Source organism: Podarcis bocagei, assembly GCF_964188305.1.
Source record: "Podarcis bocagei genome assembly, chromosome: 9".
Lineage (NCBI taxonomy): Eukaryota > Metazoa > Chordata > Lepidosauria > Squamata > Lacertidae > Podarcis > Podarcis bocagei.
Genome location: NC_138134.1, coordinates 34,914,864 through 35,059,042, shown reverse-complemented (window position 1 = coordinate 35,059,042; position 144,179 = coordinate 34,914,864). Strand labels below are relative to the sequence as shown.

General features: G+C 40.3%; 1 protein-coding gene across 2 annotated transcripts; it reads right to left on the bottom strand.

Moving 5' to 3' along the window:
• Positions 1–23,227: 23,227 nt before the first annotated feature.
• On the bottom strand, positions 23,228–136,485 carry SPOCK3 (SPARC (osteonectin), cwcv and kazal like domains proteoglycan 3). Of its 2 annotated transcripts, XM_081208973.1 has the most exons (11): positions 136,327–136,485; positions 135,911–136,111; positions 96,296–96,341; positions 83,184–83,298; positions 63,968–64,094; positions 55,833–55,947; positions 37,314–37,430; positions 29,189–29,410; positions 26,767–26,829; positions 25,347–25,484; positions 23,228–24,518 (listed from the first exon to the last, which is right to left on the bottom strand). In XM_081208973.1, exons 2-11 carry the CDS (start codon positions 136,109–136,111, stop codon positions 24,358–24,360), a joined length of 1,305 nt encoding a protein of 434 aa, XP_081065099.1. In that variant the 5' UTR covers positions 136,327–136,485; the 3' UTR covers positions 23,228–24,357. The 2 variants fall into 2 exon arrangements, with proteins under 2 accessions (XP_081065099.1, XP_081065100.1); XM_081208974.1 differs by lacking the exons at positions 83,184–83,298; positions 135,911–136,111; positions 136,327–136,485 and having other exon boundaries at positions 96,296–96,316.
• Between the last annotated feature and the right edge of the window lie 7,694 nt (positions 136,486–144,179).

Here is a 144,179-nt window from a genome sequence, read left to right as displayed (position 1 = left end):
GAGCAGGCTTGGAAGCCACGCTGACAATGTGCTCCATTGGTGCTAGTTATTACAAGGGCAATATTTTTTTCTGCGGTTGTGTCAGTGACTTCTTACCTCTTGAGGCAAAACTCAGCTGGGCACCAAAATGTATCCGAGACACTCAGGAATGTGCTCAAGCAAGAGACAGAGAGGCTATCATTCAGCAAGGTGAATTTGGTCTTCAAAAGGCATCATGTGCGCACACATCCCAGTTCAGTCTCCAATTACAGGCTTCGCAGAGGAGTTTTGCAAACCTGGGAAAGCTGTTCGTTCAAAGATAATCATGGGACAAAAAGTAAGGGGGTGTACCATGAGGGCAAACCGTCACAAAAGTGCTGTTGAGCTCAGCTTCTTTTTGCAGGCTCTCCATAGGCATCTGGTTGAACACTGTGAGAACAGAGTGCTGGACAAGATGGGGTTTTTGCCTTCTCTAGCAGGGTTCTTCTTATTTTCTTAACTAATGTCTGTCCCCAGATGAATTGCGAGAGGAGCTGAACTCCATTATGTGGACCAAACCAATTTCTCCCCACTGTCTAGAACAGTGTTTCCCAACCTTTTTTGGGCAAAGGCACACTTGTTTGATGAAAAAAATCTCGAGGCACACCACCATTACAGCCCCGTGACGTCAGCGCGCAGCGTCACGCCGGGAGGGACGCACGAAAGTGTAATTTTCAATTTTTTCCCCTCCCCCTTGCCGGGGAACCTCCAAGCTTTGGGGTGGGGGGGGGAGGAGGCAGCAAAGCGAGGCAGGAAGGAGAGCGCGGCTTGGCTGGGTGAGCTTTGGCAGGGAATGAGAGCCGCGAGGCGGGCGCTGCGGACGGAGGCGCTGCCCGCCGAGCTCGCAGGCAGCCAGGCAGGCAGACGGCGAGAGCCCCGCGCTGGGCGGCCTCTCCTCGCCGCCGCCGCCCCGCCTCTCGTCGCCCGACTCGCCCGCCTCCCTCCAGGCAACATCTTTCGGCACACTATATCTAGTGTGCCGCGGAACAGTGGTTGGGAAACACTGGTCTAGAAGTTCTTCAGAACTTCTCCTTCTGTATGGTAAACGCATTGAGAAGGGAGAAGAGCAGGACCACATCACTGGCCACCTCTAAAAGGCTGCATGTACTACTGCCCCCACCCTTCTATGTATTCAGCACATTTGCAAATATACACTTATGTTTATATATTTGATGCATACTCCAACAATTGAGACCTCCCAATTGTGCAGGTGTTCCAGTTCTGTGAAGCATCTACAAACTGACAGCCATTTCCAGACATTGTGCTAGTCTGTGTACAATTTAGAAAATGCATTCATTCTGTCCCAGTATTTACATCTTCCTACCACCCTGTTTGGGGGATCAGAAACCCTGCCCCAAGTACACAGATGGAAATAATTTTATTTAATATTCTAAAAACAGGTTTAAAGTACAAACAAAATGGTGCTCTGCCTAGAGGATGGTGCCACTTGGATATACAATGCATACCAACCTGCCTTGCTACTCTGTTAACATCAAAATGCATACATAAAACTGTTTATCCTACAATTCTTTTAGAAACACAGTTCCTAAAACATCTGAGCTCCCCCAGCCGAAGAACATACATCCCATAGAGGGAGTATAGCCTTCCTTTGATTCAACAGCAGTCAAAACCCCCCCCCCCACATTTATGCACCAAAATAAGCTTTTGAAATAAATGTGTTTATATGCTGGGATCCACTTAAAGTGTTCTCTTGTAAATATATTCCACTGAATGTTGCTGGGAATTCATTTCCTTCTTCCCTCCCTCCCCACCATACGTCTTGGCCACCTCCCAGACTCAGAGTGGCTTGTTATTTTCTAAGCAGTGGCAGAGGTCATGAATGGTTATGAAGATGGCTACTACAGTGTTTATACCCTGCCTTTTCATGAATCGTGCTCCAGATGGCTCATTTGTAGAGCAGACTCCACTACTTTGCTTGCATTACAATGAAGCGACTCATTGTCAAGGGTTTTAAAATAACACCCATTGCGAGGTCATTGATGTCACAAGGCAACACTATGAGAATGGTGGCCTTTGCACTGCAAACGGTGGGCCTTCAGAGGTGAACAAACATGGTAGTCCTAAACAATTTACCTATCACAATATGTTACAGTAGCATCTACATCTGATAGGAGATTCCTTCAGGGCAAGGTAAGTTTTCGCTAAGGGGCTTCACCCATTCAACCTTTTTATTGTCACAAACCTTGTCAGCTATTGCCATATTGCAACCTAGAGTCAAGCAGTCTGTTCTTTAAATTCATGTGACAAAGTGAGAGGGTGTGTGTGATCCTATCATGCCACACTACTTATGCCTACTCCTAAGTCCAGTTATGAACCAAAGAAGAGCACTGCAATGCAATGCCAACTTCAAATTATCATGCATGCTGTGTGACAGGAGAAGATCCTGACGACACATCCACGTCCTTGGGAGACAGGGCCAACAATCTGGTCTTTTACTCATACAAATTGAACCACTGCAATACTAATTTCTCACTTATACCACACTTGCTGCACAGGCATGACTCAAATAACTCAGTAGACTCTTCCATCAACACAATATTAAAGGGTCACTATGTTTTCTTTCATAGATATATAATGAGAATAAGAGACATGGACTTGCTCAAAACAATAGACACAATCCCACACAATATTGTGTACAGTGGAACCTCTACCTGCAACCATAATCCATTCCGGAGGTCCATCCAGAGATCGAAATGGGTCTCTGGGAGAGGCGCTGTTATGCGCAGGCACGGGCAGCGATTGCCCGCTTCTGCGCATGTGTGAACAGTGGCAAACCCGCTGGTTACTTCCAGGTTTGCCTCGGACGTTGGGCGAAATGGACGCAAGCGGATGCGGATGTAAGAAGAGGTTTGACTGTACACTGAAATCAGTGGATCTATTTCAGCTCAGTGAAAGCCTTGAATAAATTTATTAATTACAGTGGTGCTCAGTTGTGACCATGGGAGTCCATTATGAGTCCCAGCTCCAAGTACAGATCTCCTGCCACAAGCCCACACTGGCTAAATAAAAGAAGCTAAGTGAATGATGGTGCAATCCTATACATATCTATTCAGATGAAAGTCCCACTGATTTCAATGAGACTTGCTTCCTTTCCATTTCTATAGCAATCCAACCTCAGTGACTTTATATTATTTATCATTGATATAGAATCCAGAGGGTGTTTTAAATAAAACAAATCCGAGGATAAAATCTGCAAGCAATTGTTTGGCCCACATGACCTTTATATTAAAATGAAAGAGGACGGGAGCTGCCTTTATAGAAATTTCAACAGGGGGTTTTCTCCATGTAAGCAAATGTGTGCTTGTAGGCTGCAAGGGAGGAGGAAAATCCATTATCCAAACACTTCCCTCTCCCTCCCTCCACGAGTTAATGCCAATGTACTTACAAGCATCTTAGGAGGAAACAAACATTGTATAATATATTAGGAAAAGGCCATCTGGCAGAATATATTTGCTCTTTTCCAGTTTAGCTGCAATCCCATCATCTTGTGCTTTAACCACCTCTTTAGTTATTCCATTTTTCTGCAAGGCATTTCATGCATCTCATGAAATTGCAGGGATGTGTGTGTGTGTGTGTGCTAAAATTGCCTTTCTCAATAACTTTTTCCACATTTTCATCATTCTCTTGCAATTCTTCATTTCCTCTTTATTTTCCTAATTTTTGGATACCCTCCTCTTTATCAGTGCAATCAGTGCTCTTTGGAAAGCCTGAGATGAATGTGAATTGCATGGTTTACAGGGAACAGTAAATATTTTATAAAAGCTACGGATTTCAACAGATTGTCCTATCTATAATTTAAGGGAAATATTCCTATCATGGTTTGGTGCAAACAGATTCTCCCTTTTTCTTCTTTCTCTGAAATTCAAATGCCTTCATGTCATGACACAGGAAAATAACTGCTTCTATTATCTTTATCTACCACCCACCTTTCGCTGTCATTATGCAACTGTTCAAGAAGGAAGACGATTACTGATGGCTTTATTAAGTAGTGATGCAAGGAACTCATCCATGAATGAGGCATGAATATATGCATGTACTTCTTAAATTCTTCTCCCACATTTATTTTTCATGAGGACAAATTATTCTATGGTTTTGTGAATTCACATACCAATGACACACCACAGTTAGGGCCATTCTTCTTCTTCAAAGGTCCTGGGTTGTTGACACCCAACCAGCCATGGCTTATGGGCAAGCTTGAGTTTGGACATTAGAATAAAATGATGGCTGAAGGATGGGGCCAAAGGGCTACATTGCTTCTTGGCCAACTTTGGTGGTGGTGGGTATGACCAAAGTGAGTGTGGCCAACCCACACTCTTTCATGTGCATATATACAAAATGCACACACACACTTTCCCCTTCTCTCTCCTCATTTGTCTTTGTTTCCATTCTCTCTCTTTCCCCTTCTTTAAACATATCATAGGTTTGTGCTACATCTGAACTCACTCTGTTTGTGTCTAAAAACAAAAAAACACCCAACTGTTGGCAAGTTGTCCTTGTGTAGGGTTGCCGTGTCTCCTTTTTTCTCAGGATGCATCCTCTTTTTCCGGGGTAAAATTTCTGTCTGGGTGGATTTTTAAAATTTGCCAAAATGTCTCTGGCTATACTTTCTGGGTGAGACATAGACATAACTGGTGGCTGAAGACTTGCTTTCCTCTTCTTTTCTTCTGCCCCCTCAGCAATTCTATAGCCCACATATAAAATGAGAGTCGTCTTAGCATCCTCTTTTTTGCTCTTCAAAATATGGCAAACCTCTTGTGGTTACTGTTCTTGCTTTCTTCATATCCCAAAGGTAGAGGGAACACAAATGTATCAAAGAACCACACACATCAATAGGACACTGGAACATTCTTCACAGACATAAACAATCACCGTACACACCAGTCTAAGCACACATGGAAGGAAAACCACTGCTTCTCCCCAGCTCACTCCAGTTAGCATTGCCTGTAGTTTGAAGAAGAAGAAGAAGAAGAAGAAGAAGAAGAAGAAGAAGAAGAAGAAGAAGAAGAAGAAGAAGAAGAAGAAGAAGAGTAGTTTGGATTTGATATCCCGCCTTTCACTCCCTTTAAGGAGTCTCAAAGCGGCTAACATTCTCCTTTCCCTTCCTCCCCCACAACAAACATTCTGTGAGGTGAGTGGGACTGAGAGACTTCAAAGAAGTGTGACTAGCCCAAGGTCACCCAGCAGCTGCATGTGGAGGAGCAGAGGCGCGAACCTGGTTCCCCAGATTACGAGACTACCGCTCTTAACCACTACACCACACTGGCTCCCAGTGAAAAGGAGGCCTCACTTGGATTTGACATTCCTGCACCAAAAGATACAATATATGCTGCTCTTGAAAAACACCGTCACCACAGCATAGTATACATAGTGTGTACCTTCTGGACACAGATGCTGAGGCAGGAGGCACATGTCTTCCAAAGCATATGCAACAATAAATCAGCTCTTTTTTAAGATGCCAGGGGATTTTTTTTTTCAATTACAAAATTCCTCTTTCTGGAATGCATGTTTCAGACTCTTATGTTAGGGGATCTCTTTAATCCCAAAACAGGACCTGCAAAGTTGTGCACTTAGTTCTCTGTGGTAAAGATTCTGCTAGGTAGTAGGGAAAATGAGACATAGACATTTCTTTCCTCTTTGTGTGGGCTTTCCTATTAGGCTCCTGGATGAGGCATTATTCTGTAACCAATCTGTAATCTTTGTGGTGTAACCATCTTTTCAGTGATGATTGATGCAAATTTTAAAATAAGTTGTTGTTGTTGTTGTTGTTGTTGTTGCCTTCTCAATGTATTTACCACTTCAGGTATAACGCTGTTCAGGCATTCTGCCTGAATACATAATGCACACACAAGTAGGAGACATGGGATGTATAATGGCACTGTCCACACCACCCCCTCTTGACATGTGGCAGCCCCCATATGCGCTCTCTCCAGCCTTTCTGTGTAGAGGAGTGATATCTGATTAGGCAGGGTTCTTGATCGTACAGAGACTTCTAAACATGTTTTACACTGTTCTGCACTAAACTTTTACATTGATCTTTGAGAATTCTTGGAGAACAGGTGAAGTCCCTGCAGACTGAAGTTGGGCAAATGTTGTCCCCATCTTCAAAAAGGGGGGAGGGGGAGAAGACCCAGGTAACTACCGACCAGTGAGCTTGATACCAGGAAAGGTCCTAGAACAGATAATTCAAGTCAGTTTGTGAGCACTTAGAAAAAGATGCTGCAATTACTAAGACCCAGCATGGATTTCTCAAAAATACGTCATGCCTGAAGAACCTCATTTCTTTTTTTGATTGAGGAACAAGCCTGAGACAAACACAGTGCAAACCTATGCAGGTTTACTCAGAAATAAAAACCCATTAAACCCTATATGCCCTGACCTGAGAGTAAGCCCCATTGAACCAATATAGACATGCACAGGATTGCACTGTGGGCAAATGAAATGAAATATTCATGTCAGGGAACTGCCATCGGTGCAGGAGGGAGAAAGCAAAAGCCAGATGGATTATAGAGAGCCTCGAGGGATCGTGGGAAGTAGCTCCTCTTCTGCGGAAGAGAATAAACGCGGCTCCAGTGGAGAGGAGGCACCGACTGGGCGTCAAGGAGCTTCTTTGCTGAGGGAAGTTTAAGAACCGCCCACTCACGGATTCTGCCAGCGATTGAGCCAGCCACGGGAGAGTGGCGCTCTGGACAGATAAAGTTTACTTTGGCAGCCAAGCCAGGTTTTCACAGCCAGGCAGGGAGATATTTGTCTGCTTGCTCCCGAGCAACCCCTTGGAAACATAACAATTCAGCACATATTGCATTCATGTTCTTAGCAAATTGTGCTCTATACTTATTGATTGTAAAAGAATACGGCATTCTGAGATGGCCAGTGTGCATTCCAATCAGGTGCGCTTGAGAGCGCTGCCAGGTATTTGACTTCATCTCAGTGTTATCTTGAATACATCTCTGTTCAAAGCCTGTTGCATAGAAAAGAGCATCGGAAGACAAGAGGTCTGCAAAAATAAAATAAAAAAATTTAAGAAATTCATACAAATTGGGTTTAGTGCCAGGAATTCCTGGAATTGCTGATGGAAGTTGTTTTTGAGAGAACTAATTTTGCACTTGCTATGCTCACCTCTGAGTTAGATGCGGGTGGTTCTTTGATTTTTAAAAAAACTGAAATCATCTTTTCTCTTCATACCACCCAATTTGATAGCCCTTTAGCCCGAAACTGAGCTGAGCAGATCATTACTGCTCATTTAAAAGGCAAATTTATAAATAACTATGGCAGGAAACAGGAAGAGACTCAGAGGAACAGTACAGAATAAGAGAAAGTCAAGGAAGCTATTGCTGACACAGGAATGCAGCAGCCTAACAGTTTAGCTACAAACAACTAAGTTTTTATTATTATTTTTGCCTCAGTTGCAATAAGGTGCTAAATTTCTAGTAAAGGCTTTTGACCAGGGATGGGGAACTTCTGGCCTTCAAAATGTTGCTGAACTCCAACTTCCACCAGCCCCAGTCAGAATGGCTGATGGTCAAGGACATGGGTAGGTAATCTAAGGCCTGGGGGCCAGATCCGGCCCAATCGCCTTCTAAGTCCAGCCCACGGACAGTCCGGGAGTCAGCGTGTTTTCACATGAGTAGAATGTGTCCTTTTATTTAAAATGCACCTTTGGGTTTTTTGTGGGGCATAGGAATTTATTCATTTCCCCCCCTTCAAAACATAGTCTGGCACCCCACAAAGTCTGAAGGACAGTGGACCTGCCCCCTGCTGAAAATGTTTGCTGACCCCTGGTCAAGGATGATGGGAGCTGGAGTCTAGCAATATCTGGAGGATCACAGATGGCATTTGACCATCAGTGCCTTCTTCAAGCATGCTCAACTAGTTGACATATCCACCCAGCTCCAGATGTGCCGACAACTGGAATAACTGAGCATGGCGGAGATGCTCAGTTTTTCTTCAGATGTTCTGAGAAGCAGCACACTTTTAGACACTTCTCAATGCCTTTCTTGCTGCACTGGAGCCAAACAAGGTGATTCAAGAAATGTATGCTCATGCTACATGTCATGTCTTGTTTCCTTTGGGGAGAAAGAAATAGCAAATGTCAGGGGGCCCAGTCATAATCAGGATCACAGCAGCCAGAAAGAGGTGCAACTCGGTCCTTATGAAAATGGTTCTCAGCTCAAAGTGACTACTTGCACTAGAAGGAAAGATAACATCAGTACTGCTGAGCTCAGATGAGAATATTTTTCCCTTTTCTCTCTCATTGAGGGTTAACTCAATAGTACATCTTCCCCTAAGCAGTAAATATTTTGCTTGAATTCCCATGACTTTATACCTGAAATATCTAAAATACCTGACCTCTATGGTGGATAGAGCAGAATTCTGCACCGGAGGCACTTCATCCAACGGGGTGGATCGGCATAAAATAAAACTGCTGCTCTTGATCATGCCAGAAGAAAATAAGGAAGAAAATAGACTGGAGCACTGCAACCAGGAAAGCTCACTCTTCCCCTTCTCATGCTTCATTTCATTCTCGCTGAGTCTCTAGGGATGATCAGAGTGCCAGAATGAGATGAGATCTGTTCTCCAGGCTCAGCCACTCCAATCTGTTTCTCTCTCTTGTTTAGCTCTCTTGCAAGATTGCAGAGGTCAACAGAGAGAGAATGACCAGGGTCATTTTGTGTGTGAGAGAGCTTCTGGGATTTTTGGGAATATTGGTGTCAGTTGAATCCAGAGGGATAAGAATATAGAAGAAAAACTCACTCTGCTGTCTGAAGACAGAAATTCCTGGCTCACAATGAATGCCAAAAGACAGGAACTCTGGACCTCACTGCTGTGATTTGTTTGGGGTAGGGGTGGGTAAACTTATTCCATTCAAGGGCCAAGTGGGTGGAGCCAGATGCAAGGGGGTGGGGACAGAGGGGAAAGCATTTTTTTTAAAAAAAACACCACCCTGTTTTATTACTCTCTTCCCCTTTCTCCTACTGCACCTTATTCAATTTATTCTATTATTGCTTCCCATCCCTCCCCGCCTCCAACATCTGAAAGGCCATAGGTTCCTTGTGCCATAGGTTCCTGAGGGTCCTGGGGCTGGAGAAATAGGATTGGGGGGTGCGTGCCATGAAGTTGTAAAAAACCCCTTGGAGTTGTAAAACAGCCAGTGTGGTGTAGTGGTTAAGAGCAGTAGACTCGTAATCTGGGGAACCGGGTTCGCGTCTCCGCTCCTCCACATGCAGCTGCTGGGTGACCTTGGGCTAGTCACACTTCTCTGAAGTCTCTCAGCCCCACTCACCTCACAGAGTGTTTGTTGTGGGGGAGGAAGGGAAAGGAGAATGTTAGCCGCTTTGAGACTCCTTAAAGGGAGTGAAAGGCGGGATATCAAATCCAAACTCTTCTTCTTCTTCTCTAATGGGCAGGTTTCAGGATAGGATAGGTTGGTCACTTAGACATCACACAAGAAAGGAAATGCATCACCAAATCAGACAACACAATGTTGCATAAAATTCTACTGCTAGTTAATATTTTTAGGTGCAGATTTAGAAACAATTACTCTAATTTAAATAGAAATACAATACATCTCGGCATAGTAGGGAAGACAACGTCTAGGTTACCTATGTGCCTGCTCAGCTTGCTGCTCAGAGGCTCAGTGCTGTTGGGAAACTTAACTGTTCCCTCCCACTTCTCTCCATTCTTATGGTTCTTTCTCTTTAAGCTGGATTTGTAACAAAAAAACCTTTCAGAGAGACAACTTCGATGGACCTTCAGATAGAGGACTGCTTGCTGTAAAACAGGACACATTGCCACCCCGTTAAGGGGCAAGGAAAGAAAATCCCACTATCTATAAATAATAATAATAATAATAATAATAATAATAATAATAATAATAATAATAATAATTTATTGTTTATAACCCGCCCATCTGGGGTATATTATTTATACCCCACCCACACTCTGGACGGCTTCCAACAAAATACTAAAATACAGTAATGCATCAAACATTAAAAGCTTCCCTAAACAGGGCTGCCTTCAGATGTCTTCCAAAAGTCTGGTAGTTGCTTGTCTCTTTGACAGCTGGTGGGAGGGTGTTCCACAGGGTGGGTGCCACTACCGAGTAGGCCCTCTGCCTGGTTCCCTGTAACTTGGCTTCTCGCAGTGTGGGAACCACCAAAAGGCCCTCGGTGGTGGACCTCAGTGTCCAGGTAGAACAATGGGGGTGGAGACGCTTCTTCAGATATACTGGACCGAGGTCCGAGGCTCATCTGTTCATGAGCACGTGTCTGTCTGTCTGTCTGTCTGTCTGTCTGTCTGTCTGTCTGTCTATCTATCTATCTATCTCAGGTTGAAGGCTTATAGCCAGCCCCAAATCAAAAACAAGTGAAGGCCTAGGGTGATGATAGATGGGAGATGTCCATTTGCTTTCCCCACTCCTATTTTCCTTCAAGAGTATAGGAAACCTGGACAGCATTACATTGCTTCTGGTTCCAGCTGCCTGAAGCTGAACAGGAGCAGTCCTCCTAAGGCAGGAATGTGGAGCCTGCCACCCTCCAGATTTTGTTGGATGGCAACTCCCCTCATCCCTGGCCATCATACACAGTGGCTAAGGCTGATAGGAGTTGAGTCCAACAACATCTGGAAGGCCACAGGTTCCATGTACCTGGATGATGGCAATACACTGCAATGTTTTGTTGTTGGTCCCACATCTATTTGTCTTATGCTGAAATCAGTCATGAATGTGGAAGAAATATTCTGCTGGTACTCGGTGCCTGTCTGCCCCTGCACCTTTTCATCATGGACTTGCAAGCTTTTTATCTTATTAATTTTTTAAGGCCATGTGAAGGTCTTGGATATGAGGGAGGGTATATATTTTCACAAGATTATTTTCCTTGTGCTGTATATTTATGTCCTGTGACTGTGCAAAATGGCATGCAACAAATTGCTTGCTTCTTCTTTTTTTGCCTCTCCTTCCTTTGTATGTTAATGTAATAAGACACACTCTTAATCCCAGTTTCCTTTTTATATATAAAAAACCAAAATTATAAGTGTGAAACTGTGAATGGTAATTTCTCATGTGTCAAGAGGCTTAGTTAGACCTTCTTTTCTTTCGGTTGACAGGCAAATCAGCTTGCCGAGGCTGGGAAGAGTTTGCTGATAAGATTCTCCTGTGTGTGCTGTCATTAATTTGTCATTTTTGTGACTGTGAGGCATGCAAAAGTCCCCGAGATGCAGCAAGAGCTCCCCCCCCCCCTTTAATACTGTAAAAAGAATTAAGAAATTAGCTCCCCTACTGATGTGATTACAATTCATGCAGCTGCCATGAAGGAGAGATCAGGTTTTAAATGTTATCGGAGAAGCAGGAGTTTAACGTCAACAAAAATTGCAAGACTTACTTGGCCTCCAGAAGGAAAAGAAGAATGGATTGTTTCCTTTTTGTTCGCTGCCGTTTTGTGTGCTTGACGGAAAGATGGGCATTTATACTCAAGACTACCAGTATTTTGTGGGAGGGATTTATCTAGTTAAAGAGGAGTAAAACACTCTTTCTGAACACAGCTGGGTTAGATCATGGGTAGGCAAACTAAGGCCCCGGGGCTGGATCCAGCTCAATCGCCTTCTAAATCCGGCCCGCGGGCGATCCGGGAATCAGTGTGTTTTTATATGAGTAGATTGTGTCCTTTTATTTAAAATGCATCTCTGGATTATTTGTGGGGCATAGGAATTTGTTCATTCCCCCACCCACCCCAAAAAACTGGCACCCCTCAAGGTACGTGCAGAAACCACAGTCTTGATCATTGGACCCGCTATTGGTCTCATCCATTCAATCTGCCTGAGCCTGGCTTCACATGCAGGGGAAGTCCCTAATTTATTAAGGGTTGGAGATCCATCTGCTACCCTCACCTGGTTGAGCCAGACAGTTGAAACTGTTCCGGGGTATAACTTGCTATAACATGCATCATGACAGCTTCCAGGATCCACAGGTGAGATCTGAGTGCCAACACCTGTTTTCTGAAAACACATATGGTGAAACAGACATGCATGTATGGTGAACTACATATGAAATTCACAAAACTTCCCATCAGAAAGTGGGGAAGTTAACCTGTTTAATTAGAGAAAAATCATTATTGACATTTATTAAGGACTGGAAATTTCTTAAGGAATTAATGCATGAAAGAGAAAATGAACTTGTAATATCTGGATTTGAAGATTGAAAAACTATTGGTTTCTAGAAATTAGAATAGTTGGATGTTAATAAGTGAATGCTATATTTAGCTGACAGACAGAGAACCATTATCTTTTCCCATTATCTTTTCTTTTTCCTTTCTTTTTTCTTCTTTTTGCTCTTGTTCCTTTTTAAATTGTATTTTTAAAGTATTTCCTTTATTCTGGTGTATTATAAAAAAATACTTTGTATCGGGTATACACTTTTGTATATCTTTTAATAAGTATCAAAAATAGATTATTATTTTTAAAAAGGAAGTGGGGAAAGGCTGTAGCTCAGTGGGAGAGCATCTGATTTGCATGCAGAAGGCCTTGGATTCAGTGAATGGCATCTCCAGGTAGGAAACTGAAACTGCAGAGAGCCTCTGCCAATCACTGTAGACAATACTGAGCTAGATGGACCAATGGTAATGGTCAGTATAAGGCAAATTCCTGGGTTGCTATCATATGGCTTCCATGCAAGGTATCTCATATTGTGCGAAGTGGCTTCCAGACCTCTTGTATTTGAAGAAAGAACCACTTGTTTGTTTTGAATGGGGGACTCCATTAGGTGCCAAGGCTTCGTGCAGCAACTGCAGAGAAAACACAGCTCTGCATATTTTATGTTATTTCATTGCCGTGTTCTAAGTATACAGGTAGTCACAGTCTCCCTTTCATCTTTATTATTTTTATTTTTAAAACAAACTCAAAACATCAGATGTGTTTCAGGCTGTTCTCTGAGGAGGCGCTCATATCTCCTGCACAGCAAGCTTTCCTCTCAGCTGTCAATTAATTGCCACCTGGAAGGCACCAGTCAAATTAATATTGTATTAAATGGATCCAGAAGTCACAACAAACTGAAGCCTCTAAAAAAACAAGGAACAAGCTGGCGGGGGAGGGGGTGGGCGTTTGGAAGGTGCATGCTTAGTCCCATACTACACCACGATATTCCCGTCTTGCACAAACTGCCTCATCTCCTCCCAAAATAAAAAAAATTCCTTCCAGTAGCACCTTAAAGACCAACTAAGTTAGTTCTTGGTATGAGCTTTCGTGTGCATGCACACCTCTTCAGATACCAGATATTCTTCAGATATTCAGATACCAGATATTCTTCAGATATTCTTCTTCAGTGTGCATGCACATGAAAGCTCATACCAAGAACTAACTTAGTTGGTCTTTAAGGTGCTACTGGAAGGAATTTTTTTATTTTGACTATGGCAGACCAACACGGCTACCTATCTGTAACTCATCTCCTCCCAGTCATTCACTTACACCAAAAATTAGCCGTGGTTTCAAAGTTCACACGTACCTGGTTTGATGTAAGAATTTGCCCAGCTCATAATATTCCATTTTGCTACAGATGGAGCACCGTATCCTGCACTAGCAATCCCCCTCAGTAGACACGTTTCAGTTGCACACGTTCCAAGAGTCTAACATATTAGGATCCTTCAGCCTTGGCAGGCATATCTAGTACTGTAACTCACACTTCTACATGTCTTAAAGAAGGAATCAGGTTTGCTGAAGTCACCTAGAATCAATATATATTCACTTATTACTGAACTGGGGATAAGAGCTTATTGCCGAAACACAAATTCCAACTCCCGTATTTTCCGCTCTATAAGACGCACCCGACCATGAGACGCACCTAGTTTTAGAGGGGGAGAACAAGGGGGGGAAAATATTTTCTCCCTCTCTGAGCAGCGCCCAGAAACGGAGCAGCAGGAGAAATGGAGCCCCTTCCATTTCTCCTCCCGCTCCGCTGAAGGGGCTCTGCGCAGCTTTCGCTGAAGCCTCCGGAGCACAGCGGAAGTGCTCCCGCTGCGCTCCAGAGGCTTTGCGTTGCTGTCGCTGAAGCCATGGAGCCTGCATTCACTCCACAACACACACACACATTTCCCCTTACTTTTTAGGAGGGGAAAAGTGTGTCTTATAGAGCAAAAAATACGATAAATCTTGGAGATTAACTACTGAAGGGTTGGGGAGGGGGGCAGCTTACTTGCTATATGGTGTTCTACTTCTTTTTTCTTATTGCACAAGTAACTTGCATCTTATGCTTATTTATCATACGCACTCACAGCCTCATGTGTGTCACCGAAAAATGTTTAAATATTTTCAAAATGATGCAAAAATGGTGTGCACAGGGAAGAAATAAGAATATGGCACAAAAACGACACACGCAGGGCGACAGGCGAGCAGGAAAGAGCAGCCAGCAATCCCAGCAGCTTCCATGAGAGTGTTTGAGTGTGGAAAAGGCAGTTGAAGAGGGTGATTGGAGGAGGCCATAGAGGCTGGCAGAGGAGTTTGGAGAGGCAATGGAGGGCTTTGGAGTGCGGAGGGGGTGGTTGGCAGAGCTTCAGATTGTAGAATGGCCCCAAAATGCAAGGCATCAGCATTTGGGTTTGGAACTGTCTTCGTATTCATGAGCTTTCTTGATAGATGTTTGGGGAAACAACCTGTTTTTCTGAGTGTTCTCTTCTTCATTTTTGGGAAGCTTTTAACACTGACATGTAAATTAATTTGCAAAACATTGGCACGCCGCATGAACAAATAAACATAAGGGTATGTTTGAGTCCAGGTGTTGTAACACCCACACTAATTGCATCTTTAATTAGGCACGTGTTCCCAAACCAAATCTCTGTTCCCAGAGGGCAATGAGATTAACATACGTGTACAAATATTATGAGCTAAAAGAGAATGTTCAGAAAGCAGACACCCACACCCCCCAAAAAAACCTCCACACACATTTATTAAGATAATTATGAATACTGAGCCAATTACAAATGAAGCCAAGGGAGAACCTGATCATCACTAATATAAACCCTGTGTGTCACACCCTTTTACTTTCCCCTACACCAGACATGGAGAACCAGTGTAGTGTGGTGTAGTGGTTAAGAGCAGTAGACTCATAATCTGGTGAACCAGGTTTGCATCTCCGCTCCTCCACATGCAGCTGCTGGGTGACCTTGGGCTAGTCACACTTCTCTGAAGTCTCTCAGCCCCACTAACCTCACAGAGTGTTTGTTGTGGGGGAGGAAGGGAAAGGAGAATGTTAGCTGCTTTGAGACACCCTAGGGTAGTGATAAAGCGGGATATCAAATCCAAACTCCTCCTCCTCCTCCTCCTCCTCCTCCTCCTCCTCCTCCTCCTCTTCTTCTTCCATGTGTGGCCAAACTACAACTCCCATCAGCCCCAGCAAGCATGACCAATGACCAGGGATGATGGGAGCTGGAGTTCAGCAACATTTAGAGGGCCAAAGGTTCCCCACATTTGCCCTACACCATCTCACTACCTGTGAAATTTGTTTACATAAAAATGATATGGAACTTCAATAAAAGGAATCAAAGTTATTGCACTGGACACCAAATATAGATTAGTAGTGGTGGTCGTGCTTCATTACAATCATGAAGGAGTAATTCCATAACTGATAAAGGTTATTCTGCATGGTATAAAAAAGGGGAAAAAAGGCTCCAGCACATTTTGCAGATATCTATAGTAATTAAGAGATTGGCTTCCCTGCCTTTACTTTCATTATTTTCATGTCATTCTCTTTTCGCTCATCCTTAATATGCACAAAACTTCTTAATTAAACCTCTACAGACTCTCCATGGCTTGTGATGCATGATTCACCATGTCAGAACTGACACTGTAAAGTTCTTTCTCTACATTTTAGGCTTTTCAGCAGGATCAAGTGTGGGTGTTTTTCGTCAGTAAAGCTTTTGTACATTTTCTCTAGGGGACAGAATATTTTGTCAAGTCTCAGAACACAAGGAGCTGCATTGCCTCTCTTCGCCAAGCCTGTGAGAAAGGTGAAGCCCAACATCACTTTGGGAGAGGGGAGATTCCCAGGCCACACCATCCTGGGAATGGAGGGGAGACCAGGATTTCTATGTGACTCAAATCCTACCCCTCTCTTGGTCCTCTGCTGGGGACGTATTTTCACAAAACAAACATGCAACTATGCCAAATCATCCATCTGCATTTCAGCCTTGGGAGGCTAGCGCCCCCCCCCCCAATTCATTTTATTACCATCAAGTCAACTTTTTTTTTCCAAAAAAAACTTTATGTCCCACTACATCCTGAGGGCAGTGAACAGCATCATATTTAAATTAATATATTTTTTAAAAAAATTAAAAATCAGAATTTCTATACTCACTTTATATATCCATAAATACTTTACATACTGAACACTAAAATAGGCTCGCTAAACTCTTTTTTTGTAAATGATTTTTTATTAATTTTCCAGTTACATTTTCACAATTAAAAACCAAAATTAACTCACATTTCTACCGGATCTAGATTTATACAAATACATTTTCACGAACCTTCTGTCTGAGATTCTTTGAATCTCTAGACTTCCCTCCATACCCTCTTCTGGTTCCTTATATAAAACCAAGTTCTTCTGCATTTCCATACTTATACTTTTCCAATTATTATTTCCCATAATTTTTTTTTCTAATTTTCTACTAATTGCAAGCATTTACTTAAAATCCTGCCAATGTTTCAATCTGTTTGCATTATTTTTGCACATAAACAACAAACGATTCCCACACTTTTTTAAACTTCTCATCATAGTCTCTGAGCTTTGCTGTTTATTTTGCCTTTTCTGCATAGTCCATTAGCTTGATTTGCCATTCTTCTTTCGTCGCTATCTTTTCTTCCTTCCATCTTTGGGCTAACAATATTTGGGCGGCTATTGTAGCATACATAAATATTTTCTTCTGTTTTTTTTAAAAATAATATTTATTACTTTTCCAACAATTTAAACACAACTACAAAAAACACTACAAAAAAGAACAATACAATACAAAAACACTACATAACACTGACACATAAAACTAACTTAACCAAACAAAAACAGTTTAAAACACATCAAACAATTTCAGTATCTTATCTTCCATTCACTTATTTCCACGACTTCCTCACACCTCCCTTTTTGTATTCCACTTCTTTTAGTTGTTTCAGCAATTCCTTTCCATCTTCCTCTGTTTTCTATCCTATAATTATCTTAACACATTCTAACCTTATTTTTCCTTTAATATTCTATTAATCTTTTTATACTTAATTCCTTATAACATTTCTACTAAAGCCATATAACTTCATTCCATCATTCTTCTAACATTCATTAATTTTGCAGTGTTTCTGTAAATAGTCTTTAAACTTTCTCCAGTCTTCTTCCACCGACTCTTCTCCCTGGTCTCGGATTCTGCCAGTCATTTCCACCAGTTCCATATAGTCCATCAACTTCATCTGCCATTCTTCCCTGGTGGGTAAATCTTGTGTCTTCCAATACTTCGCAGTGAGTATTCTTGCTGCTGTTGTTGCATACATAAAAAAAGTTCTATCCTTCTTTAGCACCAATTGGCCGACCATGCCCAGGAGAAAGGCCTCTGGTTTCTTCAGGAAGGTATATTTGAATACCTTTTTCATATCGTTATAAATCATCTCCCAGAATGTCTTAATCCTTGGGCATGTCCACCAAAGGTGAAAGAATGTACCTTCAGTCTCATTACATTTCCAACATTTATTGTCGGGCAAATGGTAAATTTTTTCAAGCTTGACTGGTGTCATGTACCACCTATAAATCATTTTCATTAAATTTTCTCTTAGGGCATTACATGCCGTGAATTTCATACCTGTGGTCCATAACTGTTCCCATAAATATTTTCTTCTGTTCTTTGGGGAGTTCAGTTCCTATCAATGCTTCTGGTTGTTTTTTTTTAGCAAAAGTTATTTTAAACATTTTATTCAGTTCATTACAGATCATTTCCCGGAAGCTTTTAATAACTTTACATTCCCACCACATATGATAAAACGTACCCTCCTTTTCTCTGCCTTTCCAACACTTATTAGAATCTGTTCTGTACATTTTAGCAAGTTTTATAGGCTCGCTAAACTCACCCCACTAATAGGCAGTGCATAGTCATGCAAGAGTCATTAGAATATCTGAAAAATCTTGTCGAGAGGAAAGTTGCTGGTGGAAAGGTGCAATTCATGAATGTAGAATCATAGAGTCTCAGTGCATACAACACATACACTGCACCACTCGTAAATCTATAAGCACCTAGTGGATTATTATTTTTTACATCTTATGTACACCACTAAGAAATTCTGAATATTAAGTGGTCTATAAATTCCTGAAATAAAGGAATGAATAAAATGGTACAAAAATGTATTGGGGATTCATATTTTTCAGAAGATCTAGAGAAACTATTTTTCTGCCCTCAGATATTTAGGAGCTATTGCAGCTGAATAATCTCTTAGAAATGTGGAGCTGGCAAGCACACATAGTCCTGTCTTTGGAAGGGCTATCCTTGATAAGCATTCACCTGCTATGCAAATAAAAGCACAAATAGAAGGTCAAATAGCAAAGTGAGAAATGTGTGGTGGTTAAGAAGCCATCACTAACAGTTTTCAGGTTTGGCGCCAAGAACTAAGGGATACGATTATGGGGGGCACCATGTTCCACAATGTGAAAACGACTTGCATTTAGCTCAACTTCAGAAAGTCAAAAAGAAAATTAATTGCTTTCTCCCAAGTCTCTCAGGCACAGTGTACCTAAAAATAAACACCAAACAAAAAAACCGGCTACCTCAGCAGCTGGTGCCTCAGATGTAATTCACATGCCAGCTGCAAAAGCCACCACAAAATCAGCTCCTTTCACATGAAAAAAAGAGAGAGGGAGACCTTACCTATTTTGGTTCTTCAGCCTCCACCAGTGGCGTAGTGTGGGGGGTGCAGGGGGGGCCGGCCGCACCGGGAGCAACATCTGGGGGTTAGGGTTAGGGGGCGCAAATCCCTTGCCTTGCCCCGGGTGCTGACAACCCACGCTACGCCACTGGCCTCCACAAAATGCATTCCCCACTCCCACCCCAGAATATTGCACATATCTTTTCATGCAAGGAGCTAGAGTAATTTCGAAGAGTAGCTTCCGATCTGTTGCACACAAAGAGATATAGCACATTGAGTTGCACAGAAACATGCAGGCTTTTAACACACACAAATTATTGGGTACCTCTGGAATGTCACTGTTTTTGCAGGAGGGAATCAAGAACGTATCGAAAGCATATGACTGTGCAATTAAAATGTTCTGTTACCTCCTCCCCACTCTTAAAAAGAGAGAGACTATATTGCAATTTAGGAAAGTGAAGGTGAAATTCACTGAAAACTGTGGGATGAACAAATGGTTACGGGGAAGAGGTGTAAAACAGTTCACAAGAGAAGCAGGATGAACAACCCTGTAAAAAAATCAGAATACCATATTTTTTGCTCTATAAGACTCACTTTTTCCCTCCTAAAAAGTAAGGGGAAATGTGTGTGCGTCTTATGGAGTGAATGCAGGCTGCACAGCTATCCCAGAAGCCAGAACAGCAAGAGGCATTGCTGCTTTCACTGCGCAGCGATCCCTCTTGCTGTTCTGGCTTCTGAGATTCAGAATATTTTTTTTCTTGTTTTCCTCCTCCAAAAACTAGGTGAGTCTTGTGGTCTGGTGCGGTAAATGCTCAATAAAAACCAGACCCAGGCTGTGTACACACTATACCTTTAAAGCACATTGGAAGCACATTCTTTATCTCAAATAATCCTGGTCACTGTACTTTGCTCAGAATTGTAACTCTGTGATGGGTCAACTACAGTGCCCAGAATTCTTTGAGGGAAATTATGTGTTTCAAATGTGTTTTGTGCAAGTAGATCAGGGTAAATGCTGAATACGGAGGTTGTCTGAAAGAAGCCATGGTGTAAGGAAGTCGGCTGTAGAGCTTTCTGTACATTAAACCTGGATTAATCCAGGTTTATGCATGCATCGGTGTGTATTTAAACCTTCACTTGCATGCAGTCCCTCTGGCCAATGGGGTGTAGGGCTTAGTGCGCAAGACTAACACCTGGGAGACTAGGGTTCAAATCCCAACTTGGCCATGAAGCTCACTGAGCGACCTTGGACAAGTCACTGCCTCTCAGCCTACCCTACCTCACAGGGTTGTTGTGGAGATTAAGTGAGAAGGGGGAGAAATATGTATGCCACCTTGAGCTCTGAACTTAAGGGATGAGGCAGAGAATGTTATCTCCTCCCCACCAAATTTTTGAGGAAAGTGGAGCAACCAAGAGGCTCCTCTCTGCTGAACACCCAAGAGGGTTGCAAGGAAGGATGTGGTCTTTAAGATACTTGAGGATGAGGGTGCCTACACACCATGCATTTAAAGCTCATTGCTTCCTCATGTAGCACTCTAGCACAAGGCACAGCATCTCTCAGGGAATCTGTTTTCAATAGGGAAAGATTTGTGAGGGTTTTTGGGGGTGGGGGAAAACTATGTTGGTGTTGTTCCACAAGGGAACTTTTATCAACAGCATCCTATGTTTTCATGACAATTTCAGCCATATCTGCCCAACCCTTTGGAAAAGTGAGGGTTGCACAAGTATAGCTTAAAATGCTTTGTTATTATAGCTGCTTGGGGAGCTATTTCACACACGCAATCCTGGTTTTCTTCCATCCTTCTCAATACATTTTCTTTATGGAACACCAGAGGCAAAAGCTTCTGAGGTTAGTGAACGGATAGATCATTGTTTGGATGTTCTTGTAGCTGAAGCCTGCTGCAATTGGGACTTTCTGCAACAAGCTTTATGAATTTGGAAACAGGGCTGACTAAACCCATGAGCTCTTTCATGATGGAGTCTTAGAACAAAATGGAACACTCGTCATCTGTTTTACCAATTCATTTACCCCGAGGCCTACCCATTTACTGCCAGAGGTGCAACTAGGCAATTTTAGACCCTGGGCTTAACGGTCTTACACATGAGAGCAGGCAGCATTAGCTGGCCACGTGCAGATCTTTAGTTGTGAGGCACACAATTAACATTTATTTCTCCAGTTGCCACCTGTAGTCCAGGCTTTATAGCTGCTTCTATGCCCCTCATATGTTAAGAGAACAATTCTCTTGAGCACAAGCAGTTTCACATTAATAAAAAAATAAATCACAGTGCCAGCAGGACTACTGAAATAAAATGGACCTTGCTTCTGCTGTCCTGGCGCTAAGCACATTCACTTAGCAAAATACATAATATATTTGTAAATAAAAAGAACACCTGTGACTATGTACATGCCCAGTCAGCTACCCAGAATATAAAGGGTCTTTAAAAATGAGGATAGTGATGTGATCACTGGCAGGCTTGATAGGTCCTGCCATGCCTAGACCTACCCAGTGCTGAGGTGGACTTGTTTGCTGCTGCCCCCATCACATGCAGCACATGGGATGGTCATCCAGGTACTCCTGGGCTATGGGGTCCAGGACAATTGTCTCAAGGTCTGACCTTAGCCGCAGCACTGTTCATTGGTGAATTGTGTGAAAATAGCAGTGCATTAATTTAAGAATTACACCACGGAGGACTGCCATCATTTGAAGGGTTAAATGTTAACCATAAGCATCTTGTATCAATAATCACAGCAGATGACGTTAGTTATCTGACTGCACAAGTTGCTGAACTTATGGAATCATCCCCCTACCACATCATCACAGCTAATCAGAGTCTTTATCATCATGTACACCGAAGCCATTAAGGCTTGAGGGTCATGGAGGGGAAGCTGTAGCAGTCTCTGGGAATTCTGTCTCTCCTCAGGCTTCCTGTCTGCTTCATTGGGGATCTAGAGCAACTATACTTGGCACTGGGTAATCAGGACAGATGGGGGATTCTGCTGGTTTATCACCTGCCTTGCTTCCTAGAAGTCTCCCTGCCTGAGTTAACAGAGATGGTCTCTGAGGAAGCATTGAAGACTCCTAGCCTGCTGGTTCTTGAGGACTTCAACATTCATTTTAGGACTTCATGGTCACCATGACAACCACGGTGCTGTCCCAACACATTTTCTGCACAACACATTTGGCGGACCACACTCTTGATCTGCTTTTCTTGACAGGCAGGAATAATGTGATCTAAGAGAAGGGGAGGTATTAATGTCAGCTCCTTGTGATGGCCGGATCACCTTCTGCTGAGATTTTGGCTTTCCGCAACTCAGAGGCTGATGGATTCAACTGGTTTCCAGACAGTTCTGGTGGATTTTCTGATTGATTTTCTGATTGTTGAAGCCCTAGCTGATTTGTGGAATATGCTAATAGCGCCAGCTCTTGACATTATCACCCCTGAGCTCTTGCTCTTGTTTGATAGAGCCAAGTGAAGCTGCTCTGTTGCATACGGACACCAGTAAGTGATCAATATCCAACATACTTGTGGTGGAGCAAACTTGCAGACGAAGATGACAAAGAGAAGGAGAAGTGACTCATTGTACACAAACCTCATATACAGCTCTTAGAGCAAATGGATGAAGGATCCAGAAGAAGTCTGTATCCCTATAGACTACTCTAAGAGTACTGCTCCTATTCACCAAGCGAGTCTGAGACAGGGGAGTTGGTTATGGCTTGTATGCATTCCATAGAAATAATGCTTTTGCTGAAATTACCAAAAACTATATGGATTGTTGCCCAAAATTGCTGCTTGGTGGCCTGCATTTCTCACCTAATTTGGGTATAGTTTTTTATTTGTCTCAAAAGAAAAATGTTGCCAAGGGTTTTAAGGCAGCTGTACCCATAAGAATCATTACAGCATTCAGGGTAAAAGTTGGTTATGAGAGTCTTTATTTTGCAACCTATACATAAACATAAAAAAGAAAACTGCAGTATACTTTAATGTTACATAAGATAATCGTTAAATTTAGTTATTAAACCTATTGAAATTAAATGCAAAAGAAGAAACCATTTTTTTCTTGCAATTAACTGCAGATAAAAATCAGGGAAAACAGTTAACACACAGTTGAAATTAAACAACTGCTTGCATAATATTACACAGGTTCTTTCAATTTTATTATGGCACAAAGCCACAGGTCTGATATGAATGAAGGTAGTGGAGTTTTAGAACGTCTACACAATTAATTAACATGCTAACATAAATATAGTGATTAAAATAATTTTCTCTACAGTCAATTTTGAATGCAACCCTACTTAAGAATTATAATGTATTCTACATGGTAATTACATAACAATGGGGTGGGGGGTGGGAAATAACGTATTTCTCCATTCCAGCAGCAGTACCTATATTGATATTAAATTTGGAATTTGGAAATGCTTGGCTAATGCCTAATAATCTTATATTGGTATGCATGCTATAAATCTTTCTATTTCTATTTTGCAAGGCACCTTACAATAACTCCTCTAAAAATTTGAACTAATATCCAAACAGGGCATGAATTAGGAGAGAGATGCAAAATTAGTTTGAGTCTGGAAACTAAAAAGTCACAGTTAGGGTTCAAAAGCATTTCTTAGGGCACGTGTCATTCTCCAACACAGTATTATAAAAACACACTCTTTATGCAAAGTTTTCCCGTTAAAATATGTTAAACTAAAATTTATGGTTAGAATACTATAGAAATAAAAGTAAAATCATCAGGCCGCCTGCACGCGTAACAAGCTTACATGATTTTGACATGAACAAGGAAGAAATAAAAGAACAAAAGGACAACAAAACTTTAGATTTGCAGAATCTATACTTTTCCTGGTTTACTGCATTTAAAATGTCATTTCAAGATGGTAGTAATTTCAGAGTCAAAAACATAACAGTTGCAAACACAAAGGAGGACCTGACACCTTCTTCTATAGTCACAGTTTCTCCACTCCTCTGGTAAATTATAGGCTGGCGACAGGTTATTTCCTTAATCAAACTTTCCTTATTGTGCCCATGCAAAGAAGTCCACATGGCCTAAATCACTGCTAAAGTTTAAGTTGCTTTACTTATCACAGAGCACCTGCTGGAAGCGGCCATACACACACAATTCCAAACAGAAGATGTCTTTCTCATGGAAGGTTTTAAGTTTGGTTGTCCTTATGATTATCTGCACATATTATTATTTTTTTAGTAGCACACATATGTTTCTTTCTTCAGGCTAGACTCCAGTGTGTTTTCTTCTGCTCAACGGCATATAAAAACAACACATAATATAATGCTTTTCATTTAAACAAAGGAAGTCTATGACTCCAGCTTCAATATTTCAAATAATCATACAAAATATACATGTTGTTTAGAATCCTTTTGACCTTCGAAGGTATAGGAATTTTCTGGGGCGTCATCTTGTAGAAAGAGACAATTTAGTCACAGCTAAAAGCATCAAATATATCCTTCGTGGTCATCGTCGTCATCATCGTCCCCTTCATCCTCATCGTCATCTTCAATTTCATCTTCGTCATTCATCATATCGTCATCCTCATCGTCCGTCCATTCATGGAAATCACCGCTGGCAAAATCACCTGATGTTTCCAGATCAATAGCTAAAGGAGAATATAGCTGCATTACTTTGTGTCAAGTATTATTTAATGCTATTTTTTTTAATAGGTAAGATCATTTTTTTTTCTAACATTTTTTTTTTGGGGGGGTGGGGGGTTATATTTGTGGCCCAAGGGAGTTCAGAATCCAACTACTCAAAGAGCTCCTGTCCCTCCGGAGTCTTGCTAAGGCTGCATCCTAAAGTTGCTTTCATTCATTGTCTGACTCCAAGGCACAAATTTAACCATCTACTACAAAATGCATTTTGAAAAAGACTAGTAAAAACACTGGTAAGGAATACGGATAACTCAAGATGAGAGATATATATTTTGTCATTATGTATAAATACAAAATGGGCTTGTCAAAACTAATTTTAATTATTGCAAGAAACAAGCAGAAAATAACAGTTTCTAATTAAGACCCCCCCCCAAAAAAGTGTGAGATGATGTTTTGAGTTGTGCTGTGTTTTATTATGTAAAAGGCTTATAACTGTGAAGGTGTAGGTCACAATCTACAGGGGGTGGGGTGGGGGCTGATTCTGCACTCAACAGTCCTGTATCAGCAAATACTTTACTTGGAAATTTGCCTAACCAACAGAAAAATTGGGTTTGAGGCAGCCTTGAATGATCAGTTTTTAATACAGTTGCTTTAAAAGCAAGTATCATCTATGGATTAAGAGAGAGTCCAATTCTCTCTATCAAGGAAATCAGATAATAGGGCATACTCTAGGTGATAAATTCAGACCTCAAAGATCAGCTGTGGGGGGGGGGGAGGCACAGGACCTGACAAACTTTTCTCATCCAAACAACTGGAAATGGAATTATGTGATTTACCACAGTCTGCAGCTCCATGCGTTCTGGATCCTGTTACCTCATTGCCATATCTGTCCACGCACCAGCACTGTCCTGCACTTCCATGGCACTGAGTTGGCTTGTAGTAACCATCTTCATCACATAAAGGTATATACTGCCCTGTGCAATAGACAAAAACATTACCAGGGACGTGCAGTCACTCTTGCAGCATAAATATCCTGGCTTCAACCAAGCAATGCCTGAATAGCTCAGTCGGTAGAGCACAAGACTCTTAATCTCTCAAGGTTGTGGGTTCAAGCCCCACATTGGGCAAAAGATTCCTGCCTTGCAAGGACTATATTACCCTTGTGATCCCTTCTAACGCTACGATTCTATGAAACTTGTGAATATGCATATAATTTTTCTGTTATATCTCCTATTTCATTCTCAGGTTAAGTACTAATACAATGGTACCTCGGGTTAAAAACTTAATTCATTCTGGAGGTCTGTTCTTAACCTGAAACTGTTCTTAACCTGAGGTACCACTTTAGCTAATGGGACCTCCCGCTGCCACCACACGATTTCTGTTATCATCCTGAAGCAAAGTTCTTAACCCAAGGTACAATTTCTGGGTTAGCAGAGTCTGTAACCTGAAGCGTCTGTAACCCGAGGTACCACTGTGTGTTTAAAGGTTTCAATAAATATCAAAGCATGTTTCCCAATTGCTTGCCATAAAAGGTCTCTCTGTTCTACCAGAAAAGGAATGTCTACATTGCCTTTTCCTTGTTCTACTGATACCTAATTCATATTGTATTTTTTCATATGTTTGAATAGGGTTAAGATACTCTGCAAGGGATGTGTATTTCATGTTGGTTGCCATGGAAGAGTAACAGTGGCCATGCCCAACTGAATTCAAAAGTCACTGAGTTCAATGGGACTTACTCTCAGGTAAGTATGTACAGGATTGCTACCTAAATTCTACTTAAGTTTATTAAGTATATCAGAATAAGAATACAATTTATTTTAAACACTGTAACATATGCAACAAATTTGGAGGTAATTGCTTCAATTTAAAATACGAAGTCTTTAACTCTGATTATAATTATGCAAACTTTTAGATTCAATGAACAATTATTCACGTAAGAGATTTGAAGGAAATATTAAACAGAACATTTAAAACCATATGTTATTTTACGACTGAATCATCTAACCCTTCTTTTCGCAGTAGGTTTTATAAAGTGAAAAAAATTGACATTATAGTACTGTAATAAAACATATGTAATATCTTGGAACTGATAAGGTAATAAAACTAAGTTTAATGGTTTTCAAAGACTTTATAAATTCTGTTACTGGAATTTAGTTTGGTCCATCATTTTAGGATTCATATTGATTTTCTGTTGCAGTTTCACTAGAGTTATTTATGTAAGCAATAAAAGCTTCAAAAGAATGATCTATGACTTACCTAGGAGCTTCCTTCCCCCTTGCTGTTTCTGAATGTTGCTGAGCTCTGTCTGGCAAGGTGGGTCTAGAATGATGACATCAGATAAGTTAAACTTCAGTTATGTGTGAGAATTTAGGAATGGCTTGCTCTGCTTACGATTTAACTTCAAGTATAGGATTTAAAAATGGCTTACTCTCACTGACATTGTTATTATTAACAGATGTGAACTGGAAGCCGGTTCTTCTACAGTCAGAATGTAAGAACAGTTTTGCTGTTTTAGAAAAAACACATATTTAGCCTAGAATTCTGACTTCATCAGAGGTCTTCCTCCAGATACCTCTATGACACTTGTAAGCAAAGCATGATAGCATCAGCAATCTTTCACAACTAACATCTGTTAAAAAGAGGATACATGGGATGGTATTAAAGTTTTACTGAAAGTGGACGCACTGAAATTAATGGACCCAAGTTAGTTATGTTTACAAGTTTCAGTGGGTCTGCTCTGTTTTAAACTTCATTGACTACCACCCTTGGCTTTTGACCTAGACTGTTGATAATCACCATCTGATAGACCTACTAACCAGATCTTGTCTGATATTCTTTAAGGCTATCGTAGTATTTTCTTTAAAAAACAGTCTGAAAACTGCCAGATGATAATTAACTGCAATAAACAGTATGACCATAGGAAGTCTGCACTTTTAAATCTGCACTGGTTCCCAGTCTATTTCCAGGTCTTTTTCCAGGCTAACGTAAATAATGGAACTCACAAATTAAATATTGTGAAGTGTGAAATAATATTTTGTGAACCTACTCTCACCGTGAATCCTAGTATTATGAGGAGAAACAATTATCTTTATCCATCTAAGGTTTCCCCCCCTCATTATTAGCATCCTTGCACTTAGTAGATGGGAAAATATTTAAAATGTTTTTTAACTCTGTGCAATCTTGGCTGTATAACTCTTAGTAGTCACTGATCAGCAGAATTCTACTAAAATAATATTGGATGAGTGAATCCTGAAACGATTTTATTTATTTATGCATGTGCATACATGTGTTTGCTTTAATAACTATTATCTGGGTCACAAGCAGAAGAAAAGTCTCAAAAGACAAGTACTTTAGAATGCTGTGTCTTTAGAGTAACTCTACAATGTAAGCATATTTCACAAATCTGAATTTCCTTGAGCACAGTACAAGGTTGAATACTTTCAAGTCCCGTGTATTTCAATAGAAGAGTTAAGCACACACTTAAATCTTTTGCATTGAAATTGAAAAGTTCTTAATACTGGCTGGATTGAGCTGTGTGTGTGTGTGTGTGTGTGTGTGTTCAACAGCTGCATCACTTTCACTGATTTCCTCTATTGTCAATAGCTTTGCTATTGAGCTAAATTTAAGACTAAGTCCATGTTACTTTTGATTTTGTTTTATTATATACCAAGGTTACAATTGACTAAAATTGTGTTACTGCTTGTTTAGTCTAAACAATGCTGAAATGCTACTGATTGTTGCAAATTCTGCAGTTTTTAATGGAATACACAATCATAAAATCTGTTCAGTATACACACACACACACACACACACACACACACAATTTTTATGATTTTTTAATATATCTGTTGCAGAAGACTTCAAACATCAATAGACCTTTTGTGCATTAGTCATGCAAATGAGAGAATCAATACAGATTGAAATACAAACTGACTATTCATGCAGATCAGTCTGTATTTACCCTTCATTTTCGATTTTGAATTTTACCTTGGGGGAAAATAGAAAGATAAACAAAATGCTTGAATGGGTTATGGAGATTCTGTTTAGAAACAGCCTCCTTAGAAAGGGGTGGCTGTGTGACAAGAAATATGCCAATTCTATCAATACTAAATTGAGAAACAAAGTATCAAACACAAGCCAGAGAATCAGAAGACAAACCCAGCTATTAGAAACAAATTGCTACGCTTATCAGTAGCACTTTTGTAAATTTATTACAAAACAACCCTATTATATACCTTTTATCTAGTGTGTATTTTTTATACTGGGTTGCTGAAGAGTGATCCTTCTTTAAGCAGACGACTTTGTGCAAGGGATGGTGTCAGAGTTTTTCCTGACACACCTTATTTCACCCTGTATTAGAGGGAAACCTGCCCAACAGGAGTCATGTTTTAGTAATTTGCAGTAGAAAGCAAGAGACAAGGAAGCCCTGTTGCATTATCACAACGCCTTTTATTTTTCTCTGGATCCTGCCCACTGTAACTTTTCACAGCCCCTTAAAAAGTGGATTTCTCAGAGAAACTCTTACTTTTCCATAACCTTTTATAAGATTTAATCACACACACACACACACACACACACACACACAGAGAGAGAGAGAGAGAGAGAGAGAGAGAGAGAGAGAAACAACTAAGAGTTAAATGTCTAACATCAAGATTTTCAAGTTGTTCTAGCATTGTACCTTGCTGCCTCTGAAAGCAGTAGCACCACTCATTGTTAGATATCAAACTGTCTTTGTAAGTGTCACAAGAGTTGAAGAATGCCTTGGTGCACTGTTCATTCTTGTCAAGGTAAATGCTTCCAAGCTCTGACTGGTCCAGTAGGAGGTCGTAGTTCGTATCAAGCCTGTTAAACATCCAGCCAAGAGAGTCCTTGCAAATTGGCAAAATGCTGGTATCAAATCCTAAGAGGCAGAAATACAAAGAAATCGAATGAGAGAAAGATTCAGCTAGCTCACAACTTGGCAAAGCCAGGGAAGTCATGGAAACATCTTTACCAGTCAAAAATAAGTTCAGAGTGTGTGCTGATAACCAGCTTGTAAAAGTAACATGCTAACTGCATAAAAACAAGAGTATCTGCATCTATTATTTAACATAGCATTTAATCTCAAGACACTTGAAAACATATGCTTGCTTGAAAATTCAAGTCATGCAATAGTGGGAAATAATTATTGCACCCTGACTTCAGCAATGTTGACATCCATAAAATGAGAAGTAACTGAGTAAGACTGGGTATGTACCCGGGAAGACTGGTATGGTTATATAAAATTGGTAAAAAACGGAGACTGAAGTCCAGATAAAAACAGTGGAGCCTGGCACAAGGAACCATAAAGAAAGCATTGTGCTGCTACTTTGGCTTCCTATGTAGAAAGGTATGCCAGTCTTCCTTCTTGCTCTCTCTCAAGCAAATCAGACTGAGGAGAGCTAGTTTGGACTAAGTTGCCCTGGGTATTTTTGGGATGGGTGGGAAGGTAGGGAATAAAAAACATTGCATCTTTTTAAGAGCTCCCTCTGGCACAACAGAAGACAAATCTCTAAAACTGGATTCTTATGATCCCTTATGATTGATAAGCTAGGTCTGGTTTGGAAATTCTACAAAAAGCATACTGTTCTTGCATAGGTGAAAAAAATAGGAGGACCCTGTGCCTTTTCACATGCAGCCAGTAAAGCAGTCCCGAGGGGAGAGGAGTTTCCATTGTGGCGAGGAAACTGGGACAAGCACCCTGAACAGTGCTCTAATTAAGTTGCAGCCTGCCTTTCAGTCAAACAAACAAACAAACAAACAAACAAAGCAAGAGATAGTCTACTCATCTACACCCTCTCATCAAGCTCGGTCAAAGTATGATTACTTTGAACACGAAATGTTCTTGGTCTGAATTTTCTGTCACTAACGTAAGACCAGAGATCACTAACAAGATGCCATAAAAGATTTTGGGAAGTCCTGTGTTAACAGTACCGGCAGGCAAATATTCTAGGTAATGTTTTTATTATTATTATTATTTATCCATAATATAAAGAAACTGAAATCACAGAGAACAACACAATTTTCAAGCTGGGCTGTCACAAGCAAAGCAAGAATTATACATGCCGACACCTGACCATATCAAAAAGCCAATTCATGCGAAGTTCCATGGATGTTTTCAGCATGAACTTGCTCCCTGTATGCATCACCAGTGCAGCTTGAAGTGTGGGGTGCAGCTATTACATGGCAAAATCCTAAAAAGACTCATCCTTGAAAACAGAAAGATGTGAAGAACTAAAATCCTGTAATGGCTGGGAACTAAAGACAGAAACTTCAAAAATGCTGTAGAAAATCAAGCAAACGGCACAAATGGCCCAAAGCGTTCCCTTAAGGAGAGAAGGGAATTTGTCGCCTTCAGTTTTAATCTCACATCCAGTGCCCATATTGTCTACCAAGCACCCGTCACAATAGGAAGGAGAATGCTGAGAAGATATTCATACAAAACCACAGCAAAACGCAACTGCTTAATATACAGCAATAAGAGTATTTAAACACAGTATAAAGAGGTATAAAACTTAAAATATTGTTTGGATGCAAAGTGATTAACTCTCAAATACTCTTACTGAACGCTGTTCCTGTAGAAACAAAATCGAGACTACTGAAGTAAGAGGCTGAATAAATACCAAAGGCCTGTATGGGACTGCAAGCTAGAACACAATATGAATTGACCTAATGAACACTGAACTCAGACCCAATTACATGTGCTTAAGAGAACCAACTTGCAACATACTTTTAAAGTATGGTAACTTGGCTCAATATTTATTAAAAGTGTCTACATATAATTCTCTATCATCTCCTGTTAAAATATACCAAAGTCACATATTTTTGACCATGTGGAGTAGGATCTGTACACAGCCTGGACGAGGCACTGAGGGATGCAGTGACTGGAGATAACTAAAGGAAATTAAGAGTTCCTGACCATGCCTGAAGACATCAAACACACCAAAATATACATTATCTGCTGCAGGATCTCTAAGGGAAGAGTTATATTGACCTGTTTTCAAATGCTTTCCCATTTTCAGAATAAACAGATAGATTTGCTAGCAACAAGAAGAAATTCTTTGTGGTTTCAAATCCTGAAAAATCTTCACCAAAAAATTATGTTATTTATTGTTTAGGTTGGCAGAAATGTTTAGAAGTTACCTACAGTATCTTGTATGCCCTCTTCTGTTTGAGGAACTGCTTAGCGTCAAAATACAACTTACCTTACTCCCCCCCGCCCTCTGCCTCCTCTAAAATGTGGCTTAAATGAGCCAATTTTATTTCAAAGAAAAAATCTGAGGTGTGCCAGTTGCCTGCTAGAAATTTCTCCTCTTAGCTACTATTTGTGTGAAGGTGGTGTTTATTGTAAAAAAGCTACTTCTGGAGCAAATAGCAGCCAGTGAAATGTAAACCTGGTCTGAAATATGGCCTCTGGCCCAATTGCGGGTACTTTCAACCAAACAAAACCATTCCGTATTATTTTATTGTGCTCCTCCGATAAAATTACCCTTTCCAAAGTAACAATTCCATACTCTCACTCGGTTTTCTGATTGCCACACTCCCTACCATGCACATATGTTTTCATCCAATAGCACAAAAAGGCAGTAAATCCCTTGCCACATGTAAACCGTAGTGAAGGAAACTGTGGTCTTTCAACAACTCTCGGCATCCTTAACAAACTACAGTTCCCAGAATTATTTGAGGGAAGCCATGACTGTAAATTCATATGGTGCTGTTTTAAATGCACAGTCCAGATGGGGCCAGGTGTGTGCAACAGCTGTAGTTATGGGAGGAAAGGGTGGTTGTCTTCATATGTTGCAGAGCTGAGCTGTGGTATGTAAACCTAGTTGAGACAGGGGTGTCTGAAATTAAACCTAGTCAATGACAGTGTGCAGCTGGAAGTGGAAGGTGAGGATCACCTCACACATGTGGTGGATTCAGTTGTTGGTCTTTTTCACCCACACAACAGGGCACTAAATGGACCCTTTTATTTATTTATTATTGAATTAATATCTTGCTTTTCCTCCAAGCAGCTCAGCCTGGCACAAATAGCTCTTCCCTTCTCCTTACAACAGCCCTGTGAGACAGATTAGGCTGAGAGATGGTGATCGGCCCGAGGTAACTCAGTAAGGCTCATGGGGGGTAGGATTTGAACCCAGTTTTCTGGGTCCTAGTATGATGTTCTAATCACTGCACCACATAGAAATGCAGGCAGCTGCCTTTTATTGAGATCACTGGCCCACGGAGCTGAGTGTTGCCTTCACCTGGGATAGGTGGACTTCAAACGTATAAGATCTACTCCCCATTTCCCAATACTTCCCTGAAGTCCAGCAGCAAGATCTATGTGTAAAACAATGAGAAGACTTGTATCTCAGCCTAGAACTGATCTTGTAGTCCTTTTATACAAAAAAAATAAATCCATTTCTTGTTTTCCCTTCAGGTTTCTTTGTGTCTGAAGCCTAATTTGGAGTTCCTGTTAAACACCTGAGAATCAGAAATTCTTGGTGGTCTTCTGCAAATGTGAAAGTTTATTCATAGTCAGGGAGGAAGAGTTTAGACTTTTGGCCGCTATGGCAAAATTTGTCAATCTGGTACTTTAGTCACATCATCTGTTCCACTTGCCTAACTCCCCCCCCCTTTTTTGCACTAGGTTGCACCGGATAAGTCGTCCCCCCCTCACACTGAGCTACTTACCATTTGAGAAAGCAACTTCCCCCTTAGACAATTCGGAGAATATAAGCCTTTCACATTATGTCATTCAGACAAACTTAACAACCAGCACACACAGAAGCAAGGAGGAGTTGTGAATATGATTAGAAGTCTGCTTTACCCCTCTGGAAAGAACCTAGACCAACCAGATTTAAACCAGAAATGTTTTTGTCAACTATTAAACTGTTAATTTGGGTTCTCCCTACCCACTCCTGCACAGAAGAATATTCTTTCGTTTGGCTTAGGTTGCACCACTTGGCTATTTACTAACCTGGCACACATACAGGGTCATTAAAAGCTTTTCCTCCTTCCAGGAAACCTGCCATTGGGCTGAGTTCCAAAGGAAGTACTGAATTCCACACATTGCCATAAATGTCTTTTGCACTTCACAGCGCTCGACATTTCCTCCACTAGGAATTCACCAACAAAACCTTATAGGAAAAAGAATGTATATCGGCAAATATTTTTGTTTTCTCTCTGGGGATAAATGTTGAATCCTGAATGTTTCAAAATACAGGTTTGACAAATAAAGCTGTGCCAACTTTCCTCCCTTCCTTTGGCACGTGAATAAGGAGGAAGCTAAAATAAGTCGGGTAATTCCATGAAAATCTCAACCTGCAGACTCCTTTTTTCATTTTCATATATAGTAAACGTTCTCTATATCATTTTAAAGATAATTTCCCAAAGTTTTGCTATCTGGCGACAGTTCTTCAAAATGGCATTTTACACATGAGTGAAACAAGCAGAAGCATGACATGTAAAATGACTCAGAATTTCCCTTTTTCTTCTTCTTCTAAAGTTCAGTAAAAGACCTCTGACTTGTGTCGGTACGCTTTATGGGACTGATGTAGCAAGTATGCCAGAGGCACCATGATTTTATTTATGGTGAAGGGCTAGATATAAACCTCCAGAATAAATAGATAAAGTACACATGTTCAGATTTATGGAAAGCTTTAACAATACATAGGAGCTTCATTTGTTGCCAGGCTCCTAAGGGAGAGAGAAGCAGGGGGAAGAGGATTAAGTACTTATTACTTCTATGCTGTAGTTGATGAACTGAGACACAGAAATTAGGTGCAAGATAAACCTTGATGCCCTGATCCCATTGGGAGACACGACACATAGTTAGGCACACTTTTCTGATGGCCACTGGGATGCTAGCCTACACAACAGGGTTTCAGCAATATAATATGCACAAAGAAACAGGTTTGAGTTGCCTAAACCCTACAATATAAATGCTACTTATTTATTAAATCGCACCCTACCCTTCCTCATAATGGAGCCCAGGGTGGCAGATAAGTGATAATGCCATAAAAAACCTGAAAAACAGCACATCTGAAGGCTGGGAAAGATCTCAACTTAAAAAGCTTTTTGAAAGAGGAAGGTCTTCAGTAGGCACTAAAAATACAACAGAAACTGCGTGTGACTAATATTCAAGGGTAGGTCTAAAAGGTAGGTCTAAACAGATGTCCTGATATGATGGTATCTGCAGGAGTCCCTCACCTACAGAGCACAGTAATTAATTGAGGGTGTATGGGGTGAGGTGATCTTTCAGGTATCTGGTAATGTATACTAACAAGGGAGTAAAAGGAATCCAGTCACCTATGCAGCTTAAAAGGCCACTGTAAGAAAAATCGAAATATGGAAAACAACAAGCTGCTTGTCGGACACCGTATTTGGTCCCAGTGATATGTGCTATGTGATCGCAATTGGACAAAAGGGAGCTGCAAGGACTGGGTTGGAAGCTACTTCACACAAACATTTTGCCACATGGTGCAGTGCTACACTGAGTGATAACGCTACTACACTCAAAGTTGGGTGAAGGAGTGGCATGCTTTATGAAATTTGCATTTTCCTAATGTTCCTCTATATGCATTTGTTTCGTATGGAACCCATTTTAAATGCTGGTGTTTGGCACATTATTCCAGAAATGAACTGCAAGAATATTCCTTGTAAAATTACAAGGAACACAAAAGTACTTTAAAAATGCAAGCATTCCTAGTTTATATTACTTTCAATGCATCAAAAATACTTAGTATTTTAAGTATCTTTTACAGAGTGTGCCCTGGTTATTCCAGAACTATACCTCACCATTTACCCATAACAAACTGTGGTTCTAAAGAAGCTAGGCCAAGAGAGACCAAAAAGAGCATTATTTAAAAAAATTCTTTCTGGTCCCTACAGAAGAATCTTAAGCCTGGATTGTGTGTGCACAAGACTCTGTTTTCTTGATTGCAACTGATGTTTAAGCTTGTCTTGTTTACATTTTGCATTGACTGGACTGTGAAATAATGGTCACCAACTCTACTGTAAATCTTTAGAATGTAGAAGTAAGTAGCAGCCCAGCTTTCACATCCTGTACCACTCTATTTATTGTAGAGAAACGAATACACATAAATACAGATTCATCTTTATTTCATTTTGACTATTTGCTATTATTGCTTCAGCATGAGTAATCACACAGAGCAATAACATTTTCAATTAAGTAACATAATAGGATTTCTTAGTAATGCAAATTTGCAGAAAGTAGAAGACCTAATCAAACAAAAGCATACAAAAAATATCGAGCACATCTAAAAAATGTTAATAGTGAAGGTATCAAGGTAGGCAGTCAGCAGCAGGCAAGCTCTATTAAACAAGACATGAGAGAAATTCACAGAGTTGGCCTGTTGTGTTAATGAAGGGTCCAAGTTCAGCGCTTACAAAATCTAATTTGCCTTGGCTCCTCAGTAGGAAACCACTCTCAAAATGTATCACTGCATATAATAATTGCTGTTTTAAACAAATCCTACCAGTAATTACATAACCTGATATTCCACTTGTTTTTTGATGCAACAGCAACAAAATCTTTTAAAGTTTCAAAGGATTTGCCCTGTTAATTGTTGTTGCTTAGTTGTGTCTGACTCTTCGTGACCCCATGGACCAGAGCACGCTAGGCACTCCTGTCTTCCACTGACTCCCGCAGTTTGGTCAAACTCATGCTGGTAGCTTCGAGAACACTGTCCAACCATCTCGTCCTCTGTCGTCCCCATCTCCTTGTGCCCTCAATCTTTCCCAACATCAGGGTCTTTTCCTCTTCTCATGAGGTGGCCAAAGTATTGGAGCCTCAGCTTCACGATCTGTCCTTCCAGTGAGCACTCAGGGCTGATTTCCTTCAGAATGGAGAGGTTTGATCTTCTTGCAGTCCATGGGACTCTCAAGAGTCTCCTCCAGCACCATAATTCAAAAGCATCAATTCTTCGGCGATCAGCCTTCTTTAAGGTCCAGCTCTCACTTCCATACATCACTACTGGGAAAACCATAGCTTTAACTATACGGACCTTTGTTGGCAAGGTGATGTCTCTGCTTTTTAAGATGCTGTCTAGGTTTGTCATTGCTTTTCTCCCAAGAAGCAGGCGTGTTTTAATTTCGTGACTGTTGTCACCATCTGCAGTGATCATGGAGCCCAAGAAAGTAAAATCTTTCACTGCCTCCATTTCTTCCCCTTCTATTTGCCAGGAGGTGTTGGGCCCCTGTTAATAGTTCATCATTATTCACTTGTTGGCCCCCTCCCCTTTGGAGCTTGATCATTCATACACGATTCCATTCATACAATGGGCTTGTTAGTATCTTCCTTTGTGTAAATGTAGAAACATTCACTAATGGTTAAGGGCTACCATGCTGCAGTGACTGTATATCTGCCACTCAGCTCAAGTGAAGCACTTATTTTTTATCCTCTCCTTTCAAGGCAACTAATCATCAGCCTGTATCGAACCATTTCTTAGAACTGCATACCTGGCTGAACAATAGACTTGTGAATGACAACCCACACAAAACTCACTAGCTTGTTCTGAACTAAGTGATCATTTGAAGAAAGCCTGAAGAGATTGTTGCACATCAATACAAAGCCATGGCTCGATTTTCTGGAGGGCACCACAGTTGGAGAAAAAATTAACTTGTGGAAGGCATGTTTATGTTTCTGAAGCAAGTGGTTATAAGCTCAGTTTGAGACTCACTGGAAAAAAATAACACTAATGGATTTTTTTTAATTTAAAAAACCCCAGAAACTTAACATGCATTCTTTCAAAGAGATATCAAAAGATGCAAGTGCTTACTACTTCTTTCAGGTCTTTGTACAATTCTAGTCCTCTTCTGAATTCCGCTTTCATGAAGAGCCTTGAACCAATCTCGCAATCTGTTTGCAACCTCTCTGAACTCCAGGTCACTGCACACTGAAAAACAAAATGAAAAGCTTTGTAATTTTCCCAGGCTGCATATAAATTCAATCTTTCATGTTGTCGTAAACAAATGAAAACTAACAGATAACAATTTCCCTATGAGTTATTTTCTCTTTCAATATTATTTACAATCCTCGGTATTTTAAAGATGCAATTTACATAGTGCTTTTGAAAAATGTATAATGTATTGTTCTTCATAAGTAAACTATTCTCAGTTTCCCTACTGGTAGGAATACCTGTGACTCTCTCTCCCTATGTTGTGGTATATCTTGTGTTCTATTGTAGAATAAGAGTTCTTATTATTATTCTTCAGTAAGCATGTGGGGCATTTTTCTGGATGTGTATCTGCACTTTAGAAATAATGTGAAGAAATGGGACAAATTTCTACTCAAAATCTATTGGAACCTTCAGTCTACTGGAAGCAATTTGCAACTGGCTTGTAATTTAAAAATTCAAACTTTCTTGGGAAGGTTTCACACATCTCTGGCTCTGGTTAGTGCCTTGATAGGAATTCATCTGGGAAGTCTGTGCATACTACCTTGAGGATCATGATAAAAGGAAGTCAAGTCTAATTAACAAATAAATACATTCATTATCTGAAGTCTAGTATCTGAACACATTTGATAGTTGACAATATTCGAGAGGTGATCAACAACAGTGTGTATCACAATGGTTTTCAGCTTTTCCACATGACCCCTTTTCCACATGAACTGGCAAGTTAACTGATGCCTGCAACCTTGTGCACTTTCTGATAGCTGCACCCAAACCACTCACTCTCATCTATGCCTTCTAGCAGATCCCAGCTACCAAGGACAGCGGTTTAGTTAGGCTTGAGTTGTTGGGAGCATACACAGGCCTGCTGCATTTCTCCAAGAAACTCAAACCCATCAAGAGCTCATTGAGTGCACAGCCAATCCAGGCCCTAACAAGAGAAATGGGGATATGCTTGGGTTAGGAAGAGTAGCTGTGCTACTTTCCACCAATTCCATGGCACCCCATTGCTTGTTTGGGGTGCCAGTTTGGCTGGAAGAGCAGCTGAGTCTTGGGTCCAAACTGAACTGTGAGAAACTGTGTTGAAATGTCCAGAGCAGTAGGCTACAGATTGGTGGCTGGGCAGCAGCCTATGCAACTGGTACAGCTCAAGGATAGGAGGTATGAATGTCTGGAGTCCTGGCACTCAAAGGGAGCTACAGCATTGCACATAAGAGATTACAATCTGCTCCCCGTGGCGTAAGTAAACCAATGCAAATTGCTAACCCCCATGATAGCAGTTCAATTAAGCTCCTGGGTTGTACTGCTGCCAGAACGCCAGATCAAGGTTGCAGTGTTACCAAGGATTTAATCTAACCAGCTAACTAATTTTTTGGGCATAAATCATACCATTTATCTATCTCTCTAAAATGAAATCTTTTTTCCCCCATGAAAGCGTGCTGCTACTATTATACACGACATATTGGCCTGCATTGATTTAAAATAGGTCAAGATGAGGTAATTCAGACTATTATTTCACCCAATAGGTTGGCAGATGAATCTTTAATGACAAAAGACAGACAGTAAAGGTTGTGGAAGGTTAGACAGTAATCAAAAAAATGCATATTAAATCAGATGAATCCACTCAGGAACCTGCCAAGAAGTGCTTTTCCCTTTGTCTAATACTACTACAGGCGCTCTTGCTCTTACAATCAATTCTAGCAGCCATTAAAAGAATTAGTATGGATAAATGAAGTCTCTAGCTCAAAGGTTATTTTGTTCTATCATCTTAAAGTGCTAGAAGCTGACTGGGTTTACAAAAATCAGCATATTTAACTATGGATAAATGAATGAATTTAAAGTCCCCTTCATACATGCTTCATAAATAACTTTCATAATATATAAATGCAAAGAGGAACCAAGTGCTGAATTTGTTTTCACATAAAGTAAATGCTACAATTTGTGGAGTTGGCATTTGAATATAATTTACTGATTGGAAGTAGAGTTTCTGGAAATGCTAATCAGCATATTTTCCTTCACCGCTTTAATTTTCAGTGCAGAAGCTAATTGTATCCTTTGATACAATTGAATCAAAAGAGCAGGAATGAAAAATGTATTAAGATTTTATGCTAAAATATGCATCTAACAACACACAAAAAGGGGTTGTCTGAGCCAGAATCTGGGCAAACCTGCTCCTAATTAAGTGGTAATTGTATTTGCGCTCTACACTGCACCATTTCTGATAGACAATAGCAAATGGCAAGGGGATAACGTTACAAAATTTTCTCCAGTAAATTACATTTAAGTTGGAAGACTAACAAATCGTTTTTAAGCTGAAAATGGTCTTGGTAACTGTGATCCACAGAAAAGGCAAGAACGAATTAACAAAGAACCTGTAAATGATTTCAGAACTTGAACCATTGAACACATAACCTATTTATGTATTGTCTACTGTGTAGAATGTAAACTGAAATGTACACCATATAACATACAAATGCAGTCATCCTTCATTACTAATTAACTAATTTTAATGTCACAATTTCAAACTCTTTTGCGTTCATCTTTAATCAATCTAGTAGCCAATTGCTTTTAAATTATTCCTTTAGCATAATCTACTGTTTTCCAGATCTGAAGCCACAATAGGGATAATTCTTCCTCCAGCGGTGCCCAAACCTTTTTCAAAGAGGGCCAGACTTGATGAAGTGAACATGTGTGAGGGCCGACCAAGGTTGTTGAGCTTTTTTTTAGGATTTGACCCCAATAAATAAACTGCCACTGGGGCTGGGCAAAACTGGCGAAGGGGTTGGATTAGGCTCCCGAAACAGACTTTGGACATGCCTGCTTTAAATAATTTCTGTCAGTTGCTCCCAATGTTATTTTGTGCCCATGATAAGCCTCAAGCTAGTCCTGTATGTTTACAGTTTGTTTTTAATCCCCTGTTTCTGTTCCTATACTAGTCAGTAACATCTCTCTAGTGTTAAACAGTACACTCTGCTCGATTCATCTTTTCATTATGGCCAATGACCAGTATCTCTTCTCAACCTTCTTGCTACCCTCAAAGTCCTAAGTATCCACCCACTCCCCTGTTCTTTGAAATAATTCTAAACAGGGCCATAAGAAGGAGGAGAATAGGGGAATGAGATGGTTTTTAAGTAATGTCAGAAACTCAGCTACATAAGCTAGGCACCAAATGGCTCCTTAAACTAAAGTTACAGTCGCCAAAACAGAATGTCTAGTTGCCATTTTGGAGCAAGACAGTCCTAAAGTCTTATTTTTCAAATGATGGACTGGCTGTGATTGATTATCAGTTAAACATCTGGCTAGTTCAGATGACAACCTTGAGCTAGGTTAATGTCTAAAACATGGGTAGGCAAACTAAGGCCCGAAGGCCAGATCTGGCCCAATCGCCTTCTAAATTCGGCCCACGGACAGTCTGGGAATCAGCGTGTTTTTACATGAGTGGAATGTGTCCTTTTATTTAAAATGCATCTCTGGGTTATTTGTGGGGCATAGGAATCCATTCATCCCCCCCCCAATATAGTGTGCCCCCTCCCCCTGGGTTTAGTGTACAGTTAGAGAATACCTGAAGAGAGTTAGGGGATTTCATTGATTTGGTTGCTCCCTAAAGTTGGGGGGGGGGGGGAGAGCAGAGGAATCACTGACAGCAGAAACAGCAAGTGGCAGCTTTAGTAGGTCTGCCCCTCCCCCAGTAAGTATTGGGATAGAACTATAGAACAGAATTCCTTCCAGTAGCACCTTAAAGACCAACTAAGTTAGTTCTTGGTATGAGACCAACTAACTTAGTTGGTCTTTAAGGTGCTACTGGAAGGATTTTTTATTTATTTTATTTATTTTATTTTTATTTTGACTATGGCAGACCAACACGGCTACCTATCTGTATCTATAGAACAGACCTCACTACATCCTGACTCTGCCCCTGAAGGCCAGGTACATGCAATCAAACAGTTTCAGAGTGTCAGGAAAAATGAAGTGGGATAATTATGCCAGAAAACTATTATATCCAATTGAAAATAAGTGGGATGGTCATTGGTCTGTCTGAAACTAACTGGGATGGCATTCAACTCCCCTTAAACATTGTTTCCAAAAATATTCTCTTTCCCTTCTTTCAAGTGCCCCACTTTATCTGATTATTTTCAGATAAAGTTCTGTCCCTCTCTACTATGGAGCAGAATGTTTTCATACAATGAACTTGATTGGCACATGGCAGCTATATTTTATTAGAACAATTTTGGATGGGAGGTTAAGTCTAAAATAAGGCAATCAATTCCTTAATTTCATTTGTGGCCTGATCTTTTATTAAGAGATAAAACATTTGTCAATAGAAGTACATCGAATACTACATTTTTATAAACAGTATGCATTTTCTAGCCATCTGCTAACCTTTAAAAAAGTCTGATTTTAGGAATGCACCTTAAAATTTACAAATAAATGCAGTTTGATTTCTTTGTTGCTTAACTAAGCAAATGGGTTTTATACTCCAGTTATTCCATGTTATGAGATAATTAATATAAATACTGCTGATATATCAGGGAACTACAGCTGCTTATTCCTACTGCTTGAAATTAATGTTCCATAGAGGCATTCTGTCCATGATTAATGTATCATAAAATTTAAAATGATTTCAATTAAATTATATATTCATAAGAGAGATCTAGTCTTATTGTCTCCATACAATTGTCAAGGCAGCCCTCATTCAGCCATCAAGGCCAAAGAAGATTGTCAAGATTTACAACATGAGGAACTGATGAACTAGGAAAGAAATGAGCCACTCCTTCACCAAGTATAGTTCCCTTCTTTACTTGCTTCTTTCATACACTGGCTTGAGTTTGTGTGAAATCTATTTCTAGAACTTCAACCCACATTCGACAGCAAATTAGGTCTACTTTGTATGATTCCACTCTGTCACACAGTGCTGTAATGTGTGCCAAGTGGGTGAGCAATTATGCAAAAGTGCTTGCAGTTCATAAAAAGTGGCTGAATAATATAGAGAGGTCCTGAGGGAGAGAATCAGCCTGAGCTGCAGTGCAAAGTTCTGATAGGTGTGGACCCCAAATGTTTTGCACACACTGCCAACACTTTAAAAGGCATTCAGACATCAATTCCTTTCTTCATTTATCCCTGCCTCATCTTGCCATCTTAAGCACATCACTTCACCCAGCAAACCAAACTGATACTAAAGTGATATCCTCATCAAGGAGGCTAGAATCAGACTCTTAGTCTGCAAGATAAAGCTAGTCTGCAAAATAAAGCTACACATTTTGGTAATTCCTCTCATAGTGACAGATAGTTTCTTCAGCAAATGATGCATTTTATAAGCTAATTTCATTTCCCCCAATGCTCCACTACTTGCTGCTTTTAACATATCTCTCTGTGACAAAACACATACTTAAGACAAAAAAGGCAACCCCGTTTGTGCGCACACACACCTTCATGAAGCCAAATTCCTTAGCCTCGGGTATTGCCTTTTGCCTGGGTTTTACGCAAATGCCATATCTGCTGCTGAGGATCAATGACTTGCAGCTTTGTACACACCATACAGCCTGATTCTACACACGTTTTCTCAGGTCTCACTGGTATCAAGGGGATTTATGCTTAAGTGTAAATAAAACGGAAGCTTTAGTTATACTCTGATTTAAGACTATGTCTTCACACTGGAGTACTACTGCTTCAAGACCTACTCATTCATAAGCATCAGTTTCTCTGGAATGTCTGGATATCAGAATTCAGCAGGTCCATGTTTTCTTAAGCTGCACTGCATTATGGGATTTATAGTACTTATAGCAAACACATCACAAAGCATTATGGGATTTGTCAGGCTTTTCAAATCTGGCTCACAAGGGAACAAAGGGTGCCAAGCCACAACAACTCTCCAAAGTAGTAAAAGTCAACCACCTCGTGCTATTGTAATAGGTGTGTGTGTGTGTGTGTGTGTGTGTGTGTGTGTGTGTGTGTGTGTGTTAAACTGGACTAAATGTGCTCTTGGGAAATATATTCTATATTTGTGTGACTTTTCTGCAGAACAGGGAGACTGCTGAAGTGTCGCCCTGGCCAGGTCTGTTAAGTATCTACTTTGTTATGTAAGCTGGGGCCGATGTCCTGCCATAGAAACTAAACAAATGGTGATTCTTCTGGAAGGGGGCATGCCCTTCTTTCCCCCATTCCTTGGATAAAGATGTTGCCATCAATATGTCTATGTATGGAAGAGAACAAAAGACTGGCAGTCCTGAAACTGAGTCAGCAAGAAATAAGAGGCCTGGGTTACTTTCTGTGATAAATCCAGTGCTAGAGCATTGTGGGTCCCCTAGAAGCCTAAATGTGAAGCAGAAGCTCTTGGGGGTGTTGTGAACGTCCATCTCATGCTTAGATTGTATACAGAGAATTTATGTAATGTAAGGTTTTATATCTTCCACAGAAAGAAACCTAAGGTACATGTAGGATTCCTAAAACTTATCAGTACTCAGGGATTGGTAATGGATGGTAACACTATTTTCTAATGGCATTAATACCAGCAACCATTGCATAGACCATGCCATTAATGTTTCCTCAAGAACTGTTAATTATAGTTTCATCCAAAACTGTATTCTGAATGCAGCTATTAATAATCATAAGATTGACAGTAAAACCATTATACTGCTTACATATTTGAAAACAAATTATTGGCTTCCCTGTTAAAACGTTTTTATATCAAGCCGTTTTAGTGTCACATTGACGAATAATTTTTCCATGGAAAACACACACACATGGACAATGAGGTCCTAGGCAGTAATCTATTCAGCCATAAATTTGCTTGTTATTCATAAAGTATGAAAGATATTTGAACTAACTGGATGTGTTGATTATCAGCTCCATTGCCTTTAGCTGAAAGGAACTGTCAAATGTCATCAACCGTGAGCCTCTTTTCCCGTTGCATCTTAGACTAGCAACATCTATTTCCTCTAATAACTGCATCACTACTCTGTACTACTTACAAGATTCATGAAACTGAGACTGATTAAACTGTCAATGATGACATCAGCACTTTGTCAGGAAAAGTCTGAAAATAATCTGTCAGGAGCTGATGCCTGAAGAAATACATGTTTCAACTTTTTTCTGTAATATCCAAGTGTATTTTGATAATGCTGCTAAAGATATCCTCAATTTTTTTCATAATGTAGTGTTTTGCATTCTAATATGATAAAAATCATTTCTTGTGCCTGTTATGCTAGCTTGTAAGTAATGCAGCAGCTATCATGCAAATAACTCCATACATTTTTGATGTACTGTGGCACAATGCCAATTGCATACAACTTTCATCTCCTTTATGAAAATAGTATGTAGAAAATCGCTAAAAAGCAAACCCACTACTATAGCAATGTTGCATCAACACCACTGCACAATTTTGTCATGCCTTGACCCCTTGACAAGTTAAAGGGATTTAGTCTCAGAAATGGATAAACAGTACTTTAAATTTGACTCCAATGATAAGAATGCATAGACACAGAGGCAAGCACAGAGGGAAGCAAACATGTAGGTAGTGAATAAGGAACTATAAGAGTCTCATACACCTTGTCTATGAGTTCGACTGTACCACTAACTGCCATGGACATATTAGTAATCATACACTGCTTGTACAGTTATACAGGAGGCACAATGAAACACAAAACCCATGCACCATCCTATGGTTACTTAAAAAAAAAAGAAAAAGAAAAAGATGACTTATTAAGATTGAAAGTCCTGCTCCCTCACCCTGACCAACACTTCTGGTTTGGGAAACCAAGCTAGCAAGGTAAGCTGCAGTTGAAACAAAGAAACAAAAAAGAATACCACTTAAAAGGTAAAGGTAAATGTACCCCTGCCCGTACGGGCCAGTCGTGTCCGACTCTAGGGTTGTGCACTCATCTCACTTAAGAGGCCGGGAGCCAGCGCTGTCCGAAGACACTTCCGGGTCACATGGCCAGCGTGACGAAGCTGCTCTGGCGAGCCAGCACCAGCGCAGCACACGGAAACGCCGTTTACCTTCCCGCTATAAAGCGGTACCTATTTATCTACTTGCACTTAGAGGTGCTTTCGAACTGCTAGGTGGGCAGGAGCTGGGGCTGAAAGACGGGAGCTCACCCCGCCGCGGGGATTCGAACCGCCAACCATACGATCGGCAAGTCCTAGGCACTGAGGTTTTACTCACAGCGCCACCCGCGTCCCTTACTTAAAAGGTACTTCCAAATAAATTGGTACTTTGCTGGGATTATTTTGAGATGGGGACCATTATTGGGATATAAAAGTCCACCAAACGTTTGCATAGTCTTCAGCTTCTGCTTCTTCCCTCAGCACATATAGGTGATGAGTTTTTCCATAAGCACAATATGTACTGCTGTGAAGACAATTCTCCTTTATTTAATAGCAGTTTCTCATTATGAACAAGGGGGACTTATGTTTTAAGGCTCCCTCCAAACCAGGTAGTGAAAAGTCACGTGTGCAAGGGAAGAATGGAGCATGAGGGCATGTCACTTGTTCCTGGTTTGAGAAACCATGCCTTATTGGACAAAGGTCAATATCCAACTGTGTCATCGGAACAGACTTCTGTGAGTCAAGACTTCCCTTGCCTGATAAAAGTCTGCTCCATGTGAATGGGTGCTCTTCCAGGGGACATTCCATCTCACCAGTGCATTCCACTGCAAAACAGTGGCTATCACCCAGAGAACATATTTAAAGTGAAACATAACCTGATATAACCAGGAAGCTGTTTAACATCTGAATTCTCACTCAGTATTTTTAAGTATTTGTCTCTCTGGCCAGTTTATAGAACATTTGGTGTTATAAACACTGTCTTATGTTTGACAAAATGTTCAGTGAACCCTGACATGACTCTGGTAGTGAGCAAGTAGGTTCATCACCAGCTGGCTGTGTATTAATGTGTAATCTTTAGCTCTGAGGCTAATTCTCATCCACCAGACAGCCTCTCATGACAAACTTCCAATCCTCAAAAAATGTATTTCTGAGTTTACTTGGAAAATATATATCAGCCAGCAAAGAATATTGTATTCCTAGTAGCCCATTTGCCTTTGATCCTAGTGATTATCCTGATACACATTACTCTTTTTAACTTGTGGCAGCCATAGTACAGTGGACTCATGCTGTAAGAGATGATAGGGTGATGGCAAGAGGCATTTACACCATGCATTGCCTTTAGGTTAGCCAGGGAATAGCACAAATGTCACAGCAATGACAGTCTTCCAGAATACTATGTGGTGAGTAAGATCATCCAGTATATTTAAGTGTCAGTCTAACTAGTCTAAGTACTGGTTGCTTATTACATTCTCCCCATCCCCGGATGCTTAGCACCCTAAACTGTATCATTGAATTAATTGTATCAATGTACAGGATTACCTGCATTAAAATAAAAGTTGTGTTGTTGTCTCCTCTCCTTCAGAGCAAAGGCTACTTGGGTTGTGAGATAGTTTGTAAATGAGAAGGAGCCAAACAAATGTATGGATTCAGACAACTATATCTGCTGTTCAGTAGAAAACTTTTCAAAGGCAGAAATGTTATTGAAAAATCTGTCCTCTGCACTGCTCTTTTGAAGCTTTCTCATGTTGTATGTTTCCAGTGTTTTAACTGCTTCAAAAGAAAAGAATACAGAAAAATTATTCTGTTTCCTTTTTTGTTTCCAAGCTTTGTAAATTCAGCCTGGGCTTTGTTAAGAGGTGCATGCATTTCCCCCATTTTTATTTGAAGAAAGGCTGCTTTTAGGAATAAAGTGACTGAGCAAAACAGAATGAATTGTGACCTCTGGGATATCCTTTAAATACATTCCTCCTGAATTCTATAAGGATAACTACTAGGAATGATCAACACCTCCAACGGATAAGATAGGTGAAAATAATGAAATTTCCTTACAAACATAACAGGCACATAAACCTGCTTAAAAGCTTTCATCTGCCCCTAAATCCAGATAAGGGCTAATCCTGCTACAAAGGCAAAAGTATAAAAAGTCTCTAGCGTAATCTCAGAGAAGAACAAACTATTTTGGAAAAAGTTGTTATTTGGTTTTATGGCTGTAGCCTTGGCTTAGTATCAAAGTTAAACCTGACATTACTAGCAAAACAATTTTAAAAAATAAGGATTAACTGAACTATTAGGTTCTAGCTCTGAAGTGTCTTATAGGACAGAACTCCTGCTCAGTATTCCAGCCAGCCAGCCATGCCCTTAATCCAGGATACTCCAATCCATTTTCCTCCCTCCTCCAGTTTGGGATTTCAGATATTCAGCCAGGCAGCCATACCTGTAACCAGGATATGCAATTCCTTTCTCCCTCCCTCCCTCCCTCCCTCCCTCTACAGCAGTCAGTCAGTATTTCATGCCCTCTGAGCATGCTCAGCCCATATCCAGCTTGCCTGCCTCCATTCAAGAACAATTTTGTATACTTCTGCAAATCTTAGGGTTTCCTCAAGACTGTGTATGACTGCTGTCATTTTGGCTACATAATGATCTATGTTTGGAGAAAGAGCTTGCTACAAGTATATAGGATCTGAGACATTGACAGTGAAATATAGCAGTGGTTTGCCATAAAATTTAACACTGAAATCCAAAACCACAGAACCATATCTATTTAATCTCCACAGACCTACACTGACATCTATTTAAAGCAGCTGACCCCATCACTGCTCATTCTGACAAGGTGAGCAGGGGGTAGGCGGCTCCTGGGTTCAGGAAATAGAGTTTCTGCTGCTCTGGGTGGGATTTTATGGATATGTCTTTTGGGGGTTCCTCTTCATACTGCACTGGCACATGAGGTCCAGGAGATGTCAGTGGCTTCAAGTGCCCTTTACCAGCTTCAAATGGGTTGCCAGCTGTGGTGATACCTTGGTAGTGATGGCTTAGGTATGGTGATCCCTGTACTGGTAGCTTTTTAGTTTGACTACATCTTCCAGTTGAGTTACAACTGGTCTGGACTTCAAAAAATGACCTGTAACCTCAAATTAGTACAGAACTTAGCTGCTAGAATTTTGATGGGCACATCCAAAGTTGTTCAGATCACACATATTTCAAAAGATCTACAACGGGTTGTCTATTCACTTCCAAACCTAATTGAACTTTAAACTGGATTTAAAAATCCAAAAAGTCTTGGGATCTGAATATTTTATGAAGCATATTACACCAGGTTGTTCATGTCTTCAGTTCTTCTGCAGACACCCTGCAGACATGTGCTATGTTTTGTAAATATACATGTTTCTACAGGGAAGAAAGCCTTTTCTGCAGTGGCCTTGACTTTGAAATACTGATGAAGTATACAGACATTGCAAGCTTTTAGGGATCAGTGAAGTTTTTCATATTTGCCCAGGAATGTTATCATTTTAGATTATTTTGCTTTGTTTCAGTTTGCTCTTTAGTTGCTTGGGTTTTAATTTGTCTTTGTTTGATATCTTGTTATGTTTATTTGTTGGCTTTATGTTGTATTTATATGTTGCAAATTAGTTTTTATTCCAACTTTTCTACACTGTCTGGCATATTTTGAAGAAGTGTGGTTTAACAAATATTTTAACTCAAGTTACCATTTACAGAGCTTTCAAACCACTTCAAGATCTTTCATCAGTATGCATCAGTCAATATATGGAAACAACAATAATAAACACAATAAAACCAATTACACCATTTGCAGTTAAAGCAAACAGTTTTAATATTCTATAATTTATTTAAGATTCCAGTTATATGAAATACAGCACCTCAAAAAAATTTACAGAGCTAGCTAAGTATATCATGGGACCAGAAAGGTTGGAACAATTTCTCTGTGAGCAAAGGCTACATTGTTTGGGGCATTTGAGTTTACAGAGAAAAAAAGACATGCAAGAAGGTACCGTGACAAAGGTTTATATAATTATGTGTGGTTATTTATAGAAAAAATGAATAGACTTTTGTTGTTGTTCCTTTCTCATAATCTTAGAACTCGGGGTCATCTACGTAAGCAAAATGCTGAAAAACTCAGGACATACATACAAAAGAAAATACTTCTTCACATAGGACATAATAAAACAATGGGATCACGACCACAGCATGTGGTGGTGGACACAAACAAGATAGTTTTAAAAGAGAAGAAGAAGAAGAGTTTGGATTTGATATCCCGCTTTATCACTACCTTAGGGAGTCTCAAAGCGGCTAACATTCTCCTTTCCCTTCCTCCCCAACAACAAACACTCTGTGAGGTGAGTGGGGCTGAGAGACTTCAAAGAAGTGTGACTGGCCCAAGGTCACCCAGCAGCTGCATGTGGAGGAGCGGAGACACGAACCCGGTTCCCCAGATTACGAGTCTATTGCTCTTAACCACTATACCACACTGGTTCTCATAAGAGGATCATAGAAATTCATGGATCATACGGAATAAGAAAAAACAAAACATGACGCCATTACAGCTTTCAATGTATAGCAATCTTGGGCATGAATGGGAAACAACATTTGTCTACAGATGTACTGTAATAATAAAACTATTATTGCATAATCAATTTAATTTTATATATCATATTACATTTCTTCTATTTAAAACAATAATGATTTAAATTTTAAAAATAGGTATTGCTAAAATGATTGTCCCAGTATCTTAATAAAATTATATGTTTGATGTAAGAATCACAAAGCCAATAAAAGTGCTAATTAAAACAATAGCACTCTCCATTACAGAATTATCATGCAGAAAATGAGATACAAGGTAGTTAAGCTACGAAGAAATAAGAAATTGTTAATTACTACTATAGTCCAGAATCTGATTATCAAGATCATAAAACATAGAAGTGGGATGCTGTGAAAAGCTATAATTTAAAAATAGAGTAATGGAATGAATACATTAGAAGCCACCAGTCCTGAACAAAAGCTCATGTGCAGTTTGCATCAGTACAAAGTCACAGTGCCAAACGCCTTTTGTCCCCGATATTAAAAATTAAGTACAATATAAAAATAAAAACCTGCAGACTACTTGAAAACAGGAAAATGTAATGAATTGTATTACGGAATACAAATTATGTACCAAAAATTGACACAAACACAATATCTATTGTTAATATTATATGTATTTTATATTCTGCTAGTATTAATAATAATTACTAATAACAATAAAACATAATTAAATGTAAAACATTTATTCTCACCAATGCAAGAAGACTCCCAGACAATACAATGGGACACAACTGAACTTGATCAACATAAATTGAGATTGAACAAAAGTTTGTAGGCAAGGGGTGGGGGGAACCTGCAGCGCTCTGCTTAATTTCATGTGGTGACATGGAGCAAAAAGTGATGGGGTGGGGGGAGAGAGTGGGGTTAATGCTGTGGGAATGCAACTCCAGAAAGGGAAGAAGGGTTCCTCACCCTTGTTGGATGCTAAAGAAAAGGTATGCTTCACAGCTGCATTGTGTATTAAATAGATGATAATCATAATTTCAAATCTGCTACACATTGCAACATTCCTGAACTAATAGTTTACAATGAGCCTTGTAAGGGCCCAATTTGAATTAAATGTCAGAATTCATTTTGTCTATATAGTATTAACGCCACATAAATGATGCCGATAGGTGCACTGGAATTGCAAAGGTCTGGCTCTCTCTGTGGAAGTTTCACACTGACCTAGTTGTTGTTGTTGTTGTTTACTGGTTTGATAGAACCAGAAATTCACCTTTTAAACTTGGACTGACACATCAGTCTATAATCTTTTTTAAAAATAGAACTTTATTGAACAATCAGCATTGACCTACACAACCATACACAATAATACAATATATACAAACTATATACCGTATTTTTCGTCCCATAGGACGCTCCGTCCCATAGGACGCACCTAGTTTTTTGGGAGGGAAATAAAGGAAATTTTTTTTTCCTTTATTTACCCCCCCAAAACCAGGTCGGGGAAACCAAACCAGGTCGAGGAACAGCGGGATGGCGGCGCTGCACCTCCCTGCTGTCCCCCGAGATTGTGGGGATGGCCGATGTCTGCCCGGCGCGAGGGGCGCTCTGCTTCAGGGTGCTCTTTGCGCCGGGCGGCAGGCTGCTATCCGCAGCCTAGACAGCCCTGCGGGAACTCCCGCCGGACTGCCTAGGCTGTGGATGTGTTCCTGAAGCGCCTGGCGCTCTGCTTTCAGCGCGCCCGGCGCTCCAGGAAGCACGCTGCTATCCGCAGCCTAGACAGCCCTGTGGGAACTCCCGTAGGGCTGCCTAGGCTGCGGGTGTCTTCCTGAAGCCTGGAGAGCGAGAGGGGTCGGTGCGCACCGACCCCTCTCGCTCTCCAAGCTTCAGCGAAAGCCTGCATTTGCCCCATAGGACGCACCCAGATTTCCCCTTCATTTTTCGAGGGGAAAAAGTGCGTCCTATAGGGCGAAAAATGCGGTGCACATACACATACCTTACAGAAAAAGAAAAAAAGCACAGAGTAAAAGAGAAAAGATGGAATAAATAAAATAGACTTCCGGTTACTCTCATTGTACTATTTCTTATTTCATTTTTTTACCCACTGTGCCCTATTATTATTATTGCTTTCCCAATTCTTTTCAAGATGTTCTGTCACCAGTATTTTACAAAAATCATTCAAGATCTGCCAGGAGATTTTTGTTATCACAATGATTTTTCAAATACTTTTAAAATATTGTCCATTCTTTATTCACCTTCTGCATCAAATATCCTCTGACCTTCCCTGTCATTTTTGCCAGTTGTATGTATTCTATCATTTTTACCTGCCAATTGGTCCATAATCTGAAACTGATTCCTACACTGAACTTCTGCTGAAAGCTAAGCAACACGTTTAGATTTTAAACTGACTTTTCCTCTAGCTAGTTCTGTACTATGTGGAACTGTATTTTAGACTTTTAGGTGTATGTGTTTTTTAAGTCCTCCTGTCAACATGGGGTGCAATCTAGGTTTCTGGTTGGATGGTTTATTAGTTTCTTAAGATTGTCCTGCTAGGGTAGAGCTGGAAACATGTTTCTACATATTTATCATCCCTAGGATTCAGCTTCTGAGCTGCACCTTTTAAAGGGTTTAGCCCCAAAATATGGGAATCCCCTGTCCCACAGTACATGACAACAGGCTTAGAAGTCCCTATCCATGTAATTATATTCTAAATTTGTAACAGCCAACATCAAATGTTTTAAGTTCATATAACCATATACCGTATTTTTCGCTCTATAAGATGCACTTTTCCCCTCCTAAAAAGTAAGGGGAGATGTGTGTGCATCTTATGGAGCGAATGCAGGCTGCGCAGCTATCGCTGAAGCCGGGAGAGGCAAAAGGGATCCGTGCGCACTGATCCCTCTTGCTCTCCTGGCTTCAGGGATAGCCGCGTGAAGCCTTTTCAGGGCAAAGGGAGGAACGCTCCGCCTGCCCTGAAGAGGGTTGGCACGGCTATCCCAGAAGCCAGAACAGAAGAGGTATCACTGCTTTGCTGTGCAGCCATCCCTCTTGCTGTTCTGACTTCACTTCGCTGGAGAGGCGCTGTGCAGCTTTCCCTCTATGTGCAGCGCCCCTTCAGCGAAGCAGGAGGAGAAATAGAAGGGGCCCCGTTTCTCCTCCCGCTTCACTGAAGGGGTGCTGCACAGAGAGGGAGAGCTGCACAGAGCTCCTTCAGCGAAGCGGGAGGAGAAACGGAGCCCCTTCCATTTCTCCTCCCGCTTTGCTGGAGAGGCGCTGTGCAGAGAGGGAGAGAATTTTTTCTCTCTTGTTCTCCTCCTCTAAAACTATGGTCGGGTGCGTCTTATAGAGCGAAGAATATGGTAGCTGCCCTGACAAGACTGTTTATTTGTGAGAAAATAAACAGGGAGGAATGCAGCTCATTTCAGGATAAAGTTTTTTTTAATTCTCTTTCTTTTTAGCAAATTATCAGCTATTTATCTCTAACCATTTCTTTACAAATGACAAGAAGACTGCAGTTAATTGTAAAGGTTAATGTGGCATAAGGCTGTGGAACAGGTTGGACACATTTTCAGAAGTAATTCTACTATAATTAGAGCTGTCACATTTATTGAGCAAAGCTGAACAGCCAGCAGAGACAAGGTTTGCATCATCCTTCACGTTTCTTTTTCTCTCAGATATTCTGAAAAAGAAAGAAACTAGAAAAAGCAGCAGTTTAGAAAAAGGATATACCATCTTAGCAAAGCAAACGCATTGCTAAACATATATCTTACAGTTCCGATCCCTTTGCAAAACTGTGTAAAAACTACTGTGAAGTTAGCAACAAATACTGTAATCAATGAACAGAAATTCTGCCTTTGCTTGAACATTGGTTTTCTGTTTTAGGTATATAGCAGCAGAATGCTTCATTTAAAAGGTTTTTGTTTTAAAAAGGAACTGTCAATCTAGAAAACCACAACTTATATGGAATTGCACACATAGATATAATTGCTCCCTCGCTCCTTATAAAGCAACATTACAATTTCTGTACTTAGGAAATTAGGGAAATATTAGTATATTAGGAAAAAAAACAGTGACTACCAGCTATACAGCAAAACATCTTTTCAACCAATAAGGAGCATGCATTCTCCACCCCCACCCCACTTCAATAAACCAAAGAGCCTAGAAGATGGAGAGAATTTCAGTACACTAAACATGCACAAGCTGAAGGTGATGGTGCCTGCCAGGTTCTAAAAACTCTTAATGAAACATTGGCCCTATCCCAGATTTGATCCAGGATTGGATCCGGGTCGGGCAATGCTTGGGTAAGCTGGATCAGAGGGGTGTGTTTGTGTGTCACAGTCCTAACTATTACACAATAGCCCAGGTATGTTTCTTTTACATTGTATAAATAAAAGAAGGAATTTCCATGCAACTTAAGGAACAAATATATCTGCATAAATATGAGTGTTAACAACATAAATTAGACAAAATAGGAAGTAAAATCTTCAATGAATACAGTCAGTGTCGTACACATAAATGGTTAAGATGGTGATTAAGATACCACTTTGGATAATAAAATTAAACTACAAACTGGGGGACTGACGTTACAAGCTCCAGCATGTATATTGGTTTGTATTTTTCAGACTGCACTGCTGACCTACTCAACATAGGTTTCAGCCAGAGGTTGACAAATTTTGTCTGAGCTTGAAAGCCAACAATTATTTCTTCTAGTCATTTTGAGTATAATAAAAATGTTCCCTTTCCAGTGAGGAAGTACAGCCTACTCTGCCACATAGAAAGGCACTTACAGAACAGATGGCATCAGTCCCTATACTCATCACTGCATATCCCCAACTTTCTAGCCTTCAGTGCTACCCATACTTTCCTAGCAATAATTCTATGTTCCGGAATATTCACACTTGCAGGATGTACATGGAATGATCTACAAATTAGAGCAAAACCCAAAATGGTGGTACAGTTGTATCTTGGTTGCAGAGCACCTTGGAACTTGTACATTTCAGCTCCCAAATGATCGCAAACTGGAAGGGAGTGTTCTGGTTTTTGAATGATTTACAGAAGCCAAACATCCGGCGTGGCTTCTGATTGGCTGCAGGAGCTTCCTACAGCCAATCAGAAGCCACACTTTGGTTTCCAAAGGTTTTGGAAGTCAAACAAACTTCCAGAATGGATTTTGTTCAACTTCCAAGGTACAACTGTATATAGAGTGCAGCTAGTTATCTATTGCATGCCCTGAACCCCCGCTGGGATAGCCTGAATATACAAGCACAAATTGAGTTACTACAAAATATTGTTAAACTGTACCCTCCAAAATGGCTATGGTGCAGGCCGAAGAAGAAGAAGAATTCATATTGTATGGGTGATTAGCCTGGAGGCTGATAGATAAGTGAAATGTCCAAACCCAGTCACTAAGCGCACGATAGAAATCTTTTGTTTCAATTGCAAATTTTAAAGGAATAATAATAATCTCTGGGCAGCTCCCAACAGAATATTAAAAACATCAAACATTAAAACATCAAATATTAAAAACTTCCGTAAATAGGGCTGTCTTCAGATGTCTTCTAAAAGTCAGATAGTTGTTTATTTCCTTGACATCTGAAGGAATATCAAAGTGTGCTGAAATTCTTTAAAAAGCTCTATTTTAGAGCCAGTTGACAATGAAGCTCGGCTCTACAGTTCATGTAAGTAATTGTGCAGAGAATTGTCTACAAGTACTGTCTCCCAGAGCACTATTTCCCCAATCCTCAAAGTATGGCTAATTAGTAGAACAAACATCATCAGAAGCCTCAATCACAGATCTCCTATATCAAATCTGAATACAAAACCCCTGGAGTGTTCAGGGTTTGGTCTTTATAAACATGTCCAGTTTTATGTCAAACCCAGTGTTAGCAGAAAGGTATGCAAAATCATTAAAAAAACAGCAGTGTACTATCATGTATTTTTTGTAAACTACCTTAAAACAAAGAGTCGCAATGCTTTTCCACATGCATGGGTATAAGTGAAGAAATCAACATTGACAGACCTAATATAAGTGCCAGTACTTACCCCTTCTATTATTTCTGCCTTCACTTGTGGATTTATCTGAAGGGCAAGGGCAATGTCCTTCGCATTTCACTGAGATCTGTTTTCCTAAGACGCAGGCTTGATATTCTAGTTTGCACTGCAATAGAGAGAGAATGACAATCTTCAGTGTAAGCATCATTTACATTTTTTGTAAATTCTAGTCCATTGAGTATTTTGAAAGAGATTAGGGTTACCCGTTTTTGTCACTTTCTATTTGTGATTACAAAGGACTACAAAAGCCACCCATCCTAAAATGTTGTAGGATCACACTCTGAATGGATAGCGTTGATAAGTGCTGTAATTCATTAAAAGCCATGATGTAGAAAAATAGGACATCTTTACAAAAGCAGGTGTGCAGAACCTCTGACCCTCTATGTTGCTGAACCTCAACTCTCATCATCCCTATTGGGCAACGTTGACTGGGGCTGATGAGATTTGGGAGTCTAGCAATATCTGGAAGACCACAGATTCCCCATCTCGGTGCTAAAAAATATGTGCCTTTGACTAAAGAGGACTCCACAGCCTTAGTAACTAATTTTTTTACAAAACAAAGAATGGCTGATGCCACACTGGACCGTGCGTATGAACCCTGTTTGTATTTGCTTTGGCATATTTCTTGCCACTCTTCAGCTGACTTGATTGTTTTCTACTATGACCCCATAGTATGCATTTAAATAGTTCTTTCCAGCACCCACAAGTGCCACACATGCGTAATCTCAATTATTCCTACAATAACCCTGTAAGGCAAATCAGCAATAGCCTATACTGCAGATGGGGTTGGGGGCTCAGAAGGTGTAGTTTGCCTTAGGTCACTGAATAGGTTCATGGCAGAACTAAGAATTAAATCTGAAACTGTTAGTTCACAGCTTACTTTCTTAGCTACAAGAAAGGGGAAAGTTGAGGAAGCAAGGTGGTCAGAAAGCATTCTTATCCTGTCATTCGGCATTAGTGTGTTCTAAACTGTGATGCATTTGAGAACTCTTTCATTTCCAGGCTAATGTTAACAGTTAAAAGCATATTGTATATGTTAAGTATACTGGATAATATCTAATTGTGAATGTTTGTGAGCAGAACAGATTTGTGCAACAAGGCTTCTCCTCCTTTCCTTTGCAATCCCCTATATATTCCCCCAAATCTGCTTTAAATGGTTGGGAGATGTCAGGGAACTGGGGGCAGAGAAGGGGGAAACGATGGGGAAATACAGAGATAAGCCTCCGATTGTAAGTAGTTGCACCTCATCAGAGGGGGAGGATGATGAAGGGTTGTCAGGAAGCAATGAATCAGGGAGGAGGGAGCAATTTCCGGGGCTTAGCTCTTCACGTAACACAGGAAGGAAAAGGGGAGGGCTCCGGAAGTGGTTATGCTGGAGAAAACGAAAGGAACAGGCAGTCTCTGCAACTGATACCGAAAGAGCTGGGCGTGCGCTGAGAGCTCTGTGTGTAAATAGGAGAATGGACCTAATAAAACCTGTAAATCTGGCTGGAAGCCCGGACTCTTATCTCTTCTAGCACCCACCAATCATCCTTGACAGGAGATGATCCAGAAAATATTTTAGTGAGCATGCAGTACTAGAGGAATGAGAAATCTGCTTGGAAATGTTACATTTTTATTTTTTAATTGTTTTTTAAAGATTATTTTAGATTTAGGGGGAAATGTATAGCAATCTTTTTTCATCTGCTCTCTATATTGCAGTCGATTCAGGTTGTTGAATTTATCTTATGGAATATAGTGATAAAATTTATGTTACTTTCTTCCTCCTCACTCTACATGTTTTTTTAAATAAATAATTTGTTTAAAATGTCTTCTGGTACCATAAGAGATGCATTGTAATTTGACTTTTTGATGCATTCTCTTTTCTTAAACAACATCCACTGATTGCATTGCTAATTCATCAAGTTCAATTTACTCAATTATCCAAGGTTGAAATATTTATAAAGTTATAAGTGAACTAAAATATCACATAAAGGGCATGCTCATTAGTATTTAATTGTGAGGAAAATGCAAAACAACACACATAATCAGACACACTACTTTTTGCTGCTTTGAAAAAGAAAAGGTTAGCAAATTGTTTTACTTGGGTTAAAAACTAAAATAGAGTCATGCATGTACTCCTTTACTTTTCACACTGCAATATTTCACTCTAGAGTTATTTTATTAAACACTGACATGATTAATCCACTCACAAATGGTATAGACGCAATTACAGTGAAATACCTTTCATATCTTCTTGGAAGAAAGCTTAAAAGTTCAATTGGACTTTTCCCCAAGAAAATATGCATAGGACTGCAGCCATTGAAAACGTGCACAAAAATTTGGTTTAGCCCTTTGCCAATGGATTATACAGCCACTAAAACAAATATGCTATGGGTAGAGGTAGACTCAAAATCTACCACTACCCATAGACTCAAACTCTCTAAACTACAAAGTTTCAGTGGCCATTTGAAGAATTCCCATTAAAACCAGTGGAGACATATGTAGGCTTCAGAATGGGTAATTCATTCCCTTACACACACACACACACACACATTTAGGTTTCATAAGTCCTAACTTTGGGGTGTGACAAAAGCATGATAGATGACTGACTGGGTATGTATTACCTAACAAAACAGGTTGATGATGCAGAATTGCTGATTGGACCAATTTCACAATTATCTCTGATTTACGAATATTTGTTAAGCAAGGCTTCATGCTTAATATCGCCTGCAGAAGATGCAGCATTTCCCATACATTTTTAGCATTCATATGACACCTGTGTGTGATATGATTAGAAATGAATACTTCTATTGGGTTAGGTAAAGGGTAAAGGGATCCCTGACTGTTAGGTCTAGTCGCGAATGACTCTGGGGTTGTGGCTCTTATCTCACTTTATTGGCTGAGGGAGCCGGCATACAGCTTTTGGGTTATGTGGCCAACATGACTAAGTAGCTTCTGGCGAACCAGAGCAGCGCACAGAAACGCCATTTACCTTCCCGCTGGAGCAGTACCTATTTATCTACTTGCACTTTGACAAGCTTTCGAACTGCTCGGTTGGCAGGAGCTGGGACCGAGCAACGGGAGCTCACCCTGTCACGGGGATTCAAACAGCTGACCTTCTGATTGGCAAGCCCTTGGTTTTTTGTCATCACATTCACCATGGTGACAATAAATTTAATTCTGCACGTTTTGAAAACAGAAGGATGGGTTGCCCCCATTTTTTTTTTAAAAAAAAGCATGACTGGCATATGTTGTTGCAGGCACGAACTAATCTGTATTTATTTACTAAATAATCCTCAATATTCTCACACATTGTAAGCAGAAATCCTACATGTAATGGGATTCACATACTTCAAGCTTTAATACCTTCCGTGTTCCAACATGACAAAGAAGCATCAACCAGATGTAGATTTAGGAAAGTGTGAGCAGTGTGGTCACACTGGGCAAAGAGCCGAGGTGGGCGCCTTCTCAAAGCCTGGGAAGAGCTTGCCCAGTTTCAGGAAGGAGGTGTGAGGACTCTAACAGGGACCTAGAGTCCTTCTTCTACCTTCAGAAAGCTGGGCAAGTACTTACCAGGGTTTGGTTAAGAGGCAGAAGAGCTATAGGACTCCCCCAGAGCCCTGCACCTCCTTCCCAAAGCCACTGTGAGGGCGGGGGGGGGGAGGGCGTCCATAGCTTTGCACCGGGTGGCATATTGCCAAGGTCCCTGTGTGAACATTAGAAGTGGAAAGGATCAGATCAGAGGTCCCTCTAGCACAGCAAACTGCTTCCCACAGTGAGTAACCAGGTGCATCTGATAATCCCACAATGTGATGATGAAGGCCATGGTCCTCCCTTATCAGCATAGATTTGGGCATGAACATTGCATCCTGACATAATTGATTTCAGTCCCTTTTCTAATATTTCCTAGCGCATAATTTTATTGTTCACAGCACACTAAGAACACCGTTTTGTGGCACCTTACTAATCAAGAAATGTATTGTGGCATAAGCTTTTGTGCTCTAATTCTTCACTTCATCAGACGTGTAGAATATTATTCTTGATGTGAAACATCCTGATAATAGATTAGCAAATTAGTACCTGTACAGGCTACATATGTTAAAAGGCTTTTCAACAGTTTCGTGTGGGAATTTCCCTTTAAACGCTCTTCTTCATTGTACTGTAAAAGCGCCTTAGGATCAGTGACAGAGTGTACTGGGGGTGAGATTAAATGTTCTGCTAATTTCTGAATATTGCCCTCTCTGACATCAGATGTGTGACAATTTATTCCTTTGTGTCGTGACTGAGTTATGTTGAATAGAGAATACCATTGTTTGGAGAAGCCAACATGTGTCATAATAGACAATGAATGAACCCTTGAATGACATTATTAGATCCAGGAATGGTGTTGTTTGAGTAGATATTGAGACAGTTTTCTTCTTTGAAAAAATGTTTCTGACAGTTTAAATATAAATAAATTACAGAAACAAACAAAAACAAACAAACTAATATAACTAATCAAGTCTAATCTCTGAAATAGATTTCTGCATAGATATCCAGGAGTCTCCACAGACATCCAGCTCTGGTCTCCCCATTGACAAAGTTTATAAAGGCATAATGTATATTCTCAAAATATTTATCTCTAGCTTTCCACATCTGCAGTATTTTTTTTCTAGCACAACATCTTAAATTTACTGTTTCCATAGTTCTGTTGTTACTTGTTTCCCCAACATCCACCTTTGTGCCACTTACAGGCAAGCAGCTACCAATTAAAAAACAGCAGTTTCCTTTGCACTAAATTATATTTTCTCCATTTAACATTTATAACAGCAGTATAGATCCAGAGCTGGCATATGGGTTTCCTGTGGTCTTTGTGTCACTGTTATGTAGCCTGCTGTCACAGGTAAGTAGTTGTTTTTAGTTAGGCGGCTGTTTGTGAGTTAGGCTTCCGAGAGGGATGTAGATCACTTTAATTGATTATTTATGGGCACCAGTCTGGCCTTGTTGATCTGCTTTTTCATTTCAACGAGTGGGTATTGTAGTTTTTAAAATTCCTGAATTAAACCCTTGTGGTGTATGTCTTTGGAAATCCAAGAAAGATGGAACTGTATTGTAGGACGTGGCTGAAGAGAATGGATTTTTGGTGAGTTCTGGGTAGATGCTTGAAACATGTAGATTTTTGAAGCAGTTAGTAGGTAGTGCTTTTAGCCCATGATGTAGTTGCACAATAGAGTTAAGATATTTCGCCTGCTTTGTGGAGTGGTGATGGAGGGGTGAAGGTTGTTCAAGTCCTGGTGGAACTTCTCAAGTTCCTCTTGTCCTTGAGTCCTGATGATAAATGCATGATTCATGTATCTCAGGCAAAGGTGCTTTTCTGAATACATGCTGAAAAAACATAGTTCTATGTTCTGTATTTTTATCTTCTGAAGAAGCACCCTGATGATATTTGGGTAAAGGGTGGTATATAAATTTAATAAAGAATAATGATAAAAAATTGTTGACCTATTGTGGATTCAGTGCACTGAAGTAGCATGCTCTCCCCAAAGTTGAAGCAATTGCAGGTGAATACAAAGTGGCAGAGTTGGGTGCACCATAGCACCATCAGAGATCATTTCCCCGATGTCTTATAGTCCACCATTGTGGAGGATGTTTGCATAAAGAACCTAAACATTCATGATTGCTAGGACACAATTCTCTGAGAGATCATCACAGACTTATCAGTTTGTGTAGTTCCTTGGTAATTTAAGGGACTGCACTCAAATGTACTTTTCTTTTCTTTTAATCTAATCAAGTTTTTCCATTAAACTAATTTGGACTACTGAAGAAATGTTCAGATATTTGTTTATGAACTGTATAAAATTAAAACAGCATACATGCAGTAAACAAAACTAGAGAAAATCAAACAAATATGAAAGGGGGCTACTACCTCCCCTCCCAATGAACCATATTCCCCAGGTTCCCATCTTTCATTTTTTACAAAGAGTTATTTTCCAGCATTTGTTGGCTTTCAAATACAAGACAAAATGTATAGGTACAATTCTTCTCATTTCTGATGAGAAATGACCTTGTTCCGCACTTTCATTGTTCTACCTTTCCCACACCCTGAAACATTCTTGCAGGTGCCCATGTAAACATGAATTGGGGAAAGTTTACCCTAAAAATCTCCAGACAAAAAACATTATCGTTGGATGCTGAGAATACTGTGTAGTGTGAATGCAGAATGAAAGAGGGATTAGGAACAAATACTAGATAATTTAAAGATTTGAGCATGATCTGCAATGGAGGATGTGTGTGTTGACAAATATTTGTTTGTTAATAGACAATATCCCAAGAATCCTAACTTCAGCATTTGCTATTCAAAGCTTTTTTTCATCATAATGCCTCATAGGTAACAATCTCTATTATTTGCTCAGATTTTTGGAACTATCATTCTTACAATTCATTTGTTATAAATCCTATGATATTCTGACCAAATGCCATGGATTTAGTGAGTCTGAAAGCATGACATGGAAATCCCATAGCAGAAATAGTGCTGCAGAAATTATTTTTACAAGACCGATACAGTTTAGTGACATGTATTCAAAGTATTGCACAATTTGCAGAAGTTGCTGATAAACACATACTGTAGCAAGTGAAGGAGAGTAACTACAGTATATCATACAACAATGCCAAACTCTTACTGAAGCTTTACAATATAATAAAAATAAGCTTTGCCTGGGGTGAACAAAAATATTTGTCCTTAATGTCAGTTTCAAAATTGACAACCCTTCAAAATAACCTTGGGTTTATAAACCAAGATTATGAGGTTTAAATGGATATTTGAAGGCATACATCTTTACCAGGATAGGCAAACAAACCGGAAGCTTGGGTGTGAACTTTAACGTGCAAATTAATTACTGCAGGAAATGATGATGGGTTTAGGTTAAGAATTTGCTGTTATCTGCCTTGCTTCTGCTTTCAAGCTGTCTTTGTAAGGTGATTAACTAGAAGCTCCCAGATAAGATTTGTGGTCCTCCATGCAGTTCCCAGAATAACCATAATTTCCACATGTTCCCTTCAGTTATATTACTGAACATAATTAGAAGCGATATGACCATGTTGTCCTGTCCTGTCCTGCCCTGCTTGCATGTAGAGTGCTTGCATGTAGAGTGGATGCTTGGGTCACGAACGTGATCCGTGCGGGAGGCACGTTCACAACCTGCAACGTTCGCAACCCAGAGCACCATGTGTGCGCATGCGCGGGTCGCGATTTGGCGCTTCTGCGCATGCACAAAGCGTGATTTAGTGCTTCTGCACATGCGCAAGTGCCGAAAGCCGGAAGTAACCCGTTCCAGTACTTCCAGGTTCGGCACGGTGCGCAACCCGGAAACGCGCAACCTGAAGCGTCTGTAACCCGAGGTATGACTGTAGTGTTGATTCCTGTATCCATGCAAGCCATCTATATTCTTGGGTAAAGGCAGTTAAAGGTTGCATTAGTAAACCCTACAAAACTTGTTTGGGCCATTAATTGGAAATGTTTGCTAATCTAGCTAGAAACTGTTTAATCTTATTAGGCTTAATCTTGACATTTCTTCTTTCATCTAGGCATATTTTTTGATTATCTTAAAATCCAAAAGTTTTGCAATTTGCATTTTTTGTTATTTTCGTACAAGCAACCATTAACATAAATATTATTAGTTCCTTAGTTGTCACTATCTAATTTCTTCCTTCCAATTTATTGAAAGAACTAAAGCTGTCCTAGTATATATAGTCTGATATGTAATCATACCACAAAACTGTGGTACAAAATGACATGACCACCATATTACCATATATGCACCTTGTTTCTTGTACCATTTCCAACCATTTTGTACCATTTGTATTTTTTATCTTTCCCAGTGACACTGTTGTACTGCATCATCAGTATAATATTATAAAAAAATTCCCATACCAATTGTTAATACAGGTTTCTTTGCTTGAAAACCCATTATTTTGAATGACAATTTTGCTTGTTTAATTGAATTAAATGATACTGTGATTTCTTGGCATTTATTTTTTGAAATGGGGATGGGTTGTGTGTGTTTTATAGAATTTAGAAGAGCTTGTATATACAGAGCATAATATTTGACAGTAGAATGTTATATAACATATAATGATGGTGGACAAACCCCATCCATTATTCATACCTGAGAGGAATAAGTATGGCCGTCTGATCCACAAACAGGATTAGTATAAACCACTGGACACTGCTTGCATTTTGATGACAAGGGACCAACTCTCCATTGTTTATGGCCTAAGCCAGCCTCCTTCATACTGAAAGAAAACAAAGCATGTAGCATCGTGAGCAATAAAAAGTTTTTTAAAACCTGTGAAAAGACCTTTTTTAAAAGTTGACAATTGTGTGAGCATACAAACTGTCTGAATAACATTTCACTGGCCTCATTTAAACTCATTAGATGGTGCACATTTCTCCCACTGCCTCCCTGGACAATTGTAAGACATTTAATTGCACTCAGAGTATCAGTGATATGTCCCACATATGGAGAGAATAAATGTTGCAGTGTCCTAATGCACTACAGTGGTACCTCTGGTTACAAACTTAATTCTGTCTGTTCGTAACCGGAAACCGCTCGTAACATGAGGCGCCTCCTGCTGCTGCCACACCACCGGAGTACAACTTCCTTGTACTCCCGCTCACATACCAGGACAAAGTTTGTAACAAGGGGCATCTATTTCCAGGTTAGTGGAGCGCGTAACCCGAAGCATTCGTAAGGGGGACGGTACGTAACATGAGGTACCACTGTACTTTCCCACCACTGCATTCTGTCTATTTAAGATTGGACAGGTCAAAGAGAGCAGGGAGCTTCTGTACAATTTATACACAGATATCCTGGATGGAAAGTCTCAGTGCTTTTTGAAACTTAGGAGGATTCACCAAACAATGTTTAGAAATGGGTGGTCTAGTTTTATTTGGAGCTTCATAAATCTACGTATATTTTCATTATGCCATTTTTCTTCCGAATTTCAGGCATGTGGGAGTGAATGGGTAGGGAATCCTCTAATTCATATGATTTTTACACACACATAAATATAATTGCAAAACATTCCTGACATGCTAAATGCTCTGGGGGTTTTTTGGAGTGGTGGTTAAAAGAGGTGTCACAGACAGCTAGATAGGGTGCCATAGAGCTCATGAAGAAAGTTGAACATTCAACCTTGGGAGATAAAGAAGTTCAAAATTGCAAGTGGTGGGCAATTTATAACATCCTCACAAAACCAATAGTACTTGGTATTAATGGGACTAAACCATTAGGAAACTGCATTCCACTCTATAATACTTCAAGATAGTGGACTCTATGGAGCCATTGATAAAAAGAAAGTCTTTTTCCAGAGCCATAACATATAAAACTGTACGATATAAATCAAACATAAAATAGAAAGTTGTTCTTAGCAGATGGGGGATCATGAAAGAAGTCAAAGTCAAGAAGACACAAAGTCAAGAGTGCACGAGGGAGATATGACACGTGGTGTTGAAAATGTAATTGAAAAATATCATCGAGTGTGTTAAAACCTCTATAACACAAAAGACAATTTAAGGACTAGGAAACTGAAAAGGACATTTTAAAGGTTAATTATTGAAAGCTACAATTTTATTTTCCTTGGTAAAAGCCACAGAAGACTGAGATGAAGGAGAGACACTAGATTATTATTTATTCAGTGTGCATTTTGAGATGAATAGGTTTTCAAACAAATAAGAGTACAGTGGGGAGGGAACTGTTTGAACACATTTAACGGGGGGGGGGGAGGAATTGACCAAGTTGCAAGGCAATTACAGTTACCTTAATTCATGAAGAATACTTGAATGTAACTCTTAGATTGACAAGTAAGTCTTACAAGCCTTTGTTTTATCACACTAAACTCCTGAATTGCCAACTCCTGAATTAGCCTTTGTATCCCTCCCTTTAATAGCAGTTTGTTATACAACAAATAGTAGGTAATCATATTTATTTCCAAAGCTTCATCTGGTTGGTTGGTTATAATTTATTTATTTATTTATTTATGGATGGGTGGTGGGTGGGTGGGTGGGTTGGAGGGGGGCATATCAGGCATTCTGTTTTTCTGGCCAGCTGGCAATCTTACCTGAACCTCATTAACAACAGATAATTTTTAGAATTCCAAGCTATAGAGGGCACCAAAGAGCTTTCAAGGCCTTTTTCAACCATGTTGTCTATTTCCTTCTCTTGTTAGCCTACCCTCCAAAACAACTCCAAAAACCACTGAGATGGAGAATCTAAGCTTCACACAAATGCAGGAAATACTTATTATGAAAAAAAACCTGCATATAGTTAGAAGATCATGATCACTGGTAAATGAACAAGTAGCAGTCACAAAAGGACAGCTTTTCTTATTTCATGCCAATTCAGGCAGCATTCTATGCCAATTTCCTGATGTTCTGTTACTTGCTGATAATTTCCACATTTCATGTGATCTTTCACATGACGTAGAAGCCACTTCTGAAAAATCAATTGTAACTGAAGTTTAGCATTCGTTTCTGTGTTATTTGCATTCAGAAAAATCCATTTGCAATCCTGTTAACCTGGGAAATAAGTTTTGTATTGTAATATCACATGACAAAAATTGGGGCAGTATTCTGGCATACAGTTCTTTGCCATCAATATACAGCATGGCAACAGTTGTGTAATGCAACAGGTAATGCAGTAGAAAATGAACGTGCTAGCATTATAATCAGGAAAACTTAATATCCAAGTGCAGCCAAAGAAATTCGGGTGAAAGAGCAAGACAAGCAAATAGCTACTTCATTGTACCAGTTTTGATTACTCATTCACAAACAGTTCTATAAGGGTGTCACTTATTTTACTGAGATGTAGATTGTCTGTCTTAACATCAAGAATCATATATTATCCTAACATTTCCCATATATCTCAGCCATTGATTGATTACTAGCTTGGTCATAATCATATCATAGGACCATGGAATTGTAGAGTTGGGACCCAAAGGGCTGGGGCTGTCTAGTCCAACCTACAGCATTGCAGGAATTACTGCTAAATAATCCCTCAGAGATGGCTACGCAACCTCTGTTTAAAAATCTTCAATGAAGTCCACCACCTTCTAAGGTAGTTTGTTCCATTGTCAAACAACTCTTACAATCAGAAAGAGCTTTTAGTTGGAATCTCCTTTTTTGCAATTTGAATCCATTGGTTTGGGTCGTATCCTGTGGGGCAGCACAAAGCAAGCTTGCTCCATCTTCCATGTGACAGCCCTTTAGATATTTGACGATTGCTATCATATCACCTCTCCAGGATGCAGCCTTCTGATGAAGTAACATGGGGAGAGAATTCACCTCCCGACACAGCAATAGCCACTTATTTCCAACAGCAATGGAAGTGTTAAGTTGGGACTTGGCTGGGCCTGGGGGGCAGGGGCGGGGGACAAAAGCACCTTTGAGAAAATCCTGGGTAGATCAATGGTTCCAGCAAAGAATGGAGAATTTACTTTTAAACACGTTCTAAGACAATAAATGGCAGGAATGACTTAAGGACCACAAAGACAGCTGATCACGCACCAACCATGAGTGCAGACGAAGCAGACATAGCCACCACACACACATGCACATACAAACACAGGCCTCACATGCCAAACCTGTGATGACACCATTCACTGCATGCCTAGCAAACCAATGTAAAGGCCACAGAGTGTCAGGTTCTAGAGTAGTGAGCTGCCCCTTTAAGGATCTGCAGTCTTCAACAATGGGGTTTGGGGGAGACAAGCTCAGGAAATATAAATGAGCTCAGATAGGGGCAAAATCTTTAAACCATTTCTTGAACTTCAAGTGGACATACACTTCTTGACTGCTAGCCTTCTCCTTCTCTAATCTAGACCATTGAGTAACCTGCCTCTTCCAGCATCCACAAAGTATGATTCTCATCAGGACTAGATACTGGGAGATCTGTATAACCATCACAATGCAACAGAGGTTTTCAACTTGGGATGACTTGGAGCATTGGTTTTCAACCTTTTTGGATCTACAACTCCCTTGGTCAACTACATTCTTTCTGTGGCACTCCTGTGGGGCTTAGGAGCCCAGTTATGTCACCCCTTGCCTGCAGAGCTGGAAGCGCCTCACCCCTTTTCGAACCCTCCCTTGTGGAGTGTTTCCTCAGCCTCCTCCCCATTCCCCTCTCCTTGGGAGTCTTCTGGGCAGCCACAGCTGCCACCCCTAGTCTCTGATCTGCCCCCCTTGTGCCAAAGAGAGGTGCTTTCTCACACTGCCTCACAGGGGCCTGGGAAGCACCCCCTGGCCAGCCCCAGAGTCACCATTCACCTGAGTAGCTTGTAGCCAGGGCTGCTGCAATAAACAGCTGTTCAAGCTTTTGGGAGGTAGAGATGCAAGAGGGCACCAGAGGAGGGAGGGAAGAAAAGGAGGACAGAGGCCAGGGTTGTCCACAGTACCCCAACCATCATTCAATGCACCCTAGGGTGCCATGGCACACTGGTTGAAAACCACTGCAATACACCTTTCAGCAATGCATGCAGACTTGGGCTCTTCAAAGAGAATTGTAGAGAAGGCTGAACCAATGATATATTTGGTCAATTTTGCTGCTAATAATCTAGATTTCCTTGACCACTATTCTCTGCTCTGGCAACAATTTTTTTAATTACTGTTTTTCATTATGTTTACTATTATTTATGTGTTATTTTTGTTCAGTAAAGTGAACTCAAAGTGACTTACAAAAAAGAACAACACATTACTAACAAGTGTGAAAACAAGATTAAAGGCAAGCTAAAGTGCACAACTAATATGTACAGGATGAGTCGTTTAAAAGAGGCCCTGTGGAACATGTGTGCTCTGTATCCACGGGGCCTCTTTTAAAGGACTCACCCTGTATAAAATAGCAGATCCAACTCAACGTAACCTCATTAATATTCTTTTGCTTATTTCATGGTGTTCCCCACTCTATGTCTCATAGTAGAAAAACATGTGGGGTAGAAGCTTTGTCTCAATAAATAAATTAAAGTGTTGAAATACCATTGTTTACCACCACTGCATGAACACATATTTGAATCCCAACTTTTTAAAAGTACATACACTCACTGACACTTCACACTTGAGCCTATCTTGGCCCCTTGAAGTAGGTGCTCAAGGTGAGAAATGATAGACGTTAAGATAGCCACAGCAGCCAGCCAAAATTTGCTTCAGTCAATGGTGGTCCTCTGTTGAAAGCACTTCCATGTGCCACCACCAGTGTAGCCTTACAGAGCTTACAAACAGTTCCTGCCAGCTCCCATAACCTAAAAGTTGGCAATCTCAGTTCTCTCATGCAATCCTGCCCATTTTCCATTAGTATCAGTGAAAATCATTAATGAAAAAAGCACAAAATTATTCCCCCGTGGGGTCCTATTTTCCTTTTGATGCTTAACTTCCATCATCCACATGCAAGCCTATAAAATAATAGAGCTAGTTACCCTCTCTGTCCCCCTTTGTGGCTACACAACCAGTTATACTTATCCAAGAACTGTATTTTGTTCCCTAAAGAATAGCTAGAACTAGCAATCCCATACATTAATTGTGATATTGTTTTTTAAATAAATAAATAAAATAAGCTGCTGAACTATATAGAGTCTCCAGTACATTCACAGATCTTTTTGCCTTTTACTTCTTCCAACTGCTTTCTTGTCAAGCAAAATTAAAGCACAGTAGAGCAAATCCCGTGGGTTGGTTTTTTTGTTTTGCTTTTTGAAGGGGGGTACTTTGCAGGGTAGTGTAAGAATCATCACAATTGCACAGTTCCACAGTAATTGGACTAATCAAAGCTATATAATGTTACCATTGTGAATAAAGTAGTCCTGCTCATTAGCCCATTACAAAAGAATTACTGTAAATTCAAGCCTACGTGCAGCATCACTTCCTGTGCAAACAAACATAGATAATGCAACAAGCTTGAAACTTTTCCAAGCTGGCAGACTGGCAACGCAAATTATGCAGAGAAACAGAAAGCTTTCACTAGATTCAATAGAGCTTGGAGCGTAAGAATGATTAAATGTTTCTGTACACAAGTACACATCACAATAATGAATCAGACTAAAAAATTCCAAGAAGGGGCTCAACTGCACCAGCTGGGCTTCTTCAGAGAGCAGGGTTATAATGCAAAATGATGACATTCTAAATAGCCTCATTTCCAACTTCTGTGCAATCTGTCTAAGACATGCCTTTAAAAGAAAGGAAGGAAGAGAGGACTACAATTCAAAAAGCAATACTGTTATCATATAACTGTAAATGGTCAAGGACAGGGAAACCCATCCTTGTTTCTTTATTTAGTTTAAAGCAGGGGATCATAACATGGCCCATTTTTCAGCATATTCTAATTTGATTACCCTGAGAAAGAGATGGTCTGCATTTTAAGACTGAAGGTACGAATCAGATTTTTTTATTTATAAAAAAACACCTAGCTACAATCTGTACAGCGGTACCTTGGGTTAAGAACTTAATTCATTCTGGAGGTCCGTTCCTAACCTGAAACTGTTCCTAACCTAAGGTACTACTTTAGCTAATGGGGCCTCCCGCTGCCACCGCGCAACCACCACACAATTTCTATTCTCATCCTGAAGCAAAGTTCTTAACCCGAAGTATTATTTCTGGGTTAGCAGAGTCTGTAACCTGAAGCGTCTGTAACCCGAGGTACCACTGTACAACTACATCACACATTTTAGGGGAAATGTTCACACACAAAGTAATTGTGTGAGGATTTAACCCACATTCCATCCCACATGCTTAAGCCAACTAAGTTCAAAGACTGGCTGCAGAATGGCAGACAGAATCAGGATCCCTAAAAAAATAAAGGTCAGGGAGGGTCACATAACCCTGAGACTTAGTATTTCATTAGTAGTTGCATTATTTCTTCATTTCCTCATACACTGGCCTGATTTCAAACAGGAACAACAAAGTATTTAAAAACAGTCTGCCCACAAGAACAGTTCTGCTATTATGTTCTGATTTGCACATGGCAGCTTAAGAGGATCAAGAAACGACACAGTAGCATATCAGACATTCTTACTTTGGCTAACCTGCTGAAGTACTGAAAAAATAAGCAGGAAGGTAACTACGGGCATTCATTATCAATAATTCCTCCAAAACTCTTTGAAGTATTGTTTAAAATGAATGAATATTTTTTTATGAAATGGGTACAATTTCATGGCTTAAAGAATTTACTGTTGGCACTTCCCAAGCTTCTGAGGGGAAATGTGTTCTATAACTAGTGAGATACAACAGGAAAGGTTCTCTTCTACATCTCCATATAATATACAGCTCCCTGAGGGGGAACCTGAAGATGACCCTACCAGCAGCAGCAGCATTTCTTAATATACAAGGGAATTAAGAAAATCATGAAAATGGTATAAGACCAAATTGGACAGTATGGGCTCAGAGTGAGCCTAGTCTTTAATAATATCAGACTCGAGAATCTTGTCATTTGAGAAACTTGAGTGGGATCAGATGAAACAAGTTCCTTCTAGCAGAATGAACAGAATCTGAAAGGACTTAATGTATTTTCACATTCAATTTGTATTTCCTATAGAGAAAAACGTACAGCATGTTCCGAACACATTTGGAGAGATAGGCCATATATAAGCTAAGGACAGAAGTCTTCAAGCTAAGGAGGCAAACCGGAGTGCATGGTGTCAAAGAAGAGCAGATATATATTGGGAACAATGGAAACCTTTGGAACCTAGAAAGCCAAAAGGACTAGTTTCTGCTGGCTACTACAGGTTAGGGTTCCACCTGCCTGCCATTGGGGCAGGAGTGCTCCCCTAGCCAGTGACAGATCTATGCACAGCTGGATCTGTCTCATCCAAGCCCCTTGCAGCATGGCAGGTTGGGGGCTTCGATTGCCCTGTTGATCTATTATCAAATTAAACTATACTTTACGTGAATTTACACAATGAATCTGAGGTCTTCCCCTATTTTATATTTTTAATGGAAGGGATATCAGTGGAGATGACTAGACGGGAATGATCCCATCCATATCAGTCAACTAACTCTTTTCAGAGTCTTTTTTTCTCTGAGAAACACACCTACAAGATACAAAATCCAGAAGATGGTGAGACTTGTATCCTAATTTCACATATACACACACATGCTTAAAGCATTTGGTTAGAGTGTTTGCTACCTTTGCAATTAGTTATATTCTCTTCTAATTGCTTCCCTGGCATATCATATGAGACCTTGCTCTAGTTCTATTATAAATTCATTCAATGTTTTTGTATATAAATATATTTAAACAGCACAATTTATGGCAATTTAATTAAATTGCTGTTCGGACATAACAGATATAACACTTCAGTTGAGGAAAGGAGGAAGATAGTTTTGCATACTTTGCTCAAATATAATATTAAAACATCCAAACCTATTATCTTGGGAGAATAATTTTGATAGTTCCACCAGTAAATTTATTACATATTTTGCATTACATAACAGAATGAACCTTGTTTAAGTAGAAGAATAATTAGGCTACTAGCTGAAAAACCTGGTTTTGCCATGCAAGTCACTAAAACAAGATGCCTGGAAATCTATCAAGAAAGATCAGAACCTATTGCCTATGTTAAGTTAAGGGCAGAATAACCATGCCACCATCCCAGTTGATGGCCAAACAGGTAATGGTATGAAACATTCCAAAATTAAATACAGTGGATGCTCGGGTTGCGAACGTGATCCGTGTGGGAAGCATGTTCGCAACCCGCAGCGCCGCATCTGCGCATGCGCAGGTTACGATTTAGTGCTTCTGCGCATGCGCAAGCGCCAAAACCCAGAAGTATCCTGTTCCAGTACTTCTGGGTTCAGCCCTGTGCACAACCCGAAATCGCACAACCCGAAGCGTCTGTAACCCAAGGTATGACTGTATTATTCTATATATAGACATAGTTAATCCTGATTCAGTAGCTCTTCCTTCTTAGCTTCTAAGTTCCAGTACTTGAAGAACATGTTGAAATTCTGACAACACAAATTAATAAAAATTAATTTTCACAGACCATTAACACCCTGTATGTGTGGGGAGTTAAAGTTTACCATGAACTTCTGTTAATCTTAATATATACTTCAATGGAAACCACAGAAGTGGGATCTCTTACAGAGCCAATAGACTAGATTCAGAACAAGGTAATTATGTTTTAAAGGTAAAGGGACCCCAGACCATTAGGCCCAGTCGTGGATGACTCTGGGGTTGCGGCGCTTATCTCGCTTTACTGGCAGAGGGAGCTGGCATACAGCTTCTGGATCATGTGGCCAGCATGACTAAGCAGTTTCTGGCGAGTCAGAGCAGCACACGGAAACACCATTTGCCTTCCTGCCAGAGTGGTACCTATTTATCTACTTGCACTTTGATGTGCTTTCGAACTGCTAGGTGGACAAGAGCAGGGACCGAAAAATGGGAGCTCACCCCATCGTGGGGATTCGAACTGCTGACCTTCTGATTGGCTGTGTTTATGTTTTAGTTTCACTCAAATCAATGGTACAAATTAATTGTATTAGTTGATGCTTAAAACTAACTTAAATCCCATTGATTGTAATCAGAATAAAAGCATAACTAATCTACTCCGGATCCAAGGCAATGTCTATTTAGTTCTTTCATTTTAAAATTAGAAGGGAGCTTATAAACTTCTGGTTGCATAACAATTCCACTGATTAACAAACAGTAAAATCTTGTCCAGATTCTTGGAAATAATTTGAAAAATGTCCACATATAACAAGGTATCATAATCAAAGAAGTTTAATTTTGGTAGAGAACACTTGAATCAGATTCATTAATTAAACTGTAGTAACAACCAGAGAAAATAACATCAAATACAACCCACCTAGCAGCATCTCCAGTCTATTTCTTTTGCCCTCAAGGCCAGCTCCCAGATGGAGAGGTATCCTAGGTAAGTGAGAAAATCTATGAACTATGGCAACACACACACACACACACACCACTGACTCTCCGGTCTGCAGTTGTGCTGCATTAAGTGCCCATGTGGGCAAAGGTGGAAAAGACCCTGGCTACGCATGTGTCAGTGATATCTGGCTGCTCTGTAGAGTTTCACCATTCCTGTGTTCTCTTCCTCTACCTCTCCTCCCCCTTCACCATTCTACCATTCACTGAGGCAATTTCCTCAGGGAGAGTAAGCCTGCTTCTCCAAACCTTGACTTGCCTGAGGTTCTGCCTACTTGACAGGAGCGCAGGCCCTGTGGAAATATAAGGGAACACTTCTGTTCTTCTCAAGGTAGAAGCTGATCCCAAAGTGAAAAGAAAGAGAAAAGGGGCACCCAAAGTTTGCCAACATGTTCACCTTCATTTTACAATGTAAATTCCTACACACAGGCTATCAGAATAATTATTTTAAATTCTAGCCCTAGCACAAAATCAAGTTCAGTTCAATATCCAGAAAATGAAAGCCATTGCTTGCGAATCTATTTCTTCAAGCAGCTTAACTCAAGAAATTGCCTTCCTTGTAAAGCTGATCATATAGATTTAAAAATCTTCAATGACATATGGTTCTCAGATCTGCAGCTTTCAAAACTTTGTTCCCTTAGAAACATTCCAGACCAAGTTTTATCGTTCCCTAATAGGGATCCCCTCTTGCGTGTCTAATATAGCTGTCCGCTTAGAGCTTGGTCAAATCCCTTTTAGCACTCTGATATGGATCTTGAAGATCCATTATTGGTTAAAACTCATTTTTTCCCCCTGTTGGGTCGGCACCCTTAACCCTATTGGATTCCTATCAATCCAAATGGAAATCTACACTGTACAGAAAGTTAAAAGGTGTGAGGTTCTCGCTACTGGCACTAATAGCTGTCGGCTATGAGAAAGCCTGAGTAACAATTCGCCAACGAATCTGGGATGGATGTAGAGCTTCAGCATCATGTGAGCGAGACGAATAAGCATCCAGCAATCAAATATAATGGGGGAGGGTTAACACCAGCGACATATTTGTCAAAATTACATATACCTAAGGTAAATATAGACCGTCATTTACCTTCGCTAGATTCAATGTACTGCTGTCTGCCTTGTTGCAGGGCAGATATGCGGGTAAACCGTATGTGGAATGAGTTTGCCCCGGCAGCGCGATAGAGGTGGAAACTGTTTCTCACGTCCTGATACGATGCCATTTTTACAGGGATATACACTCGGTTTTTATCACCCGTTATACAGAAAATTCCAAGTGGGCCCAAACCTTTAAAATTTCTGATAGAGGACGATCCAGAGATCACCTTAAAGGTGGCCAAATTTTGTGTGGTTGTCATAAAACTTGGGGAACAAGCTGTGCTATTATAAATACTAAGGCCTTAGAAGCAAATTATAGATAATATTGTAGAGATTAAGACTTAAACCATATTTTAACTGCTGCCATAATTGTAATGTTTATCATTATATTGATTGTTAATTTAAATTTAATTTTATTGTGTTTTTGATTTGTTTAGTATGGTATGTGAGTCTGGTCTGGGACCGTAATAAATTCAATTCAATTCAAAACTCTTCAATGTTCTTTAAACTTAATACTTTCTGTGCATAATCATATTTTCTCAGAGTTCACATCGCAGCAATTTTAAGCAAGCTACCTATGTGTTCTGATTCACACCATATAGTCCTTTGGTACAGCACAAACACATTATTCCATTACAGAATCTTTTTGGTATGAATGCATATAACGCAAATCCTTCTGGACTGCACTCTGTGTTCAGTATTCAATGAATATCTGAAAACCTTTAGATATCCTATAAATAGCTTACAGTGAAATCCTATGCAACATTTACTCAGCACTTAAGGACTCAGTAACATAAGTAAAAAAAAACAGTGTTTTTAATGCATTATAAACATGCAACACCAGATGGTCCTGTAGAGCTCAAATTTTTCTATGCGATTTTACATAGCATTTTTTCTTTTAATTTATGACTTGTTTATAGTGGTTTTTTCCCTATGTGTAGATCCATCCAAAGACTCAGCAAGTGCACTCTTCGTTTCTCCCAACCCAACTTTCCTTCCCATTAGTAACAAAACAGTCTCATCCTCAAACAATTAGGGGAGCATCTTCTCCCTATGAATTCACTTTCAGTACATTAAGCATTTGGTGACAAAGGGTCAGACTGTCATAGGCAAACCAATAAATCAATGCTTACTTTATGTTTCTTTTTCTGTGCTAATTTATTTTTTTGCTGATGCTACTAAAAGGCAAAAGAAGGGGGGTAAGAGAGAGAGAATATTAATTTGTTACCCATTGTCCACCCATTATCCAAACTAAAAAATGTATCCTTCCTTGTTCTCTAACCCATAAATTGTTCCACAGAAAATCAAGCTATATGAACCTATCAAACATCTCATTAGGTGAATTTTTCATATCACTCCAACTCCAAGACTACTTATCTCAACATAGGTACTTATCTCAACACATTTACTGCCTTCCTGATATGATTTCTTAACACGAATTACTCAAGAGATAAGGTTTGTTTGTTTTTATCAAGCATCTTCCAAAGCACTATGCTTTAAGTGAAGTCTCGAAAAAGAAAATACTAACGTGAAACAATGTCACTCACAGAGGGACTTCAGTCTTGAAGATGCAGTGCCAAAGAACAGCTTGAATAAGTGATATTGTTCTGTGTGTTGTGTATAATGGAGCCACTACCGCAGCTCTATAGCACTTCAGAATTTTTCCAGCCTTCTGTCACATCATCCATCACAGACAAGGGTAACCAAATACCATGCTTCAGGGCACAGAGCTGATCACCCCTGAAAGCTGAAAGGGAAATGTTTTCCCCCATGTTACTACAGCACACAAATCAGGAATAGCTTAGGGAGGAAATTGGGGAAAGCACCATAAAACAAAATTAATGGATATTCACTTCATTCTGTCTACATCCCCCCCCCCTACCAGGCCTTATAGCTAGCGCTTTTTTCTGGGGGAATGCAGGGGTATGCATACCCCTAAACATTTTGTGAATCTAACTTTGGCCTGATTGAGGGGCAGTATTTTAATATGTGTAGGAAAATGAGAATACCCCTAAACAATTTTTTAGGGGTGGAAAGAACTCCTTAGCTATAGCTATATATCCAAAGCTAAGGTCAATAGGATAAGCAAATGAAGCAATAGCCGATTTTAAAGCAATTCTCGCTGCTTTCTGGAATATTAGGAATTCTTTCAGTTCCAAAATTAAGAAGTGCAATAAATGAAGATAAGATTTAAAAGTTCTCAACTTTCACTTCCGGGTTGGTGCCATCGCCGAATGGCGGACTCCCTCCGAGCTACGGAGGGAGTCTGCTCGGCAGGGGCTGGGTCCTACCGCGCCGGCGACGCGGGGACCCTCAAAAACCACGGGCACGGAGCCCGTGGACATGGGGACTCGGCTGGTACCGTCAGCGCCCTCCCGACTCGTGAAGGAGCCTTTTTAAAGGCTACGGATCGGGTGCCGGGGAGTGGCGTGGTACTGTGAGTCTACCGCTTCCCCTGCCGAGCGCAGCCGCATGCCATTCGTCGGAGAGCGCTGGCTTCTTCCATTGGAAATTTGGACATTTAACAACAACCCGTGAGTAATTGGGTAACCGGGTACAAAAGGAGAAAAAAAGGAATTTTTTTCGGATTCGGCACGAGCGGGGGGGATCTAAAAAGGAAGTCAGTCCCCTCCCTGATTGTAAACATGCTAAAACAAGGACTGAGAAACCAAGATCGATTCAGAAGTTTATTGCTGACAAAAAATATCAATTCCACGATGGGATACTACAAGAATTGTGCTGGAGGAGAAAAGTCGAGGGTGAGAGGGAAAAGGCAACCCCCCCCCCCCCGGGAACCGGGGCGATTCGGAGAACCTGGCGGAGAGAGATGGAGAGTTTGACAGCTGTCAAAGAAGCTGTCAAATCTTGAGAATACAAAGAGGACTTTGTTACAAGCATTTTGCTGGTTAATTTTGATACAATTGGATATAAATATGGATACAAAATGTCGGGGGGGAAAAGAAACAACAACTTGACTTTTGGATTAGAGGACATAAAGTTACTGTAACCCCCCTAGAGGGGCTTTGAGACATTACAAGTGGCGTATGTGGAAAACTACTCTGGGATGTGTACTGGTCTTAGCTCCTGGGAAAGTAGCAAAACTGAAACATTGTTTTGTCTACAGAGGTGACAACACAATAGAATCTTTCTATTGAAGTAAGGTAGGAACTGGACGTAAGTTTTTGTTCCTGAATAACAAACCTCTGTAGAGATACTAGATTTCAGAATAAGAATGGTTTTGCAGCTGAACAAGACAGAAACCTGAGAAAGTAAGAAACAAAAGAGCAAAGGACCAACTACGCCACGGAAAGAACAATGGGAGGAACAACAATGACCAAGGGAAATTAAAGGCCTCTATTAGACTGGATTTTTGAAATTAAACATTATCAAAACAAGCAAATTCAAAGAATACCGGCAAGATGGATTGAGGAAAATTTGGCTGTGGACTTGAGACCTCCAGGCTGACAACATACAGACTGATGGACATGGGGAATCCAAACCGGGGAAGGGAAGGGGAATTCTAGAATCCAAAGGCTATGTAACCAACTTTTGGAATCTTCTTCTATCTTCTATCTTTTATCTTTCTATATAACTTTGGTATTTTGATTTAACATGTTTTGGGGGAAAAAAGGGGGAATTCGTGGAAGGAAACGGGGCTGATCTTGGGGGGAAAATCTTTGTTCTATTTTGTTAAAGATAAGGAGTGTTGTTAAGATTGTAATTTAAATTGGCTAATAAGTACAACATATTAGGTTTAAATTGGGAATGAGAACTTGTGGAATCAACTTAGGGAAAGGGGAATACAGTCGGGAGGGGAAGGAGGGAGTCCTAGAAAGAGGGTTATGAAAATAGGAGTTTGGAATTGGTCTTTCTTTTTCTTTCTTTTCTTTATCTTCTCTATTTTTTCTATTCTGTTTTTATTGGAAATTTTAATAAATATGATTATAAAAAAAAAAGTTCTCAACTTTCTGGGATTTACATAGTGCGGCAATCATTTCTAAAAGATAAAAGATATACAGTCGGGGCTCCCTCGCGCTCCCCCTTCATGATTCTGATTCATTACAATGCCACATGTACATTGAATCAGAAGGCTGCTATTAATGTCAAAAGGGTAGCAAGGTCAGTTTGGTAAGATATATGTGGCATGCCCTATTTTTAGAATTTGCTACATCTGTTGGTGGGTTTGATCTCAAAGGCATTTGTAAATAACAGGTAAGCTGAGAAAAATTACTGATATTTGAAGCAAAAAAAATATCTTTACAACAAGAAGCAATTCAGTTTGTGTTGATATGAGATTATAGGTGGCTACAGATAATGGTGCTATTCACATGATGACTGCAAATAAAACATAATGGCCTGTTCTTTGAAATAGTACTTGTCAATGGGAAGCAACCTAACCTGTGATAGGATTCTCTAAAATCTACCCGTTAAATATCATGAAAGGATTAACCAAAGCTGAACTTCATTGCTCAGCCTTGCATTGCTAAATACATTGCATTGCTACATTGGCTCCCAGTACGTTTCCAAGCATAATTCAAAGTGTTGGTGCTGACTTTTAAAGCCCTTAATGGCCTTGGTCCAGTATACCTGAAAGAGCGTCTCCACTCCCATCGTTCTGCCCGGACACTGAGGTCCAGTGCCAAGGGCCTTCTGGTGGCTCCCTCGCTGAGAGAAGCCAAGTTACAGGGCAGAGGGCCTTCTCATTAGTGGCACCTGCCCTGTAGAACACCCTCCCACCAGATGTCAAAGAGAAAAACAACTACCAGACTTTTAGAAGACATCTGAAGGCAGCTCTGTTTAGGGAAGCTTTTAATGTTTAATAGACTATTGTATTTTAATATTTTGTTGGAAGCCGCCCAGAGTGGCTGGGGAAACCCAGCCAGATGGGTGGGGTATAAATAATAATATATTTTTTTAAAATTATTATTATTATTATTATTTCATAATATTTCACGGGTATGTGCAAAAGCACACAGATTGTCAAAATCTCTAATCAAACTAAAAAATAAATGAAAGCCTGATGAGTATAAGCCAGTGGTTTTCAACTAGTGTGCCGTGGCACCCTGGGGTGACTTGAATGATGGTCAAGGGTGCCGCGGCCAACACTGACCTCCATCCCTCTTTCCTTCCCTCCCTCTTCTGATGCCCTCTTGCACCTCTGGCTCCTAAAGGCTTGCTCAGCTACAACCTCTCCAGCTGAATGGTGCCTCTGGGGCTGGTCAGGGGGTGCTGCTTGCCAGGAGCTGAGGTGGCAAGCAGATGGGTGAGGGAGCCCATCCAGTCAATCAGCCATCCCTTGCTGTTGGGAATGGATCAACAATTGGGAGGCCAGGCAGGCAGGCAGGCAGGCAGGCAGGCAGGCACTACACTGGCCTTACTTGTGCTTGCTAAGTGCAATGCCTGCCTGGGAGCTGAGTGTCTGGCGCCAAAGGGGAATCTTTCCACCATGTAGACCCAGTGGCGCCTGCTGCTGCCACCTGCTGCCTCCGAAGGCGAGTAAGATGGTGGCCGCACATTCACCTTCAGCCAGTCTCTATTGGGCCACTAAGGCTGGGGGAATCCTCTTCCCAGGCCCCTGTGAGATGGCTCGAGAAGGCACCTCTCTTTGGGGTGAGGGGAGAAGGCTCAGAGACCGGGGCAGCTATGCGGAGGACTCACAAGGAGAGGGGAGAGGAGGCTGAAGGATCACTCCACATGGGAGGGTGTTCTAAAAGGGGTGAATGACTCCTGGCTGCAATCAAGAGCTAACATAAATTGGCTTCTGAGGCTTTGGAATGTGTTTCCTCACAGGGGAGCCACAGAAATAATGTAGTTGGTCAAGGAAGCCATGGACTCAAAAAGGTTGAAAACCTCTGGTATAATCATATTCAAAAACATGTATTTCACCTTAAAATTACATCACAAATAGCACAGTACAACTGTAACTCCATCCTAAGAAAGTATTTCAACACTCAAGCCATACATTTTTGAAAAATATATCAGCCAATGCAATCAAATGCTTAAAGTGCTCTACCTCAGAAGTATTCAGATGCAGGGTCACAAGGCACAAGTGTGTTGACACCCAAATTCATCTGCCCTAAATCCCTTCTGGAAAAGAGGCAGGCACTAATCGATATGCAGTATTTAATATTAATGGCACATGATAGCTGAGCTCTCCCGCTCTGCCCCGCCCATCTACCATTGTTGCAATCTAACAGTGATGTCAACAACCTAACAGGGATGTCTTCTACCTTACATGTTACAGGTGCGCTGGCCTACAATAGATTCCCATGACTTTGCATTCCATATAAGGAAAACTATGTTCTGCCTCCTACTCATTTCAATCTATTTAGTGCTGAATGGTCCAGGTGTCTGTTTATTAGGAATAAAGAATCCTGATGACCAATTGTGCTTAATTCTATTAAATCTTTGATTTATCAACACAAGCTATATTTATGTGAAGTAAGGAAAAATTATAAAAAGGTATGCTTTCCTAAGCAGTGCAGGTGCACTCAATTAAAACTATCTATTTTGAGAACTGTACCATACCAGCCACCAATGATAGCATAAACTTCAGAATTTGGCAAGAAAATGTGCTCCCTTAAATTGAAAAGAGTTTTTGTTGTTGTTTTATTTTTGATAGAACAGCTGCATTACTGGAGGGAAATCTATCAAATGAAAAGCAACAGAATACAAGAATACATTTAAATGCATAATTGTTACTATGAACAACAATGGAACCATTAACATAACTTGATAGACATCTCTGTGGCCTCAAGTATAACCCTGTTTTTCAAGAGAATCTGGTAGGAAAATGGCATCTGGTCCTCTCTCTAATATGCAATGCACAGCTTTAGAAACTCCAGTAGCTATGCAACTACACTTGACATCTCACAACTTTTGCTGTTATACGTATTATCCATCTGCTCAGTAAGTATACTATGCTGAACAGCAAGGAAACACCATTACATGAACATAGTTTCCAGAATTATAAGGAAAAAACAACAATGATTAAAATGCATATTTGAATTATGCATGATTAATTGACAAAATGTTATGCTTTAGTGCTTTGCTGTGGCACAATGAATACAGCAGCGTTCAACTTTTTTTTACTCAATTGTTGTATTTCCTCCTCTCCCCAACCATCCACAATTAATCTTCTTAAACTGAAATACTCCCTATATACCCACTGCATGGCATCCCGAAACTGGGGCGGCTCTCACCTGTTACATAATAAGGGAGCCCTCAGAGTAACACACACTTTGGAACACATACTAAGATCAGGAGGAATTCCCACAGGAAGAACATGGACAACTGTGTTTGATAACTCACTACCACCTGTCTGAGCTATCTTTCTCACTCTAGGCAGCATGGAGGGAGGCAACAACAGGTCAGATTTTTCATTGTTTTGCTCCTAGGCAACATTCATCAGAATAAGACAGTAAGTACCAAGTGGTGGTAGAATAGCTGTCCCAACAATCTTGGGAGAGATATGACAGTTCAGATTACCCTGCCTGCCCACTGCTGTTTGCACAAAATCCTTGGAAATGAGATGTGAATAAGGAATTCCCTGTGTTTGTTTACGCCCACATGGTGTGGTACTCCTTTTTCTTTTTCTTTTTTGCTACTCCCCAGAGGACAGAATAACAGCTGTACTATTGATGATACAATTAACACTTTCTATTGTATGAAATGATAGTATAAATTTAACCATTAACAGTCTGACCAGTTCAGAAATATGCCTGTACACTTTTCAGAACAGACCACTGTTGGGTTGGAATAAGAGAGAACTTCCCTTTAGACCACCACATGAAACTTTGGACTTTCTACACAGGAATGCGTGCATTCATGCACGCAGATGCATGTTTGCATGCAAATAAAAAAGGGGGGAGCATCGCTTTCAGAAGTGCATTTTTGGGACAGGGACAGTTACTTTGGAACTGCTTGGTATATAATTGGCATAAATATGGCCATTTTGACAGCAATTCACTGGCCATGTTCAGAAGCAATGCTGCCCACCAACCACAGTTAAGCAGATTTGTTTGTTCCTAGCTTCTGATCATGGTTTGCTTGGGAGTATCAAACCAAAGTACTGGTTCAAACAGCATTCTACGGTTTGTTTTCCTGCTCCAGAAAGGGAGTAGTGAAATGATGCTGCACACACCATTGCTTAACTACGGTTTACCCCCAGCATTATAACAAAGTAAGTTTTTTAAGATCTGTAGCTCATGAAGGATTCTTTATACTGTACATAGAAAGTTCACGAATATATACACTGTCACATATTTTTACTTCAGCTATGAGATGCGATGAAAACACAGCAGTTAGCAAAATTCCATAGTTACAGACCTTGTTACTGTTAACTAATCAATAATATGGAGATATTTACCTGTGCGTAAGTCTCCGGTGGCTAATGCAAACAGCTGTGTGTTGGTCTTGAGCAACGCATACCTTATGACGGCTACATTTCATCTTTAAGCATGGATCTTTAGCTGGGTCTAAAGCTAAAAACAATTAGGAGAATATTTTTTTAAATAATCCTTTTCTACAGATGTACAGTAATTATAAGCCAACTCAATTGTTGCAAACCTGCATTATAATAAAAGGTGTAGTCTAGCACACAAGCACACATAATAACACCTATGTATGGCTGATTGTGTGCTCAATCAACTGCATCCTAATTTCTTGCTGTTAAGGTTTCTAGTTTGGTCTTTGTTGTCATTGCTTTGATGCCCAGGTAGTACTTAAACTTCCATGGGAACAGATTCATAGGAACTTGTTTTTCACGTGATAAACATAGCTATCACATCTGACACTTGCATCACCTGTTGACTGCCAAGGATAGAAACTTGATTGGATGGGAGCACTACTTGTATATGGGCACATTTTTCACCATGTGAAGATCAACATTTGAATTGGTTGCATAAATTATCAGTAGACAGAAACTCAAAAAGACAGGGACTAACTTGTACCACCTTGTTCTAACTTGTGTTAAAATCAACATAATATAGTGAGATTTACCACATTATGGGATGCATAACCTTAGAATGCAGTAATTTCTAAATTCAAACACCTGATTGAATCAAGTGGCACTTTGTGGGTTGAGAAGTATTTTCTGCATAGGGTTTAAAAGGGTTGAAATGTGACTATGGCCCAGTTCAAAGCACACATGGTATACCATGACCACGCCAGTTGCCTGTTTTGCTCTTCCCTGCTAGCATAGGGAATGATTCCTGAGTTTATTCCAAAATGGGGATCATAGCTTTGTTTTGCTCAAACATACCACAACGTTAAGAACAAATGTTGGCTACAGAACTGCACTTTGGAAGTAACTATAAGCCAAGGATGGTGGCGCTAGCATGGAGGAGCAAAGCTGACTAGATAAAATCACTTGCATCTAGCAGGACTTTGACCCCGCTGTTACAGCAGATGAATCTCAGGTGGTGTCTAGAGAATTTGCATCTAGCAGAACTTTGACTCCGCTGTTACAGCAGATGAATCTCAAGTGGTGTCTAGAGCACTGTCTAATCCTATTGTGTTGGGTGAGTTTCAGTTAGTAAGGCTCAAAGGTGAGGATAAAATGCTTGGACCACTAGCGTTCTGGACCCTTGCCCCTCTTGGCTGATAAAAACTAGCAGAGAGGGGACAGGTGGGTGGGCCAGTAATTACCAGCCAGTTGCCACCCTCCCCTTCTTAGGCAAGCTTCTTGAGGAGGTAGTCACGGAACAGATCTAGGTGCTCTTGGAGGAAACTGGTTTTCTAGATCTATATAAATTACGGTTTTGGCACAAAAACTGCTTTGATTGCCCTGTATGATGATCTCTACCAGGAGAGAGAGACTGGATTAGAGCCAATAAACTGAAGCTCAGTTCAGAGAGGTCTGAGGCACTGTTAGTGGGTGGTTCGCTGGATCAGATGGAATATTGCCTGCTCTTGAAGGAGCAGGTACGCAGCCTTGGGTTCCTTCTGGATCCCACAGCTGTTGTTTGAGGCTCAGGTGGCCTCGTTGGCATAGTGTGTCTTCCATTAGCTTTGGCTGGTGGCCCAGCTGTGCTCCTATCTGGGCATGGATAGCCTAACTTGTCTATGCTCTGATAACCTCTAGGTTAGATTACTGCAATATGTTATACATGGGGCTTCTGTTATACAGGTTGCTCACCAGGGCAATACAGTTTCAGCACTTAACACCAATCCTGGCCAAACTGCACTGGCTGCCAATTAATTTTGGGGCCCAATTCAAAATGCTGGTTTTCACTTAAAATCCTTAAGTGGCTCAGGACTACAATACTTCCTGGATCACCTCTCCCCATATGAAGCCACTCAGACCTCACACTCATCATCTGAGGCAACATGAGAATGTGTATTTTCTGCTGTGGCTCTCCAGGGAGGGAATGCTCTCCCCAGGGAGACTTGCCTGGTGCCATTGTTACATATCTTTAGGCTCCAGGAAAATACATTTTTCTTTTCCCATGCTTTGGCTAATTAAATAATCTGTGACCTTTTAAACAGGGGGTGGAATACTGTTTTGTCACTACAGCATATATTTTTGTCTTTTTATATTGTACATCATCCTGTGATCATTGGATGAACTGGCAGTTTAAATAATAATAATAATAATAATAATAATAATAATAATAATAATAATTTTAAAAATCTGCATTCACGGTAAACCAGTTATGGTAGTTTACCTTGGCATGCAAACAAGGTCAATGGGAAATCTGAAAATATTGAGTAAAAAAGTCAGAAGTTCTTTGTTTTACACAGAAACAAAACACTGAATAAGCTTTGGCTTTCATTCCTTTGAACTCAACTGAGAAATCACTGCATCAGGGCTGTATTAAATTCAAGTAAAAACAACAACATTACAAACATTTTCTCAGATAGCTGTCAGATTTAGAAGCCCTGGGTTATTTCACTCTGTATTGTGTTTCTCACACCTCCAGAAATGTGTGACAACAAAGACTTTATTCACTAGATAAAACACTGTCACAATATGATTTTCAAAATAAAATAAAAAACGGGGACATTCCCAGTGTTTTATAGATTCTAGCAATACTCTGCCTTTCAATAAATATAGAATGGACATTTACAAAAGTGTAACAGTACCTGAGAACCTATGTGAAAGATTGAAAATCAGTACGATTTCATGCCTATATAACCTGAGAATACTCAGTGATCCATTTGCTGTGTATACAATGCTTTGATAATATCATATGGGCAGATATCAGTTTCAATAGGAGGCAATGTTTTGAACATGAATGCCATTTGTTCAACTAAAAACAGGAAGTGACTGTGGTGACAAGTGACTGGTTGGGTTGCAGTATGATCACATATTTTTTACTTACAGTGCAAGTGCAATCTCTTTTCTATAGTAGAACTAAAGCAGTTTTTATTCAAAGATAGAATAGATGTATTCTAGTCAAAGTGGACCAAATTTGATGACAAGTACGTAAGCCATCAATGAGGGAGTTGCAACGCTTCGATCGCCATCACCACATGAGACATAGCCTTTTTATCTTTCTTCACCGCCCCTGCAGCCCTCTCCACCTATTGAATACATCAAAGGACTACAGCTGGGGCAAAGACTTGACAGTTTTAAGCAAAAGTATACTAGTATTTAATTTGTGTGGGGCTACCCCTGAGAACTGACTTAAAGCTTCAGCTCATACAGACACCCATGACTGAATGAAGAAGAACGCAGAGAAGAAAATTATGTATACTGGTTCATCTACACTGGCTTCTAAACCCAATTTATGTTAAAGGCCATAAATTTCCTAGTCCCTGTCACAAAAACAAAGTAAGGGGTGGGGGAATATGGGAGAAGCATATAAAAGCATGCATTGTGTGTTGAATGTGGATAGACAGTAGTTCATCTCCATCTTTTATTATACTGGGGTCATCTAGTCAAGCTTTCATAGATTTAAGACAGATAAAAGGAACTAGTTCTTCGCACAGTTAAACTACAGAACTTTGATCAGAATGTGTGACCATCAACATGGCCATCTTTGAAGTGGGGATTGGACAAATTCATGAAAGATCAGGCTATCAATGTTATCAGAGGGGCGCCAGCTGATGGGGATTATGAGCAAGAAAAGTTCTACTGTGCCATGATTTTGACATGGATTATGGTGGGTGTGGATTCTTTCTCACAAATGTGTATAGCTGTAAGCCACCAGGGTCTGAGGATCTTCTCCTAGATGGGCTACTCTCCCAGGTTAATGAGCCCATCTGCCTCTTATCTCTCTCTGTCTACAGAACATGCAGAAACCACCTTCTTGACCATTGGACCCAACATTGGTCTCATCTACTCAATGTACAGGAGCCTGTCTTTGCATGCAGAGGAAGTCCCTAACTTACTGAAGGTTTAAGACCCATCGGCTACCCTTAGCTGGTTTAGCCAGCCAGTTGAAGCTATTTCCCGGGGCATGGCTGCTGGCTGTCAAATGCTGATAGCTTCTAGGAGCCATGGGTGAGAGCTGAGAGCAGGGTGGGGACCAACAGTGGACAAACTACCCCAGAAAGAGCACAACTTGAGGAAAGAATTTGGGATCACCAGATTTTCACATTTGGCCTTGTGTATATACTAGTCATTAATGCATAAGGTTTGTGGTACTACGGTGTGCTTCAGATCTAGCAGTGTTACACTCTGTATGCAACTACCGTATTTTTCGCCCTATAGGACGCACTTTTTCCCCTCCAAAAATGAAGGGGAAATGTGTGTGCGTCCTATGGGGCAAATGCAGGCTTTTGATGAAGCCTGGAGAGCGAGAGGCATCGGTGCGCACCAACCCCTCTCGCTCTCCAAGCTTCAGGAAGCTATCCGCAAGCCTTGCATGCCCGGGGGAGTTCCCGCGGGCTCGCAAGGCTTGCGGGCGGCAGCCTGCAGCCCGGAGCACAGGGCGCCCTCCGGAGGACGCCCCGTGCTTCGGGAAGGTGTCCGCAAGCCTCCCACGCCTGGCGGAAGGTCCTGCCGGGGGCGTGAGGCTTGGGGTGGCAGCCTGCATCCCGAAGCACAGGGTGCCCTCCGGAGGACGCCCCGTGCTTCGGGAAGGTGTCTGCAGGCCTCCCACGCCCGGTGGGACCTCCCACCGGGCGCGCGAGGCTTGGTGCGGCAGCCTGCATCCCGAAGCACGAGGAGACCTCCGGAGGGCACCCCGTGCTTCGGGCGAGTGTCCGCAAGCCTCCCGCGCCTGGCGGAAGGTCCTGCCGGGCGCGTGAGGCTTGGGGTGGCAGCCTGCATCCTGAAGCACAGAGTGCCCTCCGGAGGACGCCCCGTGCTTCGGGAAGGTGTCCGCAGGCCTCCCGCACCCGGTGGGACCTCCCACCGGGCGCGCGAGGCTTGGGGCAGCAGCCTGCATCCCGAAGCACGGGGAGACCTCCGGAGGGCACCCCGTGCTTCGGGCGAGTGTCCGCAAGCCTCCCGCGCCTGGCGGAAGGTCCTGCCGGGCGCGTGAGGCTTGGGGTGGCAGCCTGCATCCCGAAGCACAGGGTGCCCTCCGGAGGACGCCCCGTGCTTCGCGAAGGTGTCCGCAAGCCTCCCGCGCCCGGTGGGAGGTCCTGCCAGGCGCACGAGGCTTGCAGGCAGCAGCCTGTTCTGGGGGCTGGGGTTGGGGGAAGCTCGGGCTTCCCCCGTGCCAGCCCCATGCCTGGGGGGGGAATATTTTTTTTCTTTATTTCCCCCCCCCCCCAAAAAAAAACCCAGGTGCGTCTTATGGGGCGGTGCGTCCTGTGGGGCGAAAAATACAGTAGTTAATGTCCACAGGGCCAGTGGAAATGAAATCCTGCTTGTTGAACAGGACACAACCCAACCTTCTTATGATGTTTAGCTTCTACACATGGGTTGCAGCATAGTGTGAACCAGTCTACTGCTTGTTCCACTAGAAATCTTATTTCCATAAGCACTTCATTTGTTCAAAGTATAGATGGTGTGTTTGTATTTGTACATGCATCTCCCTATATTTAATTTTAACTAGAAGTGAGAAACTTTACCAAAGTGTTCAGGAATACTTTGCCGCTTGACTCATATTCTATTCTTTAACAAGCATATTTACAGACAAATGAATCTGTTTTGATGTTTTTTCTTCCAGGAAATTGTGCAGCAACTACAGCTTCCATGAATGCACACTCTCTCTCTCTCTCTCAGCAAACTCTAGAAACTCTAGGAAGACCCAACTGGTCTCTGGAGACATGCCAGTATCTACAGATCTGCAGCAGCTTAATATTTATCTGAATACATCTTTCAATAAGCTTCTTCGGAGTATTTACATATTCATGCAGATAAATTTAGGTTGGATCTAGACACATCAAAGAAGTGTTTCAGGAAAAAGCATTGTTAAACTTTGTACAGTGGTACCTCGGGTTACATACGTTTCAGGTTACAGACTCCGCTAACCCAGAAATAGTGCTTCAGGTTAAGAACTTTGCTTCAGGATGAGAACAGAAATTGTGCTCTCGCGGCACGTCGGCAGTGGGAGGCCCCATTAGCTAAAGTGGTGCTTCAGGTTAAGAACAGTTTCAGGTTAAGTTCGGACCTCCGGAACAAATTAAGTACTTAACCCGAGGTACCACTGTATGAGAAATCACGTTGGCAAAAATGGAACTCCATAGCGCCATCTAGTGTTATGATGAATATACAATGCATATAAAGCACTTTTTCTTTACCAATCTAGCTGAATCTTTAGTAGTGTGAAGCAGCACTAGAAGAATTTTAATTATGGTGCAGCTTCTGAAACTGTGCATGTTATGATTTGATGGTGCTTTAGACACTGATCATAATTCACTATGAGAAACTTTAGTAGGAATCTTTGAGAGTGTCCGGCAGCACTTAATGAAATGAACATAGTCAATGCAGCAGAGTTGAGTGTTGATTATCAAGATCATTCAAACATGTAAAGACTATATTTTACAAGATAGAAGGGTGAAGATAATATGGTTCTTGTGGTGCGGGATACATTGCAGAATTACCTAATTTCAGTGTCATAATAATAAGAAATGGTCTACCTGCTAGCTAGTAAGTGCACTTTCCTAATAGCAGCTAAGTTAGCAACTGGTTTGTCTTCTAGAACAACAAGAAAAAGGAAGCTTAAACCACAACACAACACATGTTATTAAGATTTGTTATATATTAGAAATGGAAATCAATCAAGAACAGCTAAGAGTCGGTCAGTCAAACCAGTCCATGACTTGTAACTTTCCTAGTTGTATGGAGATTTATTCATTTCCACATTAAGATTATGCTATTTATCTATATATTTTATTAATAATAATAATAATAAATAAGCAAGCTAGTATATGGAATAGGACAACTGAAAATAATTTCTCTGATTTTCCAATAAATAATAATAAATCTTTATCTTGCAAATCACTTAATTGCTTTAGTAATAATAAAAAGTCACCAGAACTTGAAAATGTGGCTGGGGGGAGAGGGAGAGGGAAATCTGTGTCCTACATTAACTCTACTACAGCTTTACTGAAACAAGCTACAACTTCCCAAACACAGCTTAACTTACATACAAGTAGGAATTTCACAGAGCTTCTAGTAAAAACAACTAAATAGGTTTGCTTAGAAAGGTAACAAAGTTGACTTGAAAGACACATCAAATTATTGAATGTCTTAAGCATATAAATTAATTTTAAACAACCACACTTGAGGAAGCTGGATGTGCTACACAGGAATATGCTGAAAAAAGCACCAGCACATTTAACAATTACACAGAAATGTTTTGATCTACCATCACCACCACTAAAATGAACTGTATCTTTAGAAATTCTTCATTTTAGAGATAGCTCAGTTGGTTAAAGTGTGGTGCTGACAATGCCATGGTTGCAGGTTCGATCTCTATAAGGGACAGCTGCATATTCATGCATTGTAGGGGGTTGGACTAGATGATCCCCAGGTATCCTTCCAACTATGATTCTATGAGCTCTATGAGATATCCATACCAGATCATAAAGAATGCCTTTCCCTTGGGAAACATAGGAAACTGCCTTATACTAACTCAGACCTTTGATCCATCTAATTCAATATTATATACACTGAGTATCAGCAGCTTTCCAGAGTTCCACTCAACTTTCCCCATCCTACCTAGGCATAGTGGGGAATGAATCTGGAAACTTTGGTATGCAAAACATGAGCTCTACCGCTGAGCGATGCTCATTTCACTCTAGAAACATACATCTTAATCATCAAACACAAGTGTACTTTTAGCACAGCGTATGTTAATTTTATTATATATAGGAAGAACACAAAATTAAATAGGTACAAACAGAATACTGAACTTAACGTGTATGCAACCTTTAATGCAAATCTGTAGGCACTAGAATTATATCATAAGTGAACTGATAAAAGCAGGAATAGCTCACGAAAGCATAACATACAAGAGACTGAAATTGCCTCATTCCTATTTTTGGTTGAATGCCTAGATCAGTGTTTCCCAACCACTGTTCCGCGGCACACTAGTGTGCCGCGAGATGTTGCCTGGTGTGCCGCGAGATGTTGCCTGGAGGGAGGCGGGCGAGTCGGGCGGCGAGAGGCGGGGCGGCGGCGGCGAGGAGAGGCCGCCCAGCGCGGGGCTCTCGCCGTCTGCCTGCCTGGCTGCCTGCGAGCTCGGCGGGCAGCGCCTCCGTCCGCAGCGCCCGCCTCGCGGCTCTCATTCCCTGTCAAAGCTCACCCAGCCAAGCCGCGCTCTCCTTCCTGCCTCGCTTTGCTGCCTCCTCCCCCCCACCCCCAAAGCTTGGAGGTTCCCCGGCAAGGGGGAGGGGAAAAAATTGAAACTTACACTTTCGTGCGTCCCTCCCAGCGTGACGCTGCGTGCTGACGTCACGGGGCTGTAATGGTGGTGTGCCTCGAGATTTTTTTCATCAAACAAGTGTGCCTTTGCCCAAAAAAGGTTGGGAAACACTGGCCTAGATAACAGTATATATACTGTAAAAGCCAAGTGCTATGGATTAGAGTGGCCGATGAAAAGCATTATAAATGGTATCTACTAACACAACAATACCTGCTGGGTACCCATCCTCCATGGAAATGTCATTTCATATCTTATCTGTTACATGAAAATAGTTCACTGATCCTCCGGGGTATTTCTCTTGAGCAAAGGAAAGGAGAGTCCATACCTCAGAAATTACTTCAGTGACTTTGTATTGTAATTTTATTCACTATAGCACTCCCGCTAAGCTTTGAAAGCCTCTACCTTCTAAGAGTAAACCGGGGTAATATATTTTGCACATATGGTCACATGAACAAGAAAAATCGATCTAAATATGTTTCACCCATCTTCTATGACTATATATTGAAAAATAGTGCATAACCAACAATGCCTTCCAGCTCACAAACATCACTCACATAAAACTGGTTAACAAACAAACTCCACTGCCTAAACGAATGCTATACTTTTTTGTTACGGTGCAGAATTAGGAAAATAGTAGCCATACAGAATGTGAAACAACTTTTATTCTAATGGTTAAATATTAGAAATATTAGAAATAATGGTGGTTAAATATTAATATAAACCTCTACATAAAGAAGAATTCACATCATTCATTGGCTTTTGCATTTTTACCCATCTAACAGTCTGAGTTTATACTGCATTTGCCACTTATTGCATTAGCTTTATATAGCCAGTAACAAAAAAATAATAATCTAAATGTATGGAGGTGGAAAGATGCCCAGAATATTCCAGGTTAATTTATGAATGGCTTCTTCAAGTTAATTTCATAAGAAATGTGCATGTCACAGCTGATGGTGGGCTTCTTCTCTCAACAAATAAAAGTGACCTTTTTGCAATTTCATGTGGGTGGACTAGCAGGTACTAATGCACAAGTTCTGTAACAAATGCTGGTTTCAGTTTACAATAGTATTGAATTGCTGCAAAGCTTTGATCAGCCCCCATTCATACATGCATGTCAGGAATTTGCCAAGCATTTCCTTAAGCAGCAATTACAGTCCCATTATGGTTCCTATAATGAAGTTCTGGTTGATAGATAGGGCCTTCCAGCATTGCCGAAATGTCACCCGGACCAAATGTCTGGCTATATGGCAACTGCATGCAGCACAGAGATCAGAAATGTCTCACAAAAATGTTGCTGTCAAACATGCAGACAAAAGCAGAGTTTAACAGTATACTTGGCACACAACGTCTTTGACAAGTTTGACAAAAGATGACTTTTGGTTGGAACACAGTGAACAACAGTGGCAGCTACTCATTGTCAACTGATCCACCAAGAGAGAACATAAGAAGCAGCTGATAGCAAAAGCTGATGCTAAAACTGATGGTTCGCACAATTGATGCAACTTTACAAGGTGCTTCCTTAGTCAACATTCACTTTCCTGAATCAGATGTTTTGGTACTATTACTTCAATGAGACCCATACTATGACCATCAACATCCTGCATTGGTGGCCCCAGTAAGAGGAAAAGGGAAGGTCCTCTTCATCCTATTATGATGAGTAAAGAGTTACAGGGTACACACACAACCTGGTTTTCATATCTTTTGCCAACTGTGATACCACTAGTTGTTTTGCTAATAAACGTAAGCTATCTTGTTGGAAGGTTTTCCAGCAATCAAATGAAAGTCTGTTTAAGGCCTCTGTTGACTTTGGACTTGATGCAACATCCATCAGATGCCACTTACATGATGTTACATGCAGAGCAGAAATAACAATATATATGTGTGTGTGTGTGTGTGTGTGTGTGTGTATCCCTTTTATGCCGGTCTTCCACAACTCTACATTCCAGGTAGTCCTCAAACACGTGTTGTGAATTGTCAAATGGTTTTTGGTGGGTGCCTTTTAATTTAGTGGTGTGCTTACTTATACAGCTTTTCCAATCAATTCTACCCCATTGGAAAGACTAGGTGGCTAGGGTTAAACCGCTTCCCCCACCCAGGAAAAGTTTACATTGCTAGTTACTAACGTCTGTAGATGCTTAGCCCAGAACTTATTCTGCCAATTTCATGTGGAAAGGACATATATGACAAAAAATACATGCTGATTTTCATGATAGACACAATATACTTTTGGCTTCAGAGTTGATTATCAGCTTCAACACAGTACAGCAGTGCAAGAGACAAGCTTCCCTGTGTGCACAGCCTATGGAATGAGTATACCAACACTCTCAAACAATTTCCTGCACTGTGAGACTGCTACAATCAGAGGTGGATTTAGGGCAGCGAGACTTGTTCCCCCACACAGGGTGCTGAGCTGAGAACATGTCTGTCTGCCTCCTTCTCTAAAGCCTAGTCAGTACTTGCCTGGCTTTGGAAAGGAGATGAGAAGGGCTCTAGGACTCTGCCAGAGCCCTTGCACTTCCTTCCCAAAGCCCTGCACCTAGCTTACCCAGTGCCTTGGGAAGGCAGGGTGAGGGTTGGAAGGGGGCAACACATTTTTAGTATAAAAGAAATATAGGTGGCCATCTAAAACGTTCTCAAAGAATCATCATAGTTAAAACAAGACACAATACAAAGTTCACCTGCAGTGGTGGTGGGGAGAATAGCTTCATACCATCACTTTAACTTTTTTTTTCATTATTATGTTAAATAGGACAACATGAAATGGTTTATTTTCTAGGATTGTTGTTGTTATTATTATTAACTATGGACAAACAGTGGTTAGGAGAGTTGGAAAAAATTGTTGTATGACTGTTAGGAGAGGATCTATGTCCCCCTTAAATTGTCAGTTGAATGGCATTTGGCAGCAGCAAGCCAAAAAAAGGGTGCAAATATGGCATTTTAAATATTTATCTTCTGTACATCTACAGAATCTCCCAAATGATCTGCCAAGAAACTACTAGCTCAAGAAACAGAATTCCAGCTTCCTCATCTCACCCTAAACCATCTTATGGCAGTACAGATGTACACCATGTGGTATTAAAAATAGAAACTCAGTCTGACACTGCAGCTGAGAAATAAATGCATTCAATCAAATGCAAAATTTGGAAAAAAATATACTTGCTACAAGCATGTTAGCAAGCAAACAAGACCATAATATATTCCTCTAGCACATACAATCTTGAACAATTATCCAACCAAAATCTCTCAGCAGCTATTCAAGATTCAAATATATAGTCTCCCATTCAAGCTTGACTATACCAATCACATTTTGCCCCTCATCACCAAGATCATAGATCATGCATTTTTAACACCTGGAAACCCCAAAAAATCCAATATTATTTAGAAAAATGGGAGTGGAGTCCATACATATGAAGTTTCTTTACAGATCTTTTCTACGATTGCCATCATTTATGAAAACAGAGAATTGCTAGTCTTAGTAAACTTGGGGAATAACATCATGGGATTATTAAACCACAAAGCGAAGTCACAAAGCCTTTTAAGGGCTTTATAAAGAAACTTTAACCGACGACTTAACTTCTCTTTTACATCATCCCACACCATTATATTGGAAGAAAGTTTAAGCAAATATGAGATGAGCTTTATTACAGCAACAACATACAACGGGTTACATAATGTTACAAGCCCTCCCATGCACATTTCTATGTAGCAGCATCTGAAATCTGCCAACTGTGGGGATGGCCATGATTGTATGGACCAGCCTTCCCCAATGTAGTGCCCTCTAGATTTCTGAACTACAATTCTCCAGTGTATTCCATAGACAGGGACGATGTGAGTGGTCATTCAAATCATCCAGAATATACCAGATTATGTGCAAATATATTGTTTTATTGAAACCAGTAACCCCTGCTAATTGGCCATACCCAACTGTTACTGTTGAAAGTTATAATCCAAAACATACGAAGGAAACCAGGCAGGTAAGAGTTGCTATAGACTAAGGTCTGTGCTCTGTGGCCTCCTGCAGCCAAAAGCTTGGAAGGAACCCCAAGAGGAGCTGCTAGGAAGACACTCTGATAAAGCCTCAACTGAACATGAAAATGATTGGGACTTGGAAGAAGGTGGCATAGCCCCAATTCAAAATCTTTTTTCACCTACCTAAAGTCCCTTCCTTCTTTCTTTTCCCATGCCTTAAATGTTGCAAATCTTTTGACCCGTATTAAATACATTCCAATTTGGTACGCTTGCCCTGTCCATTTCACCCATGTTTTCCTTATAAGGGATGAAGTAAAAATTGTTGATAGATCATAAAATGAAGTTGGCAGAAATGCATGTATGTGGTAAAACAGATTCATATGTGGTCCTTATATGTAACCATGTACCTTGAGCTTTTCTACAATACCCGGGTTGGAAAAATACTGTGTATGAAGCAGACTTCAGTGACTATTCCTTAGATACCCTAAGTAGAGTACTCTAAAGAAATGAAGTTATGAGCTCAAGCTAGTTTTTAACCCTAACTGTGATGTCACCTGGCAGTTATATTTTTATACTTGAATTGATTTTAATTCACTTTTCAAAAGGGAGAGGGAATAATTGGCACATACCCCAAAGAGAAAATTTTTTAAAAAACACATTCTTTATTTACACACACACACACACACACACACACACACACACACACACTTTACATAGTATTGATATAAGGATTATTTCTTACCTTGATCAAAAGGTCTGGCTGGACTCCATGTGCGAAAATAATCATCCTGCAGCAGAAAAAAAGAAAGTGTATGTTTATTATGCAGAAAGAAGTATAAATACATGCAGAAAGAAAAAGAACAGAAATACAGAAGGAATATACAAACCTCGACTTCCTGCAAAGGGCACGCAGCAAAAAGGAACACAAACAAGAAAAAGATATAATTATCATACTGGCATACCAATTGCAGGGAATAGAAAGAACTTTGCTAATGAAGAACTAAAAGTAACTAACAGCCAATCCACAAATCTGATGAAAAACTGCTTGGGTTGACAGACCTCCATTCAGCCATAATGCTTAGAAGGGGTCAGCAAACTTTTCCAGCAGGGGGCCGGTCCACTGTCCCTCAGACCTTGTACGGGGGCGGACTAGATTTTGAAGGGGAAACGAACCTTGCGGACCTTGCTGCCCGCTCAGTCAGTCCCGATGCCGCCCAGGCCAGCAGCATGGGCTCTGCACCCCGCTGAGACAGAGGACGTTGCCGACGCTGCCAAAGACAAGGAGGTGGTGGTGTGAGTGGCTGTGGGGTACTTTTGGGAGGGGGGTGCTTTTGAGAGAGGGTGGGTCCGGACCCTCACAAGGTCCGAGGGACAGTGAACTGGCCCCCTCCTGAAAAATTTTGCTGACCTCTCCTCTGCCTTAGATGATCATTCTAAAACACCACTTTATCTAGATGACCTAAAGAGTTGACCAAATCCTGGTTCAATCTAGAAACAAAGCAACTTGTTTGGGACATCAGCAGGCACTCCCAGAACTGCCACTGCAGAGACCAAGGAAAGGCAAATGTGTCATCTCTGCAATGAATGTCATTACAAAAAATCTTGCTCATGCAGCAGTGAACCGTGATTTTTTAAAAAAATTTTTAAAATGATACGGTCAGTTACAGCATACTTTTTATTTTATCAACCCTGATTAGACTCTATTGTTTTACTAAAAAAGGAAGTATCTCAATAAAGGCATGATTTTTATACTTGCAAGAAGTGCCAAAGTGTCTCATGTTACACACAAGGAAGGCTACCAGTTTAGAGAGGACTGCTTCGTACCTCACTTATAAGCTCCACTGAAAAATATGTCCACAGATGTTTGATATTTTGAGTTGTTTTAGCAGTGATTATGGATTTACACTTTTCTTGTTGTGACAAAACATGTCTGAAGCCAAAGCTACGTTGCGCCAACTTTAATTTTTATAAGCATGTGTGCTGACTGTTTAGAATTAACAGCTATAATTTGTGTGAAGTGACAGTTGATAACATAGAATATGAAATAGATGGAAGTGATGCTCACATTTTTCTTCCTGTTTTCAATGATTTACTCCAAAAAGCTATTAATAAAATAAACATAGAATTATGCAATATGCAAGCAGCTGGCTATGAAGAAAGGTTTGCAGTAGTGTGTTCCCACCCCCCAACAATTTTATCTAAGAAAAACTCTGCTTGGAACTACCAATGTCAATATTGGCCTGATCTGCTTATTTCCAATATGCTCAAATACATGTTTTCCTTTGAGTGAGAAATATGCAGTATATTCTGTTCCATCAAGAAACTACTCACAGACTGTCAAAAACTTGGGGGCAGCGGCTTTTTAAGTCATTATCGGCTAAAATGAGGCAAAAATAGTCTTAATACAATTCACAGATGGCACCAGATACCTGTGAAATGCCACAGAATAAGCTCTCATTCAAGTCCTTTACGTAGTAGATGTCAAGTCATATTTCCATATATGGTGAGAATGCAAACCTGCACAATTATTTAAACCTGTTTTTAGGTAAACAGTAAGAATTTACTGTTTAAGCAGCTACTAATCTTTTCCATGTCTGCAACTAGAAATTTATTAACAGAATATTGGAAAACAGCCAAAAACTTAACTCTAAAAGCATGACGAGATAGACTATGGGTGCTAGGTCTTACACGGAAACTAACAGAGCATCTTAGAGCACTAAAGAACACAAAGACCAAAGATGATTTTGAAACTATGTGATACATGTTTATTTAATAAACTCTACACTATTGTACGAACCTGCTTAATGTTTGACTATACCATTTACATTGTATATGCATAGATTGTTTCTTGAGGAGTGGGGTTATATGGCAACTATTTGTTATATAAGTATTTTCAAATACTGTAAAACAAAAGTTTTGGGTTTAAAATAAATAAACTACTTGTAAAGTAACCTCTATACTGCATTCTATACTTGGGGGACTGTGTCCATCAGACTGTGGCTAACAGGAGTCAGTCAACTGGACTTTCTCATATGTCACACGGATAACTGTTTCTTGCAGGTGAATTCTAAGTCAGTTGCCTATTCATTTTAAATCCTACTTTCATAATATAATGGTCATTTACTAGAGTATTGATCTGGGTTGCCGTTCTATTATGACAATGTGAAACAGCCACTATGTGGCTCTTTACATGAATTACAACATAAAAGACCTAGATCAGAACTTCTTAACTAAAGCTATCAGTTTTAACCAAGACAGGGCTCATTGTCTAAGGCAACATCAGAAAATGAAGGCTTTGTTCTGTGGATTCAAAGCACCACATATTAAAGAAGACTTTGCAGAATCACCTTCCAGTAGCAGCCCTTGAAGACTTCCCCTGCAAGTGAGGGAACCATTGACCAGCATCCCATGACAAATGAAGTAGCAGCTGCCAGAAGAAGAAGAAAATCTCTTTTGTGTATGTAAAAATATTTTACATAAACACATTGACTTTTCTGGATCTCAACCTATACATTTAATAGAAGAGAAAATTTAACATGCATTTCCCTGTGCTGACAGTAGCTAGATACAAACAACGGATAGAAAGATTTGTTTAGTTTTTTAACCTCACCTAGTCTCCATGTTTCACATTAAAATAAAGAGTTAGAGCAGATCTATTGAAGAAGAGGAAGTTTGTGTTTCATTTATGCTTTCTTACTTGATGAAATAGGTAGAAGAATTTATCCATGTGCTTTGGTATAAAGTCTAGGACCATCTGATGTATTAATTATGAATCACAGCTATGTCTAAATTAAGAAATGTGCAATTGTCATTTCTCTAATAGCAGCATTTCTTTTGGTTTCTGTAGCATTTTATTTTACTTTTAGCCTATAGTGTTTATGCATTTCAGAAGTCTTATTTCTTTGAAGGCTGATATACGTATGCAATATAGATAGGTCACTAGCTAAAGAAAATTATCAGAATGAGCAGTGCAATCCTAAGAGGAAGCAAGGGAGGAATGCCATGATAAGATATGACACTGTATCCTAAGCCCTGCCAGATCATGCCACCCAGGGAGGATGCTTTCTTGTTTTGTTTTGTTTGTTATCCCACCTCCAGGCTGGCACAGTTGATGGGCCAAAGGATCCATAAAGACACCACTGCCCCACCCAAAATGCTCTATTTTGGGACTTGGCACACATGAGAAAACGGTTAGTAGCTTTCCACCTCTTAGGACAGAAACCCACCTCTCTACCAGTGGAGACCAGAAAGAAAGAAATTTTCCACAGGGAAAAATAGGGTTCAGGCAGAGTAACAAGACCCACCAATCCTGCAAAAAGGCTTATTTCCTAGAAACAGGAAACACTTAACTAATCAACACAGTGATTGGCTAAAGTTTGCAAAACTGAAGCTCACAACCAATCCATTGAAAACACTTCCAAAATATTTCCAATATAATGATGATGCTCGCAACCAATCAATTTGATGCTGGTTCAGTTTTTTTCTGAATCAATTTTAGCCAACACACATTTGAGCAGGGTCTAGCTGAAGGATCAACTGGATTGTGATACATTAGTTTAAAGCAGGTGACCATGACAAGTTTGCTTTGGTTTAGTGTTATACCAGGGGAGGGTAGAGGTGGGGTTTCATTTGTTGCAACACAGAACAACTCTTTCCTACTCTTTAGGCTTTTTTTGGCTTCACCTTTGTTCTCTTGATTTTTGCCCCCTTCCAACCCCTAGCCTTGCTTTCTCCCATGGACCCCCCACTCCAACCTCAGCATTACTCCCCATGCCAGTCCCTGGCTTTGCTCTTTCTTTCCACCACCATACATTTGACTTGCTAAAATACAATAGCAAATTGGACAGTGCTGCCTCAGTGGTTCTGCATCTCTACAAGAAGAAAGATCACAAGAAAAATCATTTTAACACGCTTCACTTTATTTCTTATGCATTGTTACAAATATTAATGCATCGCAACATGTTTCACAGGGATTAACTCTGCTGTTATGAAATGTAAAATTCCATATGCTTCCACTGCAAACCAATGGCACATACTTAAGTTGACTGGGCAAAGGTCACATTCTTACTTGGCACATGCCAAAATCAGTAAATTCCATTTCACTTCCCAAAAAGTTGAATTACTGGTGCTAAAGGTCACTAAGCAGTGTGACTGCTTCAAAGTTCAGAATAGTAAATTATGTGGTAGGGGGAAGGTGGTCTCCCCACAAAAAATTGGGAAATTACCAGTGATTGCAAAACATTCCACTATGTGGAAATCTTTTTTATTCATTAAATGATTGTGATTTTTCTTATCTCATGACTACTGTGCTCATCATATTGTAAATATGCTTATTGCTTTTTAAGAGTACATTTATTTGTTTACAAAACCTTTAGGCCACTCTTCATTATAGTGATCAGAGGATTGTTTCCAACATGATATATAAAAACAGCAATCATACACAATCTTATTTCCATAATTATTTTTTTCTAAATGTAAATTTTAAAGTAAGCACACACTATAAAAAGTGTATGGATAACCACAACAATTTGCACATTGGATTAACAAAAAATGAGAGAATGCTGTATTAGTTCAGTTGAATTTTAACCATCATTGATCAGAAATAACATCTCTAGAGTCTCTATGGAAAAAAGAAATGACACAACTGAAAGTAGAGCTTAGGAGAACTAAAATTATATATGAAAGAATATATTTGTGTGGCATGTCATAAAACTTCTTCCTATGTCCCATCTGACATTCTTTCTTTCCTAGTACTGAAAGCCTAGCAGCATATCTACAAATTCCATAAGACCTAGTATTGGGGACTTGATGCCCTAGTTTGCTAGCCTTTGATTTGCCACCAGGAGCATTTGAAATCTTTTGCCAACACAACACACAGGAACTGAGCACTTGGGATCTTTTTAACAATGCATTCATATATAAAGAGCACACTGCATCCAGACAACCATCCCATCAATGATTAATAGACAATTAAAATATTTTAAATATAAAACTGTCATAATTTTGACCCATATTCCTTTCCAAAGAGGACTTGTTAAGCTGCAACTGTAGAACAAACACTTGAGCTACATTTTCAGACTCCTTTTAAAAATGCATATGCTCCATTTCTGAGAAAATAAATATTTCATATCCACTGCTTCAAGGTCAGCCCATTAGTAAAGAATGTTATGTTTCATGGAGCAGGTCACTAGGGGATGAGTAATCACCTAGATAATAAACTATGTAAGACACAACTACACTGTGTCATTCTACTTTTTCCTGGCAGCTACAATAAACTCATCATCAGAATTTGTTGATAGTATCCATCCCCTAGGAACACTAACCAACCATCAATACAGGACACACACACAAAGAGAGAGGGGAGGTGGGGGGAGAGAGAGAGAGAAATAAGGAATACCCTGAGTGGGATATGAAGTCTGGTAAATTTTGGATAGGAATAAAATTACATGGAAGCAAACAGCTCAGAATTTCATTCCTCGGATGTCATTTGATAAATATCAATAAGTATCCTTGTTTCCTTTACTGGCATACTGGTAACAACATTTTGCTACGTTCCCCCAGGGAATACTTCAGTTTCCCTGGGCCCACCTGAAACATGTTTGATCAGTTAAATCAGCCTTATAATTCAGCCCACAAAAGTTACTAGCCCACGGTTCACTCATCTGCGTTTTACTCATCAGAGCGGCTGGTTTGGGAACATACAAAATAAAATGCAGTCTTGTAATACATGTTGCATGCCAGCAACATGGCAGGCTCGCAGAGGAAGCCTCTTTCACCACCTCATTGGGTTTCTAGTACAGTGGTACCTCGGGTTACAGACGCTTCAGGTTACAGACTCCGCATATCCCAGAAATAGTACCTCGGGTTAAGAACATTACTTCAGGATGGGAACAGAAATCATGCAGCGGCATCGGGAGGCCCCATTAGCTAAAGTGGTACCTCAGGTTAAGAACAGTTTCAGGTTAAGAACGGACCTCCGGAAGGAATTAAGTTCTTAACCCGAGGTACCACTGTATAGTTTTAATTGCCTTTCTGAATGATTACAATAAGAGTACCTAGCAGACTTTAGAGATGGAGACCCACAAGAACAGGTTTGCACCTTAACAGTCAGGTATGTCTTAAACAGGCCTATAAGAGGGAAGTATTCAGCTTCTTGGCTTCCAGTTGCACCAACTTTAAACTTCGAGTGTGTGTGCACGCACATGCATTTTAAAACCAGGCCTAATTAGAAACTCCCACTCCTCTTGAAAAATGGAAACTATTACATTCATCTCTGTAATTCCACAGCAATCATTTGAGCAGCCTCAAATTCATTATAATGCATTAAGTGAGGAACAATCAGTCCTAATTATTAGAAACCAAAAAAAACCCACAACCTTTCTTGATAGATTCCTTTTTCTCTCCTTTGCATTGCATTAAGAGCAGAGTGTCATTCATATGTGATTGATAGAAATAACACCAACGGCATAGGCAGCAAGCGCCAAGAAACAAAAACATCCCTGTGTGTTTTGAAAATGTAAATCTTGTAATCACTACAATAAGAGATCATGCATCAAATTACATTTGTTAAAGAAAAACAAATACCATAGCAACACATTGGAATGGGGTGGGGGGGAGGGAGAGAGATTATGTAAGTGCAATTAATAGTACTATTTTAAGAGTAAAAGAAGCAAAGAAGAAGAAGCAGGCAGGTCTGAGAAATTTGACATGAACAGTAGTGGGCGTTATATTTAATTCTGGGGAAAAGGTGTTATAGAAAGTTGAAGTAGTAGTGGAGTATTTGGTAGACCTAGAAAGTAGTAAAGAGGGCAGCAAGCACACGTTCTATGATTTATTACTGTAGATCATGGTGGCACAAATTAATGTGACATGAGACACTCCAACTTTTTTGACCCAGGTACCAGTCTGGTCTCAAAACCTGTACTGGAAGGCACTCGGGAGACTTCCTGAGCTCCTCACAGCTTGTATAAAGATTAGCATATGTAAATCTAGCTACCATTAAAATCTACTTAACACCTGAATGGATGCCATGGAGATAATGGGTGGGATAACTTTTGAGACAGGATTCACGTAGGTAGCCGCAGTCGAAATAAATAAAAAATTGTCCAGTAGCACCTTAGATACCAACTAAGTTTGTTCTGGGTGTAAGCTTCCGTGTGCATGCATACTTCTTCAGATATAGACAGGAGGCAGACAAGAATAGCCAGTTGACTAGGATGTTCTTCCAACTGTTCATGGAGCAAGATGGACAAAGTGGGAAATAGGCAGGAAACTCTGGGATAAATTCAATAGAATTACAGAACTATTCAAATTATAGGAATTGCTCATCTCAAAGCCCTGCTCTCTTCTTCACTGTAATGAATTGGCTAAAATGAGTACCAAAACTCTAGATTTCCAATGGTTAGTCAACTCTCCTTGGTCCAACAAGAAATTTAGTCAACACTCTCAAGGAACAAACACATGTCCATAAGGACAGATATACCCTTCCCCCGCCCTTAATGTGGGTTCTGCTGCAGAATTGTCATGCTAACTTTCTGCAAGCTTTGGAGAGTAGTTTGGGGTTCTTTCACTCTTTAGATCAAGTGGTGTATGTATTGCAGGATTTGCTGCTGCTTAAATTGTAATTTTGCTGGCTGAAGTAGCATTTATATATTCTATCACTTTCATTTCATGCTTTATTTATTCCTTTTGTGTAAGAACTTCTTGTGGGCATAAGGTTAAGGGTAAACATGTATTCATAACGGACACACATCATAACTCTAGCAAAAGATCCTAAACCTCTTGGTACTGTAACAAACGGAGGGTCAGGCAGTTGTCACGACTTGACCCGATCAGCTGACAGTTCCTACAATTGTCTAGCTGTAATGCACAACTACTTCCTGCACCTACCAATAACCTTGAAATGCTCCATTACTGTAACACTACTGTACTTTGAAGGGAAATCCAGACCTGCTCATAAGCACAACAGCCTCTACACATTTTTGGATTACTTACTCTGTCATGACTTTAATTTCCTTAAGCAGTTTTGCATTCATCCCCTGAGAAAATTGCTCCCTATTTAGGGAGTTTGCCTGTACCCTGCTTTTGAATACTGAAGCACAGAATCTAATTTAATTCCCCCCCCCCAGTGTCTTCCTTTCTAGTTAATAAATTACTCATGTGTCATCTCATCAGTGATAAGTGAAAAAAGAAACTAATGAGGCTACTTACCTTCATGAATATAATGAGATGCCACAAGAAATGCTAACCAGGCGACAGCTGCTTATCTCTTGCCAGTTTAAAAAGATACCTCACTGAAAACATCCTGACTGTGGCAAGTGATTTTACTGAACACACCAGCAGGCCATAGAAAGAACACTTCAGCCAGAAATGACTTATATTTTTCAATAAAATCCATATATAGTTTAAATCAAAAACAAGAGATTCCTGACACCACTTGCAGAAACTAACTTCTCCCAGCTAGTACACTTTTTCCTTCTAGCTAGGTAAATGAAGGGGAGGGAACTGCTGTAGTAGGCATGTGGTGAGTGGAATGTGTAGAGCAGAGGTAGTCAACCTTTTTATACCACCCACTAATGCATCTTTCTTGGTGGTAAAATTTCTTTACCACCCACCAGTGCTCAATGGAAGGAGGATTCAGCTTATGTTGTAGAACCCCCTACCACCCACCTAGAATCTTGTGGGCGGTAGGGACCAGGTTGGCAAGCCCTGGTGCAGAGGCTTGCCCTAACTCTTTGTTGCCCTAATTCACTGCATAGAGCTACTTCTCCCAAGGTTCTGTGCCCTAGCCCACTGCAACCCAACACATCAGGATATTGGAGGGGGCAGGACAAAAAGAGCAATCCTCCTCTCCTTTCCTCACATGCCTGCCCCTTGTTGGTCCTATCTCATCTGGTCACCTGTGAGGTAAATGGGAGGAGGGGAGGAGTAAATGGGGTGAAGGACTGGCTGTCAAGATTTGGGGGGGTGAACACTGGCAAATACACTTTCTGAGCCCTCTGGCTCACCCAAGCTTTTCTGATATGATTTCTAAGTTCGTCCAAAGAGAGCTTCAAAAACCCACTCATATTTAACAAAAGCAGCTATGGATGTTACAGTTAAGTGGTTCATCATACAACAAGTTTATCACACCATTTGTTTAAGGGTAGCATAGAAATTCAATATACAAACAAATAACTGCCATTGGCCAAGTATTAACAGTAGCAAAACCTTTCACAATTTTTCATTCTGTGAAACTTAAACCCAACTTTAGCCTTGCTCTATTGTCTATTTTAAGCAATATACATTATCTCAGTCAAATGCAGCCAGACATGAAATTATAACAGTATGAAGGAAAAGAATATTATCACAAGCAACAGTTTTATAATTTTTTCTCTTCCTCTATTTTTACTTCTTTTCTAATTTGTTTGTCTTTCTTGAAACAAAGATGCAATGCAGACTGTAGCTGACTAATTAAAAGTATTGTGGAAAACTATTTGTTTGATAATAATGAATAAACAAATAATTATTCATGTTGATTCAGAAATGCAGATTGCCACAACTTAACAATGTACAGTGTTACACTTGGCCATATAAAGAAAAATATGGTCCGTAGTTATTATTGCAATACAGCTGTGAAAAAAGACTAAACATTTTAATAATGACTGGGTGCATTATAGATACATTAAAATTACTGAGCATGAAATCTGACTTTACAAAATGAATTCTTTAATAAGTATTCAGATTTTTGTCATTTCATTCAGCTCCACAATCAGATTGAATTATTGGATTTCTTATTATATGGCTGGCTAAAATATTGACTTTCCAAGGATCTATATCCCTTGAGAAAACACTTAAAAGAGTTCAACGTATAAATAGAGTTTTATGACACAAGAGCCAGTGGACTGCATTGTGTAAGAATATATTCATTTGCATGAGTAAGATACTTTCATGCTCCTTGAAATCTGGAAAGGAGCAGACTCCTCCACAAAATCACTGTGTGTGGTAACACCAGGCCCCAACTGTAATTTAGTACTGAAGATGTACTACCATCCTCCTTTTCAAACTGATCAAAGAAATCTTGAAAGGAATACTAAAACCAGGAAGAAATTGCTTAATAAAATCAACGATTTCAATTACCTTCACATAGACTAGATACACACATATTCTAGTCACAACAAAGAGTAAAATTTCAAGATACCTAAATGACTGCCCTAGAACAGTTAGTGAAAAACTGACCAGAGGGGCTGTGAAGCTGGACTTAATGTCACCCAGGACCTTTTTGTGAGATGTAAATGTTGTTGAACTGATCAGGAACAGTGACCATGGTGCTTTCAAATTCAATTGGAGAATTGCCAACTGATGTCCAACACAGTCACATTTGACTTCAAAAGAGAAAAGTTCCCCCAAATGAGGAGATAGTTGAAAAAGAAAGGCAAAAGGATCAAATCTGTCAAGAATGTTGTGGGTTGGGGCACAATAATAGAAGCTTAGTTAAAATATATAATGCAGCTCAGGGAAAAGAAAGTGACACCAGGACATCAATACAGTTAACAAGAAGCCAATGAAACTATTGTAGACAAAAAGGCTTCCTTCAGAACATGTTAGTGTCATCCAAATGAGGATGCCACAAACTTTGGCAAAAGAAATGCAAATATTTTTATAAAGTTTTTATAAGGTTTTTATAAAGTTTTCCCAAAAAAACCCAAATTTAACAAATCTCAGATTAGCAATTTTAACAAATCTCAGATTAGCAATTTAAAAGGGGTGCTAAAAAGCATTTGAGGAGAATATTGCTAAAAATAGGAAGAACCGCAACATAAAAATAATAATAATGCATTAGTAGCAGTTGACCAGCTAGGGAATACCTCTGGGTATTAATGGATTCAAAGGTGTACTAAGGGAGCAGAAGGAGGTTGCAGAAAAACTGAATGAATTCTTTGCATCTTTCTTCACAGTAGAAGATATAGGGCAGAACCTTGTGCCTGAGTTGCGAGAACAGACTAAGTTCTAGGCCAGGGGTAGGCAACCTAAGGCCCGTGGGCTGGATGCAGCCCAATTGCCTTCTCAATCCGGCCCACGGACAGTCTGGGAATCAGCGTGTTTTTACATGAGTAGAATGTGTCCTTTTATTCAAAATGCATCTCTGGGTTATTTGTGGGGCATAGGAATTTGTTCATCCCCCCAAATATATATATATATATATATATATATAGTCCAGCCCATCACATGGTCTGAGGGACGGTAGACTGGCCCATGGCTGCAAAAGATTGCTGACCCCTGTTCTAGGCCTTACTGATGAATTTAAAACTGGCAAATCACCAGGTACAGATAGGAACTAATAATCACATGTATACTAATGTGTTTTAGCGGTAACCGACCAAGAATGAGATCCTGAGGTTGTACTGGATGTTGAGCCAGTTTGCGACAGCTGTGAGAAAAGGCCAATTCTGTGTTAGGGATTACCAGGAAAGGGAGAGAAAGTAAAACTGCCCATGTCATAAAATCTATGGTGAGTCAGAACTTGGAATATTGTTTACTATTCCATCAGTCACCTCAAAAAAGATATTGGATAGCTTGGAATGTTAAGAGAAGGACAACCAAAATGATTCCATGGCTGGAGTAACTTCCCTATAAGGAAAGCTTGCAACATTTGAGGCCTTCTACTCTAGAAAAAGCGTGAATAAGGGGCGATGTAAAAGATATGTAAGTTCTGCGTAGTGTGGAGAAAGTATATAGGGTGAAATTTTCTCTCTCTATTTCTTTTACTTGAACCTGGGACCATCTGATAAAACTGAATGTTGGAAGATTCAAGACAGACAAAAGGTAAGTACTCCACACAGCTCCAACTTAAACTATGGAATCTGTTCCCACAAAATTCAATAATGGTGACTACCTTGGACAGCTTTAGAAAGCATATTGACAAATGAATATAGGATAAGGCTATCAATGACTACTAGCCATGACAGCTATGTTCTACCTCCACTGTTGGAGGCAGTATACTTCTGAATACCAGTTGCTAGGAATCACAGTTGGGGAGAGCACAGTTGCACTCTGGTCCTGCATACAGGCTTCCCATATGCATCCAGATAAGCCATTGTGAGTGTTGGACTATGACGGGCCTTTGGTCTGAACTAGCAGGGCTCTCATGTTTCTTTTAAAGAACTGTTTGTATGTGCACGCACACACCCACACCCCTAGCATTGGCACAGAATCCAACCTATAATTTATACAATGTTACTTTTTCAAGAAAATGGATTATATCATCCATTCATTCTGAAACAGAGAATAGTACCAAAAGTTTCTGAATGCTGCTCTCAGAAAGAGGTCAAACTGACATTTGTACAACGATTAATTCAACTCCTGTACTCATATCCTTTATATATGAAACCTTGCTGCTGTGGAACACTCTCTCTCTCTCTCTCTCTCTATATATATATATATATAATCTACAATACGCATGAAGATGAAGAAAGAGTTATTCCATTTGACATTTGAAGTCTACTTTTTTAAGATCTGTAAATGGAATATGTCACTCAGCATGAACTAGATTTTTTACCTCTTCTCCAATCCTTGCTTTAACTCCTCTTGCTAAATATGAACAGAATATCTACCATCCTTAAATGACCATGCAGCTGTTTCTTTTGTTGTTGTTTTTTAAATCAATGTTCATTTTTATTTCGAAAGCACTATAGATCAGCACATTACTATTTCCCCCCTAAGTGATCAGTGTTATGGTCTGGTCAGACTATGAAACACCACCATTCTGTTTCTCCGACTTGGTGTCAAGTAACTGCAGACTCATCTCCATCACTAACATAAGTTCAATTACGCATCTTCTACAGCCATCACAAATCTCCCTAATTCATAGGAATTCTTCTGCTGCAGTGGAGATAGACTGCTATGCCAGGAAGTATTATGGTAGTTTGAGCAACCTCCAGATATGAAGCATTTTATTCAAGCAAGCCGTTTGCAACTAGGAGGTAGCAGGGAGGGTGGTTGTTGCTTATAAACTGCTGGATATAGCTACAAGCATCGTCATAAATACCAGCCTTGCAAGGCCATAAAAATTGTCAACCCATGAAATTTGTTACTAGCCCATTTGCTATGCACACAGGTGTATTTTTCAAAGACCCTTTAAAACATTTACATGTGTAATCCTACACACACTTATTCAGGTATTTCTGCAATGTTCAATTGGGTCTCAGTACATGCAAGATTGCAGCTTTGAACTTATACAATTGGACCCACACCAGTTGCAAAACGCAGTCTAAATTTGAGATTACCACATACAGCAGTAGTAATTTGCAATCCTAGTGCAAGAACCTGGGGGTATTTCTACATTTTTTTATTCCCAAGCCTTCGAGAAAAGGCAGGCTAAAAACCTAAAGGACATAAATAGCATCCCCCCCCCCCAATACTCAAAAGGAGATTTGTAGCTATTAGTGCCAAGAAAGTTAGCCAGACAAAAACTGTCCAAGATACCAGCAATTAAGGGAGTGCCACAGAATAACTAGCCAGGGGCACATGGTACCCTAAGTAGCCATATGCTACTTCAATGCAAAAGATGACTAGTAGTCTACCTAAGGCTGTTAGCTCCCCCTCTCCCAACACTACACTTAAGATCCATAAAAGTTGCCCATTCCGTACAAAGAATTTGCATGCCCCCCACAAAATGGCAAAGATGGCAAGGAAGAGAAGTTTAGAATACAGTAGAGAAGTATAAATTATTGGCTGGCTGGCACAGGGGGGTATGCAGCTGTGTGGGAAATGCACTCTCACTCATTCCAAAACTTTCCTAACCCTAACAATTTTGTTTGTGGAAATTGCTTAGTGTTTTGTAATAGGTGGTCTAGACCAGTGTTTCCCAACCACTGTTCCGCGGCACACTAGTGTGCCGCGAGATGTTGCCTGGTGTGCCGCGAGATGTTGCCTGGAGGGAGGCGGGCGAGTCGGGCGGCGAGAGGCGGGGCGGCGGCGGCGAGGAGAGGCCGCCCAGCGCGGGGCTCTCGCCGTCTGCCTGCCTGGCTGCCTGCGAGCTCGGCGGGCAGCGCCTCCGTCCGCAGCGCCCGCCTTGCGGCTCTCATTCCCTGCCCCTGCCAAAGCTCACCCAGCCAAGCCGCGCTCTCCTTCCTGCTTCGCTTTGCTGCCTCCTCCCCCCCACCCCCAAAGCTTGGAGGTTCCCCGGCAAGGGGGAGGGGAAAAAATTGAAACTTACACTTTCGTGTGTCCCTCCCGGCGTGACGCTGCGCGCTGACGCCACGGGGCTGTAATGGTGGTGTGCCTCGAGATTTTTTTCATCAAACAAGTGTGCCTTTGCCCAAAAAAGGTTGGGAAACACTGGTCTAGACAAAAGCATATGCCTCTAGCATCAAATATTCTCTTTCAAAGACTCCTCTGTCCACTGGCAATTAGCAGCTAAAAGCAGCAATTAGCGCAGTATAGTCCCTCTAGCTGTAGAATCACACAGCTAGCTTAAGGAAATGTGGCACAGCATCTAGTAATTCAAAAATTCTTTGACATTTCTTAACAGGCTACCATATGTAACATAATTATAACATGAACATATGACAGCTAATCAGAGTCAGTGAGGTTTCAACAGTTAAATGGGACTAAATATCTAACATTCCTTAGGGCAGGCATTTTATTTTCAAACTACTGTGCATTTAAATATAGCTGTGCCATCATCTCCTTTTCAAAGAATGCTATATATAGAATTGGATTGCTTAGCAGCCATTGGCAGTACACAGGTAGATAGATATAAGTAATAATAAGCTTATAAAAGGCATAGGTTAAAAACAACTTTGCAACTTTCACACTCTGATAACAATCTCTTAAGTACTTTAAATATCTTACTATCAGGATGGTACAGCTGTTATAATTGATAGCCTGGCTTCATCTCTCAATTGCCCATTGTCTTGCATATTTGTAACCTTCAGCACAGGAATGCAGATAATGAAGAGCTAAGAGTGGGGTTTTGCAGGATAAAAGACAGTGGTCTCTTCCAGACTGTCAGTATTTTATGGAAGGGACAGGCATCAGTATATGTAGGAAGGGTTAAATCATAATGAAAAAATGATTGAAGTGCTCTGGGGTAACAAATCCACTACAGCAGACTTTTTGCAGTTAAGGAAATGTATGGAAAAGTATGGGATAATGATCAATGGATGGGATTATGTGTGACATCACTGCAAAGAAAATAAGAAAGAATGCTCAATAAAGAGTAGTGATTGTATAACTTCTGCTTAAGCTTTGTGCAAGCAAAAAAGAATGAGTGTTCAACTAACAAGTCATTTGGAGGAGACCATAATACAGAACTCCTCTTGCAGAAAAACAGCAGACATTGGTAATGATTCCCCTCCTCATCAAAAAAAAAGGGGGGTGAGTATTTCTGCAGCAGATTCCAGCCTATCAAGAGATGCAGACACTACTTTTGGGACCAGAATATATATATGGTATATATTGGCTAAAAGGAAGATTCCCAAATAGGCTCAGAATGCAGTGACAGCCTGGCTCCTCCTGTCCTCTCACTCCAGTAACCCAGTAGACCAGGGAGGAAGACGCTGTGGCTCTCCAGATGTTGTTGTTCTCCAACTCCAATCAGCCCAGCTAGCGTGACCAGTAATCTAGCAATGTTTGAAGGGCTACTACTTCCTCATCCCTGCATTAGACAGAAGGACTCTGAGCTCCCAAAAACAGATCCTTTAAAAAGAAAAGAAGCAGTGCACAGAGTCAATAATAAACAGCTGAACAAAGAACGCTAAACCAAATCATCCATTACAAACCTAGAAGACTGGAATAAACAGTAAAGGTTGAACTCCACTTGACACCAAAATGACAACATTGTTGGTGGCTGGTGTACCTGTAGAAGAAGTTCTATCCCACAGAATCACCAGACAGGAGATTGCTTTTCATTTGCCACCTATCTTATCTCTAAAAGCAGAATACCCCAGACCCAAGCAGCAGAAGACTGCCAAGGGCAGAACTATCACTTCATATCCATTTCTGGGAACTACCTGAAGCCATAAAGTTGTTTCAGAACTGGTGAGATATGCTCCATGTGGCTCATGCCAGTCAATGAATAGCTGTGCCTTTTGTAAAATGAAGTTTCTGAATGGTTTTCAGATGTAGCTTCATGTACAAACACCCCTCCCATACACAGGTACTGATGTGTTTAAATCTATTTTTAACTAATTTCAGCAAACTGCTATCTTTGAATTAATTTATTCATTCATACCTGACATACATTTCCTCACACAGTGATTTGATCACCTAATTTTCAAGAGCAGATATATTGTAAGCTTGAAAAAGTCCACTTATTCAAGAAACTGAAGCAAGATGTGAATACTTTTCTATACAATATGGCCTTCCTTAACATCTGAAAACTGAGTGGACATCTGAAAAATGAGTGGACTCATTCTTCTAATGAAGTCCTATTTAATTAGCAGATTAACATCAAATTCTGAAAGTGCATTTTGCCTATATCAGAGTGATTTCTCCTTCACCTGAGTGCTCTCCCTGCCCCTAGGATTGTCCTAATTTTGGTCATTAACAGCATCCTCAAATATTCATTGTTATAACCATTTCATGTAAATTATACAAAGATAAATAACTTGAAAATGAAAATGAATCTAAGGAAGAAGATTTAAAGAAAAATTATACAGTGGTCAAATAATAATGATCCTAAACACTTATCTACCATGGGATCACTGGCTTAGTTCAGACATAATGCCAGCTCATAGTTCGCTTTTACATAACCTTCCCATGTCTGCATTTCCCACTTATATTACTACTTTTGCAGTTTCCCACTAGAGCTGAACAAACTAGTTTGTGCAAACCAGAACTAAAGTTCTGAAAATTTGGTTTCTAGTTCAGGTTGGCTCAAACTGCAGTTTGCAGGGAATGAAGAAGCCCAGAGCTCTTTCATGTTCTTTGGTATGGTATCTGAACAGAGCCATGATTTGACCTTGGACACTCTTTCAACCTGTTATCCACCTATAAAACAGAATTAATAGTCTAATCTTACTCAGAAGGATACAGCCTGCAAAGTTAACAGTAGTAACTAGTACTTCTATTGCTCACCAAAACTGACACACAACTTTATTGCCTACTCATATTGTTTAGTTTCTCTCTCTCCCCCCACCCCATAGAAACTTAACAATATGTTGTCCTGGATATTGATACTTCCCTCCACACAGACTGTGGGTGATATATTTGTACTTGCTTATAGAAAGCCAGTCACATCGTCAAGTCACAGAGCAGGGACACAAGCACAGGAATCAAACATTATGAAAGGACAGACCCTTAGCCAGTTGGGTTATTCCTATATTGTTAAGAAACCCAGATGTCAACCCTGTGCCCATATCTACTCAGACAACAGCACTGCTGGACCTAATAATGTCAGCTATGACATCAAGAGCTCATTAATCCACATCTTCCAATATGATATGTGTGGTTATCTGCCAGAAATGCCCTTCTGCATTCTACATAAGACTTAGGTGTCCATGTAATGCAGAAAGTTGCTGCTCTATGAAGTGTTTCATGAGCATTAATAATAATTGGAAACGGAGTTTAGGAAAATGTTATTGAAAATCAATTTAAGTGTTCATATTAAAAACCTGCCAAACATATGGTGTTAATTTTTTTGAAAAAACAACATTCATTTTGATGTTAAAGTTATTACTGGGTTCAATGGAGCATTAATTTTGACAGGGCTTCCAGAAACAAGACTAGTGCATTGTAACTAAGAACAATATGATTCCTCAGGGGTGTGGCAGGTGTGAGAAGGACCAGCATAGAAGTATATACAGTGGTACCTCAGGTTAAGAACTTAATTCGTTCTGGAGGTCCGTTCTTAACCTGAAACTGTTCTTAACCTGAAGCACCACTTTAGCTAATGGGGCCTCCCGCTGCTGCCACACCGCTGCCACGCAATTTCTGTTCTCATCCTGAAACAAAGTTCTTAACCCGAGGTACTATTTCTAGGTTAGCGGAGTCTGTAACCTGAAGCATCTGTAACCTGAGGTACCACTGTAAACAGTTAATAGTCTAGGCGTAACCAAATTTCATTGAAAGAAGTTTATCTGTCAGTTTGGGCTTTCTCTTCTTACTAGCATATTCTAAGGATTGGACAAATTTTAACAGTGGAGTGGGAGAGACAAGAAGTATAAAAATTCATGGAGTGGAAGACATGGAAAGTGGGAAAATCCCTGTTGAGCCTGATATGTCCCTGGGCAAGCCACTGTCTCTGAGGCAAATCTAATTTATATTGTTAAGAGCATCATGGAGATAAATTACAAATCATTTTTATTCATATTCTGAGTATTACATAAATAACTGAATAAGGTATTTTTTATAAAGAAGGAAAACAAAAGCAAAATACAGCTGTAAGAAAGTCATTAAGCAATTTAAATTGCTTAAACCTACAAGCTTATACCAGGTGAAACACATAACACAGATATATCAGGATCAAAATGAATAATATTTTACAAATGAGAAAATCATGCCAGTTCTAAACTGTTGCTGTTTGTTCTCCTTATGTTAGTTCCCCACCAACCTCATCATCATTCTTCCACTAAAAGCCCCCAAACTTGCATTTTTTTCCATGACACATAATTGAAACATCATACAATCTCATTTACTTGTCTGCTGCTGTCACTGTGGGAGTTTTTATTAATGGTTATATCACTTCACTCTTTGTTGCTCATAAAACTAAGAACTTCTAAATTTCATATCCTGCTATAAATACGAAAACTGCTATAAAATGTTTAAAAGGTAAAGGAGTCCTGGATGGTTAAGTCTAGTCAAAGTTGACTATGGGGTGCAGCGTTCATTTCGCTTTTCAGGTCGAGGGAGTCGGCATTTGTCCACAGACAGCTTTCCAGGTCATGTGTCAAGCATGACTAAACTGCTACTGGTGCAAGGAGGACCTTGATGAGTGCCTGAGTGCACGGAAACATTGTTTACCCTCCTGGCACAGTGGTACCTATTTATCTACTTGCACTTATATGCTTTCGAACTGCTAGGTTGGCAGAAGTTGGGACAGAGCAAGGGAGTTCACCCCATCGTGCAGATTCAAAGCTCCAACCTTCCGATCGGCAAGCCCAAGAGGCTCAGTAGCTTAGGCCACCTGCGTCCCTTTATAAAATGGTTAACAGGTGCTAAATCTTAATAGTATAAAAAAAGCCATTGGTTCTCCAGTCCCAGTGAAATGCAAATTAAGTAAACATTATTTCATCTCTAAGAACTAGAATTAACTGTTATAATGGGACATGCTATATTTACCTAAATTATTTTCAGGAAAAACACCTATGGGAATGAAAATCCATTTCTATCTCTAGGATTTGGAAATTAGTTCCAATGCAGAGAGGAACTGGCGCTGCAGATCAGATCCATAGGCTTACAGAAGCACAGCATATATTTATTTTTTCATAAGCATTTGTTGACGCACAGGATGGATAGATAACTGATGGCTGTGATTTCATTATCAAACAAAAGGGGAAAGACATGTCAGCCATCAAAGCCCCAGTGGTGTCTGAGTATTTCACTGTGTGTGTGTGTGTGTGTGTGTGTGTGTGTGTGTGTGTATCCTTCCTATCTTTTCCCTACACATCTATGCACAATTTCCTCCCTCCCCAGTCAGAAACTGTATGAAACAGAAACAGGTATATCCTACCCACATAATTCCTACATTAGCAGGCTGTAGTGACACAGAACATGAAGAAGGGGCAGCCATCTCCTTTGCCAGCATCTATCTTATCTGTGGTTAAGAAAGTATCCAAATCATCCAGTGAGTTCTAGCTCTTGTGTTCTTTCTTCAAATAACAAGAGACGATCCTCCTAAGTTCTACCAAGTACCTCACAGAAAATCTTCATCTTCATTCCTTTAAAACAGAGGAACTTGTGATTATCCAAGTCAGCCTCCCTATTCACATCAGCTCCAGACAGCATGGACAATCATCAGGGAGTCCAACATCAAGAGGGCCGCAGGTTAGTCATCTTTGCTTTTTAAAAAACAAGCTGATGAGTCACTCTAGCTTAGAAAGCATCAAATGGAAATTGGTAGAGGGAATGTCTTTTGTTCATGGCTATGAGCTGTCCTACCAGTAAATTGACAAAGATGGTAAGAATTGGCATGAGTTGAGAGAGAGAGAGAGAGAGAGAGAGAGAGAGAGAGAGAGAATTTGTTTCAGAGTACAAAAATGATACCTGACTGCAACATGTTCAAAGGAAGAAACAAGGAAATTGTAGCCTAACAAAAAATATTAGATACATTCAATCATTTAACTGTGCAACTTCAGCTTTTTATCAGCTTTTCATCAGTGGCTTTAAATACATCAGTGAAGAATTTTGTATATTTGATCTTGTAAATGGAGTGGAGGGTTTAAGAACCTCCTTAAGAAAAAAAAGTACATTGATAAACAAAAATAAACTTGTGGGTATTCACATTTTTCCTTCGTAAGTTTTAATTCTTAACACAAATACAACGTTTTGGGAGTTATAATTTGAAAATGAAATATTATTTAAACTGAGCTGGAGGTTTTCCTTGGACTTGGAACTCTGAATGATTGGGATCCATAACAGGGAAGCGTTTGTATGTACAACTTTATATCCTTCCCTACAGATGTTCACAGGGTACATGTGGATGTCGAGGACAGTGTTCAAATTTATACCAACTACCATAAAAATTGTTAAAGGATAAAACAATACTTTGTAAACAATTGCAATAATTATCATTTTTGTAACTCAGCAGTACTGCAAAACTGCTTAGTTACAGAACAGGGTCTTGAAGGTGAGAGGAATGCAAAGGAATGTCCTCCTTTCTCCCTCCACTGTTCACAAAACTTCACAATTACCTAGCTGTACCATAGCAGACCTTTACCTTATTTTCACAATTTAACCCATTTACAGAAACAATTGCATGCTGAAAATCTTGAAAAGATGTATCAAATGCATGCTGTACATAGTTATAAGAAATCTGGTGCAGAAGACCACTGAAATGTTGTCTCAGTTCACTTACTAGATTTTCACCTTGGTTTTTTGTTTGTTTGCTTGTTTTAAAGGTATGTCACTGTATACTAGAGATCCTTCTTGCTTCCAGGCCACAGCTCTATCTTGAACCTAGTAAATAACCTTTGAGAGCTCTTCATGTACCAACAGCCTCTCAGGTGACTTTCTTCCCACAAGGTGATGTGTAATACATGCAATACATACTACAAGACGATGAGAATGCAACTGTTTGTGCCCTTCAGCTTGAATAAATGTGATTGCTGTACTGTATATACTCCTACAGAATGTAGACAAATTAGCTAACTCTTAACGCATCACTGAAGCAATTTCCTCTGCACATTCAGATTTAGGTGTTCAGTTACTGGGAAAGATTCTGTTTTCTGGACTAGAAATATTGCTTCCCAAATATTTACTCTGTTGTTTTATTTACAAATGTGATGCAGTAAGAACAGAATTATTTCTCGCTTTAGCAGCCCTAAACTCTGCTCTATGATGTACTGTAGTATTGTAATAGCTACATAAACCACTTCCTGGCATTGAAATTTAGATACAACTGTGTGCTCTTGAAATTTTTATAAAGAGACAAAGTTTCAAATATTATACTGCTAGGAAATCTTTCAGGACGCCAAGAATTCAGAAAGCACCACATGGAAACATGGAAACATACTTGGCGCAGTTCAGATGCTCATATCTCATTCTTATTGCATTAGGGTGTGCTTGAGGTTTTCTCTCTCCATGCACAGCCCCTTTGCTCTTACCCATACATAAGCCACAATTAAATAAGGAAGTCCACAATTAGCCACAATTTCACCAACACTGCAAAACTAGGGTTTCCAGCTTCAGAACAAACCAGGCTATTAAACTAACTTCAGACTTCTTTTTAATATCCTGGCTTACCCCAGGATAATCGTTGTTCCCAGTTTCTTGTCTGATTGCTATGCAGCACGAAGTGTTGTGTGAAGGAGGAGCATGCCTGGCCAAAAAGTCTGCAGGCTATCTCAGCTTAATATGGCAAGATACAATAATCCAAACACGTTCCCCAAATGACAGTCTGGCACAATTCAGGAGAAGGTGAGACATCAACTGGATGGAACTTCAACATGCACTGTAATCATTCAAGTTGTAGAGAATCAGTAAGGACAGAATGAAAGGGGTTGTCTAATATACAATTTGGTTTGTGAATGGTTGACTGTATGAGGTTAAAAGGTTACAAGCTTACAATTGAATCTGGAAAACATACTGAATATGTGCTCTACTGTTGGCAACCTGCCAAGAATCATCAGGTTAAAATTTGGTAATTTTACAGTTCCAAGGAACTGGCTATTTGCATTGAGAGGTTTACTGCTATTTTATACTGCATAGTGCTTTTAGACCAGAATTGTGTGTGGTGGGTTGGACAGAAGGACAGGCAAGGATAGGTTCATGGAAAAACATTCTATCTTCACTCACTGGTTTTCAGTTAGGAACCAATGAGCTGTAAGAACACCAAAATGTAATTTGTGATTGGCTGGAAGGTTGGAGCCAGAGAGAATAAAAAGGGCAGGATGACACAGTGAACATCAGTTGAAGACAGATGCCAGAAAGAGCCAAGACTGAGAGTGGGATAGTTGGGGGGGGACAACAGATTGGCAACAAGCAGCAGCTGCCCAAAAGCAGAACAACAATGCAACTGCTGAGAAGGTCTGCAGGGAGAGGAAGACTCCATTAATGCCCTATATGAGAACTGAAGCCGGATGATAAACTAAAGACAGCTGATCTCAAGAAGCTACAAGTCTTCAAGCAACTAAAAGAATTTTGTGATGCATTCTTATGCGAAGACTTAAGAATAAGATATCCAATGAATGCTAACTGGAGGGAAATTAGGACACAGACTATTGGCTTTTATTACAAAAGTAAACTAGCTTGAGCGAACAGATACTTCTTTAAGGTAGCATCACTATTTAAGCACACAACAACCAAAGCTTAGTTTTATTATCAAATCTATTAAAAAATTATATCGTTTTTAAAAAGGTTTTAAGTAATATATTTGTTTCATTTTTGAATCTCCTGATCTCTTGGTCTTATGGCTATAGCCTAAGCCTTTAGGCTGAAGGCCAAACCGGAGTGTGTGGTTAAAAAACCTCTCAGGTTGTTCTTGACTAGAGCTCATAATTAGCAAGTAGACAAAAGACATTCAGACAAAATGCCTACATAGCCAAACTGCTACATAGTTCAATGTGGTATAGGAATCAAGAATACTGGGGAGGAGTGAAGCAGCAGCATGCAGCTTTCCAGGAACCCACACATTCATGCGGTCATATTAAACCACAGCTTGGTTGACCACGGTGTACAAACAAAGCAAGTGTGTGTATTATAAAGGCACATGCCAAGACAACCTTACTTGCACTGAAATGCAACTGAGGCAACACCCTGCCACTCACAAAATGCAAGAACTTTCTTGAACAGGTCAGTGGCCCTTCCAGTCCAACATTTAGTTTTCACAGTAGCCAACCAGATGCCAGCACAATGACCAACCTGCAAGCAGAAGCTGAGCACAAACAACAGGACTCTGCCCCTCATGTGGTTTTCAGAAGCTGGAATTCAGATGCATACACCCTCTGATAGTGGAGGTAGAAAATAGCTTTAACTTCTATGAATTTGTGTAATCCTCTTTTAAGGCCATCCAAAATTGTGGCCATTGCTGCCTCTAGTGGGAGCAATTCCATAGTTTAATTTTGTAATCTGTGAAGAGGTACTTTGTTTCTCCTGAATTTTCCAGCATCAGGTGCCCCATAGTTCAAGTGTTACGAGAGGGAGAAAAACATCTCTATCCACTTTCCCCACCAGATGGACAGCTGGTTGTCTAACAGGAACTTGCCTTAGCCCCAGCCAGAGTAGACAATGGTCACAGATGATGGGAGCTAAAATCCAACATTTGGAGAGTCAAAAATTAATGACCCCTGCTGTAAAGGGAAGAGGTTTTGCTACCCTCAGGACACAAATTGTGTTCCGAAACCATGCTTACTCGAACATACATGTAAACATGAAAACAAATTTTGTTTTCTATTTTGCAAAGTTTTCAAGATCAAAACTCAGAGGAGCCTCTGGAAACTTTTGTGCATATTAGTTATGATGTAAGGCAGGAGAACAATTATGACCTTTAGAGATACACTGAAAGGGGGCGGTACAATCTGTCAGATGTAAGTATATTATAAGCACATCTAATGCGGGGATCAGCAAACTTTTTCAGCCAGTCAACTGTCCCTAAGACCTTGTGGGGGACTGGACTATATGGTGGGGATTGAACGAATTCATATGCCCCACAAAGTAACCCAGAGATGCATTTTAAATAAAAGCACATATTCTACTCATGTAAAAATACCAGGCAGGCCCCACAAATAATCCAGAGATGCTTTTTAAATAAAAGGACACATTCTACTCATGTAAAAACACACTGATTCCCAGACCGTCCGCGGGCCAGATTTAGAAGGCGGTTAGGCCGGATCAAGCCCCTGGGCCTTAGTTTACCTACCCATGATCTAATGCCTAATTATGCACCTGTAAATCCCTCTGATATGTACTTCACACTTATTGATCTAACTGGTTACAAGGCTGAAAAATGTTTCATGATCATGTCGAAAAGCCCAATGTGTTATTGAAGGATGCACTCAAGCCACCATCATTGTTAACTCTGCTCCTGCAGCCTGACGATTTACAGGGTTTTCTCTTTGTACAATACAAAGACATAAACTGGCCTGTCAACAGTGCTGGTGCTTCAATTAATCTTCCTAAAGTAGCGCAGCATTTCATCTGCTGCAGTAGCAGAGTTAGGTTTCAGCTCTGTCAACAAATATGAGTATTTTCAGCAGACATTGCATGAATAGAAATGATGGTGCATATTTCTTCATGGATTTTTTATCCATTCTGTGATTAGCTACATCAAATCTAGTGCAGAATACTTAGTAGTATGTGAAAATATACCTTGCTTCTTCTTTTCCAGACACATTGCCTCTTCCATATCCTATCTTGGCTGAAGGGAGGGGGAAAGCATTGTAAATGGGCTGTGTGCCTAGAGTGGCTACTGTGGCAGATGCTCTAGCCACAATGCCATGTCTCTATTGCTCTTTTTAGCAGCACAGAGAAAGCATGACTGTGGTGGTTTTAGTAGTGCAGAGAGGCAGGAGGGAGAGTAAAGGAAGAAGTAGGCAGTGCAAAAGGATGTTTCATAAATGAGTGAAGAACAACACCTGACAGTAGCATAAAGGACATATGGGAGAATCTTAAGCACAATTTCCTGGTCAAACATCCCCGCGTCCACTCACCCTCCACAAATAAGAAATGTGACACAAACAAATTTGGGACCCCGTGCTTTTATAGGAGAAAATGATTTCCTTTCCTGCAATGAACCACAGCAAAATCTCCCCTAGCCTCTCTGTTGTTGCCCCTTCACAGGCCTGAGCTTCCATCCCTTAACTTCTCTATTTCTTTCCCCTCCCATCCCTTATTTTTGTTCTTATTCTCACCACCATATAAACTGTGTGTCTGTGTCATGTGTTCTGCATATTCTGACTTCTGGCTCTCTCATGATGTCTGTCCCTAGCTCTACATACTGTTTTGCTTCCCTGTCCTTCACCCCACCTGTTAAGGGTTCATGGTTAACCTTTATTTTGTGTTCATGACTGGACTAATCAACAGCATGCTCTGGGTAATCTCTCTCACACACACACCATTTATTTTCTGGCCATTTCTAGCAAGTTGCTTTGTGGCAGGAAGCGTAATGATTAAATCAATGAAAATAATGAGTTGCTATGATGGTAACAATGAAGCCATTTGGCAACTGAAAGGTCATCAGATGCAGATTGCAAGATCTGAGACTCCAGAGGCAGGCACTCCTTAGGTAAACATAGATGCTACTAAGATGTAAATTTAGGGTGAGAAGAATAATAGCAGCTCACTCTAGGTGTCCAGGCAGGCAGGAAATCTATTCAATCTATTCAAGAGGCTATCTTGGAGAGGTAATCTTTCTTGATTACAGAAACATAATAGACATTTTGGAACTACTAGAGGTGAATATAAACACTAAAGCAGTTCTGATTTTTGTGGACGCGGAGAAAGCCTTTGACAATATCTCTTGGAGTTTTATGAAAAAGAATCTTCATGGGATGGGGGTAGGCCAAGGATTTGAGAATGGTATGGGTGCGATATACTCTGAACAAAAAGCTAAGTTGATCGTAAATAATGTGATAACTGAAGAATTTAAGATAGAAAAAGGGACACGACAGGGGTGCCCAATTTCCCCATTACTTTTTATTTCTGTCCTGGAGGTGTTGCTAAATATGATTAGAGATGACCAGCAGATTAAAGGTGTACAGGTCGGAGCCAAACATTAAAAGTTAAGGGCCTTTGCAGATGACTTAGTTTTGACCTTACAAGAGCCAGACACTAGTACGAAAAGGGTGTTGGAGATAATTCAACAATTTGGTCAGGTAGCCGGATTTAAACTAAATAAACAAAAGACTAAAGTATTAGAAAAAAACTTAACAGTTAAGGAGAAGGAGAAATTCCAGGAGGAGACAGGTTTGACAGTGGTTAAGAAGGTGAAATACCTAGGGGTTCATTTGACATCTAAAAATTTGAACTTGTATAAAGATAATTATGAAAAATGTTGGTCAGAAATTAAAAAAGATCTAGAAATATGGTCAAATTTGAAATTGTCAATGTTAGGCCGAATTGCAGTTATCAAGATGAATGTATTGCCTAGAATGTTATTTTTGTTTCAGACTTTGCAGATTCTGGACAAGATGGACTGTTTCAAGAGGTGGCAGAAAGATATTTCGAAATTTGTCTGGCAGGGCAAAAAGCCCAGAATAAAATTTAAAGTATTGACAGATGCAAAAGAAAGAGGGGGATTTGCCCTGCCGGACTTAAAATTGTACTATGAAGCAGCAGCGTTCTGCTGGCTGAAAGAGTGGATGCTCCTCGAGAATACAGATATCTTGGATTTAGAAGGTTTCAATAATATATTTGGTTGGCATGCACATCTATGGTATGATAAAATCAAGGTGCATAGGGCCTTTAAAAATCATATTGTCAGAAAAGCATTATATAATGTTTGGATAAGATATAAAGACTTGTTAGAAAACAAAACCCCTAGATGGCTGTCACCCTTGGAGGCTAAGGCATTGAAAAAGCTCAATATGGAGGCCGAGTGGCCAAAGTATTGGGAAATTTTGGAACAAGATGGAGATAAATTGAAGTTACAGAGTCATGAGAAATTGAAACCTAAAGTACGAGACTGGCTCCATTATTATCAAATAATGGAGGTTTACAAACAAGATAGGAAAATTGGCTTCCAGGTGGAGAAATCAAAATTAGAAACTGAATTGTTAGAACCCAATACTAAAAATTTGTCAAGAATGTATAATTTGCTGCTGAAATGGAATACACAAGATGAAACAGTTAAAACGGCTATGATTAAGTGGGCACAGGACATTGGTCATAACATTATGTTTGCTGACTGGGAATGGTTGTGGAACACCGGTATAAAATTTACGGCATGTAATGCCTTAAAATATTATGAAAATGATCTACAGGTGGTACATGACCCCAGTCAAGCTAGCAAAAATTTACCATTTGCCTGACAATAAGTGTTGGAAGTGTAAAGAAATGGAAGGTACTTTTTACCACCTTTGGTGGATGTGCCCAAAGATTAAGGCCTTCTGGGAAATGATATATAATGAAATGAAAAAGGTACTTAAATGTACTTTCCCTAAGAAACCAGAGGCTTTTCTCTTGGGCATAGTCGGCCAATTGGTGTCAAAGAAAGATAGAACTTTCTTCATGTATGCTACGACAGCAGCAAGAATACTTATCGCAAAGTATTGGAAGACACAAGATCTACCCACCGTGGAAGAGTGGCAGATGAAAGTGATGGACTATATGACATTGGCTGAGATGACTGGCAGAATCCGGGACCAGAGGAAAGAGACGGCGGAAGAGGACTGGAAGAAATTTAAAATTTACCTTAAGGACTATTATAAAATTGATGAATGCTAAAATGCCAAGGCGTTGAGAGAAAAAGGGACACAGCGATATATGATTAAGTTAAAGAAAAGATTAAGAGAACATATATTTGACAAAAATTACTTAGAAGCTGCTGAAATAATTTAGTAAATTGGGATGCAGAAAGGGAAGGTATGGGGAAGTCCGAGAAATGAGGGTTATGAAAAAAAGGTTATGAAATTATACTTGTTTGTTTGTCTTTTTATTTGTTTGTATTGTTTAAAAAATGTTGTAAAACCAATAAAAAATTTATTTTAAAAAAATCTTTCTTGATTACATTTACTCAAGGTACCCAAACTCACACATTCACCACACCTTGTGGAATAATTCTATGTAACAGTACATTTCTGGGTATAGCACAATTCAGAATGTTTCTCAGAGCAGTGCACAGTTGACTCCAGCAAAGATACTATACCTCTCTCATAAGCTTGTTTTCAAGGGTCATGTGTGTGAATACATGCACATGCAGATTCCTGGACACATATGCAAGATACTGCTGTTTATTGCCTTACAATTATGGAGAGGCTTTGCAAATATTTCAAATGGATCAAACCTGCACACATTAGGCAGGGCCACACAGACATGATTCCAATCATCCACTGCATAGAATCATAGAATTGAGGAGTTTGTAGGCAAAACACAATTAGAACTTATATTACAAGGATCCCGTTCTTAAAATCAGCAAAGCTTACAAAACTAAGATGCAAGATACAGACTATTTGAAGTGTTCTTCTTCATTTATAATTATTTATGGTGGCAGTAGCCTAAGTTAGCAGTATGGGAGACTTTCACTCCAGGATCTTCTATTTTCATAACATACATCACATTTAAGAATCAATGAGGAAAGTGATTTATGTTAGCAGCTGGATAACAAAGATCATTAATTTCAGCTTGCAAAATATATCCAGCCATTAAGCAACTGTTCATCTTACAAGCTTATTAGTGCAACAACTAAAATTACAGTCATTAATAGAGGCCATGACTGCTCAGCTTACATTACATGAGCTACATCTCTTCTAAACTAAATCAAAAGTCATACACTTCTGCCTGCTTCATGATTCAGAATTCACTCTTCCAATAATGTGAGAATTTATCACATGACTCTCGGTTTACTGAAAGAGTGGTCCAAAGTTGCAAATAGCAAAGTTGTAAACACAGAGTGATAAGTGAGCTACCTACTCCGAAAAATACAAAAGTCACTCTCACTGAACCCATCTCATAAATCTTGTCTGTGTTTCAGAACTCAACATAATCTTAGCTACAAATTTCTCAAGCCATTGTGACTCTTTGGTGCTTTCTAAATAGCCAGATTCAGGACAATCACACTACCCTGTATTTCCTCTATGCCAACCCCTCCCTCAGGGCTTTAAAACAGGAGAATTAGGACAATGTGGATGACAGAAGACAGATAATGAACTTCTTTTCATTGCTTGACAGAAAGTTGGGAATGTAAGAAAGACACAAAGGAAGAACCACCGTAAAAGTTTTTGCTATGTGATAAGTTATGAAACCTTTTTTTAAAGGTAGCAACATTTTTAAAGTGACAAAACTGTAGTTTAAACAGTAACAAATAAAAAATTAGGTGAGGTCATTCCTCATGGCTTCACTGTTTGTGTTCAACCTTTGCATTCTAGCCTATATTTACATTAAAGTTGGTGCAAATATTATCCATTTATGGACGTACTAATCTTTAAGCCAGTCCTACAATGCTCTATGCCAGGCCAGGCCTGTTTTAGGATTGAGAACAAATACAGGAATTGCACCACATCAAAGATAGTGACGTTTATACATCTTGGGACAGATGAGCACATCTACAGAACAACAACAGAGCAAAACATAATAATCGGCACATCTTCCTAAATTATTTCAGCTGTCAGGAAACCTAAGCTGCAAATCTCGGTACCCAACATTTAGCAATAAGATGTCAAAAGAGATTGTATTTGCTCCACTTGCCACCCTGTGCACAATCATCATTTTATTGATGTATAGTCTAATCCACAAAGCAATGCTGCTTCACATTTATTTCAGTGTGGCACATATGGGAGCAATAATTAGTGGACTGAGAACAAAATAAAAAGGCAGGAAAGGTTCTATTTTGAATTACTAGAGAGTCCTATCAAGGGTCCCATTAAAGCTAAGAATCTATGATGCATAACAATAACTCTGAGCATCATTAAAAATTGCTGAGCAGGTATACCACAACAAATATGATATACATTAAGAAAACCTAGGTTATGCAGGGCAATGACACTTATCACGCTTTTGCAGCCTATCAATGTGGGCCACAATCCTGTAAATAATTTAAATTGCATATAGCAACCAAAAGCATTAATATTACATGTAAAGCATTAGTGTTACAGGGGGATAGTTTTTGTCTGTTACTACCTTATGTATTTTTGTGTTTTATATTGTAAACCACCTATGATCCTTGGACGAGGGGTGGTAAGCCATTTTAATTATTAATGATAAATATGAAAATTAATTACAAATGCATTAAACAAGTCTCATGATTTTATTTTATTTTTTTTAAAGGCTAGCACTTGTCTCCAATAGAAAAATATCCCTGACCCAGACTTACTTAAATTGCAGGAAAATTTACACCTGCTTTCCACTTAGCACTGTGGCAAGATCAGAGTTAAACAAAGGTTTAACAAAATGTGATTCCTGCTCAACTAATACATTCAATATTCTAATTTGCAATTATTCATAGAACTGCAAGAAGTTTAGAAATATAGCAAGAGTAAAATCAAGCCCAAGTCTCACTTTTTCATGGCATGTTTAATCCTAAATAGGAAATTATTGATTCCTTGTATTTCAGTAGGATTTCACAGGAAGCAAATGCTGAAGAGAAGAAAAGCCAAGAAGTTGCAGTACTTCCTTAAATTATGGATGAACCAAATTTAAGAGGAGTTTTGGAATGACAGCTAGTAAGTCTAACATGTTGTCTCTAGTAAATTTGCTATGAAAATCATAAAGCATCTAAGATGGATAGATAAGGGTATCATTTGACATTTAGGAATGTTACAGCACACAATAAAGCTATAAGAATATTATTTCCCATGGGTGTGTGTCACATAGAGCACAAATGACCAGGCTAATGTCACCCCAAAAGCTATTAAGAACCTTTAGCTGGTGCCACCAGTAGTGAAGTCTACTACTTACACCAGCTGGCAGTTGTTGATCAACTGTATGCTATGTGCTGCACAAGACAAAGACAATCTGGAGCTCCTTGCAGACAACAGCAGGCTCTATTCTATGCACACTACCAAAGATGAGGTTCCCTCAAAGAGATGGTTAGTGCTGCTACTGCTAATCATCTGCAAGGTGAGAGTACCTGAAATTAGTCCATTCATAACAGATACTCCTAACAGTTGCACCAACCATGAGTTTCACTGTACAGAAACCATCCACATGCACTCCCCAAGGTGCTTGCAGGGTGAAGCAACCTTTTGCATGGCACGGATCGTAGCCAAAATGGATATCCATGCACAAAAGCCCATTTCCATGCACACCGGCTCTTGTTAGCTATAAACAAGGGTTTGGAAAAGCCCAGGAGTTTTAACTCTTCCACCCACCAATCACATGGTGTGAACAAGCCTTTGTGAATTGAATTGAATAAGCAGAATAAAATTCTCAAAACAAATCTCTTCGCTGTCAACAGCATAAGGAATCCATGCTAACAAAGGGCCAACTTACATGATTAGTTGAAGTGGCAGTTAAGTAACAAGCTTACCATTTGGAAAGCTTACCTCGACTGACAGGTACTGTGTACATGTGATAAACCTTTTTTTAAATCCAGGGGCACAGTGACAGCCACTTCACACAAAACAATTACTATATAGATGCAAACTATTACTACACAGGTGTACTGCTTACAAGCTAAATACAGATTTATGAAACTAAACACTTAAGGCAGAAATAAAGGAGGAAATGTTATGAAAGGATTTGATAACAAGATCAAGTGACAAGATTAGAAACAGGTAAGTGACTCATAGGTGAAAGCTTAGAAAAGGTGAGCTAAACACGGCACATGTACCACTATATAGAACAGCCCTCTTAAAAAACACTTAGCAGCAATCTATGTTACCAGCTATGAAATGAAGACAAAGATTTAACATCATTTGTATACCACTTAATTGTAAAAAAAAAACCCTCTAGGTGGTTTACACAAAATACACATTAAAACATAAGAGTATAATACATAGTATTCAAATACCAATGTTTATAGTCTTCTGGCTCAGATATTAGAAGCAGAACAGAGAAAGCCTTGCCCTTTTTAGAAGAAACAGAACAGTCTGAGCATTAAAACCATGCTGTACTTGATTTCTGTCTCCAGATTTTTCACCTCAAGTTATATATAAAACAAGAAGAAAGTCTGCTGGCACCACCTATTCATACATCCCAAAACTATTTATAATAGCTGCAGTATAATAGGCACAGATGGCAAAAGTCAGTTCCAATAAGATTAAAGACATAAGACAAGACTAATGGTGGATATCCATATCCACTAAATCACCTGCAGCAAGTAAAAGAAAGATTATTTGTTCAGAGAAAGGCGATAAAGACAAGATGAAACAGTTATCTACTTTACCTAAGATTACAAGGCCAATCTAAAGAAGAGCATATTAATGTTCTTCTAACTCTGAAATATCCAGCAGTATAATCAGCTTCTCTCAACTAATGCTTTCCAAGACCAAAGAAAAGAAGGCTTAGTGAACCTGAACATTCCCCCCTCCCTACTTTTCATTTACAAGTAGACCAATCTATTTACATGCAATTTGACTAAACTGTTTCTTTCCCCCTTACTACTCTGAGGTCAAACAGGGAATCAGGGATAAATAGGAATTCATTAGCAGGACACAAATACTAGGTAAATGTATAAAGACAGGCTAGATTTCTAAGTTAATTTATATTTCAGTCACCTCAGAATTTCTCCTCTAGTTGCTCTTGTCTATAATCTGCAACAGAATTATTGATGAACAAACTAGGAATATTATAGCATATGCCAAAGCCCTGAGCATAAAAGGCAACTTTGTAAAGAAAAGCAAAGTAATAAAATATTACAGAACTACTTCTGCTGTGGGACATTTACCCCCCGTCTATATAAAAGAGAAAAGAAAATGAGAGGCTCTCCCAAGTTAGGTGGCTAACCTACTCAGCTATCAATCCCATGAGATGTCCCATGTTTGTTTGTGTTTTTTAAATGAAAACCAACTATGTTTACCATGTGATACTTTTCAATCATGTAATCAACAGGCTCATCAATAATTACTTTCAGACCTGGACTCTGTTTCCTTGCCGGAGGCTATATATTGTTTCTTCAGTCTATAGATCTTCATGGTTCAGCAACAAGTCTGATAAACATAGTAGCTGTGGTTTTAACTTGGGAGAGATGACTGAGGGAGAGCTATAGGGCTATAGTCAGAACAAAAAAAGAAAACCCTGCACTTATCCTACAAAGAACAGATCAGCACAGCATAGTGCAATAAATCCTATTGGATGCCATCCTGAAATCTCTGCAGTCAAGTACCACAAAAAATAGGTGTGTCCTTGTTGACACTCTGGCCATTATAACACCACTGGGAGCTTCTTGCTGGATTGTAGCTTTTCCTTGATTGATGTTCTGCAAACCTCAGTTAGGAAAAGAGTACTGCATGCCAGCATCCTAAATGCATTTCACTTGCACAATTTCAACCATAAATGGTTGAAGGCCGAAACTGCAAGTTAAATCCAAGCGAGGCAGGGAGCTTAAAAGCTCTTTTTGTACCAGATCCACTTGGGGTTATATTCAGCATGAGAAGAGCTTTTAAGCTCCGACTTGCTTGTTGAGCAAGGCTTGCTCAGTACATGAACTCCAGGGATTCTCTCCACCCCACCACCACCTGCTGGCCACAGGGTGGCTCCAAGGATTTGGAGATATGCTATTTTTGTGTATACACAGAACCAAGGAAAATCTGAAATTTTAGGCTGGGATCTGGCTTTCTTATTGGACAAGATCAGCACTTTTCAACGTAATGTTGATCAAGGCTATTCCAGTTCTTGGGAAATTGCATTAGCTTTCTGTATAGTTGATGATGGGCTACTTTTGACAGTTGATGAATCCTGCTGTGTTGTGGGAACCTTCCAGTTAAGAGTCACACTTAGAAGACCAGAGTCAGTCAGTAGTCAGATGTGTCCATGTCATTTTCCAAGAATATTATCTTTCCAGATTCTATCACCCATATTACTTAATGTAGACAGCTGGTGTAGTAACATGGTTAAGAGCTAGATGTCCTAGCTTCACATCTCAGCTCAGTCATGAAGCCAGATTCAGATGTCCGTGGGAAACAAGCTTCCAAATAAAACTGCCTCTTCAACCCTTCATCAAGCTAATTTTCAGTTTAAACATCATCAGGATTGCCTCTCTGCCCTGTAATATGACCACTGTCTGCTGGAATTAAGCACAAAGTCAGTACATACTCCCAACACATAAATTTTCTACTGTTTCAGGGTAACACATTGGCTTTTGCAATGTAGCTGATGAATAACTTTCTTCTGGACTGTCACAAGAGAATTCATTTCTTTTAAGAAGCAGAAATGTCATGTTAAGTTCCATATAAAGTACTAAAGATTATTTGAAATTTACACCATTCCATGGATATCATTTTAGTGAAAAATCCAATTTAATGTAATGCCAACATTATAAGACATCAGGCAAAGTTGCAACAACATGGTGTAAAGCCACTGTTGGCCTAAGACATTCCCCGATTATGGACAATTATTTCAGAACAGCTCTCTATTCTCTTTCATTGTGTTCTAAATCACTTCTGGAAAGCTGAGCCAATGAGCCAGAAGTCAGGGTCATTATCTTACACATTAATCAATCCTGTCAGTTAACTCTGAGTTAAGCCTTTAAATACTTCTTTTCACACCAGAATTACCTCTGAAAGAGATAGGATTTTTCCTATTTTACAGAAAGCTTGCTTGTCACACACTTTAAAACTGTTTAAACATTCTAAATCCTTTCTACACTTGAAAAAAAAGAACAAAGTTCTACAGAAGTGGAATTAAATAAAGGAAGACTTTTTATATTATTAAGGTATTAAAAATGTATTCCCAGGCCTTCACCACCTATTTGCTGAGGCTGAATTAAAAAGCTCAGGCAGCTGTAACCATAACCTTAAATTACTTCAGAATATTCCTAAATAGTCAGCCACTTTGATATCAACAGCTACTACTTCAAAACTAGTTGTTTCAGGATTGTGGAATCATGCCATCTTTTATGTATTGAGTCTCAAGCTCTCCTTGAAAAATGAACATATGCAGACTCTGTTTACAATAAATCCAGATGTTGGCGGTAAGCATAGATAGGATTACTATATCCTTTCATGACAGAGTCTCCCGTGCCCTTAACAGCTGCTGCACAGTAAAACATTCAACAGGTGGAGTTTGTCTTATGAATCTGCTGTGATGGACAAAGTGCTTCCACATAAATTGTGCCCAGCTAACACAAGAGAGTCTTATGTTCAATGGGGATGTCTCCCAAATAAGTGGATATAGGATTAAATCACTAGTGCTCTGAAATTTCTTTATATGGGTAATCTGTGGTCCTCCAGATGTTATTGGACTACAACTCTTGTTAACCCCCACTAGTGCAGCCAATGATTAAAAAATTGTAGAATTGTAGAATTGGTTGATATAAAATGAGAACTGCAGACCAACATCTTCTGGAAGGCCACAGGTTAGCAACCTGTATTTTAAACAGACACGACACCAGGTCATTTTATTGGAAGACTCAACAGGGAGTATTCTCCAAATACTTTAATAATTAGAATAGGTTTGTTTCTTTCAGATACAGAAAAAAACTGGCTAATATCCCAATAATACCACACGCAGCACCAACAAGGATCTTTCACAATGCATTTACTTATTCAGTTTTATGGGATAATGCATTGAAAGTATCAGTTAACACAAGAGCAGTATGATCATATGCATCTCAGGAGTAGGTTACAATATACTTAAGTTTGCACAAGATCGCAGTCTTCATGGATATATCATACAATGATTTGACACTAGTCCCACATCCTACAATAATCACATACTACTGAACTGGAAAATCTCAAGCTTCTAGTTCTACATTAAGGAGGAATGCATTTTTTAACATTTCATACAATAATCAAAGCTAAAAATTAAAATTGAAACCTGCTATTGAAATGTATTTAGGCACACACATGTGGACACCTTTACTAGCCCAACTGTTTTTGGCCATACATTTATGCTATTTCCAACATGGACAAAAAATTCTATACGTACACTGGCAATGCAGAAGGAATAGCATGAAAAACTTATGATTTCAGATTAAATCACAGATACAGACAAACTATTGAAGGGACCAGTTGAAAGTCTCAAGACAAACATTTTCCTCTCTTTTTGAGAGGGAGTAGTTAGAAATTCTAGTGTCAAGGAAATCAAAAAAGTTTAACGTGTATGTGATGCAATTTGTGGTAGATGTTTGAAACCATGATGTATGGATGCTAATTAACAGTTCACTTAGAATTCCTTTCCAATTCATTCATTCATTCATTCATTCATTCAAAGAGACACACTGGCTTACTGAAAATTCAGCTGCTAACTAAAATGTTTCTACAGATAAAATCAGCCTACAGCACCACTGTAAGTTTTGCAACTTTGCACTGCATTGGTAATAAGCACCCTCAATTAATTATCACACACACAACATTCAATACTCTTACTTAACTGGCTATATAGCAAAATCAATCTTTCACTATAAACAAATTCAGAAAGATGCTGATTATTAATCCAAAGCCCATTCCCATGCATTTTTTCCCTAGAGAGTTCATGGAGCTCAGCATATAAGAATATGATGCAGCCTAGGAACTAGTAAGCTGTGACCAATCCCCTTGAATACTTTGAAGCAGGGTACATTTCTAACCCAGAAATTAGTATTTTCTATTCATAAACCAAGAAAACCTATTCCAATCTCAAATACAGAAAATGATACCTTATTGCTTGCAATTAACTTATTTCCAGAAAACCTCTGACATTCCATTGTTCATGATTTATCAACTTAAGATGGCATGCCCTTGACTTAAGTTTTCTCTCTTTACTAGTAAAACAGTAGTGAGGACCCTATCCTATACTGTCCACTCTCATTTTCTGTCATTTTTTATGAACACCATTAGAACCCAAAGAGGGGCCAAAACATGTTCATTTTATTTAGAGGATGAAGTTGCTCTTATTATTGGGGTGCCAGCTTTCTGGCAACTTAAAGCAAAAGAGAAGAGTTTGCTGGAGGTTTCAAAAATATTTAAAGTGATAAACAGAATAGTATAGAGTACAGAGCAATGTGCAAAGAATTAAGTGCTAATGAAACACGGACAATTTGTCATAATAAGATAATATTAGTGACTCAAGTGTAGAGACCACGACCAATTACTGTATGCAGTCTCTCTCTCTCTTTTAGTAATTCAGTGGGGGGGGGGAGTTTAATTTAAAACCAAAGTTATTGACATACATACAAAAAATTAAGTGGCATTCAGCTATTGCTTTTCTTCAAAGTAAAGAAACAATGGCAATCCAGTATGCTTGCTCTAACAAGAAAACTTTGACACTTAAAAAAAAAGTTTTCCCATTAAAAAAATGGTGATAATTATCATTCAACTGCTTCTAAGGAGATAAGATTCTAAACAATGCAATGCTATGCTTGTTTACTTTGAAGCAAGTCCCACTTTTTCCAATGTGGCTTACTCCCTAGTAAATATTAGACTGAAGCTGCAATCCAATGCACACTAACTTGGAACTAAGTTTTAGTGAATGACATAGGACTTGTTTCCAATTATACAGAAGGTTTCACAGGCCACATACATCAAGCTGCACAGATCAAAGATGTCTCCACTGCAAACCTTTACGTGTCTCAGCCTAAGTTAAGAAAAATTCACAAAAAGTATGGCAAAGCATTCACATTACTTCTTGCAACATATATGTTGCTTCTTAAGAATTTATATTTAGTCTCGTGATAACTTTTTGAAAAGGATAGAGCAAGGAGATTTAAAGCGACTGGTGATGCTCTCAAACTAGTACTAGCATTCTCCCTTAGCCATTCATTCAGAAGCATTCTCTGCACAGACTGGACCTGCCTGAGTGTGAGACTTGGGGCTCACTTAGCACATTCCTTGCTTGGGCTCCATTTGATCAGGCCCCAAAGTGAGGGGGGCAGTGAAGAGGGAGGAGAGAAAGAAAAAGAAGTTGCATTCCCTACCTAGCTTCTAATGTGACCCTGGTTTCATGCATGTTCCACCAAACTCTCTCAGCTGCTTCGATGGGGTGAAAAAGCACTGCAACTAACTCAAGCACATCCCCCTCTTCCAGTTAAGAGAATACAGATCCCTAGATAAAACACCAGGATCGGAGATGACAATGTAGCAGCAGCTACACTCCACCAGCAGCCACCCAGAGAAAACTCAGCTTGCTTCCATCAAAAGGGAAGCATCTTTCCCATGAACTATGGATTAAAGACAGGACCAACACATGCCCTAAAAAAATCCCACTCTCCTTTCCAGTTACGACTCTTAACCTCCTCTATGTCTATTCTCTTCCCCCCCCCCCACCCCCAGCAAAAGCCTGCCTTTTCATCACCATTTCCATCCCCTGGTTCTCAGCATATAAGACCAGCATTATTATATATTTCTGACCTGCACGTGCACAAAAAGAGGTGGCATGGGGGTGGGAAAGTCCACCCGCCCCCCAAGGCAGCCCATCACCATCAATCAGGACTTTTATTCATTCGCAGACATCCAAGTCTCCCCAAGTAGCATTGTCTGCGTGTCTCCCTCCTCCCCCCCTGACTTTCAAGTTCTTTTAAAGGGTCCATTAAGCCACCGGATCGATCCTTACACTACTCAGTTAACAGCAGCGAGAAAGCTCCCCACAGTGGGGATGCACTTTTTACACTCAAGGCGATGCGGGGAAGGGAAGGGTGGGGGACCCAAAAAACAAACAAAAAAAACCTTTACATCTCTCCCCACACCACCCAGGAAGAAAAGTTGAGACATCACAGCACCCGCCGCCAGTGGGAAATGAAGATCGTTGCAGGGGAAACAAAGTCTGCTCGCATCGGGGAAGAGGAGCGAGGGAGCCATGCCAGTTTTCGCGAAACAGGAGCAGAAAAGCGCAGGAGAACTTCTTCGCGGAGGAAAGGTGATCGCGCCCGCAGCGCAAACCCAGGTAAGCAGAAATAAGATAGAGGAAGGGGAAAGAGGAGCAGGAGAAGCAGCAGTGGCAGAAGGATCAGGCAGGCAGGCGGACGAGCAAGCGAGCACGGCACACTTACGTCTCGGAATTTGTTCCACTGTCCAACCTCCTTGTCATACTGGGAGATAGTGGTAAGCCATTGTTTATCATCCAGAAAATTGCCGCTGTCTGACCTGCCCCCGGCTCCCGTCGCCGCTGCCGCCGCCGCCGCCGCCGCTACCACCGCCTGACTGCACCAAGCGGCTGCCCACACACACGCGAAGGCGGCTACCTTGAGCATCTGAGGGAGAGAAGAGAGACACCGCGAGGGCGGGTTAGCCCCCGAAGGCACCACACACCCGCACCCTCCCCTCGCGAAACAGAAAGGGGGGCTCCCTTAGCGAGAAGGCTCCCTTGGCGAGAAGCCGGTCCCCCTCCGCAAAAAAGGGAGAAAAATAAGAGGAAGAAAAAGGCGCGAGTCGAAAGGGGGAAAGCGCGCGCTGCCCACTCCGTCACCTTGCCGCCAACCCCGCCGCCGCTCCGGACTCTCCGCTCCTTGCTTGTGGAAACGCAGCGCGACGCTGCCCACTGAGCCTCTTGCTGGAGGAGCTGCTGCTGCCGCCGCCGCCGCCGCTGCACGCGCCGCCGTCTCGAGCCGTCCACTCAGCGCCTGGCGCCCAGCGCGCGCTCCCCGCCCCCGCCCCCGCCTCCTCCCGCCCAGCAGGCCCTCCCCCCTCGTTCTGCTGCTCGGCTCCGCTCCGCAGGCAGCTGCTGGCGAGCGGCGGGAGAAGCTCTCTCGCTGGCGCTCGGCTGACGAGGGGACGCGGGAGGGCCCTTCCGGACGGGGCGCGCGCGAAGAGACTCGGCGTGGCGGAGGCGTCCGGGAGGGCCCGAGAGCTACACGTGAGGCGAGGCACGTATGGTGCAAGCGCGCCTTTACGCGGCCGCTTCTTTTGCCTCCTGAAGGAAGAGCTGCTGCCGGGGAGGAGACAGCGCAAGGCTCTCCTGCGCTGTAGCAGAGGCTGGGAACGGGCTGAGGACTCGAGAGGAGCGTGCTGGATCGGGCCCGTGGCTCGGCTAGTCCAGCGTCCTGGTCTCAGTGGCCAGCCGGGTGTCTGTGGGCAGCGGTGCCAACTTGAATAAAATATTGGAAGGGGGGGCAGGTAAGCCCCGTCCCACATAATAGATCACATGACGCAGCCCCCCATTTGAATCAACTTTGGGCGGCCCAGCCCCCTCAGATATTTTTTGGGGAGGGGGACTGAAGGGACCTCAGCCGCTAGGCGTTGAGTCCTATACCTGTGGAAACGTCCCCTCCTGTCCTTTCCAACAGCTGGTATCCAACTGTAGAGGCATAGCCATCGCAACCCTCTCCTCTCTGAATTTGTCTAGGTTGGCGGCTGTCCTTGCCTCCTGCCACTTCATCTGAGCCTTGCCACTTCTGGATGGGGGAAGGAGAAAGTGAAAAAGAGTGGCTGCTCCTGATGCCTTTCATGCGCTCACCCCTTTGGCAGGGAAGATCAGTTTCATGGTCCAAGCAACCACCTCTGCCCATTCTCTCTAGCAGACATGGCACAAGAGGGTGGCCGGGGGAAGGAGCAGCTGCCTCTCACCCACCTGTGCTTTCCCTCTGGGTGGCGCTGCTAGGGATGTGCAAGCAATGAGAGGCGGCAGCAATTGCTTGCCCAATTCTTTCTGCCAGTAACTAACCCACTGCCTCCTCTCACCCAGTGCCACCATTGTGCCACCCAGAGGCAGAGGGCAGCTGAGAGGCTGGTGTGACTGCTCTTTCCATGCCCATCCCAGTTACACCACTTCTTAGAAACCACAAAAGGGGAGAAGGCTGTTGCACTCAGTCTTGGCTTCTGGGCTCCCCATAGGCCGTATTCTAGGCTTCCTATGTTCTCTATACTGCACCATCTGGCAGCAGGTGGGCAGGAGAGATGAATCATAGAACTGTAGAGTTGGAAGGGTCCACAAGGGTCTTCTAGTCCAACTGCTCAGGAATCTTTCACCCAATGTGGGGTTTGAACCCACAGCCCTGAGATTAAAACCCCAGAGTTGGTCATGACTGGACCTAATGGTCAGGGGTCCCTTTACCTTTTTACTGGCTAAGCTAAATGACTGAACTGGAGTGGTTGTTTCCACTGCCTCTCTAGATGTCACCATGGAGCCAGTTCTGCCTGCTGCTGATTCCCAAATAGGGTGAGTAACATATAAAAGGCAGGAGTAGTCACTCTTCCTGACTTCCTCCAGATGTCTTGGAGGAGGAGGAGCTGCTGAAGGGGCTTTCCTGGATGCCATTTCCCCCACCTTCTGCTATTGGAAGGGTAGGAATGAGGCATCATTTGAATCCTTCACCATCAATAGCTGGTGATTGGCTGGCATTTCCTTCAACATAAAAGTGGAAGTACTAAACATACTTAATACAAAATGGTTGAGAAATAAACTTAAAATCGTACGCAACCCTAACACGCATTTAAAGCACATGGCTTCCCCCAAAAGGAACTGTAGTTTGTTAAGACTGCTGGGAATTGTAGCTGTATGAGGATTAAACTGGGAACCGCAGTTCCTAGGATTCTTTGATGGAAGCTGCGAGCTTTAAATGTACAGTGTGGATATGATCTGGTGGAAAGCATCAGGTAAGGCTGAGTTTCTTAAGTAGGAGAAGTGCTTCAGAAGGATTATGTTTACAATTACATTTATATCCCGGATTTATTCACTCCAGGAAGTTCAAGATGCTATATATATGGTTTTCTCCTCCCTCCAGTTGTCCTCACAACAACCTTTTAAGGTAGGTTAGGATGAGAGATGGTATGAGTGGCCAAAGGTCACACCAAACAGGAACCTAGGGAGCTGCCTTCTACCAAATTAGATCACTAGTGCATATAGCTCAGTATTGACTGTACCAGCTGAAAGTGGCTCTAGGGTTTCAGGCAGGATGAGGCTGGGTAGCTCAGTCAGTGGAGCTGGGTAGCTCAGTCAATGGAGCATGAAACTCTTAATCCCAAGGGAATGGGTTCGAGCCCCATGATGAGTGAAAGATTCCTGCATTGCAGGGGGTTGGACTAGATGGCCCTGGAGACCCCTTCCAACTCTACAATTCTATGATTGTAGGTAGGGCTGAGATATACCAGGAACATGGGACTTGCATGCAAGGCATGTGCTCTGCCACTGAACGACGCCCTTCCGCTTCTCCTGAATTGAGCTGCTTCAGTTCTGGTTGGGATGATTAAGGCAAAGTGATCACACACCTTTAGTAAATGCAGCTCATGAAATGCCTCTCCCCCAGTCCACATATCTGATCCATCTTCTAGCAGCTGATTTTATCATTCTCAGAAGTGAGATTTTGATAACTATTTTAGAGCTTCCATCCCATCTACAAAACAAATACACCCAAAAAAATTTTTTGCCTTGGTTTGCATCTCGTTCTCTTGGTTTATTCTAATGTCCTCTCTTATTACTCTTTTATAAAACTTGCATTTCACTTTTCTAGCCTTTACTGCTCGCTTTAGTAAAACTGCCCTCTCACATGGCGTATACACTGAATGAATGGAAGAGGGTGCAGGATCTCAGCCATAACTGTATCTTGTCTTTTGTAGTTTTTACAACAGTACAGAAAGAGTTTATGCATGTACAATTTGTACACAGGTAAACTCTGTTCACACCTCCAGGCAAATGCGTGGGGGTTGGAAATGGGGACAGAGTGAGCATAATCTTGACTTACTCCACTGAACATGTAAAAAGGGTTTACGTGGTAAATTATTCCGTAATGAGAAGAGCAGAGATAGATGAAGATGTAAGCGTGTATGCATGCACAAATACGTCATAGAGAAAGAGATGTGTTTAGGAACAAGAGTAGTATGGGATTTACAGAAGTTTCCCTCTGATTTTTATAAAAAGTGATCTTGCATATATGTGTATACTCTTTTGACAATGGAAACTAAATGATCAATTATCTCTAATTTTGCCTGTCTCAGCTTCCTGAACATTTAATAACTCTTAAGTGCTTTTTTCATATCTGTAAGTCTATCAGTCTACACATAATTGGTTTAAGAGCCTGATTCCGAAAAAGGATGCTACAGGTTGCATTATTTGAGAAAAATATAAAAATACTAGAGCCAACCACAAATTACACCTTGAAATCCTCTGCCATGCTTATAGGCAGAGAAATGGGGCAGAAGTGGCTATTTCAAATAATTTATCCAAGGGAAGGAGTAACTGGCCAACTGTTTCTCAGTGTTGGGGTTGACCATTTATTTAGTCTACTTACAACCTGCCCTTCAGCAAATGGTCCAAGGGAGGATTATAAAAACAGCACAATTAAAACAAGTAAAATTTATATTAAAATCATAAAACAAAACCAACCAACAACAAAATTAACAAAACTGCAGCACAGAACGGCAAAGCAGCACCCACTCAACTAAAAGCTGGAATGCCTTGACACAACTTCTTTCCTTTTTACTAAATGTTTAGGTGCAGCTGCTGCAAGTATCAACAGCAGTTTCATTAGCCATTTTCATCATCATCATCATCATTTTATTTGTATGCCACCTTTCCACAGTTAAAACAATGCTCAAGGCGGCTTACAATATGAAAAGATTTACATTGTTACAAATGTAGCAAAGTAGTCATAAAAATAAATAAAACACAACAAAAACTGCATAACCAAACAGCACAATTTCCACATGAAAATATAGATACAAAAAAATTATATCAACAACAGCAAAAACTCCCAACAAAACGTTTCCCAAAATACCCCATTTTCCATCCTCCACAATGTCCCAGACCTAATGTTGTTCTGGGCTATTGTTGGGGTGGGGTGGGTGTGCAGAAGATGGTGACCACCACAAAAATGGTAGGAATTCTGCAAAGTGCATTTGGGGTATGGAGTGTTAGAGGAGGCATAGTACCTCTGGTGGGGGAACATGCTGTGCTGCTTCTGGGGTAATTTGTCCACCATTAGTCCCCACCCTGTCCTCAACTTTCATCTGTGGTTCCTAGAGGTTACCAGCTTGCAACAGCAGCCACACCCTGGGAATGACTTCAACTGGCCAGCTCAACTGGGTTAGGGTAGGTAACCCTCAGTGAGTTAGGGGCTTCCCCTGCATGCAAATACATACTCCAGCAGATTGAGTGAATGAGTCCATTAGTGGATCCAATGGTCAAGAAGGCAGTTTCTGCACATGCTGTAGAGCAGAGGGAAGTGAGGGGCAGATACGGCTTGTCAACCTGGGAAGGTAGCCCATCTAAGAGAAGGAAATCTCTCATCCTAAACCTCTGTTACCTTGTGGGATATCTACAGGAGAAGAAAAGGATAAGCAATAAACCCTACACAAATCCAGAGTAGTGTCCCTAGGACGATTGGATGGTGCCTTGTATGCCTCCTTCCAGCAACTCCTGAAGCTAAGTGGGTGTCAAGTACATTTTTCTGCTTTGCTTTGGACCACATCAGTGAGTCGTCTGGGCAGCCCAGGACACTGCTCAGGCTTGTTTCTTGGGGACATCACTTCAGTTTTGATAACGCAGCAGTTTGACTTCATCCCTGGAGGTGTACTTGTTGTCCCTCAAGATAGGCACATGCCAACAACATCTGGGGTGTTGGGGGAGAGTTGAAAATAAGAAAAATCTCAGAGAAAAAAATACATTAAAATGTTTAGCTTAATGAAAAAATACTTTTTCAAATGTTGGTTCTTAACTGTTGCAATTTAATGGGTTAAAGAGCCCACCAGCGACCTAATATTCTTCAGCCTCTGATTCACAGGGATCCAGTTTACCCAAGGGCAAAATTTTGCAAGAACTCACAACTTATTTCTCAGCATTTTCAACAGGCATATTTGTGACATCACTACCTCAATGCTTGTTTAAGTTCACTGTAACTGAATTCTGGCGAAGTGTTGCATTCACTAGGGTTGCCAACTTTGGTTCTGACAAGGCCATTAACAACTGAATGACAGACAAAAGTTCAGCCACTGATGTTTTCCTGGCATTGAGCTACATATAGTGAAGTGAAAAACTTCATCATCTGAATTTCTGCCCGACATGCAACTATTAAATGCACAAGAACACTACAATGGAAGAGGGAATTGGCACCCGTATTCTTCCTATATAAATTATTAAAGATCCTTGATTCATATTGAATTTGGCAGTACTAAGTTCTGTTCAATTTAACTCTGCTTTTGAAGAAATTGTTTCAAGATCCTGGGTTTTGGCATCAATCATAAAGTGATGGAACTGTAATTGGGTTTTTCTTTTTTAAAAATCTAGTTTGGTGTGGATTTTTAGGACAATGGCCTTCAGTTTGAATTTTGTGAGTAGGCTTTGTCCAAGGGAAATAAATTAAAACTCAAGGGTACACAGAGTACCTTCAGTGACTCACTAAGAGTTCCTCCATATTACCTCTTTATTGAACATTTATTCTGGTTTGCTTGCACAAAGCTTACACAGCAGAAAGAATGTACTGATCTTTATCAGGCATTTGTTTGTAGGAAGATTATATGACAATGAGCATTCATCTTGATTTGCTTGTGTGTTGTTAATATGTCTTCCTGTTAATCAATTGTTTATTCCACACTTTTGTATACATTTCATTGTCACTTTCCTAACTGCAAAAAGCCAGTCTCTTTTTTTAAAGTAGATTTGTGGTGCTAGGTCAACAGAGCACTCTAATCCACTTTAATTATGCAAACCTTAATTTCCCAGTTTGTGCTCAAATCCCTCCTGCAAAATATTGACAGTCTGGAGGCACACTGAAGTTATCCCTTTTTTCCCCTGACAAAGGTACTGTGTCTTTAACAGCTGGATAACACACTGGGCATGAATTCAGCAGGTTAAAGTTTTCATAATCTACAGAGATTTCAGTGCATCTTAATTGGTATGTTAGCCAAGATTCACCCCTAGAGTCACCTGTACAAGATCACATTCTATATCCTAAATAGTTTCCCTGAAATAACTTGCCACCTTTCCTATTCTTCATTCACAGTAATTATCCTGTTCTAGGTGATAAAATTATTCCATGTGTTTAACTAAATCAGGGAGTAAGAAATTAGAACACATAAATGGTAAAGACATAAACAAAAATAAATAAGTAGAGGGGAAAGCATAAGGGTTGGGAGATAAAATAGTGAATAACCATGGAAGAGGGAGAAGAGAGACTATTCTGAAAACCATGACATGGGAATCTGGAATAGCCATCCATGAAGTGTATGTAACGTTGTACTGATGCAATATGGAAATAATTATATCTGACTAGAAGTATGTGAGAACAAATAAAATGGAAGGTACAGATATTATCAGAGGAGTTATTCTCTGTTATTACTCAGAATAAAATAATATGTGCATGTGTACTTCTAGGATACATTTGCACAGGAAACTCTCATGCTGCCAGTTTAGCACTTTATTGCAAGAAAGTTACAAAGGTTAACATAGCATGATACCATACCAGCAATACATAAGCAGCTGCACAAGCAAAAGTCCCTGTATTTGCTAATGGAACCAGAAGTATAGGAGGACACTGGGAGGAGAACTTTCCCTCCCATTAACCTCGGTAGGAGTGGAAAACATCCAAACATTCTGAGTTGGCATTGGGTTCAGTGATCATTTCACCAGTTTAGTGGGGCAAAACTCCAGACCTGCAGTAACATACTGTAAGTATAGGATTGCTTTGTTAATATTGTTTGGTGCTTCCCGCATTGACATCATTCCTCGCAGCTTGTATACTGCCTTGACTGCACTGACCTCATGATTTTCATTCCTACATTTGCAATACAGACAAAAATGCAGGTGAGGGATTCAGTGTCATTGAACACAGATGCCTTATTGGGACTGGATGTCCTAAATGAGTGCATTTGAGTCCTCTCTTCTCACAATGCCTTTGTGCAAATTTGTGCAGAATGAGAGGACACAAGTTTGCCCAGCTGCACCATTGAATTAAACAGAATTTCCATTTTTTCATTGAATTCAATGGGACATGTGAAGAGTGGATTACCTAGTTGTCGCATTAAAAACAAAAGATGGATGTAACCAAAACAGATGCAAGGGTTCGGGGGGTGGGGGTTGAAGAAAACAATGCTGAGCTGTTTTGCAGAGATGAAGACTTGCGGCTAATGTTGAGTCACCGTGAAAATATACATTTGTCTTACGAATAAGACATGGGCCTCTATACATGGAGAGAAAGTTCATATCTTGCTGAGCAGAAATAAATGCTTATAACGTTATATCTCTTTCTGGCATGAGCCGCACAGACTATAGTTGTAACTCTAATTGAATAATGGCTTCTTGCCAGGATATAAGTTTGATTAGTTTGGAATTGTATTTTACATCTCTCAATTTCTTCTTTTGAGGCTTTCACTATTCTTAATCGAAGCCAG

Coding starts and splice junctions, on each gene's coding strand:
- SPOCK3 (XM_081208973.1), bottom strand. CDS start 136,111: ATGCTCAAGGTAGCCGCCTTCGCGTGTGTGTGGGCAGCCGCTTGGTGC. Junction 64,095..83,183: donor CACCGGAGACTTACGCACAG/GTAAATATCTCC, acceptor GTTTTCTTTCAG/TATGAAGGAGGCTGGCTTAG. Junction 25,485..26,766: donor AGGGGGAAGGAAGCTCCTAG/GTAAGTCATAGA, acceptor TCTATTGCACAG/GGCAGTATATACCTTTATGT.